At 58.8% G+C, this 135,618-nt stretch overlaps 8 protein-coding genes and 1 long non-coding RNA gene across 12 annotated transcripts; 4 read left to right on the forward strand and 5 right to left on the reverse strand.

Annotated features, from left to right (window-relative positions):
• The first annotated feature begins 8,249 nt into the window (after nt 1-8,249).
• Nucleotides 8,250-23,631, forward strand: COL1A1 (collagen type I alpha 1 chain). Its single transcript, XM_050328003.1, has 51 exons — nt 8,250-8,444; nt 10,143-10,337; nt 10,502-10,536; nt 10,646-10,681; nt 10,769-10,861; nt 10,947-11,015; nt 11,664-11,708; nt 11,965-12,018; nt 12,229-12,282; nt 12,407-12,460; nt 12,609-12,662; nt 12,766-12,819; nt 12,920-12,964; nt 13,237-13,290; nt 13,401-13,445; nt 13,649-13,702; nt 13,985-14,083; nt 14,171-14,215; nt 14,296-14,394; nt 14,659-14,712; nt 14,805-14,912; nt 15,152-15,205; nt 15,393-15,491; nt 15,673-15,726; nt 15,811-15,909; nt 16,094-16,147; nt 16,553-16,606; nt 16,715-16,768; nt 16,898-16,951; nt 17,187-17,231; nt 17,331-17,429; nt 17,602-17,709; nt 18,439-18,546; nt 18,648-18,701; nt 18,810-18,863; nt 18,965-19,072; nt 19,177-19,230; nt 19,569-19,622; nt 19,828-19,989; nt 20,105-20,212; nt 20,338-20,445; nt 20,642-20,695; nt 20,793-20,900; nt 21,225-21,278; nt 21,394-21,501; nt 21,605-21,658; nt 21,813-21,920; nt 22,010-22,292; nt 22,887-23,077; nt 23,156-23,398; nt 23,479-23,631. The coding sequence occupies exons 1-51, from the start codon at nt 8,363-8,365 to the stop codon at nt 23,623-23,625; spliced, it is 4,362 nt and encodes a 1,453-aa protein (XP_050183960.1). The 5' UTR covers nt 8,250-8,362; the 3' UTR covers nt 23,626-23,631.
• On the reverse strand, nt 21,207-25,662 carry LOC126646572 (uncharacterized). Its single transcript, XR_007630318.1, has 3 exons — nt 25,407-25,662; nt 23,012-23,772; nt 21,207-21,834 (listed from the first exon to the last, which is right to left on the reverse strand). It is a non-coding gene; the product is annotated as an uncharacterized LOC126646572 (long non-coding RNA).
• A 1,266-nt stretch (nt 25,663-26,928) lies between these two features.
• Nucleotides 26,929-31,939, reverse strand: SGCA (sarcoglycan alpha). 3 transcript variants are annotated; one of them, XM_050327958.1, is made up of 9 exons: nt 31,731-31,939; nt 30,899-31,051; nt 30,200-30,321; nt 30,023-30,095; nt 29,736-29,934; nt 28,873-29,035; nt 28,582-28,787; nt 28,374-28,400; nt 26,929-27,320 (listed from the first exon to the last, which is right to left on the reverse strand). In XM_050327958.1, the coding sequence occupies exons 1-9, from the start codon at nt 31,768-31,770 to the stop codon at nt 27,125-27,127; spliced, it is 1,179 nt and encodes a 392-aa protein (XP_050183915.1). In that variant the 5' UTR covers nt 31,771-31,939; the 3' UTR covers nt 26,929-27,124. The 3 variants fall into 3 exon arrangements, with proteins under 3 accessions (XP_050183915.1, XP_050183913.1, XP_050183914.1); XM_050327956.1 differs by having other exon boundaries at nt 30,179-30,321; nt 31,731-31,938; XM_050327957.1 differs by having other exon boundaries at nt 30,179-30,318; nt 31,731-31,937.
• Nucleotides 31,940-32,052: 113 nt separating this feature from the next.
• Nucleotides 32,053-42,579, forward strand: PPP1R9B (protein phosphatase 1 regulatory subunit 9B). The gene is made up of 11 exons (XM_050327802.1): nt 32,053-32,085; nt 33,868-35,136; nt 37,550-37,682; nt 37,796-37,916; nt 38,219-38,323; nt 38,659-38,794; nt 38,898-39,050; nt 39,138-39,191; nt 39,627-39,856; nt 40,919-41,015; nt 42,248-42,579. Exons 1-11 carry the CDS (start codon nt 32,053-32,055, stop codon nt 42,299-42,301), a joined length of 2,385 nt encoding a protein of 794 aa, XP_050183759.1. The 3' UTR covers nt 42,302-42,579.
• Nucleotides 42,580-44,538: 1,959 nt separating this feature from the next.
• SAMD14 (sterile alpha motif domain containing 14) lies at nt 44,539-51,668 on the forward strand. The gene is given in 11 exon segments (XM_050327955.1): nt 44,539-44,682; nt 45,674-45,725; nt 47,139-47,296; nt 47,897-48,155; nt 48,261-48,348; nt 48,888-48,962; nt 49,040-49,196; nt 50,127-50,187; nt 50,190-50,239; nt 50,332-50,487; nt 51,063-51,668. Coding segments are annotated over 10 exon segments (1,203 nt in total). The 5' UTR covers nt 44,539-44,682; nt 45,674-45,685; the 3' UTR covers nt 51,222-51,668.
• Nucleotides 51,669-51,914: 246 nt separating this feature from the next.
• PDK2 (pyruvate dehydrogenase kinase 2) lies at nt 51,915-58,404 on the reverse strand. The gene is made up of 11 exons (XM_050327954.1): nt 58,235-58,404; nt 56,892-57,033; nt 55,129-55,200; nt 54,702-54,886; nt 54,330-54,419; nt 53,954-54,031; nt 53,678-53,754; nt 53,500-53,598; nt 53,309-53,416; nt 52,772-52,885; nt 51,915-52,685 (listed from the first exon to the last, which is right to left on the reverse strand). The coding sequence occupies exons 1-11, from the start codon at nt 58,350-58,352 to the stop codon at nt 52,545-52,547; spliced, it is 1,224 nt and encodes a 407-aa protein (XP_050183911.1). The 5' UTR covers nt 58,353-58,404; the 3' UTR covers nt 51,915-52,544.
• A 602-nt stretch (nt 58,405-59,006) lies between these two features.
• ITGA3 (integrin subunit alpha 3) lies at nt 59,007-75,603 on the reverse strand. 2 transcript variants are annotated; one of them, XM_050327910.1, is made up of 26 exons: nt 75,355-75,603; nt 68,933-69,054; nt 68,766-68,848; nt 67,800-68,049; nt 67,081-67,164; nt 66,024-66,231; nt 65,481-65,674; nt 65,190-65,278; nt 64,830-64,966; nt 64,645-64,731; nt 64,492-64,559; nt 64,219-64,355; nt 63,569-63,715; nt 63,394-63,491; nt 63,141-63,306; nt 62,969-63,037; nt 62,791-62,870; nt 62,593-62,670; nt 62,274-62,376; nt 62,026-62,196; nt 61,804-61,917; nt 61,578-61,691; nt 61,064-61,162; nt 60,832-60,957; nt 60,073-60,232; nt 59,713-59,860 (listed from the first exon to the last, which is right to left on the reverse strand). In XM_050327910.1, the coding sequence occupies exons 1-25, from the start codon at nt 75,570-75,572 to the stop codon at nt 60,122-60,124; spliced, it is 3,153 nt and encodes a 1,050-aa protein (XP_050183867.1). In that variant the 5' UTR covers nt 75,573-75,603; the 3' UTR covers nt 59,713-59,860; nt 60,073-60,121. The 2 variants fall into 2 exon arrangements, with proteins under 2 accessions (XP_050183866.1, XP_050183867.1); XM_050327909.1 differs by lacking the exon at nt 60,073-60,232 and having other exon boundaries at nt 59,007-59,860.
• A 4,344-nt stretch (nt 75,604-79,947) lies between these two features.
• On the forward strand, nt 79,948-82,943 carry DLX3 (distal-less homeobox 3). The gene is made up of 3 exons (XM_050327972.1): nt 79,948-80,274; nt 80,613-80,803; nt 82,605-82,943. Exons 1-3 carry the CDS (start codon nt 79,956-79,958, stop codon nt 82,941-82,943), a joined length of 849 nt encoding a protein of 282 aa, XP_050183929.1. The 5' UTR covers nt 79,948-79,955.
• A 5,733-nt stretch (nt 82,944-88,676) lies between these two features.
• DLX4 (distal-less homeobox 4) lies at nt 88,677-91,221 on the reverse strand. Its single transcript, XM_050327981.1, has 3 exons — nt 90,945-91,221; nt 89,714-89,907; nt 88,677-88,928 (listed from the first exon to the last, which is right to left on the reverse strand). The coding sequence occupies exons 1-3, from the start codon at nt 91,219-91,221 to the stop codon at nt 88,677-88,679; spliced, it is 723 nt and encodes a 240-aa protein (XP_050183938.1).
• Nucleotides 91,222-135,618: the final 44,397 nt, after the last annotated feature.

Raw genomic sequence — 135,618 nt, forward strand, 5'->3', positions numbered from 1 at the left:
GCACAGTCCCCGGGCCTCCCCTCGCCTGCCGACGTGGAGGCTGTGCCGGAGACGTGTCAGCGGTGGGGTGGGAGCCAAGGGCATCGCCTGCGCCTGCCCCAGATTTCGGGGGGGTGCAGGGAGGGGTGAGGGCCGTCAGCAGCTGTTCCGTCATGGGAGGAGGCACCGACCAGCAGGGCCAGAGGAATGTGCCGGGCACCGCAGCCACTCGGTCGATTCACCGTCCCTGTCCCCATGTGGGGACACGTCTCCTCTCTGTTAGGGCTCGTGGGGCCGTGGGCTGGGGGGTCCGGGTGGGCTGGGGTGGGGGAACACCCATTGAACCCCACTACTGCCTCTCCTGGGGGTCTCTGTGGGCACCGAGGGGGGTCCCAGGGCTGGGCACAGCCCGTGACACGGGAACACCACGGGCCACCCCTGTGGCCCCCACCTTACCTCGGTTTCCCCCGCCAGGCGGCTGCACACTTGTACAGGGACAGCGAGGGGATGAGCCCAGCGGAGGGTGGGTTTCGGGTTTTTTTGGGGGGTGGGGGAGAAGCTTTTAAAATTTTTTTGGCTTTGTCCCAGTTTTATCCCTTTGAAATCCTTTTGTTGGATTGCCCCGCCCTCTCCTACACAGGCCGCTCCCACACTGACAGACCACGCCCCTCACCCCCCCTTTATCCCCTCCCCCTCCATTTCCACCCCCCCGCTCTATTTCCACGACGGCCGGATCCTGCTGCCAAAGGGACGTGGCGGGGATGGGTGCGGGGATGCCGTGGGGATGGACGGGACAAGGGAGGGATGGAGGGGATCCCATGAGGAATGAGGAGTCAGTGGAGATGGGAGGACACCGTGGTGATGGGGGGGGGGACCCCTTCAGGACTGGGGGGACACTTCGGGGATAGGGGGGGCATGGAAGGCGTGGGGGGACACCCTGGGGATGGGAGGACGCTGTGGGGATGGGAGGGTCCCGTCAGGAATGGGGACTACACGGGGATGGGGGATAACGGTGGCGATGGGGGGAACTCCGTCAGGATGGGAGACTCCATAGGGATGAGGGACACGGTACGGAAGGGGGGGACACTCCAGTGGGGAGCAGGAAGCCGTGAGGGAAGGGTTAACCCCCATCGCGTCCCATCCCCTGGCAGGGAACTGGGATGAAGTGGGGCGAGCGGGGAGGGAAGACCGGGAGGAAGGTGCTGACGTGGGGCCGGAGAGGAGGAGGAGGAGGAGAAGGAGGAATAACTGAGGCTGGGCTGGAGCATCACTGCTGCTGGGCCGAGTCCCCTCGTCGGGGGCGGCGGAGCCAGGGGGATTGGGCGGGGGGGTGGGGAGCAGGAAGGGCCTGCTCCCGCTGCCAGGCCCCAACTCTTCTTCTGGGGTGCACAGATCCTGACCCCACAGCTGGGCTCCAGAGCCTCCCATCCCCCAGAAATCCCCAGCCCTGGGGACCCTACACCCTGGAGACCCCTCCTTTCCAGGACCCAGCTACCCCAACACCTCCCTGGAGCAAGGGGTGCCCATGGCCAGGGCTGGGGGACCCTCTGGGTTGTGGGACTTCAGAGCACTGGTGTCCTCACACCTCTCTGGAGACATTCACTGCCTGACCCCTATCTGTCCACCCATCTCTCTGTCCTGCTAACCACCCCTGCCACTGCCCACCTGTAGGTCTGGAGGACCCTGACCCCCAAATCTAAAGTAAATCATTTCTACTGAGCTAGACCATCCAACCACACCCCCAGCAGCTCAACCAGCAAAGTCAACCCTAACCACCTACCCAAATACCCCAAACCAAACACCCCAACAACCCAAATACTGCAGCCCAAGCACCCCAACTCACAAACCCCAATCATCAACCCAAATACCCCAACCCAAACCACCACCAACTCAAATACCCCAACTCGTGAACCCCAACAACCAACTGCAACCCACCAACCCAAATACCCCAATCCAAAACTCCAAATACTCCAATCCAACTGACCTCCCCCAACAAAAACAGCCCCAAGAACCCAAATACCCCAACCTGACCCATCAACCCCAACCCCCGACTCAAATACCCAAAAGCCCTCAGGAACCCACTCCAACTCCAACTACTAACCCACCAACCCACCAAGCCAAATACTCCAACCACCCACCCCAAACATCAACCCCAACCCAACAGGCCCAAACAGTGCCCGATTTCCCACTGGAAATGAGACCCCCCCAGCCCGGTAGTGGTGGGCAGGTTGGTGCCAGGCATGCCCTTTGGGAACCTACCACCCCTCCTACTGGCAGGCGACACCCCACAACTCTGCCCCCCAAAGCCAATAAACCTTCACCCCCATCCCTCCTGGAGGGCTCTTGGCCTTTTCACCCACCCCCTCCCCCTTTTGGGGTGCAGCACCCCCAGGGCACCCCTAGGATACCCTCTGCACCATGGGGATGGCACCTGCGGGGGGTGGAGGGTACGAGGTGGGTGCTGGCAGCCCCACACCCTGGCCACGTGGCACTGGAGCCACCATCCCCGCCAGGCCCTGGGCTCTGGTCCAGCTACGGCCGATGAGGTCACTGTGAGAGATCCCAGCCAGGCTCCGGAGCCAGCCGGCAGCGCAGGAGCTCTCGTGTTCCCATTCCTGTCCCCCTCCCACCTCCAGCCCTGTTCCCAGCCCCAACCTATGCCCATCCTACCCCTAACCCCATTCCTTTCCCCATATCATCCTCATCCTTGTCCCCGTCCCTGTCCCATCCCCCCCCAGTCCCCATCCTTGTCCCCCATCCCCCTCCTTGTCCCCATTCCTGCCTCCACCCCCTGCCCCAAGAAATAAATCCAGCAGATCCTGGGGATACTTTTCCTGGGGGTTCAGAGATGAACAACCCCCTCCCTCAGAGGGGTCTGGGAATGTGGGGTGCTCAGGTTACCCACACATCTCTCCCAGTCCCACATTCTGACTGGGATAGGGCTGGGGAACATCTCCATATCCCCCTGGAGTGCCTTGGGGAGGTTTAGGGGAGCAGCAAATTCTTCAATGAAACTGAAGAGGAGAAAAAATGAAAAAAGAAGAAAAAAAAAAGGAATAAAAAGAAAAAAAAAAAGGAGCAGAGAAGCAAGATGGGAACGGAAAATGTTCAGCGTGGAGCTCGGCCCTCAGAGTTTCCATCCCGGCTCTGTGAGCCCAGACAGTGGGGGCCCAGGCTGGGCTGCTGCTCTCTGCCTGAGAATCCCCCGCAAAGACCACCGACCCAAAAAGCCTCCTGTCTATCCCCAGCCCTGTTCAGGACTCAAGTCCTGGGATGAGGGTGAAGATGAGGGAATGAGCCCCCCCCAGGAGAGACCCAGAAGTGAGATGTGGGAGTGCAGATGGGTGAGGGATGACACCACCAGGTCTGAATATGGGAGGATTTGGAGGTGTAGATGCAGGGGGATGAGCCCCCCAGGAGGGACCCAACCCTGGATATGGGGGTTCAGGGATTCAGATGGGGGGATCAGCTCCCAGCCCTGAAAGTGGGGGTACAGCCAGGGTGGGATAAGCCCCCAGGGAGGGTCCCAGCCCTAAATGGAGGGATGCAGAGTGGGGGAGATGACCCCCCAGGAAGAACCCAGACCTGAAAATGGGGGGAATGTGGGGGTTCACATGGTGGAAAGAACCCCTTTGGAAAGTCCCAGCCCTGGATGTGGGCTCATCCAAACCCCCAGTCATGCTGGACTCATCCCAGGCAGAGGGATGAGCAGGATCCCGCTGAGCAGGATCAGGTTCCTTCCTCAACCCGGGAGTCCCCGTGCCACCCCAGTGGGGACATGACTATCCTGTTACAGTCCCCCCCCGCCCCGGCCACCGGTGCCCCCGCCGAGGTGCAGCGTGGCGTTGGCATCTCGTAGGCCAATTTAGCAATTTTCCCTGGAAATAGCTGGGGAGTCGCGGCCCGTGATTACGGGGTTCTGCCCTGACGCCACAATTGAGGGCGCCGAGGGCCGGACGGGCCACCAGGAATAGCCGGGGCGGTGCCGGGCTGCGGCCGCGGGCGTGGGGCGGGGGGTGGGGAACACACTGAGGCACCGAGTCGCCCACCACATCCCCATGGAGCGGGGGAAAAGTTGGGCATCGAGGTGCTTCGGGTCCGAAAAGGGTAGGATGTCCGGGAATACCCCCTCAAGGGGTTCTTGGTGCTGGCATGGCCGGCTTGGGGACACCGAGGACACCCCTGGGAGAGAGGGGGGTGTCCTGATGTGGGAACATCAGTGGGGGGAATCCCCCTTCCAGGGGGACAAGTATCTGCGTGTCATCGCCTTGCGGGACACCATCCTCATGCTCACTGCGACCACTACCAAGGGGGAGGACCCCCCAGTGGGTCTTTTGGGCTGGGTGTGGAGTGGGGAGGGGGCGATGGTAGCGGGGGCGGGGAATATACGAATCGGGAGCGGCTCCCGGGGCTGTCGAGCGGGGAACAGGGAAGCTGGGCGGGGGGGAAAGAAAAAAGGGAAAAAAGGGAGTTAATCCGATCCATGTGTCTGGGCTGTCGAGGAGAGTTAACTCGCTCCAGATGCCGGCGCCTGCTCCAGCTCCTCGGCAAACAAATCCCAGCGCCCTCCCCTCCCCACCCCCGCCCCGCACCCTGCTTTTCAGTAGGTCCTACCCAAAAGGGATGGGGGTGGCTGCCCCTTCCACCCTTCCCACCCCCCCACCCTCATGAGCAAGCCCTGTCCTGGAGGTGGTCGCACAATTTCTGGGGCATCCACCAGCTTTTTGGGGCACCCATAACCTTTTGGGGGTACCCACCAAATTTTTGGGTGTCCACCAAATTTTTGAGGCGTCCACCAGATTTTTGGGGCATCCACCGGCTTTTTGGAGCATCTGCTGTATTTTTGGAGCATCTACCACCTTTTGGCACCACTGGCGAATTTTTGGGGTGACCCCTAATTTTTGGGGGTGATCCCCATCTTTTTTGGTGTGCCCACCTCCGTTCCTACACTGCCAGCTACACACCCAGTTTGCACCAGTAAAACCAGTCTGAGGATTGCAGGAAAGGCTCTCGGATTCCCCCAAAAGCTGAGAGGGGACTGCATGTGACACCCACCCCATCCCAAACACCCCCAAAGAGCAGGAGGTTCCCAGGTGGGTGCCACCCCCCTCAGCATTCCACAGGAGCCCAGGCCTGTGCTTGACATCTCCCATCCCGCTTCCTAGGATCCTGATGACTTTTCCAGCCTTTTTTTTTTTTTTTAAATTCTTCTTCTTCTTCTTTATTTTTATTTATTTATTTATTTAAAGTGGGAATTCTTCCCTTTTCCCAGCCCCCAACCCTTTCTCCAAGCCCTCCTGCATTCCTGGGGGTGGGTGGCTGGGGGGTTGATGAGGTGGCATCACCCCATCCTTTTCCTCCCTTGCTTTTTTATTTCCCCTCCCTTTCCATATATATATAAATATAAATATATGTATATATACATATAAATAAATAGTTTAAAAAAAATTAAAAAACCCTCCAATGACATTCTTTTCTTTTCTGTCATGCTGCAAATATTAAAGACACATCTTCAGGCTGGAGCCTGGCCAGGGCTTTTCGAGTCGCCGAGGCACGATTGGAGGAGGCTTTGCCTGCAACGTGTCTCGGATTCATGGATACAGGGCTGGAACGGGGGCCAGCTGCTGCCGGCCCTGTGGACACGCATGTGCGTGGGCATGTGTGTGATCCCCTTCCTCCTCGAGTGGCTTCGATTTTGTTGCATTTTATTGAATTTAATTGCAGGGAAAATAAAAAGTCCCTGGGAGAAGTTGGTTGTGCGAGGAGGGGTCGACGTGTCATCGCCTCCCCCTCCCCCCCCCCCCCCCAGTTATTTCATTGTTAAATTGTTTTGATTTGTGTTTTTCCTGAAGAAAAATAAGGAAATGTCTTAGTGGGAGCTCCTGCTCCAACGTGGTTTTGCTCTGCAATGAGCTCAGTGCTCCTAATGTTTCCAGTGCTCCCAGTATTCTGCTGAGCCTGAAAGCCCCCGGCATAGTGGTGGGGCACACAAGCAGAGTATTCCCAGTGTTCCCAGTGCTCCCAGGTATTCTGCCGAGACTGCAAACCTTCAGCACAGTGGTAGGGGGAATAAGTGGAGGGAGCCCAGTACTCCCAGTGCTCCCAGTAATCCTATGAACCTGCAAGCCCTTGACATAGTGGGGAGTCAGACAAGCAGAGTAACACCAGGACTCCCAGTATTCCCAGTATTGCTAGTGTTCGCAGTAATCCTCTGAGCCTGCAAGCACTCAGCATTGTGGTGGGGCAGACAAGTGGAGTGACCCCAGAATTCCCAGTTTTCCCAGTGCTCCCAGTAATCTGCTGAGCCTGCAAGCCCTCAGCATAGTGGCAGCTGAGATAAGCAGAGTGGGCCCAGTACTGCTGGTATTCCAAGTATTCCCCGTATTCCCAGTAAACCGCTGAGCCTGCAAGCCCTCGGCATAGTGACAGTGAGGACAAGCAGAGTGCTCCCAGTTCTCCCCATATTCCCAGTGTTCCCACTATTTTGCTGAGCCTGCAAGCCCTTGGCACAGTGGTTGTGGGGACAAGCGGAGTGAGCCCAGTGTCCCAGTATTCCCAGTGTCCTGCTGAGCCTGCAAACCCTCAGCACAGTGGTGAGGGGCACAAGCAGAGGTGCAAGAGCAGAATTCAGCTCTCCCAGTGCTCCCAGAATTCCCTATATTCTGCTGAGTCTGCAAAAATCCTCAGCATATTGACAGGGGGACCAGAGTGAACCCAGTGCTCCCAGTATTACCATTACCTCGCTGAGCCTGCAGACCCTCAGTATAGTACTGGAAGGGCAAGCAGAGGTGTGAGGGCTGAATTCAGCTCTCCCAGTGCTCCCAGAATTCCCAGTATTCCAATTAGCCTGCAAGCTCTCAGCATAGTGGTGGGAGGGACAACAAGAGTGAGCCCAGAGCTCCCAGTGCTCCCAGTACTCCCAGTATTCCCAGTATCCTGATGAGCCTGCAAGCCTAGTGATGTGGGGACACAAGCTAGCTAAGCTCCATTCTCCCAGTGCTCCCAGTATTCCCAGTAACCACAGATCCTGCGAACCCTCAACACAGTGACAGGGGGGTAAAAGGACTGATCCCAGTGCTCCCAAAATTTCCAGTATCCACTGATCCTGCAAGCCCTCAGCATAGTGACAGAGGGAACAAACAGACTGATCCCAGTACTTCCAGTATTCCAAGTATTCTGTGATCCCACAAACCCTCAGCATAGCACGGTGGGTACAAGCACAAGGGCTGAACCCATCCCTTCCCTTCTTCCCAGCCCCATTTCCCACCCCATTCCCTAAAAATACCCCCTGAAAAGCAGGAGTTTCCCCCTGCCCAATGTGCCACATTGCCAGTGCAGGGTTCCTTCCCCCCCTCAATTCCCGAACTCCCGGCCCGGGTAAATACGTAGATTTTTTTGGCGTGTAATTACACCCTCCCCAAATTGCACGGTAAGTTGTGGATTATTGTCCAGGAGCTTTTGCTTTTTCCAACCAACGTGGCTCCTTCAAATGTGGAAACGGCGGTGGAGGCATGCCAGGGGGGGAGAGAGGGGAGAGGGATGGGCCAGGAGCAAGAGGATCGAGGGAAAGGAAGGAAAAAGATGAAAAGAAAGGGCTAAAACAAAAAAATCAAGCCGGTGTTTTTCAGAGTGTTTGTGGCTCTTGGAGGGGTTTTGGGGTGTCCATGGGTTGGGGGGATACCTATCCAAGGGATGCTCTGGGGGCTGGGGGTTGGTGGTCTTGGCCTTGCACTGTGCTGGGGGTTTGGGTGGATGGTGGGTGGGTGGGTTTCAGGGAGCCCCAAGTGTGGGGTTTGGTGGTGGGGGGTGGGTTTTCAAAGCCTAGCCCCCCCCTTCCTTGGTACAGCACCAAGCATCGCGTGGCACCGGGGTCCCCAAAGTGCCACGTGCCACATTTCCTTGTCCCCACCCTGCCCTGCCACATCTATCCCCTCCAAAACATCTCATAGTGTGCCAAACTCCCCCTAAAAAATCACAACCCCCCAAAAAACCCACCCCAAACCCCCTGAAACTCCCATCCCACCATTCCCTTCCCATCCACCCCCCGACCGCCACTGCAGCTCTGCTTGGGGATGACACGCGTGTGCACGTCTGTGTGCGTGTACATGGACAGACAGGCGGGGAAGGGGGTGCAAGAGGTGCCCCCCGACTCGCTGGGTGTCTCTGATTGGCTGAGGGGCCGTCCAAAATTCCCCGGTTGCGATGGGTCCCACCTCTTGCTGCTGCTGCACCGTATATAAGGGGAGGCGAAGAAGTGGGCAAAGGGCAGTAGGAAGTTTCTGCTGGGGTCTGGATTTGGAGCTCCAGGGTTGGATCGGCCCCGTATGACCCCAACCTAAGAACAAAAGAGACCCCAAAGAGTCTACATGTCTAATATTTAGACATGTTCAGCTTTGTGGATTCTCGGTTACTGCTGTTGATAGCAGCAACTGTACTACTCACCCGCGGGCAAGGAGAAGAAGACAGTGAGTAGCTGGCGCTGGGTGACGGCCCTCACCCCGGTGGGATGTGGGGTGTGCGGTGGGATGGGGTCTGGTGGCATTGGTGCCCCTTGGTCCAGCTGCCTTGCGGTGGTGAAGGAGGAAATCAGGGTTGGAGTGCAGAGGGAAAATTAGGGGGAAAGTAGGGAAATAAGGGGAAAAAAAATGGTTTTGAGGGGATTTGGGGTTGGGGAAAAAGGGGTTTAGGGGGGCTGTGGCAGTGTGGAGAGTCGGGGCGTCCTGCCAAGAGCGGGGAGGGAAGGAAGGGTGGAGAGGAGCCGGCGGGGAAGGAGGGAGCCGGGACGGAGGGGAGGAGAAGGAGGAGGAGGAGACCGGGAAAGGAAAGGAAAGGAAAGGGGGGAAAGAGCGCGGGAGAGAGGAGAGGGGAGGGGGGGCCAGCCCCGGGATCTGCAAAAGCCATCAGGAAAGAATTAGAAAAGTCTCGGATGATTCATAAGCAAAATGTTTCGGCAGCCGGGGGAGTTGCCAGGGATGGGGAACGAGGGCACGGCTGGGGTCAACCCCCACTGCCATATCCCCCCTTGTGCCCCACTGCCACCTGCAGGAGAGGGACATGGGGGGACGCTGGGGCAGCAGCAGCAGGCCTGGGGGCCCATTGCTTTTTGCCCGGTTTTGTCGTTTTGGGAGGGGATTTTTTGGGTGCCTTTTTTTTTTTTTTTTTTTTTTTTTTACACCTTATTTTTTATGTTTTATTTTAAATTCTGTATTTTGCATTGACAACATCCATCCTGCACTTCCCAATCTCCATTTCCCATTCCCCGTTTCCCAATCCTGCATTTCCCATTCCACATTTTTACTTTTTTTTTCATTCCCGTTTCCCCAGTTTTTTTCCGTTGGAATTTTGCATTTTCCGTTCCCCCCACCTTTCCCCTCCCCCCGCCCCTTTATTTCCCTTTGCCTTTTTTTTCCCGTTTTCCTTTTTTTCCCCCTTTGCCTTTTTTTTCTTCCCCTTCCCGAGTGGGCTTGCACGAGCTGACTCAGCCCCTCGCCCCCTCCCCAGGACACTTCCCCACCATAGGGCCATCCCCGGGCGCTGGCGCGCCGCCCTGGCCTCCCCCACTCCCCACGCCAGCCCCCCCCCCGCTTTCACTCTCTGTCCTTCCATTCCCCAATCCCATCTGGCCTGATCCAGCCCTATCCCGCAGCCGCCTGGATCTAATTTCAACCCAGACGTTGGGACCAACCCACTCCGTCCCATCCCAGTCCCATCCCCGTCTCATCCCGCCCCATCCCACCCCATCCTTGTCACCGTCCCCCCGCGGACGGCGGGGACCCCCCTGCCTTTGCGGGGAGGGCATGTTTGCCTTGGCCCTATCTGCCCACGGGACGTAGCGAGTGGCTGGAGGGTGGTTTGTGGTGGTGGTGTTTTTTTTGTTGTTGTTGTTGGTTTTGGTTTTTTTTTTTTTTTGGGTGTGTGGGGTTTTTGGGTGGTTTTTTTTTTTTTTTTTTTTTTTTTTTTTTTGTTTAAATTCCAGCGTATGTGGGAAGAGTTTATTGTGGAGCTTTTTCCTGTGTCACCGCGATGGGCTGATGAGAACCAGATGAAGGGAAAAACACTGCAGGAGCAAAGAGGGGGATGAAGGGAGGGGTGGGGGTGAAAGCTAGACGAGATCCATTCCCCCCTGTCCTGACACTTCCTCCTGCCCTGCCCCTGTGTCCCAGTCCAAACTGGGAGCTGTGTCCAGGATGGGCTAACGTACAACGACAAGGATGTGTGGAAACCAGAACCCTGCCAGATCTGCGTCTGTGACAGCGGCAACATCCTCTGCGATGAGGTGATCTGCGAGGACACCTCTGACTGCCCCAATGCTGAGATCCCCTTTGGAGAATGCTGCCCCATCTGTCCCGACACCGACGGTATAGTGGCGTGTCTCCCAGCGCTCTCCCACCACCGGGTTATCCATCCCGGGGGGTCCCTAGGGGACCAGTGGGACTCGGTGTCCCCCCCACCCCCTGGTGTCTGCACTGTGGGATTGGTGGGTGATGTTGGGCTACTCTGAACAACCTTTTTCCTCCCACAGCCTCCCCTGTCTACCCAGAAAGCACTGGAGTAGAGGTAAGGGCTCCCCCAAAATTAACCCTCCCAAAACCTCCCAAGAGCTCCCCTCCCCCCATATTTTTGGAGACCCCCTTTTCTGACCATCTATTTCATCTCTCCACCCCAGGGTCCTAAAGGAGACACCGGCCCCAAAGGAGACAGGGTGGGTATCATCCACCTCCCCCAGGGTGGGTGTAACCCCGGAACCCCCATCCCACTGGGGCTCACCCTCCTCTTCTCTCCCCTCCAGGGACTCCCTGGCCCCCCTGGCAGAGATGGCATCCCTGGACAACCTGGTCTCCCAGGACCTCCAGGCCCTCCAGGCCCCCCAGGCCTCGGCGGAGTGAGTATGGGGGGGTCCTCGGCTGTGCAGCACCCCCTGGGGGTCCCATGCCCCGCTCACCCCTGCTCTCTCCCTCCTCCTGCAGAACTTCGCTCCCCAAATGTCCTACGGCTACGACGAGAAAGCTGGGGGGATGGCTGTGCCCGGACCCATGGTGAGCACAGGAGGGACACAGGGGGACATGGGGGGGCACAGGGGAGCACGAGGGGCACAGGGGGCAGCAGGGGTGGAGGGTCAAGCTGGGTGAGGTGCCAGAAGTGGTGTGTTGGTGATGCCACTGAGTGGTAGAGGACAGGAAGGATGGGGAGGGACATTAGGCCCAGAGGGGATGGGGACAGGGATGGCGATGGGGACAGGGTCAGAGTGGTGATGGGGTGGCAGTGGGAACAGGGATGGGGTGGCAATGGGGACAGGGATGGGGAGAGAGTCAAGGTGGTGATGGGGTGGCAGTGGGGACAGGGATGGAGTGGCAATGTGGGGGGACATGGTGATGGGGTGGCAAAGGGGGCAGCGATGGGGTGGCAATGAGGAACTGGGAATGTGGGGGTGATGGGGACAGGGAGGGGAACAGGGTCAGGGTGGTGACGGAGTGGCAACTGAGACAGGGATGGGGTGGCAGTGGGGACAGGGAATGGGGTTGATGGGGACAAGAAGAAGGTGTTTTTGGGGCAGTGATGGGTGGAGATGGGGGGGGGCAGTGAGGCTCACTGGGTGCAGCAGTGGGGTGGTGATGGGGACAGGGAAGGGATGGCCATAGGGACAGGGTGACAAGGTACCCCCTCATCACTTTTCTTTCCCCCAGGGCCCAGCCGGTCCCCGTGGTCTCCCCGGCCCTCCCGGTGCTCCTGTGAGTGTCTCCTCTTCCTCTCCCCTTGATTTTGGGGACAAGCAACCCCTAAGACCCCTTTGGGTGGTAGGAGGTGGGTGGGATAGGCTGGGGGTATCCCATCCTTCCTGACAACTACAGAAGCACGTGGGCACACACATCCTTGTGCCACCATAGGGGGGGGACACTTCCACTGCCACAGGGGGCTTCAGTTACAAACTTCTCACTTTGTAACCTATTTTTTCCTTTTTTTATTTCCCTCCTTTTTCCCCCCTAGGGTCCTCAAGGTTTCCAAGGTCCCCCTGGTGAACCTGGAGAGCCTGGTGCTTCTGTGAGTCCTGCCACCTCCTACTCTAGCTGATGTCCCGTGGGCATGGGGACAATGCTACTGGTTCCCAGCTCTGGCTGTGGCCATGCTGTTCCTGATCTGGGATCCATGGGAACAAGGCTGGCAGAGCCTGGCACTGCCCGGGGGGGTGGCAGGGTGACGGGGGCAGCTGTCACTCACATCATCCTCACTGCTGCCCTACTTCTCTCCTAGGGTCCCATGGGTCCCCGTGGTCCTGCCGGCCCCCCTGGCAAGAACGGAGATGACGTAAGTGGCCTGTCCATGAGGTCTGTCCCCAGGTTTGGGGCCTGGTAGCCCTGACAGCCCCTCCAGGTGAGCAGGAGCTGCCTGGCTTGGGCACATGCCACCAACCTGGTGTCCTTCTCCTTAGGGTGAAGCTGGAAAACCTGGCCGCCCCGGAGAGCGCGGTCCCCCTGGCCCACAGGTGAGGTGGCCCCCGTGGGACACAGGAGGGGACACCCCTGCTGTGCTCTGCTGGTGACACCAGCTGTCTGTCCCCTTGGGGACAGGGGTAATGGGGTGCAAGGACAGCACCCCCAACATCACCATGACCACCTCCCCTTTCCTTCTAGGGTGCCCGTGGTCTCCCAGGCACTGCTGGCCTGCCAGGCATGAAGGGACACAGAGTGAGTCCCCCCTTCCATGCTTGTGAGATTTAGGGGCTGTAGGACCCCAGCATCACCAAAAATCCCTTCCTGACCCCCCACCCCTTCTCTCTCCTGCCCCCAGGGTTTCAGTGGTCTGGATGGCGCCAAGGGTGAACCTGGACCTGCTGGCCCCAAGGTGAGGAGTGGTGTCAGAGTCACTCCTGTCCTGGGAATGTCCTTGCTGTTCCCTCCTCCCTCCAGAGCAGGTCCCTCATGTTGTCCTTCCTCCCTCCTAGGGTGAGCCCGGTAGCCCTGGAGAGAATGGTGCTCCCGGGCAGATGGTGAGTGATGGACCCCTGAGGGGTGTGTGGGGGGGTTCTGGGTAAGAGAGGATGGGGATGGGGGGCAAGACCTGATGGGGAATCAGCTCATCCTCAGGGATGCTTCCCCAGGGACTCACCAGTGTGGGAGGGGGATTAACTCCTTGGAAGTGTCACTGTGGACAGGAGCAGGGGGAGATAGGAGGCACAGGGATAGGACAGGGCTCAGAAAGAGGGAAGTGCCCACTCAGGTGACCCAAACATGTCCTAAATGTGTCCTGTCCCCTCCCCAGGGTCCTCGTGGTCTTCCTGGCGAGAGAGGCCGTCCTGGTCCATCCGGCCCTGCTGTGAGTATCCAGTCTGGGTCGGGCTGAGACCCCCTGCTGGGGCTTTGGGAGGGCTGGGGGTCACCTCTCCCACCTGTGGGCCTCACTCATGGATGTTTCCTGTCCTGTAGGGCGCTCGTGGCAATGATGGTGCTCCCGGTGCTGCTGGTCCCCCCGTAAGTAACCCCTAAACCCGTAAGTAATCCTCCTCCGGCACTTGGAATTGCCTCCAGCTTCTCCAGAGTGAGATCTCATCCCAGCTCCACCACAAATGGGAAATCCTGGATGGCAACCAGAGCTCTGTTGCCTGGAAGTCCCACCAGTGCCAGGTGTGGGAGGTGGGATCCCTCATCTGACATGCGCCCTCTCTCCCATTTAGGGTCCAACTGGTCCTGCTGGTCCCCCCGGCTTCCCTGGTGCTGCTGGTGCTAAGGTAGAACCTGCCTGACCGTCTCCTGGGCTGGGAGAAACTGGTGGGAACTGGGAGAGTGGGATGGGGAGGAGGACTGAGCATGGCATGGGTTTCCAAGCCCAAAATGCCATGAGCTGACCACTGTTTGGGATAGATGGGGATGTTCCCAAACAAGTCCCGTGGGCATCTCTCCTGGCTTTGCCTCCATGGGGAAGGAGCTGCAGATGGAGGGGAAATCAGCCATGTTGGGGATCAGGGAAACCCTCATGCTCATGACTCTTCTTTCCTCCTCTTCCTCCCCAGGGTGAAACCGGTCCCCAGGGAGCTCGTGGCAGTGAAGGTCCCCAAGGTGCCCGTGGTGAACCGGGTCCCCCTGGCCCTGCTGGTGCTGCTGGTCCTGCTGTAAGTGGCATCTAATGGCTCCTTGTCCCTTGGCCTCACGTCCTGCCAGCTCCACCATAACCATCCTCTTCCTCTTTCTCTCTGCAGGGCAATCCTGGTGCTGATGGTCAACCTGGTGCCAAGGGCGCAACCGTGAGTGTCCCTCGCTTCCTCTTCCAGCTCCAGGATGAAGGGCTGTGCTGCTTCCTCACACCCTCCTCTGCCTCTTCTAGGGTGCTCCTGGTATTGCTGGTGCTCCTGGCTTCCCTGGTGCCCGTGGTCCCTCTGGACCCCAGGGTCCCAGTGGTGCCCCTGGTCCCAAGGGTAACACTGTGAGTATCCCTGAACACCTCAATCTTCTTCTTCCTGGGGTTGGATCCCTTCCTCTGCTCCAGCAAGCTGATGTTCTACCTGGAGGTGCCTCCTCTGGTATCTCCTTGTCCCTCCAGCCCTGCCAGGGCAGGGTGGTGCTGGGAGTTGATAGATGCTGAGCACCATCCTACTTCTGAGGGCTGATCAGGATGTGGCTCGGGGCTCCCTCTACTCCTCCATCTGGTGCTAAACATCTTTTCCTTCTTCTCTCCACACACTTCCAGGGTGAGCCCGGTGCTCCAGGCAACAAGGGTGACACTGGTGCCAAAGGCGAACCCGTAAGTAATCCCCTCAATGTCACCTCGGGGTCTCGGCCCCTCCTGGCCCCAGCACGTCCTGTGGGTGCTCATCCCTTCGCCTCCTCCCCCAGGGTCCCGCTGGTGTCCAAGGTCCCCCCGGCCCTGCTGGTGAGGAAGGCAAGAGAGGAGCTCGTGGTGAGCCCGGCCCTGCTGGGCTTCCCGGCCCTGCTGGCGAACGCGTGAGTAGGAGAATCCCTGTCCCCTCCCTGCCATACCCCTGTCCCCATCCCCGTCTCCGTGCTGTCCAGCAGCTGAACCTTGTGCGTGCTCGAGGACACCGTGGTGACAATCCCCAGCCACTCCTCAGGCTGCTCCCACCGGTGACCATGTCCCACACCGGCATACCCCTCCCCTGCACCCCCAAACCCCCCCCGGCCACCCCATGTCCCCACACTGACCCCTCTGGTGTCCCTCGCAGGGTGCTCCAGGCAGCCGCGGTTTCCCTGGCGCTGATGGCATCGCTGGTCCCAAGGTGGGTGCCCGTGTCTGCCTGGGTGAGAAAGTCGTGTCAGCGGGGCTGTGGTGACACTGGGCAGTGTCACCTGTCCCCATGCAGTGGGCAGACCGGCTCTGTGCCACTGACACCTCCGGTGACACTGCTCCTGTCCTGTCCCCGGATACCGTCCCGCAGTCGGGGTGACCCCTCCCTCCTTTCCCAGGGTCCCCCCGGCGAGCGTGGCTCCCCCGGCCCCGTCGGCCCCAAAGGATCTCCTGGTGAAGCTGGACGCCCCGGGGAACCAGGCCTCCCCGGTGCCAAGGTGAGCGTGGAGGGTGGCGGGCACGGTGACACGGTGGCAGCGGCAGCAACGAGCCACACTGGTAGATGCCGGCAGTCACACGCCCCGTGCCGACGGAGAAGCTGCTTTCCAGGACGCTCACGTTCTCTGGAGCGTCTCCTGGGATACTTGAGCTCCTGACCCACTTCCCATTCCCTTGCAGGGTCTGACTGGAAGCCCCGGGAGCCCAGGTCCCGATGGCAAGACTGGCCCCCCTGTAAGTTACCCCACTGATGTCCCCTCCTCCTCCCTTGGCTCGCCACGGGCTCAGCTAACGGGGTGCTGGCTTCCCCTATAACAGGGTCCCGCTGGTCAAGACGGTCGCCCCGGCCCCCCCGGCCCCCCCGGAGCCAGAGGTCAAGCTGGTGTGATGGGATTCCCTGGTCCCAAAGGTGCTGCGGTGAGTGTGACCCACCTGCCCCGCGGGGGCTGCGGGGGTGATGCTGCACCCTGGTCCATGAGGGATCCCACCCACCGGCCACTGCCACCACCCGGGACGGTGGCTGTATATGGGCAGGTGGCTCAGGAGACCTGCTCCCCCACTCCCCGGTGTCGTCACGGGTCTCATCCTGCTCTCTTTTTAGGGTGAGCCTGGCAAACCTGGCGAGAGAGGTGCTCCCGGTCCCCCTGGTGCCGTGGTGAGTATTTGCTGGAGCACAAAAGGTCTGGTGGGGGCTTGGCAGGGCTGTGTGAGGTGACAGGGGACATCACCCCAGCATGGGGTGGCAGGGAGGGTCACCCCAGTGTGGAGCGGCAGGGATAGGGAGTGAGATGGCTGAGCAGTGTCAGGGAAAGCCACAAGGACAAGGACGGCAGCGGGATGAGGTGTTTGGGACTCCATTCCGGTGGCTCCCAGCAGCTTTGGAGCAGGGACAGCAGGGAGGTGACGTGGCCATGGGCAGCTCGCCCTGCGGTGTCTCCCGTCCTTTGAAGGACACCGTGAGGCCACACTCTGTTTTGGGGAGGCAGGGGTTACATACAGAACTTTGTAGGGGCTGCAGGTCTGACCATGCTCTGAGCACCCTCCTCTCCCTCTTCCACAGGGTGCTGCTGGCAAAGACGGTGAAACTGGTGCCCAAGGTCCTCCCGGCCCCACTGTGAGTATCCCCTAGTCCATGGCCACCCAAGACCGTGCTCAACCACCGGAGAAGGGGCTCAGAAGTTGAGCGTGTCCCCCCCCTCAATGCTTGTCCTGCCTCCCCTAGGGTCCTGCTGGAGAAAGAGGTGAACAAGGTCCCGCCGGTGCTCCTGGCTTCCAGGTGAGGGGTGTCCCCTTCCATGGTGAGGGGGATAAACCACCTGGGGAGGGGGATGACATTACCCTTTCCCTTGTCCCCTCTGGTCTCCCACCTCCCTGGTGGCTCATGGCTCTTCTTCTTCCTCCCCAGGGTCTGCCAGGCCCTGCTGGTCCCCCCGGAGAGGCTGGCAAGCCTGGTGAGCAGGTGAGTGTGGGTGACTTGGGACCTTCCCTGTCCCCTCCCCATCTTCCCTCTCCCAGCCGTGGAGGGGGGCTGTTGATGGGGGATCCCCCAGTGTCCCCCTCAGGCCATGTGCTCCACACAGTGGAGGATCCCAGCCCTGTCCCAGGGATTGAGAGACCCCTGGGGGTACCCTGTGGACCCCTCTGGCCCATCCCCAGAGCCCCCTCTGACTCCACACCCTTTCCCTCCCACACAGGGTGTCCCCGGAGATGCTGGTGCCCCTGGTCCCGCTGGTGCCAGGGTAAGTTGAACCCCACGGGCTCCCCATCAGTTCTTGGCACCCCAAAGTACCTGACACTGCCCTGACCACCTCGACCCTTCTCCTTCCTCCCCCCTCCAGGGTGAGAGAGGTTTCCCTGGTGAACGTGGTGTCCAAGGCCCCCCCGGTCCCCAAGGTCCTCGTGGTGCTAATGGTGCTCCTGGTAATGATGGTGCTAAGGTAGGTGCCAGTGTGGGAATGTCGGGGTGGTGGGTGACTGCCCCCAGCTTTTGGGGTGCAGTTGTAAAGGGGAATGGATTTGGCTTCACTTCCTTTGGCTGGGGCTAGAGCTGGGGAAGGTTTTGCTGTGCCGGGGCCTCGCTAATCCCTGTTTTCTGTTGCTCTTTCCCAGGGTGATGCTGGTGCTCCCGGAGCCCCCGGGAATCAAGGACCCCCTGGTCTGCAGGGTATGCCCGGAGAACGTGGTGCTGCCGGCCTGCCAGGTGCCAAGGGTGACAGAGTACGTGTCCCCAAACCCCTGATGTCCCCATTGCTCCTCCTTGTGCCCCCGTCATTGTCTCCTTGAGGCTGGATGTATCCCCAAAACCCCAGTGTTCCCGTTGCTCATCCCTGAGCCCCCTTCTTCGTTCCCTTGGGGCTGGATGTGCCCCCAAAACCTTGATGTCCCCTTTGTTCCTCTGCTCCCCGGTACCCACCTGCCCCCTCACCATCCCCTTGGGACTGGATGTGCCCCCCAAAACCCTGATATCCCCATTGATCACCTGCTCTCCACCACCCCTGTGCCCCCTGTTTGTCCCCTCAGGGCTTGATATGTCCCCAAAACCCCAATGTCCCCATTTCTCCTCTGCTCCCCACTATCCCCATGCTCCCCTCATCAACCCCTTGGGGCTGGATGTGTCTCCCAAAACCTTGATGTCCCCCTTGGTCACCTGCTCCCCACCACCTCTGTGCACCCTCATTGGAACTGGATGTGCCCCCAAACCAAGGTCAAGGGGCAGCACTGCCCTGGAGCGGGGATGCTCAGCATCAGTTCTGTCCTCATCTGAGCATGGCCCTTGGGGACAATCCCTCACTGAGAGTCCAGCTCTGGTGAGGTGGAGGATGGTCCCAGCCTCTCCCAGGGAGGACAAAGAACCAGAGATGGCTCAGCGCACCCAGGGGAAAGGGGAGAAGGGGCAACCCCCTGGAAGGGACCTCCCCAATAACCCACCATCCTCTTCCTCCCCAGGGTGACCCAGGTCCCAAAGGTGCTGACGGTGCTCCTGGCAAAGACGGTCTCCGAGGTCTGACCGGTCCCATCGGCCCCCCTGGCCCTGCTGGTGCTCCTGGTGACAAGGTAGGGACATCCCCCGGGGACAGATGTGTCCAGGCACTCATTGCCACCTCCTCGCCGCAGCCCTGACCTCATTTTTTTCTGGTTTTCCACCCCTTTTCCAGGGAGAAGCTGGTCCCCCCGGTCCTGCTGGTCCCACTGGTGCCCGTGGTGCTCCCGTAAGTGTCCCCCCACCCTGAGTGATGGCCTTGCTCTTTGGTTGCCCCTTGGTGGCCCTGGTGACCTTCCCCTGCTCGTCTGACTCTGTTCCCTCCCATCTCTCCCAGGGTGACCGCGGCGAGCCTGGCCCTCCCGGTCCTGCTGGATTTGCTGGCCCCCCTGTAAGTGAAACAGCCTCGCTCCCCCCTGCCTGGGGGTCTGATCCTGCCCCTGTCGGGGTGATGATGAGCCCCCCGAATCCACCCCTTTCCCTCTCCCACAGGGTGCTGACGGCCAGCCTGGTGCTAAAGGTGAAACGGGGGATGCTGGAGCCAAGGGTGATGCTGGTCCCCCCGGCCCTGCTGGCCCCACTGGTGCTCCTGGACCTGCTGTAAGTTCCCCCACCCCAACCCACCCCACACCCCCTTGGGGTCTAGTCCCATGGCACAACTCACCCCTCACCCCCTCCTCTTCCTCCTCTTCCTTCCCTCACAGGGTGCTGTTGGTGCTCCTGGTCCCAAAGGTGCTCGTGGAAGCGCTGGACCCCCTGTAAGTACCAGTCTTGTGGGGATGGGGGGGTTTGGGAACCCCTCCTTGGGTGTGAACACCCCCGAGGGGGTTTAACTCCCCAGTGTGTCTGGCTCTGCTGCCCCAGCACAGTGGGGCACCTCCAGTCCTGCAACTCCAAAACTGCCTGGGCCATGGCATCGATCTGGGGTGGCTTCATCCCAGGAGGGGGTAGAGCAGAGGGGAAAAGGGGGGCGTTGCTTTCATAGCCACAAAATCAGTCCCGGGGTTCTCTGCCGGGGCTCCCAGCCAGGGGACCATCCCCTGGCCCTGTGACACCTGGATCTGATGCCGCTGACTCCAGCTTTCCTCCCTTCCAGGGTGCTACTGGTTTCCCTGGTGCTGCTGGACGAGTTGGACCCCCTGGCCCCTCTGTGAGTACCCCCAGGGGGGTGAGAGGTGTGGGGACGGGGAGGATGCCAGTGATGGGGGACACGGCAGGTGCTGGGCACCAATCCAGGATGCTCCACATGGCCTCCCTGTCCCAGTTGGCACCAGGACACCCCTGGCTGCCCTTCAGCTGGCAGCCGGGGGGATCTCGACCAGCTGCCTTATAGCATTGCCTCCCCTTCCGCCCAGGGGAACATTGGCCTCCCCGGCCCCCCTGGCCCCAGCGGGAAGGAAGGTGGCAAAGGACCCCGTGGTGAGACTGGCCCCGCTGGCCGCCCCGGTGAACCGGGACCCGCTGGACCCCCTGGACCCCCCGGCGAGAAGGGCTCTCCTGGTGCTGATGGCCCCATTGTAAGTCAAGCCCCTGGTCAGATCCCCTGTGCTGGTCACTCTCCTAGCTGTCCCCTCCGCAGGGAGGGAGGCCCCCATCGCTGCCATCACCCTGAGGCACTGTTTGTCCCCGCAGGGCGCTCCTGGCACTCCCGGACCCCAAGGTATTGCTGGCCAGCGCGGTGTCGTTGGTCTCCCCGGACAGAGAGGAGAGAGAGGATTCCCTGGGCTGCCTGGCCCTTCTGTGAGTACCAAGGGGGTCCCCAGGAACAGACAACGCTGTGATCCCCCTAGGGTCCAGCTCACCCTGTGACCAGGGGAAGGGGATGTTAGCGGTGTCTGACACACCCTGTTCTCTCCCCTGCACAGGGTGAACCTGGCAAACAAGGTCCTTCTGGTTCCCCTGGTGAGCGTGGCCCTCCCGGCCCCATGGGGCCCCCTGGCCTGGCTGGACCCCCCGGAGAAGCTGGACGTGAGGTGGGTGACTGTGGGCAATCATCGGTGTTGGGGGCACTGACCCCCACCAGTGCGTCAGTGTTGGGCTCGTTGTGCTGAAGACTTGCCAGCTCATACCACTGGTGGATGTTGGTGCATGGAGAGGCCCGTGTTGAGCTGAGTAGAGACCCCTCTTCACCCCCCACCATCCCTAACGAGGGTCTTTCCTCCTCCACAGGGTGCTCCTGGTGCTGAAGGTGCCCCTGGCCGTGATGGTGCTGCTGGTCCCAAGGTGAGCGGGCTGTGAGGGGGGCACAGGAAGGGGTGATGGGGTTGTGCTGACCCACACTGACCTCTCCTCTTCCTCCTCCTCTTCCTCCTCCTCACAGGGTGACCGTGGTGAGACCGGCCCTGCTGGCCCCCCTGGTGCTCCTGGTGCCCCTGGTGCCCCCGGCCCCGTTGGTCCTGCTGGCAAGAACGGAGATCGTGGTGAGACTGTAAGTGCTGCTCTACTCAGAGCCTCCCTTGTACTCCTCCCTGGCCCAGGGGCACCCCAAGATGGACCCTATTCTGGGGGTCTGGACTCAGGCTGAGCTCTTGGTGCTGAAAGGGGCTTCCCTAGTATGCCAGGGGTCCCACCACCCTTCTCAGAGTGATGCCAGGGGTCCCACCACCCTTCTCAGAGTGATGCCAGGGATCTCGCCACCCTGCAAAGGGTGAAGCCAGAGGTCCCACTACCCCTCTCAGGGTGTTGCTGCCCTAAGCCAGCAGCAGCAGAAGGTAGAAGATGCTCTAACCTGTCCCCTTCTCTCCTGTGCCAGGGTCCCCAAGGTCCTGCTGGTCCCCCTGGTCCTGCTGGTGCTCGTGGTCCTGCTGTAAGTAGATGTTCTCCTCCATCCTTCTTGCTGTCTCTGCATCCCCACAGGTATGGGGGCAATGGTTGGTCCGGATCTCACTCAACATGTCTTCTTCCTCCTCCTCCTTCTCCAGGGTCCACAAGGTCCCCGTGGTGACAAAGGTGAAACTGGTGAACAGGGTGACAGAGGCATGAAGGGTCACAGAGGTTTCTCCGGTCTCCAGGGCCCACCTGGTCCTCCCGTAAGTCCTGTGGGGTGATGGTGGCACCAAGTGCTGCCCTATGTCCTGGAGACAGCACGAGATGCTGATGGCACCTCTTCCTCTTCCTCCTTGCTTGGCACAGGGCTCTCCTGGTGAACAAGGTCCTTCTGGTGCTTCTGGTCCTGCCGGTCCACGAGTAAGTTCCTGGATGAGACGTGATATCCAGCATCCTGGGGGGAACGGGGAGTCCCCACTGACATTGGGTTCCTTACAGGGATGAGGGTCGGGGCTGGAGGGGGAGACTCTGCCCAGGCAGGATGGCCACGCTCACCCTTTCTCCTGTCCCACAGGGTCCTCCTGGCTCCGCTGGTGCTGCTGGCAAAGATGGTCTCAATGGGCTGCCTGGCCCCATCGGCCCCCCCGGCCCCCGCGGTCGCACTGGCGACGTCGGCCCTGTTGTACGTACCAGCCCTTCTGCCACCCGCCCAGCACCGCCCGCCTTCATCATCTACCTGCTCACCATCCTCCTCCTCCTCTCCTCCTGTAGGGTCCCCCTGGCCCACCCGGCCCTCCTGGTCCTCCTGGACCCCCCAGTGGTGGATTCGACTTCAGCTTCCTGCCCCAGCCACCCCAGGAGAAGGCCCACGACGGCGGGCGCTACTACAGGGCTGACGATGCCAACGTGATGCGCGACCGTGACCTGGAGGTGGACACCACCCTCAAGAGCCTGAGCCAACAGATCGAGAACATCCGCAGCCCCGAAGGCACCCGCAAGAACCCTGCCCGGACCTGCCGCGACCTGAAGATGTGCCACGGCGACTGGAAGAGCGGTCAGTGTCCCCCTGTCCCTCTGGGCCCTCACCTCCATCCCTCTGTCCCCTCTACCTTCTCCTCATCCCCAGCCTTCTTCCATCACCCTGGTTGATTCCCATCTTCATTCCTCCCTCCTCTCCCATGGCTGCTATCACCTCTATCCACCATCCCTCCACCTCCTGTTTTCTCCTCACCTCCTTCCTCTTCTCATGGGTGTTGCCCAACTCCCCGCTCCACTCACCAGCTCCCTCCTACCTGCTCTTTATCTCCCTCCTCCACATTTCACAGCTGCTCCTCACCTCCCTCCTTCATCCCTTCGTTCTCAGTCTCTCATATCCTTCATCTTTCCATCTCCCATTCTCACCTATCCCTCTATCCTCTGTTCCTCTCACTTGTTTCTCACCTCCGTCCTCCATGGTTGCTCCTCACTTCCATTCTCCATCTTCTGTGGCCGTTCCTCACCTCCATCCTTCATCCCTCTGGCTGCTTCTCAGCTCCATCCCTTCTGGCTGCTCCACACCTTCATCCCTCCTGGCTGCTCCTCACCTGATCCCTCCTGGCTGCTCCACACCTCCATCCGCCACCCTGACCCTCCTCCCTTCATCCCACAGGCGAATACTGGATTGACCCCAACCAAGGCTGCAACCTGGATGCCATCAAGGTCTACTGCAACATGGAGACGGGTGAGACGTGTGTCTACCCGACCCAGGCCACCATCGCCCAGAAGAACTGGTACCTCAGCAAAAACCCCAAGGAGAAGAAGCACATCTGGTTCGGCGAGACGATGAGCGACGGCTTCCAGGTGAGCAGGGGGGCCAGGAGGTGAGGGGCCAACCAGGCTGGGCGACCTCCACGGTGACCGATTTCTCTTCTCCCACAGTTTGAGTACGGCGGTGAGGGCTCCAACCCCGCTGATGTTGCCATCCAGCTGACCTTCCTGCGCCTCATGTCCACTGAAGCCGCCCAAAACATCACCTACCACTGCAAGAACAGTGTTGCCTACATGGACCAGGACACCGGCAACCTGAAGAAGGCTCTTCTACTCCAAGGCGCCAACGAGATCGAGATCAGGGCTGAAGGCAACAGCCGCTTCACCTACGGTGTCACTGAGGATGGCTGCACGGTGGGTGCTGAGGGATGGGGGGTCCTGGCAGGGTGGTGGAACGTCTTTTGGGGATGGGGATGACTGTGGTGTCCCCACAGAGTCACACTGGTGCATGGGGCAAGACAGTCATCGAGTACAAGACGACGAAGACCTCTCGCCTTCCCATCATTGATTTGGCTCCTATGGACGTCGGCGCCCCAGACCAGGAATTCGGCATCGACATCGGCCCCGTCTGCTTCTTGTAAACCGGACGCCCCCTCCCCCCGAAAGCGTGACAGGAGAGAGTAATAATAATGATAATAATAATAAAAAAAGAAAAAAAAAAACAGCCAAAAAAAAAGGAGAAAATTTCACATGGACTTGAATTTGTGTCGGTTTTCTATCCAGCGTCTCTAAAAGAAAGAAAAGAGAAAAACCTAAAAAGCCCTCCCCAAAGAGAAAAAAAGCATTAAACCTTAAAAAAAAAAAAAAAGACAATAGAAAAAAAAAAAGAAATAAAAATAAATGACTTTTTCAAACAAAATCACCAGGAAGTGGGTTCGCTTGCTTGCCACCCCACCCCTCATTCCTCAGTCCTGGAGATGGAGCAGCTCAACTCACTGAAAACTCCCTGAGAACCCCCTGGGACTGGCCGCTCTTAACCCCCCCTTTCCCCACCAGCCCCTTTGCTTTTTGCATCTCATAATTTTTTTGCTGTCAGGAAGATGTTTAACTCTTGGTTATAATTTACTTTTTCTCCTTGTTTTCCCTCTCTCTCCTCCCCACCCTCCTCTTTAGTGTTTTGATTCAGGTAATGGTCCTTTCTTTAGTTTTTTTGATTCGGGTCACAATCCTTTTGAGTTCTTGCCATTTCTTATTATGAATCTTCAGGTTTTATTATGAATTCCTTTTTTTTTTTAATTTTATTTTTTCATTCAGGCAGCAAAACCAATTCATTCCCAAGCACACGAGGGGAGCCCCTGGCGCCAAGCAGACCTGACCCTCCACTGCATCCCCCCTTTCCGGATGGCTACCTCACCACTTTCGGGGTTTTTTACTGTCTTTTTTAGTTTTAATTTTGGGGTTCTTTTGTTTTGTTTTGTTCTTGATTTTTAGCTTCGTTTGGAGTTTTTCAGCCGTGCCGGGACTTTCCTGCCAGGTTCAGAGCAAAGGTGCTAATTTTTCCCTATTATTCCCCCCCTCCACTTTTCTCTTTTGTTGCTCTGTTGATCTTTTATTTTGATTTTCTTTTGGAGGTTTCCTTCCCTCAGGATTTTTATCCTGATTTTGGTTTTGGTTTTGTTTTGTTTTGTTTTGTTTTTTAATTGTCATTATTTTTAGATATTCTCTTTAATTTTGGTCCTGGAACACCCAAACCCGGGACCTCCTGGTGCTACGACCTCCAAAGATGCATCTCAGCTCAATCTAATTTCATTTACCTCTATTTTATGCTTTATTTCCCCCTTTCTTTGTTACTCAGTTCCACTTGGGAATTTCCTAAAGGTGCTATTTTCCCCCTCCCCCCTTCCATCATCCCACAAGTAAATCCCCAAGCAAATGCAAAGCAGAGCCAAAAAGTTAAAAGGGAAGAAAGGAATAAAATAATTTTCCAGGTTTAGCAGGTGGATCTTCAGCTCCACTGTCAAAACTTCCAGCAGCTTTTCCTCCATTCATCCATCCATCCACCCATCCATCCATCCATCCATCCATCCATCCATCCATCCATCCATCCACCCATCCATCCATCCATCCATCCATTCCTCCCTCCCTCTCTCCCTCCCTCCCTCCCTCTCCATCTCTGCATCCTCCCTGGGCATGGAGGGGCACGAACCCACTCCCTCTTGCCGGACCGATCTCCCGGTGGATACTCTGGGTTTTTCCCAGAGTTTGTACCTAGTTTGTATAATGTATAATAATAATAATAATAATAATAATAATAATAATAATAATTTTTAAGTGGTTTTTGGGGTTTTCTTTTTTTTTTTTAAGAAAAATAATTTTTTTTTTTTGACTGCTGAAATAAAGCATGTGAAATGATCCAACAAACCTCGGGGTGCTCTTCCACGCCGCCTCTCGCTCTCGGGGGGCCTTGGGAGGGGGTCCTGGGTGGGTGGTGGGGTGGCCTTGGGAGCTCCTTCTCGCCCGATCCCACTCTCATCCCGATTGATCCTGCTCTGCTCCCACCGAGCTTCTGCGCTCCGCTCCTGCCCATTCTCCTTTCCCGCCCTCCAGCCCTCCTCCTTCAGTCCCCCTGGGATGAGGGGGGAGAGGAAGGAAGGGGGACCCACCCGCCCAGTAGGAGGGTTGGGCTGGATTTAGTGGAGCAGAGCTGCTGGGTACCCACAGTGGAGGGAACTTGGGGGAGGAGGGTGTCTGTGTCCCCTCCCGAAACAGGGGAAGAAATGCGGAGAGAGGGGATCAAAGGGAGGAAGGGTTAGGGGGCAGCTGGGGCCGGGGGGGGGGGCCTCTGGGGCCTCTCAGCTCAGGGTGAGCCCCCAGAAGGAACTGGGGAGTGGGGTGGGCACAGGGAGACACCCCAAAATTGGAGCAGGGGGGTGGGATCACCTTGGGGTGCAAGAGGGGTGGAGGTGGGGGTGCTCTGGTGTGGGGGTGACCTCCCAGAAGGAACTGGGGAGTGGGGTGGGCACAGAAAGACAACCCAGAATTGGAGCAGTGGGGTGGGCTCACGAAAGGGGTGCAAGAAGGGTTGGTGAGTGAGCGTGGGGGTGCTCTGTTATAGGGGTACCCCAGTGTGGGGGTGCCTCAGTGTGTGGGTACCCCAGAGCATGCGGTGTGGGGAGGTCCCAGTGTGTTTGTGCCCCACCACAAGTCTCCCACCCCTCCTCTGGGTGCCCCACACATCCCAGCCCCATCCACACACCCCATACCTGCTCATTCACAACAAGGGACCACCAGCAACCCTATGCGTGCCCGGGAGGGAGGAGGGGTGCCCACTGCCATGGGGAGGGGAGCACAAGCATGACCCCCACAGCCTGGGGGGGGCTGCTCTGGCAGCGGGACGAACTCTCAATGCCGCCGTTCTCCGGCCCATCAATGGGTCCCCTTGTTCCTCCTGGGCCCCCGTGTTTTCCCTAACCCCCACTCTGGCGCCTACCCCGTGTGAGGGAGGGGGGACTGTGGTGAAAGAGGCTCTTTCTTTGGAGGGACTGGGCTGCGGGGACCCCCTGGGGAGGCCGGGGAGGGGTTATGGGGGTGCTAAGCAGGACACTGAGTGGGATATCCAGATCTATGCAGTGCAGACAGAGGATTTGGGAGCTCTGGGAGAGATCCTGCTGGACACGCACACCCAGGTGAGTTGGGGGGGCACTGGGGTGCCATCATGGGTCCCAGGGACTGTGTCCCCCCCGTTGTCCCTATTCCCATCCCCTTCCTGCTGCCCTTTCCCTCCACAAGGTTGGCGGATGCACAGAGTCATCCCAACTCTTACGGGGGTTGCAAGCCTTTGATGGGAGATCATGGCTGGAACAGGGTGAGTGCCCCAAAACCCACTCTGTAAATAAAGCAGAGAAGCCTCATTTCATCACTAAATGTTCAATTTATGCTCCAAAACTCACCCTAAAGAGGAAACACCCCAAAATCCTCCAGGCAACAACCCAGCAGCAGGCAGAGCCCAGTCAGAAGGGTGACCACCCATCTGGTTGAGATCTGCCTGTTGCCACGCTTCTGTACCCCCAGAAACATCAGGGCACCCCTTTCCCATCCCTGGCATTGTCCCCTTCCCCATGGCATCCCCCTGGGTGCCCCTCACTGGGGGAGGAGGGGGACACGGGCCCCATCCCGGGGGCTGGGAATGGGGTTGATGCGCTGGCCCGTGCGGACGTTGAACATGGGCAGGGTGGAAAGGGGCCGGGGCACATCCCGGATCACATCCCGGCTCCCGGCCATGTGCCGCAGCTCCTCCGTGTCCCCGTGGATGGTGGTGTGGTGGACCAGCTGGATGCTGAGGGGGAAGGAGAAGGTGGTGAAGCACCCCATGTTTTCACCCATATCCCCCTGGGGAGGGGATTGGCGCCCCATTATTAGGGTTTTCCTCTCCCACCCTTGGGGTCTGCTCACTCACCATTTTGGCTCACTCCACAGAATTGGGGTCTACGCCCCATGATTTAGGTCTTTCCCCTCATTATTGGGGTTTGCATCCCATCACTGGGATTGGCTCCCCACAATTTGGGTCTGCCTAGCCTTCATTGGTGTCTTAATGTCATTACTGGGGTCTGCACCCCATAGTTGGATTCCAGCCACAGGGGCCTGCTCACCTAACATTGAGGTCTGCCCCTGAAATCAGAGTCTGAACCCCATCATTTGGGTGTGCCCATCCATTATTGGGATCTGCATTCCATCATTGGGGTCTGAATGACACTTTTGAGGTCTACACCCCATCACTGGGTTCTACCCACTCACCACTGGGGTCTGTCTCCCAAAACTGGGGTCTGCACTCCATAATTAGGGTCTGGCCTGCCTCACGAGGAATTGACCCTCATCATTTGGGTTTGCTCTCCTGTTATTGGGGTCTGTACCCCATCATTGAGGTCTGCATCTCATCACTGGGATCTGGTCACCCATCACTGAGATCTGTTCACCTATAATGGGGGTCTGCCCACCCATCACCTATAATTGGGGTCTGGACCCATCATCAGGGTCTGCCCTCATCCTTGGGGTCTGCCCCCCATCCCCAGGGTCGTCCTGGCTGCTGTTGGTTCCATCCAAGGCTACTGGAAAAGTAAAGCAACTCTTGTGCTCCAACCCGTACCTCAGAGGAGTTATTGGAGGGTGTCGAGGGATGAGGAGGGGAGGAGGGGGGCTGGTGGGGGGGGCCTTTTGGGATGGGGGAACCTTTAAACTCCACCACCAAACCAAAACTCCCCAAACAACCGATCGCTCCCATGTGCCCCCTGTCCTTTCATTTTCCCATCCCCATGACAAAGCCCTACAAAGCAGCCCCCCCAGGGCAGCCCCCCAGCATCCCCACAGCTTGATCTGGGGTGTCAGGACTTACTCAGTGGTCTGCAAGTCCCGTTTTTGCCTACAAAACAGGGGGAAAAGGGAAAAAAACTATAATTATGGTGAGAAAGGCTCTCACCACCCCCAGCTTGTCCCAGACCCACAATGGCTGGGGAAGGGGTACCCAACCTGGGGTAGGGGAGAGACCCCAACTGGGTTTGGGTAGGGGAGACCCCCACCCTGAGCCTGCCTCCCTGACTCACACTCCCTCCCTGCGGCAGCACATGAGGTGGCCCAGGAGCAGACAGAGCAGCGCAGCCACCACCAGTGGCACCAGCAGCGTCACGAGGAACCCCGGCAGCAAGTCATGAGGGGGAACCTCGGTGGGGGGCTGGAAATCCCCATCCTCCTCCAGCACCCCGGACCCCCAAACCAACCCTGGCGTCGTGGGGCTGGGCCAAACCTGCAGCTGTAATGGGGTTGATGGTGGTTAGGAGGGGTGGGGGGTCCCTATGGGGGGTGTTGTGAGAGCTGGGGGGACATGTGGGTCTCACCAGGCTGAGGTTGCACCAGCGGATGGAGAAGTGGGGGGCGAAGGTGTCATAGCAGGAGGCGAGGGGTTGCTGGCCCAGGCTGCAGCGGAATCGGCTCTGGGGGGACACTGCCGACTCCAGGCATGGGGAGAAGGGGCTGTGGGAGCCCACCTTCACGTACACCCTGTGGTGGAGGTGGGCCCCCAAAACCCACCCGTAGTGAGAAGGGGCCATGGGAACCTGCCTTCGTGTACATGCTGCAGGGTGGGGGACAATGGCTGCAGGTGACCCCGACCAAAACCTACCCACAGTGAGAAGGGGCCATGGGAGCCCACCTTTACATACACACTGAGGTGGAGGTGGCCCTCAAAACCCACCCATGGTGAGATGGGGTCATGGGAACCTACCTACCTTCATGTACACACTGCAGGAGGGAGGCCCCCAAAACCCCTCCCACAGGGAGAAGGGGCCATGGGAGCCCACCTTTATGTGCACCCTGGGGAGAGGGGGACATTGGTTGGAGGTGGCCCCCCAAAATCCACCCATGGTGAGAAGGGGCCATGGGAAACTACCCTCATGTACACCCTAAGGCATCTTCAGGTGAGCCCCCCAAAAAACATCAAGAAGACCCCATGGGAACCCACCATCACGTGCACCCTGTGAGGCTGGGGACACTGGCCCTCTAAAACCCACCCAAGGTGAGAAGGGGTCTTGGGTCATGTACATTTTGCAGTGGGAGTGGTCCCCCAAAGTCCACCCATGGCCAGAAGGCCCCATGGGAACCCACCATTGCATACAGAACAGGGGGTACCGGCTGGCGGTGACCCCCAAAACCCACCCAGGGTCTGCCCCAGTCCCCCCAGCCTCCCCAGCCCTGCCCATACCCCTCCTTGCGCCCCTCGATGGGCAGTGGGACACGGCCACCGCGGTCCAAGGCGGAGGTGATGTTGATGACCTGGAGGTCTCTGCGCTCCCAGACTCCGGACGAGCACTGCAGGAACATCTCCCGTGCGGCCTCCGGCAGCAGCTCTTCCACGTTCCTGTTCCCCACCAGGAACTCGCCCTGGTAGGGGGGCTCCCCACCTGTGGAGGGACACACAACACCTATGGGGACACCCCTTGCCCGTCCTGGGAGGTATCCTGGTGTAATCTGCAGGTGTTCAGCCCTCACCTGGGGCGGGGATGACGGTGATGACGAGGCGCTGGGACACCGTGGCATAAGTCCGGCGGTTGTAGGCCAGTACCTGCAAGGACAGGGGACACCCCTGAAGATGCCACCCCTTCCTGTGCTACCCCAGAAGCAGGGGGAGTGAGGGTGGGCACCTACCTCGATGGTGTGGGTGCCCACCTCACTGGCCGTGGGGCAACCATACAGGTAGCCAGGCTGACGGGGGTCCCGCTGGAGGTACCGCAGCCACCGCGGCAGGTCCGGGTGGTCCCACAGGTGAGTTTGGAAGGTGATGAGGGCTGCTGGGACGCATGGGTGGGTGGGAATGGACACAGACATGTGGACGACACAGGTTGTGATGTGGGTGGACCCCTCCGTCTGAGAAGTCCTTCCCTGTCCAACTGGTCTCCACAAGAAAACAGGGATGATCCCTGGGGGTTCTGATCCCCCAAATGGAGGGGAAACCCAGAGGAGGGGACACTCAGTGCTGCTTCAGGGGGGTTGACACTGCTCGGGGGGTCTCAAAAGGGGTGGGAAGTGGAGAGGAAGGGATGGAGGGTGGGATGGAGGGTGGAAGGAATGGAGGGATGGAGGATGGGATGGGATGGGATGGGATGGGATGGGATGGGATGGGATGGGATGGGATGGGATGGGATGGGATGGGATGGGATGGGATAGAAGGATGGATGGAAGGAGGGTAGGAGGGAGGGATGTATTGCAGGGAGGAAGGGAGAGAAGGATGGATGGATGGATGGATGGATGGATGGATGGATGGATGGATGGATGGACAGCCCAGCTGGGGTGGGGACTGGCAGGCAGCATTGTCCAGTGCCCCCATTACGAGTCCCATCCCCCCAGTCCTCCCATGTTGGCCCTCACCATCATCATCCTCGCTCCCAGTGGGAAAGGCCTCCTGGAACAGCTCCCTTTCCAGCTCATGGACGAAGATGGTTCCCGTCTCGGAGGAGATGCGTTGATCAGGGAGGACGCGGTGGTCGAGAAGGGTGGCCTGGGACACCCCCAGGGCCACGGCTGAGAGACCACACACAGGGTTGGAGCCAGGGTTGGGGATACCCGGCTCTTCCCTTCCTCAGGTTCCCTTTCGCAGAGACCCTGGGACAAGCCACAGACCCCCTGGGACAGAAATGTGTCCCTGCAGTGCCAAGTGTCCCAAGGCAGTGGAGTGGGGATATATTTAGGAGAGGATGGGATAGGGATGGGGATGGGGACAGAGATAGGATAGGGTCAGACCAGGATGGGGATGGGGACAGAGATAGGACAGGGTCAGACCAGGATGGGGATGGTGACAGGATGGTGGCAGAGACAGAATGGCACCAGGCATGGGGCAGGGATGGGACCAGGGATGAGATAGGTACAAAGTGGTGATGGGGTCAAACGAGATGGGGACAAGGACAGGATGGGGATGGGGACAAGATGGGGACAGGGAAGGTATGGAGCCAGCACTTTCTCTTTCCCTGGCCCCATCACGCCAAGGTCCCACTCACTGTCCCCCGCCCTGTCCCAAACCCAGCTGGCACCCGTGACAGGACGGTTTTATTTAGCTCTGTCACGTCCCAGCCCTGTCCCCATGTCCTCTCCCATTTGCACCCCTCATGCCCACCCCGCTCTGGGTGCCCCCTCCATACTCCCTACTCGGGGTCCCCCAGGCCCAGCCGTGTCCCCCCGGGGGGGTGACGGGGCTTTTACTCGCCTGCCAGCACCCAGAGCAGGAGCAGCTTGGGGATCTCCATCTTTGCCAGCACTGGGAATGGGGCCAGGGTTGATTGACAGAGGCAGCAGGGGCTGCCCAGGCCAGGGGGGCCCTCCTGGGGGGGTCCCACAGGGGACACCCTGCCACAGCCACCTCTTGCCACTGAGGCACAGAGCACTGGGGCTGTCGAGGGGCTCCTGTGTCCCCTGGAGGGGTCCCATGGGATGTCCTCTGGGTGGGCTTGTTCCAGTGCCCCACTAAGGGTACCAGGGTGGCAATGGGGGCACGGGATGGGAGACACTAGGGGATAGCCCCCACCAGCATGGCCACCACCACTGCCCTGCACACACGTGTGGTACCAAGATGGGAATGCACGTGTGCACACTCATGGGTGCGTGGGGACAGTGACATGGACGGAGGGCACTGGCATAGCAGGGGATGGCACTGATGGGGACTGGACTCTGTGGTGGGGCTTGGGGGGTGGGTGGCAGTGGTGGAAGGGAAAGGGGGTGGTCGTGAGGGGGATGTTGTATCACGTCATGCCTCGTCACACCATGTCATGCCTCGTCACACCACATCACACACAAAGGGCCGGGAGATGCCTTGGGGGACACACACACAGCTGCAGGGTCCTGCTGCTCCAGACTGGAGGGGCAAGGGTGCCCCCTACCCTTCCCTCCACCCCCTCCAGGGACTCCTCACGCAGCAAGGACCCCCAACACAGCCATAGGTTGTCATGTCTGACCTTCACCCCCACCTGCCAGTGAGAAGACAAGAACCCCCCAAACAGCCCCCCCAAAATACCCCCTGGTCTCTGCAGGAATGAGGGGAGCAGCACCATAGTTCCCTACTCCGGGCCCCCCGCCTCAGGAAGTTCCCTTCCTGCCACCCCTGAGTGGAGGTGTCAGAGGGGATGTGCAGCACCCCCAGGATGGATTTAGGAGGACAGAAAGTAGACTGAGGGACACCACGGGACACCTGGAGGTGGGGGCCTTTGGGCATGGGAATGTGGAGGTCACAGGGAGGGGGATGAGGGGGACGTGGATAAAGTTGAGGGGACACAGTTAGAGGAGCAGGGGGATACAGGGACAGACCCAGGAAAGGCATGGGGACAGGATGGGGGGATGTAGTTACAAATTTGGGGGGACACGGGGATCAGATGGAGGGACGTAGGTACAAACTTGGGGTTGGATGTGGGTATAAACAGCGGGGGGGAGTGTATGAGGACAGGGTGGGGGTATATGGGAACAAACTCAGAGGGACATGGGGGCAAACTCGGGGAATATAGGGGCAGGATGGGGGACAGGACGGGAGGGAATGTAGAGGAAGATCCACGGGGTGTGAATATAGAACTAGGGGGTACAGGGACAGGACCGAGGTCACACGGGGACCAGCCTGGGGGCCACGGGGACAAAACTGGCGGGGGGGGGGGGAGGCACAGGAGCACAGTCAGACAGACACGGTTGGGAGCAGAGATGGGGAGTTGAGAGACACACGGGGACAGAGCTGGGGGGACAGAGCTGGACTGAGGGGACACATGAGGACAGCGCTGGGGGGGTGGTAACAGTGGCCAAGCCGGCGCGGGGGGACCCACACTGCACAGCGCGGATGCTCGGGGGACACGCCACAGGGAGGGGACCCTCCAGCGGGTGCGGGAGGGGACCGTAAGGGAGCGGGGGCTTTGGGGTGGGGGTGGAGGGGGTCCCCATGGTCGCGCTGAGGCGGTGGCGGCGCTGAGGCCGAAGCGCGGCGCTGAGGAAGAGGAAGAGCGAGCGAGCGCTGCTAAGACCCAGAGGGCTCTGCGGGCAGCAGGGCGGGCAGAGCGCGCAGGCAGCGGCGGCTCCATCGCCAGCCACAGAGAAAGGGGAAGAGGAGGAGGAGAAGGGAGGAAGGAAGAAGGGCCGTGGCGGAGCAGGGCGGGAGGGGGTCCCGCCGAGGATGGACATGGCCTGACGGGGCCTGGCAGCCGGCCGGTGCAGGTGTGCCGGCGGCGGCCCCCCCCGGCAGCATCCTCGCCCTCCCCGATGCCGCTGTAGCCGGCGAGGGGCCGCGGCGTGAGCGGGGGGCTCGGCGGGGGCGGCGGCGGCGAGCGATGCTGCGGGGAGAAGCGGCGGAGCCATGCTGAGGACGGAGACAGGCGGAGGGCGGCCGCCGGGGGTCTCCCTCCTCCGGCGGGGCGGCGGGCGGCGGGGGGCTGCGGAGCGCGTCCCCGCACCGGAACGCCTACGAGGCCACCATCCAGGCCCTGGCGCCCACAAAGGAGGCCGACGGCGGCGAGGACGGCAAGAAGAGTCGGGGCAAGAAGTATGGCTCCAACGTCCACCGGATCAAGAACATGTTCCTGCAGATGGGGACGGCGCCCGGCCCCGAGGGCACCTGCGACCTGGCCAAGGCCAAGGAGAAGCCGGTGCGCCTCTCCTTGCCCCGTGCCGGCAGCCTCAGTGAGACCATGGACCAGGGCAACCTCCTCAAGCTGGGCACCAGTGTCTCGGAGCGGGTCAGCCGCTTCGACTCCAAGCCTGACAAGCCCTTCTCCAAGCTGCAGGAGACACGCAAGATCTTCGAGAGGAGCCCGCAGGAGAAGGCCACCACCACCAAGCTGCTGCTCCGCAAGGAGCGCGCCGGCTTTCAGGACCGCAAGCTGGACGTGGTTGTGAGGTTCAACGGCAGCACTGAGTCCCTGGACAAGCTGGATGCTGACGCCGTGTCGCCCACGGTCAGCCAGCTCAGCGCCGTCTTCGAGAAGGCCGATCTCCGGAACAACCTGCACAAGACGCAGGGCAGGGCGGGAGCACCGCTCAACGCCAAGGTGGTGGGCAAGCGGCCGCGGGTCTTCGTGCCGGGTGCCGAGGCTGGGCGCCAGGGCGATGGGCACCCTGCCCCAACCCATGCCCGTCCGCCCGAGGAGGAGAAGGTGCCAAGCAAGAGTGTGAGGCCAGCAGAGAAGGAACCGGTCACCCCACGGGTGCAGGAGGTCTGCAAGATCAAGCCGGTGGAGGTGGAGGAGAGCGGAGAGGATGAGGAGGAGGAGGTGGTGGCAGTGGGTGAAGCAGTGCCACCTGCTCCCCAAATGGCCAAGGGGGACGAGGGTCCGGCGGCTACCACCCCACGGCTGGATGGGAGTACCGGGGTGGCCGCAGGCGAGGAGGGTGTCAAGGGCGAGCGGGTGGAGGAGGGTGATGGCTACGAGGAGGCCAAGAAGGAGGACTTCTCCGAGGCGGACCTGGTGGACATAAGTGCCTACAGCGGTCTCGGGGATGACTCGGGGGGCAGCGGGCTGGAGGAGGAGGAGGAGGCCGAAGGGCTGTACGAGCCCGAGTCGGGCTGTGTGGAGATCCCTGGGCTGTCCGAGGAAGAGGAGCCCATCCCCAACCGCAAGATCCAGTTCAGCACAGCCCCCATCCAGGTGAGACTGACTGGGAGTGGGGGTTGGCCAGGGAGGAAGGGAACCTGGGGTGAAGGGTACTGCAGGGTGAGGGGTAACCAGGGTGACAGGTACCCAGGGTGAAAGGTAACCAGGGTGAGAGGTACCCCAAGGTGAGCGGCACCTTAGGATGAGGAAAACCTTAAGGTGAGGGGTGCTCAGGGTGAGGGGTACCCTGGCTGTACCCAATGGGGCCCCAGGTGGGTGAGCAACCTGAGATGAGGGTTACCCTAAAGGGAAGGGTGTCCCAGGGTTAGGGGTAGCCCAAACTGGTGTATGCGACTCCCACAAAATCACCCCTTTGGAGGAGACAGAGAAATGGGTTGAAGGTCTGTGCCCTCCATGGGCCATGGCAATCCTCCTGGCCATGCCCTTGCACTGCAGGAAGCTGGACCTGGGCCTGGCAAACGAGCTAGTTAATGAAGGGCCATGCCCAGGCATGGTGGGCACCCTCTGCCAATGAGGGGTCCCCTGGGGCTGGTGTGATGGGCTTAGGTACCCATTGTGGTGGACTGTGCACAACAACCAGTGACAACCCTCCTGGGACGGGCCAAGATGCACACCATATTTTGTGAGGGGATGCCTAAAATATCCGTGTACAAGGTGCTGGGTACTGGGGTTGTGCCACCCTTGGTCCTGGGCGTCCCTTGGTGCCAGGACTCCTACCAAACCAGGGGTCCCAGAGGACAAGGTGGCACTGGGGGGAGGGATGTACTCCCCCTCGTGTGCCCAGCCTGGTGCCCAGAACTGTTTCGGGAAGTGGAGGAAGGGGAAGTGCTGTGGCAGCATGGCTGGGTGGGCGGCATCGCCTGAGCACCCCTCGCTCTCTGCTGGGGATCCTGGCAGGATTTGGAGTCCCTCCCCAGGATGGTCCCCCAGTGAAGGGAGGGGGTAAAGGGGCTGTGCAGCTATTTTGGGGTGTTCTCTCCTGCACGGATCCCCCCGACCGCGGGAGTAGCGGTTGCTTTGTGCTGGAGCCGGGTTATTTTTAGAGCCCCGGCCTATATTCTGGCTCTGAGTCAGAGCGGGTGGGTGGCCCCACCTGGGACAGGGGGACAGGGGGACAGAGAGCACCGTGGCCTGTGCAGGTGGCAGTGGTGGCTGTGTGCTGGAGTGGCTGCACGTTGCAGTCCTGTGGGAACCAGCCAGGCTGGCCCTGGGAATGGTGACCTGGCCGTGGATGCGTTTTTGGGGTGCTCTGTTCACCACAGCACAGCCTTTAACCTCTTGCTTTTACCCACCTCAGGGTCGGGGGGGGTGGGGGTCCTATGTGTGGGGGTGGGTGGAGAAGGGGATCCAGGCCCCTGCCCAGGAATGGGGATGATGCTGAGCCCCCCAAACCCACTGTAGGGGTTGGAGATATTGGGGACCCCCACCCAGCCCAGCACTGGGGGCACACACCACCAACCCCTTCCCTTGGCTTCATCTGCTTCTCCCTTGGAATCTACTCCAGGTCCCCCACACATCCCAAATCCCCCAGGGCCTGTAGTGGGGTGGGGGGCACACCAGAGTGAGGGGGGATATGTGCCCACAGCCCCCTAGGGAGCTCGTGTGGATGGGGGCATGTTGGCACGTCCCCTGTCCTGCTCCTTGCTGTCACCCGTGGGTGCCACCCGTGTGGGTCCTGCCCTTCTGTGGGTGTTACTGGGCTTTGTCCCCTGACACTCATCCCTAATACCCTTTGTGTCCAGGCTTTATCACCACGGTGTTATCCCTAATCCACTCGCTCCAGCAGCATCGAGGGGCTGGGGCCCCTCCAGGGACATCTGCCAGGCCCAGCCCCCTCCAGCCCCTCCCCAGGAGCCCCCAGGGGATGTGGCACCCACTCCCTCCGGCTCCATGCTGGGGACAATGTCCTGGAGGCACATCCGACCTCAGCCAGGGGGGGTTTAGGGGTGTCTCACAATGAGGTCAGCATCCCCAGGGATTTGTCATGGGAGGGTGAAGAGGTGCCCCACAACAAGAGTCAACATGCCCAGGGATTTTAGGTGCCTCGTCCTTCTATTTTCCTTCATTTCATCCATCCATTCTTCCACCTATCCATCTTTCTTTCCTTCCTTTTTCCAGTCATCCATTCATCCCTCCATCTATCCCTCCCTCCTTCCCTCCATCCGTCCACCTCTTCATCCTCCATCCATCCACCTCTTCATCCATCCATCCATCCTTCCATGGGGTGCAGGCATCACCTCCTCTCCTGGAGCCTCCTCCAAACCCTTTGTCCTTCCTCATCTCCCCCTCGCTCCACGACACAATGTGGGGAGGGGGATTCTCCAGTGTCTCACAGGGTCATTCCCCCATGCTGCCCGTGCCCGGGCCTCTCCCTCCCCAGGATTCCCATTGCTGTGGTGTCCCTGGTGTTTTCCCACCTGGCTGAGCAGCTCTCTGTTCCCACCAGGTGTTCAGCACTTACTCCAACGAGGACTATGACCGCCGCAATGAGGATGTTGACCCCATGGCCGCCTCGGCTGAGTATGAGCTGGAGAAGAGGGTGGAGAGACTCGACCTCTTCCCTGTGGAGCTGGAGAAAGGTGGGTCCTTACCCTATTCCACACCCCAGGACCGCTGTGGCACCTTGGAGGTGACTCTGTGGTGTTGGGTGGCCATGGTCACCCTTCCAGGACACGTCTGTCTGTCCCCACAGACTCCGAAGGGTTGGGGATCAGCATCATCGGGATGGGAGCGGGGGCCGACATGGGCCTGGAGAAGCTGGGAATCTTCGTCAAGACGGTGACGGAAGGAGGGGCGGCCCACCGGGATGGCAGGTACGGGCTGGGGGGACTACCCACCTGTATAGCTGCTCCTGGCATGGGGGTGGGAGCAGGGACATGGTCCAGGTGTTCCTTGGGAGCAGGGAGATGGTCCAGGTGTTCCCTGATGTGGGAACAGGCCAATGGTCCATGTGTTCCCAGGATGGGAGCAGGGACGTGGTCCAGGTGTTCCCATGGTGGGAGCAAGTAGATGATCCAGGTGTTCCCAGGGTGGGAACAGATGATAATCCAGATGTTCCTGGGGTAGGGGAGGTGGGTGAGGGATGGTCCTGTTGTGATGGTCCCCTTGTCCCCAGGATCCAGGTGAACGATCTGATCGTGGAGGTGGATGGCACCAGCCTGGTGGGGGTGACCCAGAGCTTCGCCGCCTCCGTCCTCAGGAACACCAAGGGCCGCGTCCGGTAGGACTCGGGGCTGGGGGACTTGGGGGGCTGGGAGACCCCCAGAATCTGTGCTGAGAGCCCTGTGGTCCCTGCCCCATTGCCTGTCCCCAAACTGGGCTGTTCCCTGAAATACCACTCCTCCCTCATAAATATCACTCCCTCCTCATGCCCACTGCCTGCCCTGTGCCACCCGAGTCACCCCCAAAACGCTCCCAACTCCTTCCCAGCTCCCATAACTCCCCCTAAACCCAGGAGAACTGCAGGGATGGCCTCAGACGTGTCCCCCTGCCCTGTCCCCCTGCGGCCAGGCCCCTCTGTCCCTGCTGACCCCCCCATGCCCTGCTGCTCCCCAGGTTCCTAATCGGGCGGGAGAAGCCAGGGGAGCAGAGTGAGGTGGCGCAGCTGATCCAGCAGACGCTGGAGCAGGAGCGGTGGCAGCGGGAGATGATCGAGCAGCGCTACACCCAGTACACTGAGGACGACGAGGAGGTGAGGGGACAATGCCCACCCACCCAGGGTCCTCCCCCCGTACTGGGCTGGTGGTGCCATTTCGCTGGGTGGGGGTGCCAATGGTGCCCTGTACCCTCCCCAGACAGGTGAATATGCCACGGATGAGGAGGAGGAGATGAGCCCCATGTTCCCCGGCGGGGAGATGGCCATCGAGGTGTTTGAGCTGGCTGAGAACGAGGATACGCTGTCCCCTGTGGAGATGGACCCTGAGAAGCTGGTGCACAAGTTCAAAGAGGTGAGGAGGAGCTGGGGGGAAGCCGGGGGAGAGGGAGATGCCCACACGTGTGTGCCCACCCCGTGCCCACACTGGCTCCTCCCGCAGCTCCAGATCAAACACGCCGTCACCGAGGCCGAGATCCAGCAGCTCAAGAGGAAGGTGAGTGGAGGTCTAGGGGTCCCGGCTGCCCGGGGAGGGGGGAACACACTAACATCTCCCCTAGCACGCCTGGATCTCCATCTCCACCATCCTCTCCGAGTTCCTCACATCCCCACCCCTGCCCTGCACGTGCCATGCCATGTTCTGCCTGTCACCTGGCTGTGCCACGCCATGCCTGTTCTCTGTTTGTGCCCTGCTGAGCCATGCCATGCCTGTTCCCTGGTTGTGCCCTGCTGTGCCATGTCATAGCTGTTCCCTGGTTGTGCCCTTCTGTGCCATACCATGCCTTTTCCCTGTTTATGCCATACTGTACCATGCCATGCCATATCCTGTTCCCTGACTCTGCCATACCATGCTGTGCCATATCTCGCTCCCTGACTGTTCCATGCCGTGTCATATCCTGCTCCCTGACTGTGCCATGATGTGCCACCCCAGCTGCAGTGCCTGGAGCAGGAGAAGGCACGCTGGCGGGCCGAGAAGGCCCAGCTGGAGCAGAGCGTGGAGGAGAACAAGGAGCGGATGGAGAAGCTGGAAGGATACTGGATGGAGGCCCAGAACCTGTGCCAGGCTGTGGACGAGCACCTCAAGGAGACCCAGGCCCAGTACCAGACCCTGGAGCGCAAGTACAGCAAGGCCAAGAGGCTCATCAAGGAGTACCAGCAGAAGTGAGGGCAGCGCCCACCCCCTGCCCGTCCTCCCCCAGGCACCCCATGTACACCTGGGCATGGACCTGTCCCCTGGGAACTGATCCCTCCCCAGGCACTCCTGGTGCCTGGGAACATTGGGCTGGGTCATCTCCTGGGCATGGATCCATCCCCCAGGAACCAGATCTTCCCCTGGCACCCCTGATCCCTGGGCACAGACTGTGCCATTGCACTGGACCATCCCTCATACGTGGATCCATTCCCCAGAAATGAGATCCTTCTTGGGCACCCGTGGTCCCTGGGAACATTGGGCTGAGCCATCCCCTGGGCATGGACCTGTCCCCCAGGAACCAGATCTTCCCCTGGCACCCCCTGTTCATGGGCACAGACCGTGCAATTGGGCTGGGCCATCCTCTGGGCATGGATCCATCCTGAAGGAACCAGATCCTTCCCAGGCACCCCCTGTCCCTGGGCACAGCCACATAACCTGGACACAGATCATGCCCTTGGCGTGGATCCTCTTGTGGGGCTCTGACCCCTTCATGGGCACCCTTTGTCCCTGGGCAGGGACCTTCCACTGGGCAGGAACTCATTCCTGGGGAACCAACTCCATCCTGCTCATGGACCATGCCCTAGGAAGGAGCCTTCCTCTTGACAGAGACCCATCCCTGGGGCATCTAATCCTTCCTGGGCACCCTTTGTTCCTTTGGCACAGACCACTCCCTGTGCAGGGACCTTCCCTGTGATGTGGATCCATCAAGGCCGGGTTGGACAGGGCTTGGAGCAGTCTGGGATAGTGGAAGTTGTCCCTGCCCATAGCAGGGATTGGGATGAGATGAGCTTCCAACCCTTCCAACCCCAACTATTCCATCATTTGATGGTTCCATGATCCGTGGGGCATCAGGTCCTTTCCAACTCAAACTATTCCATGATTTGATGATTCCATGATCCCTGGGGCTCCTGTGCATCCCTCATTCCCTGCCCTGAGCTGGATGTCCCAGGATCCCCCTGCCCTGGTCCCCCTCCCTGGGGAGTCCCCAGTGCCGGGGGGGCAGCTGTGCACCCATGCGTCGATTCCCACAGGGAGATCGAGTTCCTGAAGAAGGAGACGGCGCAGCGGCGGGTGCTGGAGGAGTCAGAGCTGGCACACAAGGAGGAGATGGAGAAGCTGCAGGAGAAGGTGGGCACCGGGCGCCGGGACCAGGGGTGTCCCTGAGCCCCCTGGCCCTGCCCAGCCACAGCCACGCTGCTCCTGGGGCTCCGTCACCGATGGATCGTGGGGAATCTGCCGGGCCTACTGGATCCCCGTGGTTGTGGAGCTGTGTGGGGCACTGGCTCCCTCTGGACTGAAATACGGCCACTGGATCCCACCCCGGGTCACAGTGGATCTGCCTGGGGCTCCCACCGGGATCGTGCTCCTGCCACCGGATCACAGCGTATCTGCTCAGGTGCTGGGCAACGCCTCGGCCTACTCCTGGCACCGGATCCCACGCTGGATTGCAGGAGATCTGCCTGCGGATCCTGCTCCAGGGTCTGACAGCCCACAAAGAGATCTGGGGCGCTGGATCCCAGGCTGCTTGTGCAGGATCCCGCAGGGTTTCCCCAGAGATCATCCCACGTGATCCTGTTGGGAGCTGGATCCCATGCTGGTCATGCTGGATCCCCCAACAGACGCCACTGGATTCCATGCCAGACACACTGGATCCCCCCCAGCGGTGGGGTCAGAGCCATGCAGGGCCACAGCAGATCCCCTATGGGGTCACCAGATCCTACATGGGCTCACCAGATCCCAGAGGATTCCAGGGGTCTGCCATGGGTCACAGTGGAGGGGGCCGGCCCCTGCCCAGCTGGGGGGCACCAGGGCACAGCAGGGACATCTGTGGCACCCAGCTCCGTCACCCCGAAAATATCCCCCAACATCCCACAGAGACTCACCCACTGCCTGCCTGCAGCCCCTTCCCCATCCTCCCCCCTTCCCATCCCTGCACCCCTCCCCATCCCTGTGCCCCCAGTCTGCCCCCGTATTCCTGCCCCCCTTCACCTGTCTGTTCCCCTGTCCCTGTGTTCCCAATCCGCCCTCCATCTCTGTGCCCCCATCCCTGTCCCATCCATCCCTCCAGTCTCCTGCCTCTCCATGCCATCCCCCTGCCCTCTACCTCCTCCTTCCCACTGCTCTGTGCCTCCCCCTGCCCCAGCACCCCCATGTCCTGCTCCCCTTGTCCTTCCCCACCAGTCCCATCCATCCCCCCCATCCTGTCCCCCCATCTCCATGTCCCCATCCCTCTATCCTCATCCTGTCCCCCATCCCACATTCACAGCCATGTCCCCCCACCCCTGTGTGTCCCCCAGCCCCCAGTGTGTGCCCCCCTCCCCGGCCCCCCGCTGAGACCTGTCCCCTTTGCTGTTTTTCAGATCTCTGAACTGGAGGCCAAGCTGCAGACTTTGAAAAATTCCAACCCGACTTAAACCACCCTCAAACCACAGCGATTTCGGGGGCTCCCCTTTCTTCTCTCCAAACCACCCCCCAGCCCTGCCATCTGCCCCTTCCCAACCTCTTCCCCACCGGGAAGGAGATAAGACCCCCGCCAAGGCCTCCTGGTGCCCCCCACTCCCCCATGGGGGCACAGACAGTGTGTCTGGGGGGGGTGCGTCTCCCAGAGGGGGTGTTTCGGGGGGGGACAGCCTGCGTTCGTGTCTGTGTCCAGTGTGAGTCTCGTGGTGACGTGATGGACCGATGGGGAGCACATCTCCCCAAGGCCTCCCCCTCCTCGATGTGACCCCCACCCCCGGACACAGAGCTGGCACCCTGGTTGGACGCTGTGGGGCGGGGACAGGACAATGCCCTCCCCAAATGTGAGCCATATTGGGGGTACTCTGAAATCCCCCAATCCCCAGCTCCTTCTCTTGGGACTCACCTGGAGCACGGGCTGGGGGCCGGTTGCCTTGGCCCCTCCTGCCCACCCCCAACGGACTCGCCCCCAGCCCCACAACGATGTGCCCCCCTCGGGGTCGGTGCCCGGGACCATCGCCATGCAGGGGGGAACCCAAGTGCCCCCCTCTCACCCTGCTTCAGTGCCACCATCGCCGGGCAGGAGGGACATCCTCCCTAGCCTTTGCCAACCCCTGCAGCGGGATGGGGGGGCACCAGCCCCACTGCCCCCCTGGGAATGGGGAGGCTGCCCAGCACCCCACTGTGGGGGTCCCCAGTGCCCCCGAGCACCCGCCACTACCCTCCCAGAGCCCGGGGTTTTCGCCTTCCCTGGGCGGGGGGGGAATACGCGGGGGTCCCCCTCCAGGGTGGAGGCAATGCCGTCATCCCCCCCCCAACTGTAAATACTCCCCCCTCCCCCAAAACCACAGTATTTCTCTGGGGCTGGGACACGCCCCACCGCTGGCCACCCCCAGCTGGGTCGTGGGTCCCACCCCCTCGGCCCAGGGGGGAACCCCTTTATTTTTCATTTCTATTTTCCCCGCCCCCCGCCCCGAAGTACTGAGTCTCCGACAGTAACTGGATGTGGGGGCAACTGGGAGCCAGAGCTGGTTATACGGGGAGTGGGAGGCGTGGGGGGGCACGCGGGCGGGGAGGGGGATGGGGGTCCGACTGGATTGGAGCCACTTGGGGGAGGAATATTTAAGGGAGGGTCGGGGAGCGCGAGCCCCGGGGGGGGCGGGATTATTTAATCTCACACGTGTACCTGTGGGTGTATATACTATATATAATGTACCTATGTATGTACTGGTCCTCCTTTTGTAACGCAGCGTCCGCGGCCCCCCCACCCCATAAACGCGGCCCAGGCCTCCCCCCGCCTCCTTCTGCCCGCGGATGGGTCCGGGGAGGGACGGTTGGTGGGGCTCGGGGGGCGATGGGTGAGACTGAGAAGGATGGAGGGAATAGGGAAGACTGGGAGTGATTGGGGTCATGGGGAGGAGCGGGAAGGGTGGGGGACCGAGGAGGCTGGGAGTGCACTGGAAGGAGTGGGAAGAATTGGAGGGGAGTGGGCAGGATGAGGGGGTACTGGGAGGAGTGGGAGGGATTGGGGCGAACTGAGGGGATGGGCAGGATAGGGGCACTGAGAGAAATGCGAGGGACTGGGAGGAACTAGGGGAAGTGGGAAGAACTGGAAGGGAGTGGGCAGCATGGGGAGGCGCTGGGAGGAGCGGGAAAGACTGGAGGGCACTGGGAGGAATGGAAAGAACTGGGGCGGGCGGCACTGGGAGGAGTGAGTAGCATGTGGGGGACATTGCCATAGGTGGGGGGCACTTCGGGGCACTGTGAAGGATGGGAGACACTGGGCACGATGGGGTTCACCGGTGAGTCGGTGCCCGGTGTCCCCGTGCCCGGCCGGTCGCTGTCCGTTCAGCACCGCCGTGTGTGCACGTCGGTCCGTCCGTGCCCGGTGTCCAGTGTCCCCCCTGTACCCCCCCGTCGCTGTCCCTTCAGCACTCCCGTGTGTGCGTCTGTCCTCCCCATGCCCGGTACCCCTCCTCAGAGCCCCCGCGTCCCTGTCCGTTCAGCACCCCCGCATGCCCCCCCTCACCTCGTGCCCAGTGCCCTCCCAGTGCCACCCGTCGCTATCCGTTCAGCATCCCCGTGTATCCCCCACACACCCCCTCCCTGTGCCCCCTCATCTCTGTCCGTTTAGCACCGGCCCCGCTCCGGGCGGGGCTGACCCTGCCCCCCCCGCCCCCGCCGTTTCCGGGTTCCTGTGCCCCCCCCGCGGCCCCCGGCCCGGCGGGGCGGCTCGGCGCGGCTCGGCAGCGCCCTCCGCTCCCATCGGCCTCGCCACGGCCCCGACCCAGCCCGGCGAGAGGCGACCGGGGGCGACCAGGATGCCCCAGGAGCGCCGGTGAGTCGGGGGAAACGGATAGGGCGTCACCCCGGGACAGCGGCCCCGGGATGGCCCCATCCCCTGGTACAGCCTCATCTCCGGTACAGCATCCCCAGGACAGCCCCACCTCCGGGACAGCCCCACCCCCGGGACAGCATCCCTTGTACAGCCCCGGTTCAGCATTCCCGGTAGAGCCCCTCCCCCGGGACAGCCCCATCCCCCCGGTTCAGTATTCTCGGTACAGCCTCATCCCCCGGGCAGCATCCCCGGTACAACCACGGTAGATCCCTTTACCCCCAGGACAGCCCCGGGACAGCCCCAGCCCTGGTACAGCATCCCCGGTACAGCCCCCGGTACGGCCCCATCCCCCGGTACACATCCAGTACAGCCCCGCCCCGGTACAGCCCCCACCCCAGATACACCAGCCCCGGTACAGCCCCGGTACAGCCCCGTCCTTCGGTATAGCCCCTGTACAGCCCCATCCCCGGTACAGCCCCACCCCAGGTACAGAACCATCCCCTGGGACAGCCCCGGTACAGCCCCATCCCGGTACAGCATCCCCGGTACGGCCCCATCCCGGTACAGCTCCTAACACAGCTACATCACCCCCGGTCCTGTCCCCTCCTCATACTGCCCCGCCCCAGCCCCCACCACCCGCTGGCCCCGTTCCTTGGGGGGAGGGAGGGGCTGGAGAGGGAGCCGGGAGCGGATCCTCCCTCCCACTTACCCCTCCTTCCCCCCCCCGCCCCCGTCCCGATGCTGCCAAGGCATTAGGAGTCCCTGCCCCCACGGCGAGACCCCTAGAACCCCGGGGGGGGTTAACTTCCTCCCGCATGCTCTGCAAAGGGGGTCCCCAGTCCTCTCCGCCCCCCTGTAACATGGGACATGGGGATCACTGGGAGGGCAGAGGGGGTCACTGGAATCACTGGGAGAGGGTCTGGTCCCTCCCCTGCTCCCCCTCACTCCCCTGAGCACAGGGGGGTGTCCTGACTGTCCCCTCTGTCCCCAGCTCTGTCCCACCATGTCAGTCTCCAAACTGCAGGACATGGATGAGGTTTTTGGTGAGTCCCAGTGGGCACATGGGTTGCAGATCCCCAAATGTGGTGCAGAGCCCCCTGTGGAGTGCAGAACTATCTGTGGGTCCCTACCTCTCAGTGTCCTCCTGTCTTAGGGGGGGACAAACTGGGCTTGGGGACAACATGTGCTTGGGGACAAAGGGATGTGTATGGGCAGGGGGACATGGGGACGCATACAGGGGACAGGGGCATGCAGAGAGTGAGAGGAACATGGGAACACACAGGTGTGGGCACAGGGGTGTGCACAGGGTGACAAGAATGTGGGGGCATGGGGAGAGGCACAGGGACGTGCACAGGCTGGCAGGGACATGAGGACATGGGGACATGTACAGGGCACACAGAAATGGGGGTACAGGCCCAGGGGTGTGCACAGGGTGACAGGGACATGAGGATGTGGCCCAGAGCCACCCCTCTAGCTAGGTTGGGGTACAGGGGTCACAGCAGGGCAGGGACACCAGGGGGATCCTGGTTGGACCATGGACAAAGCGTGGCCCCCGTGGGTGACAGGGACATTCTGTACCTGGGGTCACCCCACTGCTTCTCTCCCCATGCCGGGGCATCTCTTTGAATACTTCTCTCTGTCCCTCTGTTCCCTGTCCTGCCCCACTGGGGTGCCCCATCCATGTCCCCAATGCTCCCCTCTCCCTGTGGCCCCTCCCATCTCCCTGGGACCCCCCTCCTGCCCTTTGACTCTCCTGCCCTGTCACCAATGTCCCTCTGTCCCCTCTTCACCGGGCTGGCCTTCTCCCAACCTTCTGTCTGCCTTCCTCCAATTCTCCCCGTCCTCTTCTACCTGCCCCTTCTTGGCCATCCATCCCTCCATCTCCCATCAATCCATTCCTCCCTCCTTTCCCCCGCATCTGCTTGGCCCCACCCATCCACCTGTCCACCATTTCCTTTTCCTTATCCATCCATCCATCCATCCCTCCATACATCCACATCTTCCCTCTCAACCTGTCCATTCATCCTTACAAACATCCCTCCTTTGTATCTCCTTGTCCCTACCTCTCCATCTGTCCATCCATCTCCTCTTCGCTGTCCCAATCCTACCTATCTTCCTTATCCCTACCTGTCCCTCCACCCTTCCCTTGCCCCATCCATCCATATATCCATCCATTCTCCTCCTCCCTACTTGTCCCTTTATCCCTATCTTCCTTCTCCCTTTTCCTTCCTCCCTCCCTCCCTGTCCCTCTATCCCTCCCCATCTTCATTCTCCCTCCCCATCAATCCATCCACCCACTCATCCATCCCTTCTCCCTACTTGTCCGTTCCTCCATCCCTCCATCTATCCCCATCTTCCTTCTCTGTCCTCATCCATCCCATCCCACCCCACCGCACCCCATGTCCATCTGTCCGTCTGTCTCTCTCTCTCTGCCCCGGTCTCTCTTTCACCCCCAGATTTTACCGCTGTGGTTCCAGAGACGCCGCGCCTGGACAGCAGCCTGCACAAAGCCCGGGCCCGCCTGCTGGCCAAGGGCCGCCGCCACCGGCCCTCCCGCTCCCGCCTGCGCGACAGCGCCAGCTCCACCGAGGGCGATGAGGGGCCCGACACTGCAGTGAGACCAGGGGCAGGGGGCACCGCGGACACCAGGGATTAGAGGGGGGAATCCATGGCGGGGGGCCTGCAGGGGCGGGGGGCACCATGGACACTAGAGGGGGGGATGCTGTGGTTGGGGGTGTTGCTGGCATGGGGGGCACCATCAACCCCAGGACTACAGGGGTGGGATGCCATGACTGGGGGTGTTTCTGGAGTGGGGGTACTGTGGACCCCAGGGAGTACAGGGGGAGGAATGCTGTGGTTGGTGGTAGAACAGGCATGGGGGACCCCAGGAACCATGGACCCCAGGGATGGTGTTGGAGGATGTCACGGCTGGGGGTTCTGAAGGGGTGGGTGGCTCTGAGGAGGGAATGCCATGGCTGGGGGGCCCCACAGACCCCAGGGACTGGAGGGGAATGGCTGAGCTGCAGGGTTGGGGGCCACCACGAAGCCCAGGGACTACAGGGGGAATACCATGGCTGGGGGGCACTGTGGACCCCAGGGATTAGAGGGGGAGATGCCATGGCTGGGGGGACTGCAGGGGTGGGGGTCTAGGGGACAAACCCGGGGCAGTGCAGGGGTTTGACCCCCCCCTCCCCTTGCCTTGTGCCCCCCAAAGGGCACTGAGGGTGATGGTAGCCCCCCGACGCTCTCGTCCTTCTCCCGTGCTGGCGACTTCTCCTCCGAGGTGGGGGTGGGGAGGGTGGCACTGGGGGACCCCCCGGCTCCCACGGCCCCCCTCAGCCGCTACCGGCCCCTCACCAACACCTCATCCCAGGAGGGGCTGTCGGGCCCCCCCGTTCCCAAATCCTGTCCCAGCTCTGACAGCTCCCCCGGCTTCGCCCGCCGTGATGCCCGGCCCTGGCAGCACAGCGAAGGTGAGACCTCCACCTCGACACCCCTCCCTCCCAGCATAGAGGGACCCCTGGGACCATCCCCCGGCACTGTGGGGGGTGGTGGGGGACACCCCGGTCCTTCTGCAGATGACAGCCGGGACATGAGCCCCCCTGAGCCTGCCAGTCCCACTGTGGGGCTGGACAAGAAAACACGAAGGAAGTTCTTGGACTTAGGGTGAGACCCGGTCCTGGGGGGAGCAAGGGGATACACAAGGGAGGCGTGGAGTGGGACATGGGGGATGGAGGGGTCCAGGAAAGGATGCAGAAGGAGATGGAGGAAGGAATGGAGGAAGGGATAGAGAGGGATGGAGAGGGCCAGAAGGATGCAGAGGGGATGAAGGGGCACAGAGAGGTGTTGGGACGGATGCAGGAAGAGATGGAGGGTGGGTACACGGAGGGCTGGGGGGATGGACGGATGCAGGGGGGATGGATGCAGGGATGAAGAGGTGTAACAGAAAGAAAGATGGGAGACATAGATGGAGAGATGCCTGAAGGGAGGAAAAGATGGAGGGATACATGGAGGACGGATGCACAAGTGGAGGGAGGAGGAGGATCCTCTGGAGGGAATAAAGGGGTCTCTAGGATGGATGTGTGGATGGATGGATGGAAGAATGGATGGATGCATACATACATGGATGGATGGAGGGATGGATGGGTGGAGTCCTGGAGTCCATGGGGGGAGCACAACCCTCAGGATTCCCCCCTCTCCCTCAGGGTGACCCTGCGCCGGGCGTCCTCTGGTAAGAGCCGGAAGGAGAAGAGCAGCAACCGCCTGTCCATGGGCAGCAGGTGAGGCATACCCTCAGCCAGGGCAGGGGGGGCTGCCTGGGTACAGCCCCCATGCCCTGACACGGCTCTGTGCCCAGGGAGGCAGCAGAGGGTCCTGGCCGCCCCTCGGGCTCCTCCTTCATGCCCTTTTCGTGGTTCTCGGACAGTGCCAGGGGCTCGGTCTCCCCTGGCTCCGCATCCCCCGCCAGTTCCCCCCGGCACGAGGGGCTCAGCCCCGCCAAATCCGCCTCCCAGGTCAGTGCGCAGCCAGGAGAGGGGGGGTCCTGGCACTGTGGGGATAAGGGAGGGGATGGGGGCTCTATAGGGACATCCATGCTCTTGATGAATTCAGTGGCTGCAGGAGAGGAGGTGACATCAGCTGTAGGAACAGGGGACAAAGCCCCATAGGGTCAGGGTGGCTCTGGGGGGTGTCAAAGCCCTAAAGAGTCAAGACAAGTACTGGGGAGAGGGGGGGAGGCAGGTCCAAAGCCCCATTGCATCAAGGTGGCTTTGTGGGGCTGTCAAAGCTCTGTAGAGTCAAGGCAGACACTGGGGGGAGTGGGGGTCCAAAGCCCCATAGGGTCAAGATGGCTGGGGTGAGGGGGTGTCAAAGCCCTATAAAGTCATGACAGGTATTGGGAGGGTGTCCAAAGCCCTATAGGGTCAAAATGGCTTGGGAGAGGGGACTGTCAAAACCCTAGAGTCAAGACAGGTATTGAGGTGGGGGTCCAAAGCCCTATAAGGTCAAGGTGGCTTTGAGGGGCTGTCAAAGCCCTATAGAGTCAAGATGGCTTGGGGGAGGGGGGAGTCAAAGCCCTATAGAGTCATGATGTGTACTGGGGGGTCCAAAGTCCTATAAGGTCAAGATGGCTTTGGGGGGCTGTCAAAGCCCTGCAGAGTCAAGACAGGCAGTGGGCAGGGGGTCCAAAGCCCAGTAGGGTCAAGACAGGTATTGAGGGGGGTCCAAAGCCCCATAGGGTCAAGATGGCTTGGGGAGGGGGTTGTCCAAAGCCCCATAGGGTCGGGTAACTACTACAGGGAGAGAGCTCAAAGCCCCACAATGGCTTTAGGAGGGATGAAAGCCCAGGAGTGTCTGGAAGCCCTATGGGTGTGGGAGGGTGCTATAGGGAGGTTCTGGGGGGGAGGGGGGCAGCTCTGCCCTCACCCCCCCCCCCGCTGCCCCAGGACTCAACGCTGAGCGAGGACTCCCCCCCGCCCAGCGCAAGCCCCCGCCTGCCCGGGCCCCCCGCACCAAGTGCTCGTACCCCTACCACACCCTGTCCCAGTCCTCGGACGAGGTGAGATGTGGCGAGGGGGGCGAGGTTGGGGTGTGTGTCCCCGCCTCCACCTCCTGTTTCCACGGGGACCCCCCACTAATGCCCTGTGCCAGTTCCTGGAGGAGCCCCCCGGCGTGGCCGTGGGCTGGACGTGCCAGCAGGTGGGGCAGTGGCTGGAGAGCCTGAGCCTGGAGCAGTACGTGCAGGAGTTCTTAGCCCATGGCGTGGACGGGCCCCAGCTCCTGCACCTCAACGGGGCCAAGCTCAAGGTACGGGGGAGGGGGCTCTGCTGAGGGGGCATGGGAGGGTTTTGGGTGCCCCAATGGGCTCTGGGGTGGGGCCAAAGGTTTTGGGTACCCCAACAGAGCAGGAGGTCTCAGAGATTTTAAGTACCCCAACAGGATGGTCCATATTGCAGCTCGGGGAGGGTTCTGGGTACCCCAACAGAGGGTGGGAGGGGACCTCCCATGGAGCAGGAGGTCTCAGATGGTTCTAGGTACCCCATGGGGCCATAAGATGCTCCATGGGGCAAGAAGGTCTGGGATGATTCTGGGTAGCCCAACAGGGTGTTCCATGGAGCAGGTCTGTGAGGGTTCAAGGTACCCCAAAGGGCTCATCAAGGGGTACCTAAACCCCCTTGTGTGAACTGGTGGCTCCACAGGGCAGGAAGTTCCAGGTGTCCCAAGGGATGACTCAAGGAGGTGGACAGGAGGTTCTGGGGACCCCAAGGTGCTGCTGCAGGGGGCGGGTGATCCTGAGGACAGGCAGTGCAGGGGGGTCCAGGTACCCCAAAGGGCTTGGGGGGCAGTGTGGCCCCCCTGCCAGCCCCCTGCTGTGCCCGCAGGCGCTGGGGGTGGGCAGCCCCCAGGACAGGGCGGTGCTGAAAAGGAAGCTGAAGGAGCTGAGCCTGGCAGCCGAGAGGGAGCGCAAGGCCCAGGAGAAGGCAGAGAAGCAGCGAGAGAAGCAGAAGAAGAAAGACCTGCAGGAGCAGCGGCGGAGTTGAGGGGGGAACCTGGGAGTGCCCCTACACCCCCTCCCCACCCACAGCGTGGGACACACCGGCACGGCCGAGGGACGGTGCCAGGCTGAGACAGGCATGGAACACCACGTGCCATCCCCTCCTCCAGCCCCCTCCCCGCCTGCACCCCTGCACCCCACAGGCACAGCCTGGACCCCCTCTCCCCCCTAGGGGCCCCTTTTCCAGATGCAAGTGGCACATTGGACACCCCCATCCTGCCCCATCACCCCCCACCCCATCAGCAGCACCCCAAGGCGGGCAGGGAGGTCACAGCCAGCACTGGCTGGGGACAGTGTGTGGCCTGAGCCCCCCCACACAGGGACACCCCCAAATTGGGCATGGGGGGCAACTGCTGACCTCCCCACACCCTCCCAAATATGGCGTCCCAGAGGCCATCCCAGGAAATAAAAGGGTATCAAGGGCCAGTGCAAACCAGTGTGACCAGTGTGAGGCTGACTGGGGTGAGGCCAGGGGGGCAAGATGGGGTGGGGGGAGTTCAGTGTCAGGCTGGGGGCAGGGCACAGAGCATGGCTGGTCCCCAAGTGCCACCGTGTGACTGTGCCCAGCCCCCTCCCAAGCCTGGGAGTGGGTAAACTGAGGCGTGGGGCTGTCAGTGACCCATTTAGGGGGTGCCAAGGGGGGTGCGTTTCCAGGACCCCAAAACACCACACCAGGAGCTCAACCAACATACAATTTACTGACAGTGGGGAGGGATGGTCTGGGGAGGTGGAGGGGGAGAAAGAGGGGAATTTAGGGGGGCAGGGGGAGGTTTCTGAGCAGGTCACAGCATGTGTGGGGTGGGGAACTCCCCTGGTGGGGGGTGCAAGAGGTGCAGGGGTGGGGGGCACACGCAGGTGAGAACAGCTCAGTAGTGCAATAACAGGGATGGGAGATGGGAAATGAGAGCATGTGGGGGACTCAGGCCTGTCAGGGCTGGAAGGGCAGGGAAGTGCTACTGGTCATACTGGGAAAGGAGACCAGTTCCCTGCTGGGCCAGGGTGCACCCCCTGGGGTGGGTGTGAAGGTTGGAGGGGGTAGGAGAGGGGACAACAGGGGCTTTACGCCCTCCACGCTGCTCCACCATTCCTCTCAGCTAAGTACCTAAGTGCCACCAAGGTGGGGGGCGCTGGGACCCCCTCACACCCCACTGAGACCCCCCCCCACCGCACTGGGACCCACTTCCAGTGGAGCCCAAAGAGCCACAGAACCAGGATGCTCCAACAACCCCCTGGGGTGCTAGGGGTCCTGTGAGCTGGGGCGAGGGGTTCTCTGTGGCCTGGGGGGGGGGCTGTGAGCCCCGGGGGGGGCTTAGGGCACGCGATAGGTGGAGGTGTTCTTGGGCTCGGTGCTGGGCACGCACCAGTCCCCGGCCTCCTGGCTGGCCTGGTAGTGCCGCCACGCCGACTTGTTGTACACGGGCAGCCGCTCCACCGAGTCTGTGGACAGGGCCTGGGGGGCACACAGGGGGCTGGGCAGGGTCCTGTGCCCCCCTCCCCAGAGCCCTGAACCCTTTGTTTGGAGGGAGAAAGACCCACCTTCAGGTAGATGACGGCGTCGGTGCCGAAGCCCTCCATGGAAAAGAGCTGCAGGTCCCCCTGGAAGTACTTGGCGTAGAGGCGGGAGATGGGCAGCCCGTAGCCAAACCCGGCCTGAGAGGGGTGAGGAATGGAGTGGGAGGGTCTCTAGTGCTGAGGTGGCACCCCTGGGGCACCCCAAGCTTCCCCACGTCACCACAGGCAGCACCATGTGCAGCCCAAAGTGTCCGTGCCCCTGCCAGCGGTCACTGTGCCACGTTCAAATGTCCCCAGGCAATCCAAAGTGTCCCCACGTCACCCCAAAATGTCCCCATGCCACCCCTAGGCACCACAAATGTACCTATGCCATCCCAAAGTGTCCCCATACCACCCCCAAACCATCCCCAAAACTCCCCCAAGCCACTCTACCCACCGTGAAATACCCCCATCCACCCCAGGCACCCCCACAAACCTCCCCCACTCACAGACCCATGCCTCACTCCCCTCTCCCCAGGACCCCATGGGACCCCGACAGCCCATGCCACGGGGGTCACCTACCAGGGGGGTTCCCCCAGTGCCCATCTGGGGGGTGGGGGCTGTGGAGTACATGTAGCTGAAGAGACGCTCAATCTTCCTCAGGGGGACTCCCATACCCCGGTCACTCATCTGTGAGACACCACAGCGGGGGTGACAACCCTGCTCCTGGCCCCCCCCCACCCCCCCTTGGGATGGAGCTGGTGGTCCCTCACCCTGATGGAAAGGTCCTCTTGGCCCAGGGCCACCATGACTTTGATGGCAGGTAGGCGGGGGCTGCTCTCATGGCTCTCCACAGTGGCTCTCATGGCATTCTGGGGGCACAGAGGCATCACCAGTTCAGGGGGAAAAAAAAACCCTCCTCAGACCATCCCCGAGCAGGGCTGGGGTTACCTTGAAGAGCTCGAAGAGCATGTGGTAGAGGTGGGAGGGCACGTAGACGATGCTCACGGGCTGCTGGGAGTTGGTGGCTGCAGGGAGGAGGAGCAGCTGTTGGCATCATTGTGCTCCCCCAACCCTCAAGGAGTCACCCCAGAATCCCCCCACCACAAAGACCCCCAACCCTAATTGAGCCCCTCCAAAATCCTCCATCTACCACAGGGACCCCCAACCCTAAATGATCACCCCTAGGACCCCTCTGCCTCCAGGGACCCCCCAGACTGGCCTCACCGTTCACCTCCTCGATCTCCAGGTCGGGTGAGGCCATGTAGTACTTGTCACACAGGAGCTTAGCCATGTTGTAAGCGTCTGGGAGGGAGGAGCAGAGTGGTCAGCACCCTCCAAAATGGAGCAGGGGGAGCATTTAAGGTCCCCCCGTTTGCCCCCCACCCCCAAATATTTTCCAGTCCTACAGATTCAGCAAGTTTTGGGGGTCTCCTGGCATGACCCCAAAGCACGAGGGATGCTTTTGCTGAGGACAACCCAAACTTGTGATGCAAATGGCTTCCAAACAGAGTAAGGGGAGGATTAGGGGAACATTCGGTGACCCCCTCATGCCCCAAATTCACACCCCCATGGGGGTGGGAGGCCCCCAGAGCCCACCAACCTCTCACCACGTTGGCCACGTTGCAGTGGGGGTCGATGCTCCCGATGTGTTTGGGGTGCGCAGGGTTGGTGCTGCCGTCGAAGAGCAGAGCTGGGGGGGGACAATGAGCTGTGGGGACCCCACCCTGACCCCAGAGACACCCGGGGACACCCCCAGGGGACTCAGGGCAGGGACTCTGGGGCTGGGGAGGTGACACTCTGGAACAGGGGGGATGTTGGGACGCACAGTGATGATGGGGACCCTTGCGGAGACCCTCAGGACAGGGAGACCCTCAGGACAGACCCCTGGGGCTGAGATGATGCTCTGGGGGGATGCCCAAGGCTGTCAGGGATGCCCAGGGGTGCAGGGGGACCCCTGGAGCTCCCTGCTCACTGTGCTGGTTGATGAGCATGCGGATGGAGATGCGGCTCAGGTAGAAGCGGTCGAGGAAGTACTGGATGTTCTGGTTGGAGACGGGATCATCTCCGTAGGCCTCCTTGTACTCGATGACCCCCTGGGCCATGGTGGGCACCACGTCATTGTGCCGGTTGCGAATGGTGACCAGGGCGTCCGTGAACCTGGGGAGGGCACAGAGGTGGCCCTGGGGACAGCCGGTCTGGGCAGGGCCCCCGATCCAGGCTGGGATTCCTCTGGTGGCACCCAGGAAAAACCAGAACGCAGTCTGGTGGCACTGGGATGGGGTGGGGGAGGTTTGCAGGGATATAGCCCTGGGTGACACCAGTTCACACCGGTGGGAGTCTGGGAGGAGGTGACACCCCAGGACTGGGGACAAGGACGTGCTGTCACCCCCCCAACTTACTGTCCAAGTGTGGCCTGGTCCTCGGGGTCCCTGTCCAGGAACGCCATGATGTCCAGCAGGCTCTGGACATACCTGGGGAGGGACACGGTTATCCCACAGCTGGCACCCCCCAAAGAGAGAGGACACTCCAGGGACCCCCCACCAGGGGGCTCAGGGTCCCCTAGGGCACTGCCCCATGCAGGGTAAGGGGTTAGCTCTCCTCAACCAGGACCTCCCACCCCAAAAACCGCTGCACCGTGAGACTACCCTGCACTTGGGTGGTTCCTGGTGAGCCCTGGTGGTTCCTTAGTGTGCCCTGTCCCACCCCCCTGCTGGCATGGTGGACCTGGGGGACACTTGGGGACAAGGACCCCTGATGGGGTGTGGGGCATGAGGGTGGCTGTGATCTGGGGTGGCTGCGGGAGGGGTGGCATGGCTGGATTCTACTAGCATGGCCGGACCCCCCTGGCATGGCCTGACCCATCCTTCCCCAGCACAGCCAGGTCCCGCTGGCAGGGGACCAGGACAGTGGACAAACAATCTGTCACGTGGTGGCACTGGGAGAAGGGTCACACTGCCACTGCTGGCACAGGGACAGGACACTTAAAGGGACACCCAGACCACCACCCCCCTCCAGGGGTACAGACCCACCACCTTCAGTGTTGGTTCAGGCCCTTCAGGGGGCAGGAAGCTGAGAGGTGGCACTGGTGACCTCCTGATGGTTGAGGACACCCTGCTGGCACAGGGGTGTCCTCAAAGGGCCAGCAGCCCATGTCACCCAAGGGCATGGCATGGCACCAGCTGGGGGCTGTCCTGCCTGTCACCAACCCCTGTGTCCCCCCATGTGTGCCAGCTCCCTCAGGACCTGCTGGGGAGGACAGTCGGTGACACTGGTGGGACACACAGTGGGATATGTGGTGGCAGCAGGACCCTCGTGGGTGACAGCAGTGGCAGGAGTCGTGGTGGCAATGGGAGCTGTGCAGGTGACACTGGGGGGACACAGGGGAACACCCAAGGGAAGTGACCCACAGTAGTGCCACGACAGGCAAGTGACAACAGTGGGACCCTTGGTAGTGGGACCCCCAACAGCAGGACCCGTGGTGGAAGCAGGACCCCCACAGGTGATGTTGGTGGGACCCCCACCATGAGTTAAAACAGGGGGAACCCCAGCAGTTGGACTTCTGGTGGCAGCAGGACCCCCACAGGTGATGTTGGTGGGACCCTCTGAAGCAGGACCTGTGTGAGTGGCAGGGGTGGGACCCCCATGAGCCACCCCACAGGTGGGACCGCTGGTAGCAGGACCCACACAGGTGACAGTGGTGTGGTGGCTGTCCTTGGCTGGAGGGGAAACTGGGGGACAGTGGGGGGGACTGGAAGGCCGCAGCAGGTCCCTGTCCTTGGCTGCAGGGAGACCCTGGAGGGGCTGGGAGGACTGGGGACACTGGGAAGACTGAGGGATGCTTGGGAGGACTGGGGCAGTGGAGGCAGAAGCAGGTTCTTGGCTCAAGGGGGATCCTGGAGGGACCAGAAAGGCTGGGTGGGGGCAGTGCTCAGTCCACCACTGAGGGCAGGCTGGGTGCCCAGTGCCACCCAGTACAGCCCAGTAAAGCCCAAACTGAGTGCAACCTGGAGGTGAGAAGGACCTGGGCCACCACCAGAGCCCAGAACAGTGGTGGCACCTCCACATCCAACATGACCACAGCACCGGATGGTCCTGGAGGCCACAGATCCCATGGCAGTGTCGCCATCCCCCCAGGTGTCCCCCAGCCCCCCAGTGGTCTCACCAGCTCTGCACCAGCTGCACGGAGGGCGTGCGCAGGACGCGGTCGGGCAACAGGTTGATCTCCTTCATGATGTTGGAGAGGCGCACAGGCAGCTCCTGGCGCAGGAAGGCGAAGGATGTCTTCTCACAGGCATTGCTGGAGCCTGGGGGTCATGGGGGGCCTTGGGGTGAGCCCCCCCAGGACCCTCCAGACCCGGGGCTGGCGTCGCTCCAACCCTCTGCCAGGTTGCACTGGGGGAACTGGGAGGACTGGTGGGGGCAGGAGGAGATCCCTGTCCTTGGCTGGAGGGGGTGTGAGGGCTGGGGGAAACTGGGGGAACACTGTGGAGTACTGGGAGACACTGGGGCAGTGGAGGCAGGAGCAGCTCCCTGTCCTTGGCTGCAGTGAGACCCTGGAAGATTGAGAGAGCTGGAGGGCACTGGGAGGACTGGGGGACACTGCAGGGACTGGGAGGACTGGGGCAGTGGAGGCAGGAGCAGGTCCTTGGCTGGAAGGGGATCCTGGAGGGACCAGGAAGGCTGAGGGGGGGAACAGTGCTCAGCCCACCACTGAGGGTAGGCTGGGTGCCCAGTGCCCCCCAGTGCAGCCTGGTAAAGGCCAAACTGGAGGCTGGAAGGCTCCCAGGTGCAATTTGGAGGCAAGAAGGACCTGGGACACCACCAGAGCCCAAACAAGACTCTGGTGGCACTGGGAGGTTGGAGAGAGTGACATGGGGGGCACAGCCAGGAGTGGGGAGGTCCCTAACCAGGAGCTGGTGTCCAGCAAGGCGGGGGGGTCACAGCTGCCCTCAAGCCCCTGGAGAGAGGACAAGGGACAGTGGGATGGAGAGTCCTGGTGGGACAGGACAGGACAGGACTGGGAGGGCCAGAGAGGGGCTGGGATGGCACCGAGGGGATGTGGGTAAACACTAACCCGACCCCCCCAGATAGTTATTTACCAGCTGGGGGAGGGGGGGGAGGAGTGTTGTATTTCGGAAGGGGGGGTGGTGGGAAGGATTTCCAGGGAGGGTGAGAAGGATTTCCAGGGGAAACTGGAATAGGATTTACTCTGGGGTGGGAAGAATTTCCAAGGGGGGTTGGAATAGGATTTCCAGGAGTTGGGAATGATTTCCAGGGGTGTTGGAATAGGATTTATAGGGGTTGGGAAGGATTTCCGGGGGGTTGGAATAGGATTTCCAGGGGGGCGTGCACAGAGCTCCCTCCCCCCCGGCACCGCCCCCCAGACCGGGCATCCCCGGGGTTGGCAGGAGGGGTGTCCCCATCCCGTAGGCTGCTGGCGGGGGGGAGGGGGTGTCCCAGGATCGGGTGGGGGTCTCGGGGGGGTGGAAGGGGTTGTTTATTTACCGAAGTCCAGGAACTGCTTCATAGAGAGCGGCGACGGCGAGAACTTGCTGAAGTGCTCGATGTAGGTGGGGACGCCGGCCAGCGCCGCGCGCTTCCCCAGGCAGCGCAGCAGCCGCATGGCCGCGGCCCCGGGCGTGCCCCGGTGTCGCCCCCGGTGTCGCCCCCGGCGTCCCCAGAGCACCCCGCGACCCCCGAACCGGCCCCGCCGCCCCGGGCCCGGCCCCGCCCCCGCCGCGCCGCGCGCAAACAACACACCCCGCTGTCAATCACCTCCCCGCCGCCAATCAGCGCCCGCTCTGCCGCAGGACCCGCCCCTCTCCATGCTAATACCGCCTCGCCGCTGGTCCCGCCCCGCTGTCAACCAGCGCCCCGAGGCCAATCAGCACCCGCTCTGAGGGAAGGCCCGCCCTCCTTTATGCAAATTTTGCCTCAGGGATGGTCCCGCCCCACTGTCAATCACCGCCCCGCCGCCAATCATCGCTCGCCTTGCTGTGGGTCCCGCCTCCATAGCTGGGGTCGCCACGCCTCTCTGCGCTCGCCGCGCCCCCGGGGCCTGGGACGCCCCCAGAAGCCTCTCTGGGGGATTGGGTGGGTCGGAGCCCACCCCAGATCCCTGTCCGGTGGTTGAGGGGGTTTGAGCCCAACCCAGACCCGGTATTACCCCTGCGGTGTTATTCCCCCCCCTACCTATTACCCCCCGAAATAGCCCCCTTCCCCCGCCTCCGACCACCCCCCCATCACTTGTCAGCCAAGACACGGAGGGGACACGAAGTTACAAATCCCGGAGGGAGGCTTTATTTGGCCTCGGTGGGGAGTTGGGGCTGGGGGGGTGCAGGACCCCCTCCTCCCCATCCACCCCCAAGTACCGACGGGACGCTGGGACTCAACACGAAAACACGGCCGAGAGACACGGAATAACTCAACACCCCGCGGGGGTGAGGGCAGGGGATGGGGGGCGGACACACGGCCTGATGCTCTGCCCCCCTCCTAAGCCAAAGCTGCGTCCGAACACGGGGTGAACACACAGGGGAGGAGGAAGAGGAGGAGGAGGAGGGAGAGAGGGGAGGAAGGAACGAGTTCCCAAAGCCCCCAGCCCGGGGGTGAAAGCAGTGGGATCCCACATCCAGTGAGGAGGGGAGGGGGGCGAGCGTGCCCTGGCGTGTGAGGACATGTCCCCACGTGTCAGGACGTGTCCCAGTGTCTGGAACACACGAGAGGAGTGTGAAGGCACTCGGTGAGCCCAGCAGCACGTGGGGGAACACGACAGGAGGAAGGGGGGCACATTTGGGGGGTCTCCCCCCTCAGCGTGCAAGGCACGAGCGTGCAAGAGGAAGGTGCAGAAGCCAATGCCGGATGCGGCCGCGTCCGAAGGTGGGGGGGATCGGGGAAGGGGCAGGCTGGGGGGGAAATGCACTTGTGCAAAGTCAGAGCCCCCTGGGGGTCCGGGGGAAAGGGGGAGTCAGGGGATCAGTAGTACTTCTCCGGCTCCTGCCACTTGGTCACCCAGTGCTTCTTGCGGCGGTGGGGCAGGAGTCCCCCGGGCTGGTAGCGCTGCTCCTGCCGGATCCTCACCGCGTGGTACTTGGGCATGATCCGGTAGTAGCGGGTCCGCTGGAAGAAGTCACACTGGGGAGTGGGGGGGAACAGAGGGGCCGGGAGTCAGTGTGGGGCTGGTTAGGGCTGGAGAGAAGGAGAAAGACCCCCCAACAAGGCAGCGAAGAGCAGAGGCAAAGGGAGCAGCAGTTCCTGGAGCCGCTCGGAGAGACCCCGCGCCCTACAGCGACCCTATAGGACAGAGGAGGAAGAGAGGAGGAGGAGGAGGATGCCGCTGGCATTACCAAGCGGGCGGCGCGGGGGCCCCGGGGGGGCAGTGGGGGTGCCCCCCCGTTAGTAGTCGTCCGTCAGCCGCTCGGTTTCCGACGGCTGGATCCTCATCTCCGCCTTCTGCCCCTTAGCCTCGTACATGGCCCGGGTGTTGGCCCGCCGGAAGAACCCGCACTGTGAGGAAGGGGACAGGGGTCAGGGGGGGCTGGAGAGGGGCTGGGGGGCTCCTGGTCGCCCTCCGGAGGGTGAGATGCTCCCCAGAGTGCCTGCGAAGTGGGTGGTCCTACAGACCCACTCACACCCTCCTGGGCAGAAAGTGGGGGCTTCAAGGAGCTGAGGGATCTCCTGTGAGCTGGGGGGGTCCCCAGGAGAACGCAGGGGTCCCCAGGAGACTGCAGGGGTCCTCCAGTCCCTGCAGCACAGGGGATGGTGGGAGCCAACGGGGAAGGAGGTGCCATCATCCAGCCCTGCTTTGGGTGGGTGTTTTTGTGGATCTCAAAAGGTTTTGCACCCCGAGGGAAGTTGGGAATCTCTGTGCTCCTCTTCCTCATTGCTCTGCAGCTGGCCACCTTCCGGATGGGGGGGAAAAATCTTCCTCCTGGGGGGCACCTTCCACCCATGGGAGCACCTTCCAGCTGGGGAGAGAACCTTCCACCCACCACTCCCTATCATCCCTCACCAGGCAGGGAGGATGGCAGCCACCAGTGACATGAGCCTGTGAGGTCTCAGCACACCCCCTCCTTCCTGGGAAGGGAATCCAGGTCCCCCCTCACCTTCCAAAGGAGCAGGATGATAATCCCCAGCAGCAGCAGGCCGGCCGCCACCGACACCAGCACCAGCCACAGCGCAATCTCAGCTGGCTGCTCCTCCTGCAGCTCTGAGTCCACGTCCACAGAGAACTGGAAGGGTTGGGAAGAGCCTTGTTGGGGCACAGAGCTCCCAGTGTGTCCCAGTGGGTTCCAACGTGTCCCAGTGTGTCCCAGAAAGGGCCCTGGCGCCGCTCACCCGTACAGTGTGGTTCCTCATGGTGATGGTGGGGACATGGGAGCGCAGGAACAGCGTTGCAGTGCCCGTCACCTTCACCCGGTCAAAGTCCCGGAACTCCTGGGACATGGGGGACACAGAGGGGGGACACGGGGGACACAGAGGGGGAACACATGGATGAGGGATGGGGGGACACAGATGACAGAGGACATGGATGATCAGGTGGGGGACATGGATGATTAGGGGACATGTGGATGATGGGGGACACAGGGATGATGGAGGGGAGGGACATTGATGGTGGGAACATACATGGATGATGGAAAGGGACACACATGGATGACGGATGGTAGACACAAGGATGACAGAGGGGAGGTCACACCATGTGGGGAGGACACAGATGATGGAGGAGGACACACACACAGATGGGTGTCATCTTCTGAGCCAAGACCCGGCAAACTCAGTGCCCTATTTAAGCCCATCCCTACAGGCCCAGCCCAGCCCTGCCTTCCCCCTGCAGCCCCCCCCAGACACTGACCTCGATGAAGGTGCTGTTCCAGACTCGGGCCCGCAGGATGAAGGTGTTGGGGTGCTGGGTGCGGGGCAGGGGGCACTCGAACCACACACAGCGCGCGGTGCCCTTGGAGCAGCTCTGGGGGACACGGGGCAGGTCAGGGGGCCACCGAGTCCCCAGAGCACCGCATTGGTGCCAAGAAACAGCAGGAACAGAGGTCCTGCTGGACCCCCCCTCACCCTCTACTCACCAGCACCGTCTCTGACTTGGCTTTCTTGGCAGTGGCCAAGGTGATGGGGGGCTCTGCCGGCTCAGGGGGCTCCAGCTCCCGTCTCCGCCGGGATAGAGCCTGGTCCTCCAGGAGCTGGAGGGGAGGGGGACACGAGCCCCATCAGAGCCCAGGCAGCTCTGTGGGACTGGAAGGAGCCAGGGAGGGGGGGAGGGACACAGGGCCAAGCAGTGGGTGACTCACAGTGAGGTTGAGGGGGTTGATGACCCCCCCAGGGGGCTGGCAGCTCTTGTTACCATTGACCACGATCTCAGTGGGGTAGAGGAGCCATTTGCCATTGGGGATCTCATAGGGCCACTCAAACCCCAGCAGGATGGTGCCCAAGGAGCCCAGGGATTCGCCCTTGGTGGTCACCTGCGGAGCAGAGCGGGAGGTGGAGACCAGCGTTCCCAAATCCGCCCCCCCTCCAGCACCGGCCACCACCAGCTCACCTGGAAGTCGAAGGTGAGGGGGCTGCCCACATCCTGCTCCTGCTTCATGGCTGACTCGCCCACCACCACCCCACTGAAGTAGGACTGGACATGGGAGGAGGCTCTGGGAATGGGAAGGGGGACAGGAATGGCGCTGGGCGCAGAGGGGGCAGCCCCCTGCCCCATTCCTGCGACACAGAAGGGCTGTGCCCGCTCCCGACACAGCCGAACTCAGGTGGGGGGGACACAGAGGGGTGGGAGGGATCTCAGGGGATGGAGGGGATACAGAGGGGTGGGGGCAACACCAAGGGGTGTGGGGGGACACTCCAGCTGCACTCACGTGCTCAGTGAGGACTGGATGCTGTAGTCCACCAGCAGCTTGGCCAGCACGGGCTGCAGGTCCTCCTGGGTGCTCTGCCTGCCAAGGCACCAGGATCAGCATCTCCCACATCCCAATAGCCACCACCCTCCCAGGGGAAGGTGGGATTCACTATCCTGCCCACCATGCCCCGACTCTTCCCAGGGCATTCACACTCACGTGGACAGATCCAGCCACACCAAGACCTCCCGCGTGTCCAGCATGATCCCAATGGCCTCGAAGGTGATGATCAGCTCTGCCTGCACCCAGAGGGGACGTGGAGCAGCTCAGCCAGACCTCCACCTGCCTGCTGACCCTCCAAAACAGGCTGGGGAGTGGATAGGAGGGGAGCACTCACCCTCTGGTTCCTCTTAAAAGGATTTCCCAGCTCGCACAGTACGGTATCCCCAAACGTGCAGGCTCCGCTCTGCGGGGAGAGGAGGAGGGTGAGGAACATCCTGGCAAAGCCCACCTTGCTCCTAGTGCCTCCCTGAGCTGGGGAGGGGTCTGAGGGGTCCCCCCCCACATACTGGGCGGACGGAGGAGGGCAGCAGGCTGGGGGGCACGGTGACGTTCAGCAGGGCCTCGTGAGCATCCTCGCCGTTGGAGGGGGTGGTAGGCACATTGGTGATGTTGATGCTCAGGTAGAGCTTCCTCACATCCCGGCTGTACTGCAGCACCTGGGTCCCGTTCAACCTGCGCATGGAGGGGAGGCTCAGCGCATCCGAACGGGATGGGGACCCCTCCTAGGGTGGGTGGGGACACGGGGGGCCCCGCTGTCACCTGGGCAGGGGCTGGTTCTGGTCGGTGACAAAGCTGCTCTGGAGCTGGAGGTTGCTGTAGCACTCGTTGTCAGAGCCACATTCCTTCTGGAACTCGATCTGGAGGGACAGGGAAGTCCCTGTGAGCCCCTGTGGCACCCCAGGACACCCCAGAATACCCCTTCCCACTGGCACACCTTGGTCTCATTCTCATGGGACTGGTCCTGGTTGAGGACAGGGAAGGAATCGAGAGAGTGGGGGCCCAGCTGGAATGTTCTGGGCTTCTCCTGCAGCGAGTAGTTCATGGAGAGCACGATGGGGTGCAGCTTGTCCCGGATATTGTCCTGAGGGGTGGTGGGAGTCACAAAAATGCCCCTCACAGATCCCTCCCTGGCCCCCCACTGCAGCTCCAACCACGGCCAGGCAGCCCCCAGACACTTTTGGGGTACCCACTCCTACTCATAGCCTGCTGTGAGAGCCAACAAACTCATCACAGGAGGGAGGGAGGGAATGAAGGAGAGAGGGAAGGATGTAGAGAGGCAATGGAGGGAGGGAGAGGGAGGAGGGAGAGAGAAGGGAGGGGAGGAGAGAGGGAGAGAGGGTGAAGAGATGGGTGGAGAGAGAAGGAATGGAAGGACGGAGGAATGCAGAGAAGGAATGGAAGGGGGAGAGAGAGGAGAGGAAGAAAGGGGAGGGGAAGAGAAGGGAGGGATGGAGTGGAGAGAAGGTGGGATTCTGCGCTTTCCCGAGCCTGCCATTCCCACCATCCCTGTCCCCACCCCCCAGAAGCCCGTCCCGCAGCTCCAGCCTCAGACACGGGCGTGCACGTGCAGTTCCACACGCTCACCAGCAGCAGGAGCTCCCGGGCCTGGCAGCGATCGTCGGGCATGGTGAAGCTGCCGGTGTAGGTGGCAGACGGGGACCCCGCAAACCTCACCCTGGGAGGGTGCCGGTCCTTGTCCGCCTCCAGCGTGTACTCCAGGGCTGTGAGGAGTGCAGGGCCAGGGTGTGACACACGTGCGTGCACCCCACAGGTGTGCACGTCCTCCCCTAGATGTCATCCCCCTGCAGGAGTACCGGAGGGGCGACCCACTGCCACCCCCGCACCCCCCGCACTCACTGATCCTCTCCTGGTACTTGGGGTCCCCTGCGCTCTGGTTGTAGGAGAAGCAGAGGGTCACCGTGATGCTGGGGAGGCAAAGGGGCCATGAGTGGGGCCAGGTGTGCCACCAGCAGCACAGATGGCACTGGGTGACCCGGGGGGGGGCCTCACCAGGACTTCTCTGTGCACTGCGCAGGGTCCACCTTGCTGGGGGTCACTGTGAAGGCCTTGTCCAGGATGTTGATCACAGGGCGAGCTCTGGGCAGAGGTGGATTTTGGCTGAGCCCTGTTCTGTGCCCACCCTTGGGGGTGGCAGGGAGTGCAGGATGCCTGTCCCTGTCCCCCTGCCCCTGTACCTGAGCAGGATGATCCGCTCATTCAAGCTGCCCACCAGGAGATCCGGGTAGGAATTGTCATCCACGTCCAGCCCCCCACTCAGTGAGTACCCAAAGGTCTTTATTTTGGTGGGGCCCACGTCTGATCCGCTGATCACCTGGATTGGTGGGGGCAAGGGGGTGTCACCCGTTGCTCACCAGCCTCATGGATCCAGGGACTGACCCACTGCATCCCACCCTGGAGCATGGGATGCTTGGGGGGTATCTGGAACCCTGACAACCCAGTGAGGGGATTAGGAGCCTTGACACCCCCTCAGTCCCCTCAGTGAGGGGATCTGGAGCCCTGACACCCCAATGAAGGGATCCCCATGAAGCCATTACCTGTCGGGGTTTGTCCTGCAGCCCCTCAGCACTGCTGTGGTAGATGTAGACCTTCCCATACCCCTCAAAAGGAGCCCCCACAGCGATATCTGGGGGGAGAAGAGCAGGGTCAGCCTCCCGGGAATAGGGTCACCCACACCTCCTCAAGCCCCTCCCCCCCCACCTTAAATGCACCCTCATCTCCATCTCTTCACCCCAAACCTCTCCAGGGACCCCCTACAGCCCCTCCAGTGGGGGAGCTGAAGAGCCCCTGCCATGGCTCCCCTCAGAGAGCAGTGCCCAGCCCCTCACCCTGGAATCCATCCTGGTTGACATCCCCAATGCTGGCCAGGGCGAAGCCGAACCCGGAGTAGCTGGGGCCGGTGAGGACCAGGCTGGGGTGCAGCTGGAAGCCCCCCACCTCATTCATGTACACGTACACTGCGCCCCCCACCTCCTGCTTCCTCTCGAAGTAGTAGGGGGCCCCCACCACCAGGTCCTGCCACCTGTGGGGACAAGGGGGTGGTCGGGGCTGGGGGCTGTGACACAACCCCGCCCCAACACATCTGGAGTGGTGGAGACCCCCCTCGAGCCGTAAAAACAGGACTTCCCTAAAACACCTCCCCACCCCCAGAGCTATGCCCACCATGAGAGGACCCACAGAGACTCCAGGTGAGCTGCAGGATGCCCCGGGTGAAACCCCCACCCCTGCGAGCTGCAGGATGCCCGAGGGGAGCCCCCCACCCGCAGAGCTAAGGGGTCGCAGCTCAGCTGAGCCGCAGGACGCCCCAGGTGAGCCCTCCACGCCCCGCGGGCTGGGTGGTCCCGCCCCCCTCGCGCCCTGGCCGCCCTCACCCGTCGTTGTTGAGGTCTGCCAGGGCGATGGCGCTGCCGAAGTAGGAGCCGACCTGGGGGCCGGGGAGCAGGAGGCTCCTGTGCAGGCTCTGCTGGGGGCTGCGGCTCAGCAGGTACACGGCGCCCGTGTGCTGGTACCGGGGGGCGCCTGTCACCATGGTCACCGCGTCCTGCTGCAGCACCGCGCTGCCCACCTCGGCCGTGTATCCTGTGCCAGCCCCACGGTCAGGGGGGCAGCATGGATCCCCCGACAACCCCACACCCTGTGTCCCCCCACCCCAAACACCCACACACCCCATGTCCCCCACCCGGAGCCCCTGCAGCTCCCCAAACACCCTGGTGTCACCACCTGGGTCTCCAAGCCTCCCAAACCCCTCCCCCTGTTTAACGTCCACCCCAAAGGTTGTCCCTAAATCTGCACCTCCCCAAACCTCCTCCTACCCAACTCCCCCCTCCATGACCCCCCCTTAAGCTCCCTAAACACCCTGATGTTACCACGTGCCATCACTGTGTCCCACTCACACCATCCCGGGGCATCTCCAAGTCTCCCCCAACATCCCCAGACCCCATATCCCTCCACCCTGATCCTCCTGAATGCCCCAGTGTCTTTAACATCCACCTCCGAGGTTACCCCTAAACCCACACCCCCCAAACCTCCTCCTCACCCCAAATCCCCTCCATGACCCTCTCCAGCCACTTGAATATCCTGGTGTCACCCCAATATCACCACTGCAACCCACTCCCACTACCCCTGGGACCCTCACCCCTTTAATATCCACCCTCAAGATTCCCCCTAAACCTACACCCCCCCAAACCTTCTCCTATCCCAAATCTACTCTCCATGACACCCCTCAAGCCTCCTAAACACCCTGATGTCACCACAGTGCCAGCACTGCCCCCCACTCACACCATTCCCAGGGGGTCTCCAAGCCTCTCTAAACTCCTCCCACCCCTTTAACATCCACCTCCAACATTCCCCCTAAACTCACAGCCCCCAGAACTCCTCCTCATCCCGATCCCACCCCCCACGGAGGCCCCCCCTGCCCTGCTGCTCCACCTATATAGGTGTTGCCGTTCTTCTGGTTGGGGAAGGAGAAGTCATGCAGGTCCCACATCTCCCGCTGCAACATGTAGTCAGTGCCTGGGACAGTGAGGGGGGTCAACCCCACAGCAGCAGGGGGGTAGCCCCTCTCCCCTTCCTTGGCACCTCTCCCCTGGCACGTGAGCACACGTGTGGCCACACGCGTGTGTGTGCAAATACATCCATGTGCACAGGGTGTCCATGGGGGTGTGGGTACTCTGGGGAAGGGGGTCCCATAGAGGCATAGGTACCATGAGGGAGGGGGTGCTCATGGGGGTCCTCATGGGGATATGGGCACCCAGGGAGAGGAGAAGGGTCTCACGGTGGTGCCCAGAGGAATAGGGGCACCCCCTCAGAGAAGGGGGGACTCATGGGGGTACAGGCACAGTGGGGAAGGGGGTCCCACAGTGGTGCCTAGAGGAATAGGGGCATCCCAGGAAAGGGGTCCCCATGGAGTTACAGGCACCCTGGGGAAAGGGGTGCACATGGGGGTACAGGCACCACAAGGAATGGGATGCCCGTGGGGGGTACAGGCACCGTGGGGAAGGAAGTGCCCACGGTGGTGCCCAGAGAAATATGGGCATCCCAGGGATGGAGGTGCCCGTGGGGATACAGGGACCATGGGGAAGGAGGTGCACATGGGTTTGGGCACCCGGGAAGAGGGCACCGCCCCTGCCCTCCCCAGCCGCCCTCACCCTGCCAGTTGTAGGCGCCGGGTGCGCCAAAGTAGATGATGTTGGTGGTGAAGCCAGCGCTGGTGCCCATCTGGCACATGCCGGTCTCATCGCTGTCAGTGTTGGCGTTGCACATCTCGTGGTGGTACGTCTGCCACTCGTCGCTCAGGTCCAGCCGCAGGTCATTGCCCCGCACGTAGCACCGGCCCACCATGCGCCGCTGGTCCTCGCTGCCTGACCACAGCACCTTGGTGTAGCGGTGGGCACAAGCCTGTGGGCACAGCAGGTGCCACTCAGCACCCCAAAAGGGAGAGGGAACCCCTCATCCTGAGCCCCATGTCAGGATGGAGAGAGGGAAGTGCCCTGGCTGGGAGGCGTGTAGGGTTTGGGGATCTATAGGGTGTAGTCCTCTATAGGTGCTCCATAGATGACCTACAGGGTATGAGGATCCATAGGGTGTGAGAGTCTCTAAGTGTTCTATAGAGAGTTTGGAGGGTGTAGGGGTCTATAGGTGCTCCATAGGGTGTGAGGCTCTATAGATGATCTATAGGGTATGAAGGTTTATAGGATGTGAGGATCTCTAAGTGTTCTATACAGTGTGAGAGTCTATAGGATACAAGGGTCTATACGAGGCTCTGAGGGGTGTGAGGGTCTATAAAATGTGATGCTCTGTAGGGTAGGAGGGTCTCCACGGGAGGAGGGTCTATAGGATGTGAGGGTCTATAGAGCTGGATGTTGTCTTGCCACCCAGGATGCTCCCGAGAGCTTCATTTCACCCCTACCAGCACCCACCACCTGTCACCCCACAGTGCCCACTCCAGGGGACACAGAGGCGACAGGGGACTCCCATAGCACCTCTGCCTGGTGCCACCATGCCGGGGACACGTGCCAGCCCCATGAGGAAGTGCTGGCAGCTCCCTAGTATCCCTGTGTAGCTGTGCCCAGCGGCAGCTGGGTGGTGGCACACACGTGTGCACGGGGACTCACCAGTACCCTCCCTGCCCGCTGCCGCTGGCTGGCCACCGTCACCCCCAGCCACATGTCATCGATGATGGCCTTGTCTGGTTCATCTGGGGGGAAAGGGAAGGCACGGCGTGAGAATGGGGCCCCCCGTTCCCAGAGGGGGGTTGGGGTGCCCTGGAGTGCTGTCATACCCTTGAGCTCAATGTCGAGGCGCTGGCAGTCGCGGGTGGAGGCGGTGAGGGGACAGGCGTAGACGGCACCCGTCCGGGTCCCATTCACGGGCTCCGCGTCTCGGGGGGCCCCCACCAGCAGCCTGGGGAGGTAGAGAGAGGGAGATGAGTGGGTTGGGGGGAGCAGGTCCATCTGCCCCAAGAAAGTCCAGCTCATTTTAGGGGGTGCAAAACCAGGCATCCCCTGGGGAGGGGGGTTGGGGTGAGGAGGTGCTCAGAGGTTACCTCGAGCATATGACACCTTGACCCCCAAATTATGGGGGGCAGCAGCCCCCCAGCTTGATCTCCAGAGCTGGGACACAAGGAGCTGAAAGGTCTGAGAGGACAGGGGGCACAGAGTGATGGATTCACTCCTTGCTCACTCCTTCCCAGACTTGATTCCAGCCCAGGCTCATGGCTGAGCCCAAATTACAGGGGGCAGCAGACCCCCAGCCCCATCTCCAGAACTGGGACACAAGGACACTGCGTCCCACTCAGAAGACGGGGGGACAGACTGATGGATTCACCCCTCACCCCCTCCTTCCCAAGTCAGATCCCAGCCCAGGCTCACGGCTGAGCCCCCGATCCTGGTGTACAGTGGGGTGCAAGAAGAAGGGGTCAAGCTGACCTCACAAACCTCAGGGAAAACAAAACTGGGGTGAGGGGTTTGCTCAGCACCCCATCGCCAGCCCCAGGGCCCCCATGTCTGTGTAAACACCCACAGCCCTTCCCAGCCAACCTTTGAGCCGGGAGCGGGGCCACAGCTTCCCCCCCGGCACAGCCCCCGGCACAGCTGTGGTGTGTCCGGTGGACAGGCCGATCCCTGCGTGCCAGGGAACGCCGGGACAACCCCCCGGGATGGGGACGGAGAGCTGGGATGAGATCCCCTCATCCCATGAGGCATCCGGGCAGCATCGGGGCATCGCAAGGAAAGCAGCGCTGTTCTGGGGGTGACTCAGACCCCTGGAATGGCAGGGACAGCCCGGCTGAGTCATGGCAGTGCCACACAGGGCGGGGGGCATTGACATTCCAGACTGGATGCAGCACTCACTCCACAGTGCCCTACGGTGATGCTGAAAGGACCCCACACATACCTGAACCCCCCACCCCCAGGGAGATGCCAGGGACCCCCGGCAGCAGCAGGCACAGGACCTGGGGCTGGGGGCTGGCAGGAGGACTCAGTGTGCGCAGGGGGTTCTGCAAAGGCCAGCCTTTCCGCCGGGAATTCCTTTGGGATCGCAAGGACAATGGCGTGGAGGAGGCCGCACTGGCAGAGGAAGTGCGTCCCTCCTGGTAGGCGGGACACGTGGGGGGGACACGGCACCCAGGTAGTGGCTGCAGCCCCCAGACCTGATCACGGGGGCAACGAGCTGGTCAGTCCTCAGCAGGACCACCAGCGAGGCCAGGGACAAATCCTGCTGATCCCATCCCACTGACACTGGGAAGGGTAGTGATAGGATGGCGACCTTGTCAGAAGGCACTGGGGTAACGAGCTGCTCAGTCCTCAGCAGTGCCACTAGTGAGGACAGGGATAAATCCCACTGTCCCCATCCCGCCAGCCCCCTTCCTGGTGGCAGGGAGATGGGGACCTTGTCACAAGGCACTGGAGTAACAAGCTGTCCAGTCCTCAGCAGGGCCACCAGCGAGGACAGAGACAAATCCTGCTGTCGCCCTCTCACTGACATGGCCACTGGTGAGGGCACACCGGGCTAATGAGCTGGTCAGTCTCCAGTGCAGCCACCAGCGAGGACAGGGACAAATCCCACTGGCCTCATCCCGTCGCCAGCGGGCAGGGAGTGCCGGGAAGGCTGAGCAATGCGGGGCCGGGAGCGCGGGCACGTCCGGGCGGGCTGACTCCAAGCCCAGGCGCAGGAGGAATGTGGGGCCTCAGGCAGCCCCTGCCCCGGCACGTCGGGGCCCCCCCGCACCCGCCTGGCCCGTGACGGGGCCCGCTGGCGGCACCGCTCTGGTTGAGTCAGCCCCATGCTGCAGGCTGGGGGGGGAGACACAGCGTTGCTCACCCCACATAGGGGTGTCTGCCCCCTCCCAGGAATGCCAGGATGGGGATGCCAGCTGCTCCTGGGAAAGCGGGAGCCACTGGCTGTGAAGGGAAGGGAATAACGGGGGATGATGCCTCCTGACTTTTTGCAGCTTGGCACAAAGGGATCTTCCCCCCTCTCCCCCCTACCACACAGGAGGGGGGCACAAGGGGCACCATTGTCCCCTTACCTGGAGGGGAAGTGACTCAGTGCAGCTGCTGTGACTCAGGGCTGGAGGGAGAACCCGGGGTGGGGGAAAACCTGCTCCCACACCCCAGCGGGACCCGCAGCCCTTGGGTACTGCCCCATGGGGGCCATGGGCAGGGAGTGCCCCCAGGCTCCTCCAGTGGTCCTGGCTCAGCCAGACGCCCACCATTCCTAACCACTGTGGATCCCCACAGCCCACAGGTCCTGGGCGGGGGGGAGCCCACCCAAGCCAAGCAGCTCCGGCATCCTGCTGCTTCCAGCCAAGACTTCCCGGCACGGCAGCCCACCCGCAGGCTCTGCTCCTGGGAAAAGGGGGAGTGTGGGATGCTGGGGGCTTCGGAGTCCCATCAGAGACACGGGGGGCATCCACGGGCATCCCCCACCACAAGGTGCCACGTGCCCCCCCAGCTACCTGGAGAGCCAGAGGTTGGGATACTGGACCTCCCACCCTGGGAGGCTGGGACCAGTTTGTGGCACTGGTCCCGCTGGGGTGAGGGGACAAGGAGCTGAGATTATGCTGGAGATGGTCAAACAGCAGCGCGAGGGGGAGGCCGGGAAGGGAGGGAAGCAGGAATGTGAGGCCGTGCTCTGTCCTAATCCGCCCCGGTAAACTGGGGGGTTGGACAGCAGTGGGAGGGGGGAGGCTCCCTGCCAGCACTGGCTGAGATGGAAGGGGGAGCTGTGGGAGGGTCTGGGCACCAGGACCCCAAAATGAGGCCACTCCTGGGGTGGCAGAGGATCCCACCCAGACACCACAGCATGGACTGTAATGGTAGGGGGGACCTGTACTCCTCCCAACAGCAGCACAGCCTCCCAGCCCCAGAGCCCCCTCCCCAGGGAGCAGCTGGGCAGTGTGGGGAGCACATCATCCATCTGCCAGGAGGGGAGGAGCAGGCAGGATGGGGAGGGGGGGTTCCACACCGCACCCCATTCCGCTCCCCCCTACCCTGGGCAGAAGCAGGAAGGGCACAGTGGACCCTCCCCAAACTTCCCCACCCCATACTGGGGCTGGGGAATGCTCAAGGTTTGAGAGTTCAGCTCCAAGAGGGATCCCAAACAACCCCTCTAAGCCCCTAAAAGCAGCATCCGACAGGGATCTCCAGCATATCCCACCCACCCCAAGGCTCCGGGGGGAGGACTGTCCCTCAGTGCCACTCTACTTAAAACAGGGAGGCCCTGAGCATGCAAATCCACTGATGCCCCCTCCTGAAAGGAGGCGGGAGAGGGGGCAACAGCTCCTGGAAGCCACGAGGGATGGCTGGACAGAGAGACGGAGGGACGGATGGATGATCCTCGGGATGCTGGCCCCGCATCCGCCCCCCCACCCCGCCTGCCAAGCAGCCGCAGCCCCAGAGGACCCCGGTGGACTCGGGCCAAGGCAGGGGGAGCTCAGCCAGCTCCAGCAATCCACAAAATCCCAGCCGAGGGGGAGGGAAAACCGGGAATCCAGCCAGGAGAGCGATCTCCTCCTCACCATCCAGCTGGGAGCAGGAAGACCCCCGAGCACCAGGCACATACAGAGGGAAACTGAGGCATGCACGGGGTGGGGCAGATGTGGGTGCTGCCTCCCCCTGGCTGCAGATTCGGGGGCGTCTTTGGTTTTCATGGAACGGATGCTCCGTGCCTCAGTTTCCACTACGTTTTTCAGGGAAGGGTTGGATTCGCCGGGTGCCACCAGCACAAGCCAAACCAGCTCCCCCAGCGGGAGCCCAGGGGAGCGGCCGGAGCCCACGGGAGCGGCCGGACACGGGCAGCAGAAGGAGTTTCCTAATCTCGGCAAGGCTGATAAACACCCTCGCTTCCAGCTCGCATTCACCTGGCCAGGGGAGGGGCGAGCAAACAAATCTTTGCATGGTACACGAAAAACACGCTGGGGGTGGAATGAGAAAGGAGGGGTAGGGGAGGACCGTGCCGTGCCAGCCTGGCCCCTCGCCAGCGCCCGCCCGGGAAGCGGCTCTCCACACCCCACCGGAAGGCTGGGAATGCCAGCGGCGCTCCAAAGCATCCCTCTTGTCCCCGCTGTCATCCCACTAGGAACCTCGCAGCGAGGGGCACGGGGTGAACCCCCCGAAAAGAAGCACGGACACCCCCCCTCCCCGCGGGCCATATCAGGGATGACGGTGGCAGGAAACGTCCCTTTCCTGTCCCCACCCTGCACCTGTGGGCAGAGGGCAGGGGAGCCTTCATCCGGCACCGGGGTGACGGGGGAGTGGGGGCATCCCCATGGGGCTGCAGGTCGGAAAGGGGAAGGATAGGGGCGCTCAGGGGGGCACCCCTGCACTGGTCCCACCCCACCACACCCACCCAAAACGGCTCTGACATCCCAGTTTTGGGGCAACACCCCCGTGGATCGAGAGAACCCCACGCCATTCCAGCCCCCCTACCACGGGGACGGGCAGCAAAGGGCTCCCAGGGGGACGGGGGTGCAAATTCCCGGCGGGATCCCGGCCCTGAAGCCTTTCCCCCACAGATGGCAGAGCCTCCACCCCACCCGCATCACGCCGGGACTCGTATGGGCCACGTGGCACAGGTGGGGAGATCGCAGGTCCCTGCCAAGGGGGGCCAAAGCCCCCCAAAATTCCGCCCCGAGCCACTCGGGGAGACACGAGCTAATCTGTCCCGGTGCCAGCCAGGACCGAGCTGGGGCTCAGTGCCCCCTGGGCAGCTGCTCCCATGGCACCGGAGCAGGGAGAACGCGGCCCTGGGTGGGAGCCAGCGTGTCCCCCGTGGGGGAGGAGGGGTCCTGAACCCCACCAGCTGCTCCGCAGGGAACAGCTTCACTCCCTCCCGGACAGGAGCAACAACAACCCATCCCACGGCGGGGCCGGCGGGCCAAAATGCATCTCTGGAATGCAGAGCAGCACATGCCTCCCGTCCAAGCAGCTGCTGCCAGTCCCTTCCCCACGGAAAGTAAAAAAAAAAAAGGAGCCCTCCGGATCTCCCAAGAACCCCTCTGGAGCTGGGAGTTCCACGAGAGGGTGATCCAGCAAAAAATCTGTGCCCTTGAGCGGGAAAATCCCAGCCCAACCCCTGCGGAGGAGCGTTATCCCCCGCAGGGACACGAGGCTGGAATCGCCGGCCAGAAGGATGGGGGATAGGGATGTCGGAGGTGGGGAAGGGGGAGACTGGCAGGGCGGGGGACAGTGGGGGGACACGGCGGCTGACAGCGGTGGGATCTCACGGGGAATGCTCCGGCTGAAAAGGGCTTTTGTTGGGGCTTTGCCTGGCAGCAGGAACCACAGTCCAACAGGTTCCCCGGGAATGGGAATGGGGCCTCCTCGCCAGGAGCGGCTGGAGCCGAGGGGGGGACACGAGGGGCTTCGCAACCGCCCCCGGGAGGGTCGGTGCAGGCCGAGACCGCTACCAACAGCTGGGTGCAAAGAAGGGAGGGATAAGCCCCCGAGGAGCCACTGTAGAGCACGGACCCCTCCTCACCTGGGCTCTGGGTCATGAGGGACACCACCCCCACCCCAGCACCTGGGCCCCCCGGGGCGCCCCCCTCCCACCTCCTCCTTCTCCAGGTGCATCCCCGCCCCCACGGCGGTGGGATCGGGACCTTTGCCCTCACACACGGACCTCCCACTACCACGAGGGATCCCTCACTTTCTCTATTCCATCGGAACCTCCGCCACCCCACGTGGGACCTTCATCCCATCGGGGGACCCCTCAACCCCCCCACGGGGGACACGCCCAGCTCTTCCCCACCCCACGGTCGACCCAGACCCTCACGGGGACCACTCACAACTCCTCTCCACCCACGGGGGACCCTTCCCCTACGGGGGACTCCCCCACAAACCTCACAAGTAAACCTCTCTCCGCTCTTCCCCAGCTCACGGGGGTCCAACCACCCTGGACATCCCATCCCACGGGGGACCCCTCTATCCTTAAACCCTCCCCCACTTCACGGGGACGCCCCCACCCCACCGGTAAAACCTCTTCTCGCCTTCCCCCACCGCGATCCCATGGGGCATCGCACCCACTCCATATTCCCCCCCCGGAGGACCCCTCCCCGCTCTCCCCCATCCCACGGGGGACCCTCCCCCTATGGGGGGGTCCTGCACAGGTAAACCTCTCCTCTCTCCCGCACCACACGGGAACCCCAAGCACGCTCAAAAAGCCCCCCTCCCCGCATCACCGGGTTCCCCTCCCCGCGCTCACAAGCTGCGCTCCCTCTGCTCCGTCTGCCGGTGCAGCGCCACCGAGAAGCCGAACAAGGCGCCGGCGGGGCCCCCCTCCTTGAGGACGGGGAAGGTGCGGTCCAGGTTGAAGGCGGCGGCGGCTCCGAGCAGCACCGGGCCGAGCCCGAGCAGCAGCGCCGGGAAGGGCGGCAGGAGCGGCGGCAGCAGCAGCAGCGGGCGGTGGCGGCGCCGCGCCATGTCCCGCACCGGCCGCCGTAGCCGCGGCTGCCGCCCCACCGGGCCCGGTACGCTCCGGGGGCGGGGCCGGGGGCGGGGGCGGGGCTTGGCATTGCCCCTTTAAAGGGACCGCACCCCTCCACCCCCCACCCCTTCACACCCCCTTCGCCTATCACCAACCCTGCGTACCTGCCTGCGCAGGTGAGGGGAGGGAGGGGGCACGCGGACACACCCATGTGTCCTCCTCCCTCTCCAGGTGTGTCCCCCCCCCCATACTCAAGCGAGGGGACGTGGCCCCCCCTCCGCAATTCGCAGTCCCCACGCCCACGCGAGGACACCTCACCCCGCCCCAAATATGCAGTCCCCACGCCCATGTTTGGCACCGCGTGGGGTACCATGCCGAGTTCCTCCCGCCCCCCGCAGGTCGCCCCCAAGGCCCACGCGGGGTCACTGAGTCCCCCCACATCCCGACCCCAGTCCGCAGTTTCCCCCCCAAACCCACGTGAGAGCATCACCTCGCGTCCCTCCATTCCGCTGACCCCCCTCACGCCCACGTGGGAGGAGCCGAGTGGTGTGTCCCCCCCGTTTCCCCGCATCCCCCTCTCTCCCACTCCAAATTAGGACCCTCCATAGGATAGAATCCCCAGGATGGGACTCCCAGTTTAGGACAACCCATGGGATGGTCCCTCGAGGAGGGAACCCCCACCATGGGATGGGACCCCCATGGAATGGGACAGCCCCTGCCCCGTTACAGGCGGGACCCCGAGAGCGGCTGTGCCGTGGAACGGTCCCGTCCCCACCGTGACCGCGACGGGGACACCGCGGTGGCCCTTGGGACGCGACCGCAGCCGCAGCATCACCACTTCCCTGCCGAGGGGTGGAGGCAGTGACAGCCATCGTCCCCGTCCCCGACCCCGGCTGAGGTCACCGGGAGCCACCGCGCCGCTCCCACCCGTGCCAGGAAACCCGTGGGTGGGGTGGTCTGGGCTGGGGGGGCTGCAGGATGTCCTGTGTCCCCCGCCCCGATGTCCCGAGCCACTGTGCCGTGTCACTGGAAAGAGTGACAGCACAAGGTGACAGTGCCACGGGCAGCGCTGCCGGCGGCGGCACAGGGACTTGGCCCTTGTCCCATGTCCCCCGTCCCTCGTTCCCTGTCTCTTGTCCCCCAGACTCCTTTACTCCTCTCCCCATCTCCTGTCCCTTGTCCCCAGTCCCCTGTCCCTCATTTCCCGTCCCTATCTCCTGTCCTTTGTCCCGTGTCCCTTGTCCCCCATACCCCCTCCCAATCTCCTGTCCTTTGTCCCTTGTCTCCCTATCCCTTTTCCCTCGTCCCTGCCCTCCGTCCCTGGTGCCCCAAAAATGCCATCACCGCACAGGGGTGTCATTACCCCAACAAGCCACTAGATGACGCCGTTCCCCCAGGGATGCTCAAGGACATTTGGGATCGGGAGGTCAATCGGCCGCGCCCCCATCGACACACCCTTCCCCCGCGGCTGTGGCAGAGCTGGGGGTACACGCGGGGTCCCCTGTGGGCTCTGCCGGGCTCGGGGGGCGTTTCCAAGCGAGACCCCCCCTAAGGGGGTTGGGGGGCACAGGGGGACCCTTCAACCTTCAGGGGACTATGGGGGAGAACCCCTCCAGCCTTAGGAGGGCACATGAAGGGACCCCTCCAACCTTTTGGGGGCCATGAGGGAGGAAAACCCTCCAGCCTTGTAGGGGAGACAGGGGGATTCCTTCAGCCTTGTAGGGGAAATGGGGGGATCTCTTCAGCCTTGTAGGGGGAACAGGGGGATCACTTCCACCTTGTGGAGTGGAAGGGGGTGGCGTCCCTCCAACCCTATGGGGGGTATGGGGAGGCCCTCAAGCTTGTGGAGGGCACAGGGAACAGTAGGGGGGTGCTGACCTGACCCCGTAGTCAGCCCTGCCCCAGCACCCACCCACAGAGACCCCCGGGTGCCCCAATGTGGTGACTTCTGCCGCCCTCACAGTGTCCCAGTTCACTCAGACTGCACCCCCCAAGTCCCCCCCATCCCCTTCCCCCATCCATGAACTCCTGGATTTGGGGCTCCACAAGCGTCAGCCTGGCCAAACAGCCTCCAGCAGCCCCAGTGCCTCCCAGTCACAGACTGGTTCAGGACTGCACGGACCTGCTCCCTGCTTGTGCCCCACTCCCCAGCCTCCCTCCCCGGCCTCCAGCTTCCCAACCAGCTTTTCCTGCCGGTATATCCCGCTCCCGGGAGGAACTGGCCCCAGTGACAGTCCGGCTGGAGGGGGACAGCCAGACCAGGGAGCCAGGGATGTCCGTGCTGCTCGTCGGGACCCTGGGAACACTCCCCAAGGACGCCCCACATAGCTTCCAGGCCTAGGCTTGGCCCAGACACTTCTGTCCCCTTGGAATGAATTCCTCAAATCCTCAGTTACAATTCCCATGTGGGAAGCGAGTCTGTGCCATTCTCCATGCTTTGGGGTCATGCTTTGCCTCCTGCAGAGGCTCCTGCTTCCCTCCAGCATTCATCTCCAGTTCTATTTATTTCTATTATTTCTACTTCAATATTTCTATTTCTATATTTTTGTTTCTATTTCTATTATTTTTACTTCTCTTTTTCCTATTCTTACTCCTATTTCTATTCCTACTTCTAATCCTATTCCTGCTTTGAGTCTTATTCCTACTTCTAATTCTATTTCTCCTCACATTCCTATTCCTCTTCCAATTTATCCCTATTCCTATCCATATTTATTCCTTTTCCTAATCCTATTTATTCCTGTTCCTATTTCTATTTCTCCCTATTCCTATTCTTATTCCTGTTCCTATTTATTCTTACTCCTATTCCTATTTATTTCTCTTCCTAATCCTGTTTCTATTCACTCGTTTTCCTACTTATTCCTGTTCCTACTGCCACTCCTATTCCTATTCCTATTCCTATTCCTATTCCTATTCCTATTCCTATTCCTATTCCTATTCCTATTCCTATTCCTATCCCTATCCCTATTCCTAATTCTATTTCTATTCACTCATTTTTCTGCTTATTCCTATTCCTACTGCCACTCCTATCCCTACCTCTATCCCTATTCTTTGTTCCTAGCCCTATTCCCATTCCCATCCCACTCTTTCTATTCGCAGTCTCTCCACATTCCCGAAGATTGTCCCGTTTTCCTCGCGGGCCCGGCGTGGCGGTGGCTCCGGGACTCGAAGCCTGGGCCCGGCGGGGACGCAGTTCCCGCTGTGTCCGTCAGGTGGTGCCGTTGCACCGCAGTGCGGGGTCGGAGGGGCCCGGGGAGCTCCGGGGGGGACAATCCCGGGGCCGGGGGGACACACAGGGGGTCAGGAGGGTGAGACCCCCGCCAGGCTTAAGGACCCGCAGCCTCCTTCCAACCCCCCCATCTCAGGGTAAAGACTTGCCTGCAGAAGCAGAGACTCCCCTCTCCCAGACAAAAGCCCCTCTCCCAAAGCCCCCTCCCCCGCGTGGCTGGGGGCAGCCCCGGGAGTGGCCGGGGGTGACCAGGGTTGGCTCGGGACCCTGAGTTAGGCGATGCTGCTAGGGGGTCTCTGAGGGCAGTGGCGGGGGCAGGGCCCAGACTAGGGGTGGGAGAGAGACATGGAGCCCTGAGGAGCGGAGGGGGGTGTCCCCCCAGAACCAGGGACTGTTACTACCCCGAGGTACCCACAGGGCAGGTGCAGCATGGCAAGTTTTGGGGTAGGTGAGGGTCCTTCCTCTGCTCCATGAGGATAGGGGGGCTATGCCTTGGGGATGGTGTTGGAGTGGGAGTCACTGCTGGGAGAAGGTGGGAGCTGGGGAGAAGGGAGGACACCACAAACACACCCCTGGAGCCCCCCAGCCCCAAGCATGGATCCATCCTACTCCCAATCCCCAACCTTCCCTGCCACCCAACAAGCATCCCCCCCTCAAATCCTCCAAATCCCCCCCACAACCCCAAAAGTCCCCTTGCAAACCAAACCCTCCCCTGACCACCACAGTGCCCCCTGCATCCCCAGGGTCCCCCCTTCCTGCACACAGGACCCTGCGCCCTGTATTTACTCCTTCACCCACTCTTTGTTGTTTCTTGAGAGAGGGAAAGAAGGGAGGAAAAAAAAAAAAAAAGAAGTGAGCGAGAAAAAAAAAATAAAAAAGAACCCACACAGGAGGAGGCAGGAGCCTATTTTGCCTCCCAGGCAATATTTCTGGAGCCAATCGGAATGCGCACCCACCCTGCCCTGCTCCCTAATTAAAGGCTTTAAGCAGGCGGCCGGGGCCGGAGGTTTGGGCACAGTCTCTTCGGTTGCTTCTCGCAAAGAGCTGCAGCGCAGGATCCAGCTCCGGATACGCCAGGCCTGACGCGGCAGCGGAGCTGCCAGGTTGGGGGTCCCCAGCCAGGCAGGCAGCTCCCCCCTCCCAAGTGCCAGCGATGAGCGGCTCTTTCGATAAGAAGCTTTCCAGCATCCTCACGGACCTGTCGGGCTCGCTGAGCTGCCATGCCGCCTCCAAGGACTCTCCCACCTTACCAGAGTCCTCCGTCACCGATTTGGGCTACTACACCAGCCAGCACGACTACTACCCGGGCCAGTCCTACAGCCAGCCCGTGAGCCACTACCCCTACCACCAATTCAACCTCAACGGCATCGGTGCCACCGGCACCTACTCGCCCAAATCCGACTATTCCTACAACCCTTCCTACCGCCAGTACAGCCACTTCAGGGACCAGCAGCTCCCGGCACAAGAAGCAGGTAGGATGCTGTGGGCAAAGGGGGTCGTGCCCTTGGGATTCCAGAGGGAGTTTTGTGGAGTCGTGCGTGTCTAAGTTGTCCCCAAGTTGGGGTCGGGGTGTTGTTGTTGCTGGCAGATGTTGGGGCAAAGCTCAGCCCCCTCTGGCATTCCCGGAGCTGCTGAGGGGATGCAGTGGGATAGATCTGTGCTGGAAGCAGCGTCTGGGGCTGTTCCAGGGGATATTCCAGGGGATGGGGTAGTGCCAGCACCCGGAGCGGGATGACACTGAGTTGGGATAGGGGATGTCTACGCTGGGACCCCTCCACCCACCCACCTCACCCCTGTGCTCTCTGCCCAGTCTCGGTGAAGGAGGAGCCGGAGCCAGAGGTGCGGATGGTCAATGGGAAACCCAAGAAGATCCGCAAGCCCCGCACCATCTACTCCAGTTACCAACTGGCTGCCCTGCAACGCCGATTCCAGAAGGCCCAGTACCTGGCGCTGCCTGAGCGGGCTGAACTGGCTGCCCAGCTGGGGCTCACCCAGACCCAGGTAAGGACTGAGATCCCGCCCCCCCCGCCCCAACACCCCAATTCCCGACCAGGAGGGATTGGCAGAGGGGGAGCCAGAGCTGCCCTGCTCCTTGCAATCGCAAACTGGAAGCGAGTTGGGAGGGAGTTCTGTTCCCAGGCAGCTCAGAGAGGGTCTGGGGGTCTTCAGCAATGGATAGTCCCCAGCTGTTCTTGAGTGCAAAGAAGATTTCCCCACGCAGAGCAGATGTGCTGTGCCAAGGGAAAATTGGAGAGGAGGGAAGGAGCAGGGAGAGGAGACAAACCCCAGCCATGCCCCACTCCCCAGTTTTGGGGTTTATCCTCCTCTCTTTGGAGCTGGCACCATCCCAGACCTCACTCTGCTCAGGCATCCCAAGGGTTGGGGGCTGAATCCTGCTCTGGTGCCTGGGAATGTCCTGGGTCAGCAGTGAACCCAGTTTCCCGGGAATGCGAGGCACCAAGTCCTGGGCAGGATGGGACACTCGGGATGGGGTGCTTGGGATGGGGTGCTCAGGACGCCTCATCCTGACACCGAGTCCTGGTCCCAAGTCCAGCAGGAGCACCGGGACATGGGGCCGAACCCTGTTCCTCCCGTCTGGACTTCCCGAGGCTCCCCGACTACCCGTCCCGCTTGGCTCAGGCAGAGAGAAAGGATTTGGGGACCGGCTCCACACCCCACTGGGACCCTGCGCTGGGGTGGCAGTTCAGGCTGGACTGGAAGAGCAGGGACGTGCGGGACGGGCTTCTCCTCCCCACGAACCACCCAGAGTCGGGGCTAACCCCTTGTTTTTGGGGTTCTGCCCTGCGAGGGGACAAACTGTCCCGGCGGATGTGCTGGTGGGAGGGGAGTGGGTTGTCACCACTGTCCCTGCAGCGTGTGACTCCCCCGCAGCCCGGCCCGGGTGCCCTCCCTGCCTGCGGGCCGGCGCCGGCGCCCTTGTGCCGCCCTTGGCGCGGCGCTCCCAGCACTCGGCCTTCCTCCACCTCCTTCTCCTCCTCCTCCTCCTGCCTTGGGCGATGAAGCAATCGGGGACACTCGGCAAAGGGCTGACGGAGCGCGTCACCCGCTCCCAGAGGGACATCCTGTTTGGGTGACAACCACCACCGCCCCCACCCCGTCCCCGCGGGGGCCGAGCGCGTCCAGCGCCGCCTCACCCAGCCCCGGCACGCTCCCGACGCCCGGCGCGATGCACCCAGTGACGGGCTCCCCGCGACGCCCGTGTCCCCAGGGGGGCTTCCTGTGACACCCGTGTACCCAGGGGGGTCCCCACGACACCCATCCCATGGGTGCTTCCCGCAGAGCATCAAGTGTCCGTGCTCTCTGCGACACCCACATCCCGGGTGATTTCCCATGATGCACCCACCGTGTGTCCCGGGTCCCCACAACACCCGCGTCCCCAGGGGCTTACTGCCACTCACCGTGTGGGGTCCCCATGGTGCCCATGTCCTGGGCGCCTTTCAGTGGCACGTAATGTGTCCAAGCTTCCCATGGCACCCTTATTCCTGTGGTGCATCGTGTCCCTGGGTCCCCAAGACACCCACGTCCCTTATTCCTTCTCCTGCCTCTGGGATCCCTGTGACAGTCACATCCCTCCTCCTTTCCCGTGTCTCTGAGATCCCCAAAACACCCAAATTCCAGGTGCTTTCCTATGTCTCTGGGGTCCCTGTGATGCCCACGTCACTTACCCCTTCCCTCATGCCCGAGCTCCCCACGCCACCCCGCCTCCTCTCCCGCTCTCCCCATCCATCCCACACCCGCAGTTCCACACCAGGACTCTGACGCCTGTCCCTCCCTCCCTCAGGTGAAGATTTGGTTCCAGAACCGCCGTTCCAAGTTCAAGAAGCTGTACAAGAACGGCGAGGTGCCTCTGGAGCACAGCCCCAACAACAGCGACTCCATGGCCTGCAACTCGCCCCCCTCGCCGGCCGTCTGGGACAGTAACTCGCACGGCAGCGCGACGGGCCGGACCCCGCTCCCGCAGCCACTTCCCTACAGCTCCTCGCCCGGATTTCTGGAGGAGCACAACCCGTGGTACCACCCACAACCCCTCAGCGGACCCCACGGACCCCACCAGGCACAACCGGCCACCACGATGCATCACACCTCCCCCGGGCCCCCAAACACTGGCGCGGTCTACTAACAGGGAGAACAAGTGCTGAGAGACAGTGGCAGAACTCCTTTGCCTCCTTTTTTTTCCCCCCTACTTTTTGCTTTTTCCTCTTTTTTTTTTTTTTTTTTTTTTTAAGAAAAAAAAAAAGGAAAGGAGAGGACACCCGTGTACACGTACCCCTAGACACACACCTCCCCTCTCCCTGCTCATCTCAGGAACCAGAGGACTGCAAAGGGTTCAAATTCTCTGCTACCAGCACGGGAAAAAGGTGGAGAATTCTTCTACTTTTTTTTTTTTTTTTTTTTTCCATCACCCTCCCCTCTAATAAAACTGGCCCCCTCAAGGGCCTCAGCCCGCTGCTGGAGCTTTGCCTTTTGGGGTCACCTCACTGAGTGACCCCCGAACAGGAGTGGCCACCCAAGAGGGGCACCCGGAGCACCCACATTCCATCGGGATGGAGGACACGGTGTCCCAGGTGGTAGCCGATGCCGGAGGAGCGGGATGTGCTTCGCCCTGGCTCCAAAATCCAAGGAGTGGGAGTGATTTGGGGGGGTGACGGACACCCCACGGGAGCAAACCCAGGACCCTCAGCCCGGCAGATCCATGGGAATCCCCCGGGACGATTCTCAGACAATAAGGTGGTTATTTAAAATTAAATAAAAAGTGGGTGGGGGATTATTTTAATATTTAAACAGTTCAGGAATGGTTTAAGTTATTTTTGAAAGAGGAAAGTCGTGTCAATCTCCGTTTTCTGGCAGTGCCTCTGGGTGTGGGTTAAGGAATGACAAAAAAATGCCTATTTTTTAACTAAATCGACAACATATTTTAAGGGAGGAAAAAAACACAAACTCTTTCCTATTTTTTAAGAGAATAATGCTATTTTTTTAAGCAGAAAGTGCCATTTTAAGGAGTGTTCATACGTGTTGTACAGTCCCGGGGACCTTATTTATGTTGCCTTATATAAATAGGGGTGTTTGGGGGAAAAAAAGTGAGTGTACATAAGGTTTGTTTGTATAAAGTTGTTCCAAACCAAACTGGTTTTGATCTGTTTTTTTGTCCTTTTTTTTTTTTTTTTTTTTAAGGAAAAGGGGGTCCCCCTGAATGTCCTTTGCTACTTTCTGAGGGAACCAAAGCCAAGCTAGAAATGTTAATTAATAAAAGTGTTTTGAACTTGAATTCCCAAACACCATTTTTTTTCCCCCATTTTTTTGGGGAGCAGGGGGGTTTTTTCCCACCTTGGGAAATTCGTATTTAAACCCTATTTTTTTGTGCCCTGTTTTTGGGGGGCAACTGGGAGTGTGGTCGGGGCATGAGATGGCATCGGCTGATGGGTAGAGATGGCACTGGCTCTCCCCAAATCCCACTTTGCCCTGCTGAGAGGGAATTTGGAGGGAAAGGATTTTATTCCTGGGTTTCAGAGTATTCCCTGAGCTGCCACAGAGACCTGGAGCTTCCCTCCCACTCTTCTCACTGGGACCAGTAGGCTCCCAGCCATGCAGACTGGGAGGGTGGCTGGGCTGCCACCGTGTCCCTTTTGGAGACACCCCGTGAGACACGTGGGGGACAGAACCCCCTAAAAATCCCAATCCCATGGGACCAATGCTCTGCCCTGTGGAGATGGTGCCTTCCCCAGTCATGTTATGGGGTTGGGGGGCTCAAGTGACCCCAAGACCCCCCCAGATATGGGTGTCCAGGGCTGTGGTGGCCCTGTCCTGCTGTTCCCGCTGTCACCCCTGTCGTGTCACGGGCAAGGGTGATGCCCCAGCAACCCCCAGTGCTGGGAACAGGTGACCTGGACCCTACCCACCCCCACAGCTGTGGGGACCCCTCAGTCCCCACCAGTCCTCTGTGGAGTCATCCAGAGAATCCCCAGTGCGGCATGGGATGTATCCAGCTTTCAGCATTCCCTTCCCATTCCCAAGTCCACACAAGCCCAACCTCCCTCCTTGCTCCCTTGGGGGGGGTTTCCCTAATCCCCCTCATGAGTTGCATCCACTTCTCTACTCCCATCCCATGCTCCAGGATGGAAGAGGAGGAATCCAAGTGTCACAGTTTGGAGTAAGAAACTCCATGGCACAAGTTTTCATTTTTTTTTCCAATATATTCTCTCTTTTTTAATGTTTTTAATTTTTTTTAAATTTAGAGGTGAAGGGAAAAAAAATAAAAAGGCAGATGATCACATATCCATGGATTATATAAATTCCAGGTGCCTTGTTGCCCATGGACAGACTCTAATCCTGCTCCCTTCCAGCACTGCCTGGGAACTGGGGTCCCCTGGCAGCCCTCACACCACAGGGATGGGCACTGGGAAGGCACTGAGCTCCTGTAGTCCCCAGATTCCCCCTGTCCAACTCCTCTGTCCCATCCTCAGAGCCTTTCCCAGAGGGTCCCTGGGACTGGGGGTGCCCAGGGAGTGCAGGACTCTTTGGCACCTGCCTGAGCAAGGTCCCCCTGGGCTGCCTGTCCCCTTTCCCTCTTCTCTCATCCCCATCTCCAACACTCCAAGGGGGTCTCCACCAGAATCACCTCCAGCTCTTCCAGCTCAGAGGTGGCCAAGACCCCCAGAGCTCTCCGGAAGGGGCTGTGGGATCCAGACATCCCTCCCTGGGGCCAAGCTTGGCATCCTGGCACATTCCCAAGACCAGGATGGGGTCTGGGAGCCAGAGGCAGGATTCCCAGAGGGATGGGGATATCACTCCATCACCTCATTCCTCCCAGCATCCCACTCCTCCCCTGGCACAGGGATAGAATGACCACCCCTTGTTATTCCAGATATCCCGGTTATCCCCGGATGGGATGGAGTGCAGCACTGGGATGGTGATGCTGTGACACTGGGGACACCCACCCCCTCCAAGGGGATTTTTCCAGTGGCCATGGGCAGGGTGGGAGCTCAGCTGTGCTTTGCAGCCCTGGTGGGCCAGAGATGGGGGGTGACAGTGCCCATGTGCCCCCGGCATCGCCCACAAGCCCCAGCACAGCCCTCCCAGAGCGGCACGTGGGTCCTGCCCGGTTACAACACATCCCTTCCAGCCTCTTGCATCACCCAGTGCCAGCACAGGGAGCGGGGGCAGCCACCCGCCCACGACCCAGCCTGGCATCCACCGTGGCTCTGTGCCCATCCCAGCTCTTGGCTAACCCAGAGTGACGCTGGAGTCACAGCATCGCCGCCAGCCAGGGCTCCACTGCTGCTGTTGGCCCCTGGAAAACAGGACAGGAGTGCTCCTGGAGGGCCTCGGGGTGTCTCTTCTCCCTGGGTGTCCCCATCCATGTCCCATCACCCTCCCTGGGCTGGGGATGGGGAGGTGACATCAAGCGCCCCCACGGCCCAGACCTGATTTCCAGGCTGTGTGGGTGGAGGAAGGAACAGGCCCAGGGACATCCTGGTCCCCACCAGAGCGAGATGTCTTGGCCTCTCCTGTGTCCCCGCCAGGGACACTTTTGGCTGGTGGAGAAGGGTGACAACCATGGTCAGCAATACCAGGCTGGCTGTGCTGCCCTTCTCCTGGGTGTAGAGGGAAACTGGGTCCCCATCCAGCTGGGAAAAGGCAGAACAGGCCCCAAAACCCTTCCTGAGGGCACAGACACCCATTCATGTCCCCATCCCAGCAGGACCTGGGATGGCAGCAGGGACCTGATTCCCAACTGTGCCCAAGGGATTTCCCTACATCCAGGGGTGTCCTAACCAGGCTTCCCCCCTTTCCAGGGCAGTGGGGGGTGGACTGTGGCTTTCCCATGGGTGTGAGTGGCTGCTGGGATCCCCCTGGGGGTCCGAGGGCCAGCTGGGCCTTGGAGCTGAGGCTGTTGCCTCCTTCCCTCCCTCCTTCCCTCCTTCCCTCCCACTGCAAGACAGGACCTGTGAGCGGCTCTGGCTGCAGGTCCTTGGCAGCACATCCGTCGGGAACGCCAAGCAGGCGCCACGGCCTCTGCCTCCTGCTTCCCCCATCCCGAGGGATCCTTCCCTCCTGGCACAGCTGGCTCTGCAGGTCACCCCAAATCTGCAGGGCTGGGATGTGCCCAGCACGCGGCTCCTCCAGGGCAGCATCCCAAGCCTCCCTATCCAGATAGGACCACCAGCCCCTTTCCATGGCTGTAATTCCCAAAGGAAAGCCCCCCTTCAAGCCCCAAGCCCCTGTTCAGGGTAAATCCCACCCAAGGAGTTGGGTTATCCCAGTTTCTGGATGGGAAATTCTCCTATTTTCTGGTGTTGCTGCAAACCAGATCCATCTCCTTCCCTAAAGTCTCAGTGGGGTGGGTGGGCTCCACCACTCTGGGAAAATCCCACTGGGAGCATCATCCACCATGCACTTGGTCTTGGATCACAGTCAGAGCTAGCCACAGTGTCCCCAGGGTGCTGGGGACATCACCCACATGGCATCACTGGACACAACTGGGGACAACCATCCTGTGGGATCACTGCCAGCACTCAAAACCTCTTGGCTGAGGGATACACCCTGGCAGGGTGGCAGAGAATCATGTCTAGCCCTGTATATGCCAGCAGGGACTTGGGGGTCCCCAGTGCCACCAGCCCCAGACATGCCATTCCCAGTTATCAATCCCGACTCCTCAGGTGGGAGTCAAATGTTGGGAATGACTCCGGCCCTGTGTGATGCTGAAGGCACAAAACAAACAGAGTTCCTAAAATGTGGTCCCCATGGTGGGAAAGGATCCTTGGAGCAGGGAAATTGCCGAGTGGGAATATCTGGAGGGAGGGTCACTGTATGTTTGTGTTCAGTGGGGAATCAGCAGGGGGAGCCCCAGTGGGGGTCCAACCCCACCATGGGTGACAAACATTGAGCAGGATGGGGAAAAGTGGGAAATAATGGCATGGGACAAGTCGAAAATCACAAGAATGTACTTTCCAGCCGGGTTCTGGCCTCTGGAAGCACAAAGGTAGGAGAGGAGAGGTTACCCACTGCCAAACCTGCAGCGGGAAATTACCCCCTGCTCCCAAAAACTGTCACTCCCAGGGCCAGGCGTCCACGGGACTGCGGGGGACACAGTGCAGGAACCCCTGGCCTGTGTCCTCCCACCCTCCTGCTCCCACCCCTATTAAAGGAGACATCTCCAACAGCTCCAAATTGCCAAAATTACCCAGAGTAGGCGGCAAGAAGCCCCTCACAGGCTCCCGGCCCCACAATTATGGTAATTGCAGCTCCATTCAGGGGAGTGCAAACAGCAGTAGGTCCTGCAAAGACTGGGGGGGGGGGGACGGACACACACACACAGCCCCAGCCCTCTGGTCCAGCACTCCCAGCTCCTCTCGGCTGTTTTTCCAGGAGTTTTGGAAGTGGAGACCCCCTGAGGAGTAGGATGGAAGTGTCTCCCCCAGACAAGGAATGCTCTGAAAGCAGTGGTGGGTGAAGAGGAGCAGAACCAACCAGAGTTCAGTCTGCTTATGAAGGAGGGCACTTACAATAACGAACAGTGTTTATAAATAAAGCCAGGCTGGGGGGGTCCAGGGACTCCCCAGCCCCTTTTGGGGTCCCCCTGCCCCCTGTCCATGAATGGGGGGACCCAGGGTTGCAGCTGGAGGCCTAGTCCTGTCCCATGGGGATGGGCGCTCCAAGGTGCTGTGTCACTTCGGACCAGAGAGCAGGTGGTCTACAGGCTCCTCCTGTCACCTTCCTCCTCCTCTTCCTCCTTCTCCACTCGCTGGGATCTCCCAGGCCTTCGCTGGGCTTCCCAGTCCTTCAGGGAGTGGCAGCAGAGCATTCCCCTCACTGTCCCTTCCTGGATCCAGCAGGTGCTGGAGCGGTGGCACCGTCACATCATGGGGGTCCGGGGGATGGCATCCTGTGGGTGTGGCTGGTACCATGCTCCAAAGCTGTTGATGTAGCTGCTGGGGGCCAGGGGGGGCCCTTTTCCTGGTACGGGGATATCCCAGAGCGGGGGGATATTGGGGGAACAGGGGGAGAGGGAGGGGGTGGTGTGGAGATGCTCCCCGTCGGGCACGCTTGAGCCCTGCTTCATGATCTTCTTGTACTTGGAGCGCTTGTTCTGGAACCAGATCTTCACCTGGGGGAGGAGAGAGAGAGGTATGAGACAGGAGGATGTGGACAACAACCCCTCTAAGCCCCCAGCACCAACGACAGTCCCTCTGCGGGGTCCCCGTGTGTACCATCTCTATGAGATAAGTTGGACTTGGAGCTCAGCTCTATGAGCCACTCAGGGCAGCCGATGAAGAATGTGGGAAGAGGCACAGGGAGCCCAGACAGAACGAGAACGAGGCAGAAATCCCCATGTCCTCCCCTCTGTGTCTCAGGTTGTGGCACCCACCAGCCCAGCCGGGCTCCGGGTACTGGGGCTGGGCTGGGCTACACCCGCTGTGCTGGGGTGGTGGCCCCGCTCATTCCTCCCCGCGGTCCCCCCCGCGCTGCCGGCAGGTTCCCACTTGTCTCCTCTTCCCCGGCTTTATGAGCTCGCTTCGCCCCTGGCTCCGGGCTGCACCGCTGCCGCCTGCCTGTCTCTCCCCATTGCCTTCAAAAACCCACTTGCCCCGTCCCACGGCCCGGGGCCGCCCAGCGCCGGGCACGGCCGGGCCGGCAGCCAGGCTCCGGGGCTGGGAAAGTCCCGGTGCCGCTGGGAGGTGCGAGTAGGGGCGCCCCAAACCCGAGCCCTGCGGGCCCACCGGCGCCAGCTCCCCCGCCACGGCACGGCCCAGCTTGGCACGGCTCCAGATGCGCCCCGGCGGCGGGACGTGGCCTGGATCTGGAGTCACTCCGGAGCACGTGGCACATCCCGATGGCCATGACCACCCCCAGTGTCCCTGGGTGTCCTGTCACCCCTCACCCGTGCTGTACCTGGGTCTGGGTGAGCCCCAGCTGTGCAGCCAGCTCGGCGCGCTCCGGCAGTGCCAGGTACTGGGTCTGCTGGAAGCGCTGGTTGAGCGCCTGGAGCTGGAGGCTGGAGTAGATGGTCCGTGGCTTCCGCAGCTTCTTCCCCTTCCCACTGATGCGCAGCTCCCCATTGGGCACAGCCAGGATCTTCTCATGCTCTTGGGCTGGGACAGGAGACAGAGTTAAGCCAACACATTGGTTAAAAAAACACCCCTAATCCCCCAAACCATCCCCCCAAAAACCATCACTGTTTGGAGCATGAGTAAGGGGGAACCTACTTTGGCTTTGCTGCTTGTTCAAGTCTCAGGGAAAGACAAAGGGACAGAGGAGGAGGAAGGGAGGAATAGTATTATTCATCCACTATCACTATTCAAGTCCAAAAGCACGTGGGACACAGGCCCCTCTGCCCTGCAGTCAGCCTGGGAGGGAAAGGCAAGGTCCCCCGGAGGGATGGAGGGGGCTACAGGAGGGACTCCCCTGCCCTGGGGGTTCTCGCTGTGGGCACACTGGTGGTCCCTGGCTCAGCAGCACACGGAGGGTGTGGGTGAGCTCCGGGCATGGTGTCGAGCATGTCTGTGCACCCAGGTACCACAGCCACGGCTCCCCAACAGCTGATGGGGGGCCAATAGGGCCCGAGGGGGCTCAGCCAGGCTCGGGACCCCTCCATGGGGCAGCCCAGAGGCTGCTCCTCTACAGGGTGGCTCAGCTTGCAGGTTTCTGCATCAGCTTTTTGGGAAAACAGTGGGGAAAAATGATGAAACGGAGCAGTCACCTGAGATGAGAGTGTAGTTGTGATGGGGAGAGGGGAGGATCTGCCCGGCCTGGGGGAGGCACAGGCTGCAGGGTGTGGGCAAGTGGGGGCTCAGGGTGCAGGTTATGCGCAGTTGGGGGTCTCTGGTTGGAGGATATGGGTAGTGGGGGGCTAATGATCCCCATGCTCGGGACTCCTTGAAGCCATGGGTCTCTGGCGTGTCAGGGCCCTCTTAGGAGAGAGAGGACATCACCCCCGGGCCCCGCGGACCCCCCCCGCAGACCCCCGCGCCGTGCGCAGCCCCGCACCGCTGCTGTCCCGATGGGGCAGCGCAGCCCCGGAGCGCTTCCGACGGCTTCGTCCTGGCGTAGCCCCGTCGCTCCCCGCCAGGTGGGTGCCCGGGATGGGGGGTTCGCAGCGCCGAGCCTCCCGCGCCCCCCTTACCTGTGTCCTGTATCCTGGCGCCGGGGGTCGGGGGGTGCGGGGCGCCGGGGGGCGGGTAGGGTAGGTAGGGACCCCCGTGGGGCGGCGGGGGGGCTCCCCCGGGGTACGGATAATGCCCAGGTCGGCCGTAGGAAGCGAAAGGCGGCGGGTCGTGCTGGGGGTGCCCGGCGGGGGGGAGACCGTGCAGCGGGTAGTGCTGGGGGGGACCGAGCTCCAGGAAGGCGGCTTTGGAGGGGTCGGACCCCAGCAGGCTCTCGGTCACGGAACTCATGGTCATGGTGCGGGCTGGGCCGGGGCGGGCAGCCCCCGCAGCCCCCGCAGCCCCCGCAGCGCCGAGTCGAGCCCCCGTCGACCCCCGACGGGCTCCGCGCTGCCGCGGCCCCGCTCCCGGGGATGCCCTGAAAGCCCCGCCCCGCCCCTCCCCCGTGTGACGTCACGCCCCGGGGCACCCCCTTCACCCCGTGCCCACCCCCCCGGCAGTGCAGCCCCTCGTGTGTGTGTGACTCCCTTCGAGGTTCCCCACCACCACCTGTGCCAATACAACCTCTCCCCGGGGCTGGGGGGGCACCCTGACCCCCCACCATGTCCTGGCGGAGCCTCCGCGGGGGTGGGGGGCTGACCCACGTGCAGTGTGGTCTGTGTTTGGGGGGTAACCCCTTCTCAAGGACCCCCCAAACCTCAGGGGCGAAGGGGAGAACGGTGATCCCCTATATACACACTACCCTGGGGGGTTCGTCCCCCCGAGGGGTCGTGGGGCAGCCCTGGTGGCACATCCCACTCAGGGGGCAGCTGAGGCCGCTTAGATCATCCATGAGGGACAGACGGATACGGGAAGGTCGGATACACCGGCGCACCTCCCATCCCTGCGCTCAGGGAGGCTTGCGGGAGGGCACGCAGAGTGCCAGACGGGGGTGGGACCCCCCGAGCCATCCCCCGACAGACGGGAGGCCCCTTCCCGGCGTCGGCAGGACCCGGTCCCCGCGGGGCTCCGCTCCCGTGGCGGGTGACAACCTGCCCGGCCACTCCCTCCCTGACCCCGGCGGGTGCGTGGAGCCCGGGGGGACCTCCCAGCCTCCACCCTGCCTGCCAACCAGGGCACAACGGGGGGCAACCCCCCACCGTCTGGGGCCGGGGGCTGCTGTCACCACCTTTGGGGACAGCCAGCGGGTGCTGGGGGTGGAATTCGCACGGGCTGGGGTCTGTGAGCTGCACCGCGAGGTCTGGGGACGCTGCGGTGGCACCTCGGGGAAGGCAGCGGGGTGCCGGTACCGAGCCGGGCCGTGACCACAAGGGTTGTCTCTGCTGCCACCCCTGACGCGGGGTTTGCCCGGGAGGAGCAGCCCCGAGGGAGCAGTGACAGGAGGCCGGGGGTGCTGGCAGGGAGGGTCCCCCGTCCCCACCCTCCCATTAGACCATCTTCAAAACATGTTTCCATCTGGCCATCGGGCCTGAGTCACCCCGAACTGGGGCCAGCAGCTCTGATATAAATAGCTAAGCTCCTGAGTAACCCCGGGACATGCGGGGACCGTGTCCTGCCCCAGGCTCTCAGTGCAACCCTTCCCCTCGCCTGTTGCAGCTGGTGGCTTCTCTCCCCATGCCCACCTCCCCAAACCTCCCCTCGTGGCACCATTTCCAGCACAGTCAGACACCCCTTAGTGCTGTAGTCCCCATGTCCCTCCATCCCAGCACGGAGCTGTGTCTCTGGGATGATCCTCATGGATGACACAGACCCAAAATTCAAGAGGAGTCTTAAATTAGGGCACAGGGAGAAACCATGCTGCCACCTCTGTGGGGCCCACCAAACTCCAGGGACCAATGTGGAAAATCCCCCAACCCCACCCAGGCAAGTGTGGGGGCGAAGCAGCAAATGGAGAAGCACAAGGAGAAATCCAGATGTTTCCAGCCCTGCCCAGGCCAGCTGAGGCATCTCCAGGGAGCCCGGCCTGGCCGGCACCGAGGGCTAGTACCAAAGAAAACCTCCAGCGATCTGCTTTTATCCCGCTCCTCACTTTCCCTGTCCGGGTGACTCAGCTCCCACCAGCTCTGGGGACGGGTGCCGGCTTGCTGGGATGAGCTCCCGGCAGCTCCGCTCCCACCGGGGCTCCTCACCCTGGAGCTGAGGGTGGGAGGGGGATGCTGGGACTGGGGACTGTGTCCCCCTCCACCACAGAGGCTGCCCGGGGGGGCAGGGAGGCTCCCAGGGCTGGATCCAGTGGGACCCAGCCCCCCTTCCAAGATCCCTGTGCTCTCTGCTGCGAAGTGGATGTGATAAATACCCATAATTAAATATAAGTGCCCCAAAATGTCTTTCCCAAAGCAGAGGGGCCCTGTGCTGGCTACTGGTGGAAGGATGGTGTCCCCATGGGGGTTTTGGGACCCTCTGGCAGAGGCGGGGGGACCCTTGGAGTCAAATCCCCTCCTGGGGCAAGCAGTCACAGCTCTGTTTCATTTGGGATGACAAGGAGGGACCCCCACCCACCCCATCCCACCATGACTGGGGGCTGCAGGGAGACAGGGTCCCCCCACTTGGAGGTCTCCAAGTGGGACACATGGCATGGGATGGCCCAGGGCGAGCATCGAGGCAGTGGTGACACCATCCTCCTCCTCCTCCTTCCTGGTGCCAATCTCCCCCCCATCCTGTGCTAAGGGGACACCCCATCTCCAAGCCCACCTTGGGTGGGCACGGGGACAGCACCACCTGCTCCGCATTCCCTTGGGAATGTGGGACCAGCCTTCAGGATGTACAAAACTCTGGGGACTGGTTTTGGGGCGAGGGAGGTCCCAGCCTGGGGCAGGAGCCGGTGCCCCCCAGGGATACGGGCACAGGGCACAACCGGGTCAGGTCCCAGACCCCCTGGCTGTGTCGACTGGGGCCAGCAGAGACAGGACGGGCTGTTTTAGCAGAGTCTGGGGTTTGAGGGGGGACCTGCTGCCAAAGCAAATACATCTAGTCAACTCACATTAAATTAAAAAAATAAATCAAGGCCATGCTCAGAGCCAATTCAAAGTCTCGGGCTCGGGGCTGGAAGGTGCTGGCACATGCCAAACCCCATGCGGTGGCAGGGAATACGCTGGGACATGCGGGATCCACGGCGCTGCTGCCCGTCACCTGCCCACGGACCGTTCCGCCGGTGGGCGCCAGGATGTGGATTCCCTGGATTGACCTGAGCAAAGCCCAGGCGATGGAGACTTCGGATTTTCTCCCTTTCCGTCTACCGAGGCTGATGAAAGCAGGAAGGATTAAAGGGGTGCAGGGAAGGGTGTGTGGGGCGGGGAGGTGGTGTGAGGGGGGAGGACAGGAAAGCATGTGCCAGGTAACAAACCTACAAGATGCACCGAGATAAAGGGAGATCCCAACAGCTGTAATTAGGCACTGCAGATAGAGCGGCGCGGGGAAAGCCTGAAGCCAAGTACAGGAATTCTGGGTTAATGGCAGCCCAAGGAGAAGTTAATAACAAGCCGAACAAAGTGGGAGCAGACAGCCTGGCGTCTGCCCTCCCACACGCCACCGCTGCCACACTAACGAACAACCGCGCTATCTCCAGCCCGGGAACAATCCCGGGGGAGCGCGGGGAGACGGGGTGCCGGCACGAGCTGGGCTCCACTGTGGTGCCCTGGGCACCACCCCCAGCTTCTTTGGCACGTTGGCAGCGGTAAAATCCATCCCGGGGGAAACAGGAGGATGAGGGGAGCATCCTCTGGGAAGGGGCCAGAGATCCAACAGAGGATAATAGAGATCATAATGGGACACCTCATGTCCCAGGGGCTGGTCCTGCCCCAGAGGGACACAGGATTTGTGCCCTGGATGGTATCAGACACCCCCAAAAGCACCCAGGACCTGTTCCCCTCATGGAATGAGGGACTCATGACCTGAAGGCACAGGGGTGGCCCAGAGGACACACCAAGACAGGAGGTGACAGTGACACAGCAGTGTCTGCGACTTGGCTTCCACAGGGTAGTTTCAGAGGGACACAGGGGAAGAGAAAGTCAGGTTCATGTTTTTCCCCCCTTTTACCTTTGCAGAACTCCAACAGTTCCAGGAGGGATTTGAAAGGGGTTTGCTGTAAAAGGATGCTCCGAAAATGGCTCACCCCAGAGGTCGGAGTCTCAGTGACCAGCCTGGATGGGCTTGGGAGGGCACCAAGCCCGATTGCCACACAGGGCTTGGAGGGGGATTTTCCTGATTTCCAGCACCCAAAGACTCTGTAGTGGGCCTGGTGCCATCAAAGTCACCATTCAGGGGAGTGTAAATCAGCATTTTCCCAACACCACGGCCATGGTCAGAGGCACTGTGACATCCCAGATCTGTACCCTGCTCCATCCACGCTCTGAGTTGAGATAAAACCATAGGGATGTGAACAAAATCCTTAAAACAAACCATGATTCCCCCCATCCCCCACCTCGTCCCCCCTCAATAAAGCAAATATTTTGGGTTTAGAACTCAAAAATATTTTCAAGGATGTAGATCTGGGTTTGATTTTCACAGGGACTGTCAGCGGGAAATCAAAGGAATCAAAGGACCCTGATGGAAATCAGCAGTGAATATTGTCCCCTGGATTTCCACCCCTTCAGCCCTTGGTCCCTGTTGAGAGGGATGAATGAGGGAGAGGGGAGAATTCCCCAATTCCTGTTTGGAAAGGAGCAAAACCGGCGCCAGCTTTGCTACCCCATAAACGCAGAGGTGACCATTTACTCCAGTATCCCAAGCTATTCCCGAGGGCCAGCCCCGAGAGGGTCTATTCCCATCCCAGCTATTCTTTGGTGAGTTTATTAAGTGCCTGGGATTAATTGTGGGAGCAATTTTCTGCTGTCTGAATTCCCCCTGTCACTGTTTCCTCCCCTCGTGCCCTGGTGTGTGAAGCCAGTTTGGGGGATAATTATGCCCCATCTGGAAACCTTTGGGGAAGGTGTGAACCTGCAAGGCAGAAATATGACATATTTAATCAATTATTCCATTCATTAGTCCCAGCCTCAGCACCTTGCCCTGCTACTTTGACAAGAGAACCAGTTAAAGAGGCTTTTTAACCTTCATTTGCTTCCCATCTCCCTTAATGCCGAGAGCTGGAGAGGCTGGAAAGGAGCTGAACCCTCTGCTATCCCTTCAATGGTCACTCAAGCCGTGCCCCAATCAGTAAAAGCAACTTGTCTGCTAATGCCAACCCCAAAAAAGTCCTTTGGGATGCTCCAAAAAGTATAAAAAGTGGTTATATTTAAGTTTTGTTCGGTTCTCGTGGAATTCCATCGCTTGGGCTTTGGTTGGAATGTCACTTCTCTTCTCCCACTTGATGCTCTTCCCCCCCTGCCCCTTCCCTGCCTCTGCTGCCTTTGCTGGAATGATGGAAAATCACTTCTTTATGGATGGAAGAGATAAAAAAGATAACTTGAATTTTTTGGCTTTTAACTGAACATTAAACAATCATAGAATCAAGGAATGGTTTGGGTCAGAAGGGACCTTAAGGATCATCTCTTCCATCCACACGGACACCTTAACGCTATCCCAGGTCGATCCAAGCCCTGTCGAATCCAGCCTTGCACATTTTCAGGGATGGGAAATGGGAAATATTAGTCCATGTTTGTTTTTTTTTTAAGATAACTTGAATTTATTGAGCATTAAATTAACAAAACTATTGCCTTGGATTGAGTTCTTTTTTCCAGTGACAGTTTGGAGGTAGATTTTCCCCTCAGGGGGAGCCTCACAAGCCCAATTAAGACCTGGCCCAGGTTTTCTACACATTTCCAGGGGACTATTCCTTGCATAAATGGCCTTTTCCTTTCCCTCTTCATTTGGGAAGCTGCTATTTCCCTTTAGTGAGACCCATTAAGGGTTTAACAACACGATGGGAAGGGTGAGATGCTGCCTTTAAACCAAGGAAACCCTGAGCCTGGCAGGGAATTCGACCCAATAAATCCCATTAATTTGCTCCTGCACAATCATCTTGCAGGCAACGGAGAAACTTCATAAACTTTGGGAATAGGACTCAGATGGGAAGCACCTTTTTTACCACCTTTTTAGATGACAAACCAGGATGGGGAGAGGAGGTTAACACAGTGGTTTTGGCACTGCCTCCTCTTGCTTCCACAAAGGGCTTTCCTGTCCCTCATCCTCCTACATCCCAGGAGGGGATCCATCCATCCCAGATACTCAGTGCCCCCATAAAGCACATTCCATCACCCACTCGATCCAGGGGGTGGGAAGAGGGGGAAATTCTGCTGCTGGGATGCTCTGAGAATACATGGGAGACAAAACCCAAGAAGTGAACTGGAGTGACCGGGAGGAGGACACCCAAACTCCTGGGAAGAAGAACTGAGCTCCTGGGAAGAAGAGCCACCTGGATCCCCATTTCAGAGCACCTGGGACTCCCCTGCAGCCACTGCCATCCTCTCTTCAGCACTGGAAAAGCTGCCTTTGCACATGGACCCGTGCATGGAGGGGTAAATCATGGATGAGCCTGTACCCATGCTGAGTGCCCATCTTGTGCCATGGACATATCAGGGCATGAGGGTGGGAGGAGGAATTTGCTGGGAGTTTAAAGCTGAGAGGAAGGGCTGGAGCTTCAGCAGCTGCACTTTTCACCCTCATTCTCGAGCACCCCATGGTGCTGATGACAGAAAAATGCTTTGGTGCCCAGTTTTTGGGGACTGAGTGATGGGAAACCTGCAGCAAAGAGGCTTCCTGAGCCCAGTTCCCCCTGCAACTTCTCCCTCTACTGAAAATAGATGAGAGATTTAATTCTGCCCCCCCGACCCTGGGTTTAAAATCATCAGAAATTGCTTTTAGCAAAGCACAGACTGAGCTTTAGGTGCAGTTTGTGGCTCATGGGTGACCCAAGAGTGACACTGGGGTCCCACTGTGAAAGCCCAGAAGAAAAAGGAGAGGGAAAAAACCCACCCCTGTGACATTTTACTGGTGGAACAGAAACTTTTCAATGAATACTTGGAGAGAAAAACAAATATTCTGTTGACATTTCTCATCCTTGGCTAAATCCCAAACCTCCCCCAAACCCCCGAATACACGCACGGAGTCCCTCGATGCTTTAACGAAGAGCAGCATCCCCAAACATCCTTTTATTTTTGGTGGTTAAGACTCTAAGGGAAAAAAAAACACTATCATTTCAGGAATTTTTTCAGAGGGAAATGCGGCAATAAATTGGAAAAACTTGGACACCTCTGAAGTCCAACCCATCCCAGTGACTCGCCCCTGTGGGTTTGCTGATGGAAGGTGCCAAGGAGGGGATTGAGGATGCCCAGCTCATTCCTGCATCTGGGAATGACATTGGGGGAGTAGGGAGAAGATCCCTGGGTTGCATCCACCCCATTCTCTGTGTTCCATCTCTGATGAAAACCACTCTCTCTGCTCCTTTCTCCCAAAGATTTCCACAGGGGGCAGAATCAGGTCAAGCCTCGGAGAAAATGTGCCCTGAAAGTCCCCAGTTTGCCCACAGAGGGGGTGACAGCTCCCCAAATCCAGCCCTGGGTACCCACAGAGCTTCCCAGGATCTCCTCCTGCCCCTCACAATTCCAAGGCTCCAGGAGACCCGGAGAGGCTCAGCGCTGCTGTCCCCAGCCAGGACCTGTGGGTTTGGAGAGATTCTAATCAGTGCCCCCACATTCTCATTAATTAACAGAGAGAAAATTAGTGGTGAAGGAAATTGTTCCTCTTCTATTGCTGTTTCTGGTTTGCTTGTTTTTTTGGCTTGGTTTTTTATTTGTTCTCGGCGTGTACCATTGTAGGAGGAATTATTGGAGCCTCTGGGGCCAAATTCTCAGGCTTAAAAAAAGATTCCCTGTTAATTTTTGCCTCAGTAAAGGAGTCAGGGTCTTGCCTGGCAGCAGGGGGAGGGCAGAAACCAACGCTCCACTTCCCTGATCCCTCAGTGCCAGGGGATGGTCAGACTCTCCCCTGTGGAAAGTGGGTTCAGTCGCTGACAAATCCTGGGGAAAAAAGCTTGGAAATGCCACCTGGGCAGCAGAGAGTGGGATGGGATGAGGGTGGCCACTGGCAGAGGTGGCAGTGTGGCATGTGGAGCTCGGATCCCCTTAGGGCAGAGGTGCCTGGTGGCCACCTCCATCCCACGGCTGGTTGCCTGGTGGCACAGTCCTGTCCCCTTCATCCTGTCCCCTTGCTCTGCCTGCTCGTGACCCCCTCACCCCAAATCCCAGAGCCAAGGAGCCCTTCCCTGAGGAGCTGGAGGCAAAGCAGGGACACCCCTGGCGAGCCGGGGGAGCTGTGGCAGAGCCAGTTGGGGCAGTCACCTCCCGTGTCCCCACGCCACCGTCCTCCTCCCCAGGGCACCGCGGGGGGGTCATTAGTGGTGTGACAGTCCCCGCAGCACGCGCCGGGTATTTACATCCCGGGAAAGCTGAGCTGGGGAGGGAGAGAGGGAGAGAGAAGGAGGGAGGGAAAAAGGGTGACGGTAAGTGTATAATTAAAGTCCCATTAAGAGGCGCCCAGGAGTCTCCCGGGGAGCAGGACAGGCGAGATCGTTGCCTCCCCGATGGCTTTTGGGTGCAAAAGTTCCCCCAGGCACGACCAGGAGGGCTTGGGGCAGGTACCCTGGGGTATGTGGCATCAGCAAGGGCTCTGTGGCACTGGGACATCCCTCCCAAGTCCAGGCTGTGGTGTGGGAGGACCATCCCTGTCACATCCCATCCCATCCTGTCCCATCCTATCTCATCCCATTGCCCTGGGAGTTGCTGGGAGCAGGTGTCCATCCCAGTGCTGGCTCTTCTGGCAGCCCCGTGTCCCCAGACAGCTCACACGGGTGACATTGTCACCTCCCTGACTCCAAACCCCTCAGAATGGGATGGAGCAGCGGGTCAGCAGCTCGGATGAGCGAGTCCAGTCCATGTCCTGGGGTTGGCCTGGAGCTGGTGGAGGACACAGGTATTTTAACAGGCAAAAAGAGGGAGTTGTTGTCCCCTCCCCTGACAGCTGGAGCTGTCACAGACTCGGGGTTTCACCATCTCCTCTGCCCTGGCTACTCCATCTCTCAGCCCTCTGCATGGATCACATCCTCACCCTCACTAGGAGGTCCCTGTCACCCTCTGAGAGCCCTGAGGCCACATCCCGCTGTGCTCCCTGGCACTCCATGCACTCCACCCCCCTTTCCACCCTGCCACCTTCACCCAGGGCTGTCCCCATTCAAAAGCCAACAACAAAAGCAGGTTGGGGTCAGGTTTGCTGGTAAATCCCACTGTTTCCTCACCTCCCCCCAAATTCCAGGCTCACATTGCCCTCCCTCGCAGGTGCCTTTCCCATTCAACACCTCCCGGCCCTCCTGCCCCCTGCTCTTTACAGCTCCCACATTAGTTATGGTTCACTGGGCACTGAATGGGGCTGGAATTCCTTAATCCACCTGCGACCTGTGCAGGAGCTTTCCCAGCCCCAGTCCCGTAACCCAATCCCGGGAACAGTGTTAACCGCTTGAATCCCACCTCCTCCTGGTCCAGGGAAGGGAAGGCACTGTAGGCACTGCTCCCTTTGAACATCTCCCCCAGAGAGATTTGCTAGCTGAGCTTTTGTCTTGCCTCTGGTTTGGAAAATTCCACCTGGTTTCCGTGGGGCTTTCCAGTGGGTCCCATTTCACCCAGAACGTCAAGTCCAGCTGCCACCTCCCCCTGCCCAGTAAAAATGACTGAGGGAGGGTTTGGAAGTATTTTGTTTGGGGCCTTTACCAGGAAAGTGTTGATTCATTGGAAATGGTGATTTTTTTTGCCAGGGCTGTGTCGGCTCACTTAGAGCTGTGCAGAACTTCTCCTCGAAGTATTGCAGAGGTGTAGGTGTCTGGGTGGGAGAGGGATTCCCAGATGGATTTGCCCCAGCTTTGACACCTGGAAAGCCTCTCAGAGCCACAGTCAGCCCCAGCTCTTGATGCCAAAAGATTTGCCTTGAAAGATGTATTTTCTTTAAAAATACCTCAGTGTCTTCTGTGAAGAAGATTCCAGCCTTTCCAAGCTCTCCTGTTTCTTCCCTCCTGCTTTCATCCTCATGGAAGCTCAGATTAGGTAGGAATACCTGGCTTTTGGCAAGGCAGAAGTTTTGGATACTGTCATTAGTGAACTGGAGTGCTCCAAAGAAACCTTTGAGGTGGGAAGGGAGTCCTTCTCCAGCCCAGCCCATGGGAGGTGAATTGTGAAATTGTTTGAAATTGTGGCAACAAACCCAGCAAATTCACCGATTCAGTCCAGCCATCCTTCCAGAAAATCTTCCTGTTGGGAAAGAGGGATGATGTTCCTGATTTTGGAAAGTTTGAGGTGGGGGATCATTGTGATGGGTTGGGGGTGGTTTTGGTTTCAAGGTGATTTTATGTCACTGGGGCTCAGAGCTCAGGAAGAGCAGGGGTGGGAGGAGGGTGTTCAGGCAAAATCCAGCAGGGATAGGACAGGTTTTCTTCTTCCCTTACTTTTGGGATTGTTTTTGGTATAAGGTGAGTCTGGAAAGCACTGGTCCCTCCACGGCAGAGGGATGAGTGGGAAAGCTGAGGGGGGATCCAATGGCATGGGATGAAGGGGTGAAAACATATGAAGATAACAGAATCACAGAATGTGCTGAGTTGGAAGGGATCCATCAGGACCATCGAGTCCAACTCCTGGCCCTGCATAGATGTCTGGAAACCACAGCATTATCCATTTTCCTGCCAGACAGCAGGAAAGAAGGGATTATCTCAGATTGTAGCTCAAACCAACTCCTGCTTACCAGCTCCCATGTCCCTTCTGCCTCTGCTTTGCAGTGTCTTCTTCTGGGAAAGGAGCAGAGTTGTTGGGCCCAGGGGGGCATGGAACTCTTTTGAGGGGCAGAGAACCCCCAGTGGGTGCCAGGGTATCACCCCAGTGGGTGTCACTCACCCAGGGATGGATGAATATGGATGTCTGGGCGTGGCTCCACCTGGATCCACATGTGCTTGACATGTGTGTGCACACCACTGCGCTCTCCACACGTGTGTGACACGGGCCTTGGTGTCTCTGGGCTCGCTGTCACCTCCACGTCCCCCCACAGCCTGTCCCGGATCAGGACATGGATCCCTCTCTGTCCTCCCCCTGCCCTGTTCCTCGTGTGTGGCTGAGCTCAGTCCCAGCTGCAGCCACGGGAGGACAAGGCCAGTGCCCACTTTCCATTTGCTTCAACTTTCCGGCCCTGCATCCCCCTCACCATCCCCATGAGTAATTGGGAGCGGCCGCTCCCGGCTGCGCCAGAGGGAGACGGGGCCACCCAGGGCCACCCCTTGGCAGGCAAAGAGGAGGAGGAGGAGGAGGAGGAGGAGGAGGAAGGAGGTTCTGCACTTTCCTGTTCCTCTGGGCTCCCTGGGGTTGTTTGGGGTCCCAGAGTGGCACCCTGGGAACTGGCCAGCTCTGTGTTAGTCACACAGGGAGGTTGGAAAGACCTGAGGCCCCGACGGGTGTGGAGACAGCAGGACTTTGTAGGGAGCAGCCCTGCTCCCTCCAGGAATGGAGCCATGAGAAGACATCTGGGCTTGAGACCTCCTGGGCTCTGCTCCTTCCCCTGGCCCAAACCTCCCCTGTGCTGTGGTGGGGACATCTCTCCTGGGATCGGTGTCCCACCCTCAGAGCTCCTCTCAGAGGCTCCAGTCAGGAGATTTGGAGCTGGGAGGAGGCAGGAGATTTTCCAAACTTGCAGTTTTCAGAGCTCAAAGGGCAGCAGGTGGAGACTGAGGGACAAAAGCCCTGGAAAAAAGGAGGAAAAATAATACTGAACACCTGGATGCACCACATGGAGCCAGGAGGGGCTGAGGAGTGAAGGCAGAGCTGTCTTCAGGGCTCCTGCCTCTCTCACCACTCATGATCCATCCTCTCCAGACTCTGCAGGGAATGACACAGCGCTGCCTCTTGCTCCCTGTCCTCAGGTGTTTATTCCATGACCTGTTGCAGCACTTTGAGCTCCGACTCAGGACTCCCATCACCCTTTCCTGGGATGAGCAGCACATCCCAGTCCTGCTCAGGGCTGTCCTTCCACACCACGCCACAGTTTCACTTCCTCCTGCACCATGGCCCTGATGGGATGGATGGTTAATCAGATGGATAATCCCACATCCACCTGCCTTGGAGAAGTGTGGCACATGCTTCTCCACCCTCTTCCATGTTTTGGGGGAAGCAGGGAAGGATGATTCCATGGGGAAACTAAGGCACATAGCTCAGTGACTTCTCTCTTGCAGGGCAGTGGGATGGATATTGTGACCAAAGCACTGCCAGGCTTCTGGCAGCCTTTCCCCTGCCTTTCCAAGGGAACAAGCCCAGCATAAGATGTATTTCACACCTGTCCTGCTCCCCCGCTCCAGTCTAAAGCCCTTCTTGTAACAGGGCTAGAGATTCCATGACTCTGTGAGAGTTGCAGGTCTCTGCTGGACACCAAGGGCTGGACACTCTGCATGGATCAAAGTGCTCCCCAGAGTCACACTCAGCTGTGTTTGCAGGTGACAGTTTGGGGATTACCCGAGAAATTCTGCAGCTAAAGAGTCTCCGGGGGTGGCAACACGTGGGTCTGTGAGCACGGATGTGCATCTGTGTCCCCTGGCGCTGTCACCTCTCTGCCCGGGGATGTGACACCTCGGAACTGCTGCCAGCAGCCCGAAGGTGAAACCACTGACCTGGAATTGAAGCGATTTTAAGACAATTTGCTTCCTTTTTGCAAGTTGACGGGTGGCAGGTAAGAGATGACCCGGCGGCCCGAGGCCGGGGTCCCCGCTGTGTCCCCCCCAGAAGCCGGGGCTCCCACCGCCCCGGGAGCGCCCCCGACCCTGCTCCATCCCCCGGGAATGCGCCCAGGCTGCAGGTAACGTTGCCATCTAGTGGCTTCCCCACCCCAGCCGAGGGAAGGAAGCCACTTTTGGGACTATTCGGGAAGAGGGTGGAGTGGTGGAGCGGCAGAGGTGAGCTGGGACACGGTGACACCCCGGTGGTACCCACGCCCAGGGGGGCACAGGGAACAGCACGGGCTTGGATCAGCTGAGGATGGGATGGGGAAGCTTCAGCGTCTCTGCTCAGAGAGCAGATCCCATCCTTGGATGGTCCAGCAGCTTGGGCTGCGAAATCATGGAATGGTTTGGGTTGGAAGGGACCTTAAAGCCCATCCAGTGCCACCCCCTGCCACGGGCAGGGACACCTTCAACTGTCCCAGGTTGCTCCAAGCCTTGGACACTCCCAGCGATGGGGCAGCCACAGCTTCTCTGGGAAATCCATTCCAGCCTCTCATCACCCTCACAAGGAAGAATTTCTTCCCAATATTCAATCAGTGTCTGTACAGCCCAACCCAGAGCTCAGAGGGACCAGTGGCAGCTCATCCACAATGTGACAAGGCCTGGAAGCAGCTGAGACCCCCGAATTCTCCAGGCAGGGGAGCAGGGAGCCCTGAGCTTGAAAAGGATTCTGCCTCCAGCCCGAGGGCAGAAGGTGGAGGCTTGGCTTAAACCTGGCAACACCTGAGCTCCTGGAGCTGTCAGGGCTTGGTCAGGAGTGACATCCAGCCGGCTGTGGATGGTACCTGATGGGCAGGATTCCTGCCAAAGCATCTTTCTTGACAGAGCTTAACATCAAAGGCAGATGGGGCTGAATATGTGGGAGCTCCACTCCACGTGGGCTGTGCCTGAATCCAGCTCAGAGTGGCCTCTCTCCCTGTTTGTGGAGTGGCAGAGTGGCAGGAGCAGAGGGGCAGGGTCCTGGAATGTTGTGGGGACTCTCTCCTGCTCCCCATCCCCTCTCCCACTGCTCATCTCCCCTCACCTCTCTGTGCCACCTCCCTCCCAAATCATCAGAGGGGAGAACAGGCCTTGCTCGATGCACAGAAAGGAAAATCCCCACTCCAAAGCCCCCATTTGGGAGGAACAGGATTATCCCCAGCCAGCCACGTCCCTCTGGCTCTACAGACAACATTGTGTGGGACTGTTTTCCAGAGAACAGGAATGTCTCCTGTTCGTTCTGCATTTGCTGGGCTGTGCTCTCACATGAGACAACCTCACCCGTCCTGCCATGGGATGGACAAAAAAACCCTGCAGGATCTGTGCAAATGTGGGGGTTTTCCAATCCCAGAGGGAACTGTGCTGTGCCAGGTAGGCACCAAGACCAGTTTCCCCCTCGAGAAGAAGTTTGATGCTTCTTTGTCCTGTCCAGGAGAGTAAATCCAACATTAGCACAAAAAAATCTCATGAAGGAGGAGAACTATTCCATGATGACTTGGGATCCCTCCAGTTCCTAACCCTAAAGGAAGTGGTTTGGGGATTACTTAGCCTGGAGTGAGCTCCTGCCTGTCCCTTCCTCCCTTGTGCTGCCATTCACACACTCCGTGTGAGGATTTTATCTGTGCTCAACCCCTTTATCTTTTTACAACTTCCCATTTTAAATTCCTCCCTGTTCTCACTATCCCAACACCTCTCCAAAAGCTTTAGTGTTCCTGCTAAGCCACTTGCAGCACTAGTGCCCTGTGGTGGTGAGTTCTGCACCACTTCCACGGTATTCTGGGCTCATGGAGGTGCTGAGACTGACCCTCCCTCTCACTTTCTGGGAGCCAGCATGGTGGCTGTGCCAGCAGAAGCCTTTCCAGATGCCCCTCTGTCTCCTCTCTGCATCTCTCACACCACAGCCTGTGCATTCCTCACCACGTAGTCACCTTGTTTGCCTGGTGCCTGATCCATCTTGGTTTCTCTCCTGCTCTGGAAAACACACCCACAGGAAGGCCACCACCTCCTCCTGCCCCATCAACCCCCTCTTCCCCATGGCACATGCTGGGAGAGGCACCACTCCATGCCTGGTTTGACTGTGGAAGAGGAATGCAAAGGCAGGGTGTTCACCCCTGCCAGCTCAGGATCTTTATCTCCTCTAGGGAAAGAGGAAGTGCAGAAATTGGGAGCTGGGAATCAGCTCGGGAACGAGATCATCCAGTGCAGCCTTCCAGTGTCACCTGCCAGAATCCTCGCTGCCTGTATCCTGCCTCTCCTGGAGGTACCAGGATCCTCCTGGGGACACTCCTGGCAGCTCAGACTATGCTGGTCCAAAGCCACATCCCTGTAAGAGATTATGGAGTCATGGAATTATAAAACCATGGAATGGCTTGGGTTGGAAGGGACCTCAAAGCCCATCCAGTCCCGCTCCCTGCCATGGGCAGGGACACCTTCCACTAGCCCAGGTTGCTCCAAGCCCTGTCAAACCTAGGCCTTGAGCACTTGGCCCTGAGGCTCTCCCAGCATGGCTCAGCTTCTTTCCCTTTGCTTGTGCAGCTCCTCCAGCCAACCTCAGCAGTGCCTGGTAACCCAAAGAACCCCAAAATAGAGCTGTCCCACTCCTGAAGACCAAGAGCCACGTGGGTTTTGCTGGGAGATAAGCAGGAGAACAGCCGTGTGAGACAAACAAGGGTGACACGGTCACGCTGTTCACGCAGGCTCCGAGTGATTAATCCTGGAGCCTGCCAGGGAAGCGAGCAGGGAAGCACACACAGCCTTTGATGTGCAGCTTGGGGATTGCTGAAACCCAAGCACACTTAGAGCAGAGTAGCTCTGGGGAGAGGGAGGGAAGGGGAGGGAGGAGGGGGAGTGGGCAGATAGTCAACCTGTCTACCTGCTGTGTTCTACAGCTCACCCTGATGGACTCAGAGCGATGCCTGAGGTGTAAAATAGTAATAACAATAATAATAATAAAAAAGGATGCTACAGAAATTTAATTTCATTTAATTAAAAAAAAAAAAAGAAAGAAAGAAAAGAAAAAGACCAACGAGAAGAAAGGATTGTCCCAGGAAACTTCCCTTTGCCCCAGGGAGGTGGCAAAGCATCCCAGGGAGTTGGGGTGTGCTCCAAGGAAGGCTGGGAGCCCCTGAGTGGTCTTGGTCATGTTCCTTCCCTCTGTTCCAGTGCTTTTGGCTGGATGTGGACCCACAGGAGCCTGGCTGGAGAACCACCCTCCCCACAGGGAGGGATCAGGTGGGATTTCATCCTCATGGACCTCAGGAGGGACGAAACCCTTGTGCTGCCTCTGTCAGAGCAGAGGGACAGGGCTGGGCAGCAGGAATGCAGGAGGTCACCTTGCTCATCTTGCACCCCGCAGCAGGGACAGCTCAGCCTGTGTCATCCCTGGCTGGTGCTTTTCCAAACCCTCTCAAACTGCCAGAGCTGGAGACTTGACCCTCTCGCCACACAATGGACCTGAATTCCCAGATGGAGTCAAACACAGGGCTCTGACTTCTCTAAGCAAGGAAAGAAGGTGGGATGTGGAAATCCTTTCCGGAACAACACGGATCTGGCCATCTTTGCTCCCTCCTTGCTTGCCATGTTGGAGGGGCAACACAGAGACTCCAGCTCAGATCCCACTGCCCAGCCCGGGACATTCCTTCTGCAGCACCGAGAACAGAGGATGGATGACCTGGCCTGGGGACTTCCTTTGGCTTAACCTCATGGCAGGAATTGCAGCAGCTCTGTGATTAAGGCTGAGCAAAGATAAATCAGGGAAAGTAAACTATACCTGTGTTTTGTAGGGAGGCGATGTCAAATCCCAGCCCAGCTCCGTGGGTTTGATCCTACTGTGTGTCCCAGCACTTCTTAACTGGATGTCTAAACTCCTTTAGTGTGATGCTCTTTAATCTGAATATATATATATTATATGTGTTAGATTTCGAGGATTCAAATCCCAAACAAAACACAACAAAAATGGTCATTGGCTCCTCCTGAGCTCCAAACTAAATCCATAGGTGCAGTGTGCACTGGATGGGATAAAAAGGGTGTGGTTGGATGTCTCTGTGGACACACTTCACCTATCGTGGTGGCAGCAAGGCTTGATGGGTTCTTACTGTGCCTTTTCCCAGCCCAAAGCTGCTTTCCCATGCTCCCGTCCCTACCCGGGACAATGTCCCAGAAGGATCCTCCAAGGGCTCTGGAGCCCAAGGGTGATGTGAGCTGAAGGGTTTCCTGCTGGCTGTTTTTGCTGTGGTTTGATTTAATTTGGGTACAAACGTCTGTCACAACAAGAGCAAACCCGGGAAGGTTCAGACAAAATTCAATATGTGTTGGAAAAAAAATCCCCACATGGTTCTCTGACAAAAACAGTTTGATGAAACCATTTTCAAATGTTTTCTTCTTGCCCAAAGTGAGATGTTTCCACGTGATCTCCTCCCCACACACGATTTTCCAATCAGTTCTTCCCAGGGCTCTTTGCTTCACGTAGCCCAACACCCTCTAGTCAAAAAGATTGGGAAAACCTCCCTGGAAACACAGGTCTGCGTGACAGCATGATGGGGGACACTGTGTTTTCCATCCTCACACTCCCCTCTGACCCTCTGTGGGCTCTGAATTGCACAAGGCTGCTCCATCCCAGTCTCCTGGAGCATCCCAGGATTGCTCTTGTCCCCCTGGAGTGCTGCAGGACCGTGACACATTTTTCTGTGAGACGAAATCCACTCTTCTTTTTCGGTGGGAGACACTGTTATGGCCCAGGGTGGTTTGAGAAAACAAACTCCCTCACCCCTCACCATCGCCCAGAGCCCATACCCGGTTCCAAAACAGGGCCTTTGTGGTTCTACAAAGGCTCGACCTCCTCTTAATTTCAAACGTTCTTCCAGTTTTCTTCCAGGACCAACAGGAAATGTGCTGAAACACCGTGAGAAAGCTTGTTCTTGTGGTTATGTCTGGCCCTAACCAGAAACAGAAGCGCCAGGAGGTGGGATGAGAGTGCTTGAAACCTCTCCAACTTCCCGTTTCAAACACTGAAGGTCTGCAAAGCTTCAGATGAACTTTTGGATGCTCCGGTGGAGCTTTTGATGTCTGCCCTTCCCTGCTCTGAGAGCAAGGTGAAGGCAGAGGCTGGAGCACTGACCCCAAGGATTGGGGAGGACCCTATGTGTGACAACAGGAGCAGCTGGGGCCACGTTGGCTCAGCAGCCTCTGCCTGCTCCGACGGCCCCCGCTCCATTCCCTGTCCGCTGGCCCAAGAGGGAATCTGCTGGAAGAGCTCCTGGGGTTGCTACATCAAGTCTCAACCTGAGTGTTTTCACAGCTATGCCCTGTCTGAGGGAATCACATCACGCTCCAGCAGGGATGAGAGGCACAACGCCACCCAGCTCATCCTGGAGTCTGGGATATCTCCTGTCCTCAGTCCCAGTTCGGCAAGAGATTCAGCCAAGGGTTCGTCTCTAGATCAGATGAGGACAAGGAGGGAAACCCAAAGAGGGAAGAGAACCCCACACAGTCTGCATTGATGTGGAGGCATCTCTTTAACACCTTCAGTTCCCTTGTCTAACCCTCTCCACTTGCATCCTGGGACCTCCCTGCAGTCCACAACTTCTGGGGAGAGGCAGAGGAGGGGCAGGCCCTGAGCTCTGCTCTGTGGGGACCAGGGACAGCCCCCAGGGAATGGCTGGAGCTGTGTCAGGGCAGGCTCAGGGTGGATCTCAGCAAAAGGTTCTTCCCCCAGAGGGTGGCTGGCACTGAACAGGCTCCCCAGGGCAGTGGGTACGGCCCCAAGGCTGCCAGAGCTGCAGGAGGGTTTGGATGATCCTCTGGGGCACAGGGGGTGACTGTTGGGGCTGGGCCTGTGCAGGGCTGAGGGTTGGACTGGATGATCCTTGTGGGTCCCTTCCAACTCAGCACATTCTGGGATTCTGTGATGCTGCAAGAGCTGCGCGTCAAAGGGAGACCAAAGGCCTCCTGGGTGGCTCCGAGAAGCCCAGGCCATACAGGAATTTCAGCATCCCACTCTTATGTAAGCACCAGGGCCAGATTTATCATGCCAGGTGATTCGAAGCTCCATCAGCTCCCTCTATGGGCTGTGGGAGAGGTGGCCTCCACCACAGAGGCTGTTCCAGAGCCCGGGCACAGTGACTCATGTCTGGGGACGGGTGCTCTCCCCAGCCACTCAGGGTGACCATCCTCCTTCCTTTGGCACCTACAGCACTCCGTGGAGGGTGAGCCCTGGCCCCAAATCCTGCTGGGCTCCAGAGAGGTCAGCACCTGTGTGGATTTAACCCCAAAAACCTCAGGTAATGACGCCGTCCCTAAAGCAAAAGGACTATCAACGCCCTTGGAATTTCTTGTCCAAAACAACGCGTCACTGCCGGAGCGGGAGAAGGACCAGCTCCAGGTGACTCGTCACCTGCCCAACACCCCTGGGCAAAGGTGGAGCGGCTCCCAGTGGTCCATCCCTTGGCTTCCTGTTTGCTCTGCCCACAGCACACTCCTGGAATGGCCGGCAGTGCCTTTTCCTGCACACCGAGGTGTCCTGTTTGATTAGGAACAGGTTACCTGGATACGACGCTCCATCAAAGGGAATCCTGAGTTGATGGCATCCCGGAGATGCCTGGATAATTGCAGGTTCCTGCTGTTTGGAGCCAGTCCAACCCCCAGCCTTGGCTCTGCTGGAAATTGTTGTGCTGGAGAGGAGCAAGGCATGCAAAACACACGGGGGAGCAGAGAGCTTCATGGAATCCTGGAATGGTTTGGGGTGTAAGGCATCTTAGAGACCATCCCTTTCCAACTCCCTGCCATGGGCAGGGACACCTTCCACTAGCCCAGGTTGCTCCAACCCTCATCCAGGCTGGCCTTGGACACTTCCACTGGAGAGATGCCATCATAAAAATATTGTAACCAGGTGGTCCCAAGAACCACTTTTACCCTGAAATCCCAACTATTCTTTGCCAAGGGAACAGGGAAAAGGAAAAGGCAGTGCTGCCCAGCTGCTGGGACCAGATCCCAATCTCTCCATGGTTTTCCATGGACCTGCTGCACAGCTCTGGTTAAATCATCTCCCTCTCTGTTAGAGCTGCTTCTGGTCCCCCTAGTGTTGTATCACACCTTGCTCAGTGTCACCACAGCACACTGGGGGTTTCAGCCCATTGGCTCTAATTCAACTGGGAGAACCCTCCTCCTCCTCCTCCTCCTCCTGAATGTTACTGGATATTTACCATAAAAGAAAGTGAAATTAAATCAGATTCACAATTTGGAACAGCTCATGCTGCCTCGTCTAATTTTACTCTTTCCCAGGCCAAACCTCCCCGGCCGAAGTACTTATTTAATTACTGTATTTTCTATAATCATCTGCCATAAATGCAAGGAAGACACCAGGCTCCAGGTAGTGCAGTCACCAGGGAATTATGATGTGCCTGGAATAAAGAATCACTTCAGACTGGGATGGTTGGCACCCTTGAGACATTGGTTATTATCTCATTTTCACCTCTCGGTAATAACCTCAACCTTTTCTACGAATGCAGAGAAAGCCCAAATGCCTCAGGTGTGAGACACCTACAGCTTGATTTGGCTCTTATTTACACTGGGATAAATCACAGGATCCTGGAATGGTTTGTGTTGGAAGGAACCTTAAAGGCCATCTCCACATGTCCCATGTCCACATGGGACACCTTCCACCAGACAAGGTTGCTCCAAGCCCCGTGAGGAACATGTGGATAAATAGCACAGGGTCAGGAGCAGCTTTAGCAGCTGGTTCTGCTGGGAATGGCACCTGAGCCAAGGGAATGGGATGTTCTCTCCAGCAGGGACAGGTTTACCAGCTGACAGAGGGATTGAGCCCTACTTAGGGAGAAGCTGCTGGAAGTGGCCCTCTCCAGCACCTGGGGATCAGCGCGATCCCAGAGCGTCACACCCTCTGTGTAACTCATCAGGAGGGCGGAGGTAGGAACACAAAGAGTTGAGCAAGAACCAGCTGGTTCCTTTTGGGAAGAGTTTCAGCATTTTGAAACTTCTAACTCTTTCAGAAGGGAAAGAAAACAACAACAAAAAAATAAAAAACCAACCCAACAGCCGATGTCGACGTTTTTCAAAAATCCAAAGCTGAATAAACAGCAAAGAACAAATTCCCTCCCACCCCCGAGCACAAACCCAGATGCCCGAGGGCTGGCAGAGGATTTTATTTCAGCAAAGTCTGGCCAAACAGGCCTGTTTCCTTCTATACCATAATATTTTCTTTTCTGGAATGATTTCTTCCCAAAGGTCAAATGGTTTTCAAAAATATTTTCTTTTTAGCTCTTTTTTTTTTTTTTTAAATTGTTTTGCACTGGGAGGTTTTAAAAGGCAGATCTACAGTTGGCTGAATCCTGCTGGTTTTCCACAGGTTGTTGGGAGACTCTTGAGATAAGGATTTTCCACCTGGAGATAAGTTGTCCAGGTATAAAGCTTAGGTCAGAATAAAACCTGAGCATTCGAGATTGGAACAGATAGAAACTGCCTCCAGCAGAAAGGGAGGAACACCCCTGTGCATTATCCAGCCCTGGGACAACCAGGAATTGCCATGTGGTGCAGGTAAAATAATCCCAGGATCAACATTTCCAGTAGGAATAGAGGGGTATTCCCTCAATATGGCTTTGAGGGATCTCACCTGGAGTAGAATGTGGTTTTTTTTAATCACTCCTTGATCAAGAAACCAGGGGTGGAGGAGGATTCCAAGGATGCTGAAGGGAACGGAGAGCCCTTCTGACAAGGAAAAGGCTGGAAGACCTCGGCTTTCACAGGGAGATGAAAGGAAATTGCCCTGTTCTGCCTCCAGAGAGGCACAGCCCAAGCACCCAGGGGGTGGGAAAGCAACACAAAGGCGAGGGACAACGTGGCTACGAGGCCAGATTTGTATAAATTGGACATTAATAAATTTAGGTGAGGACGTAGCAGGTTCCTTATCAGCCCCTTCGGCTTTAATGTATGTGAGAAAGGCAAAGGGTGGTGTTCGCTTGGCCCAGCCTCAGATGTTCAGAGCAGGGATGTCTGCACCGGGAGAGGAGCACCCGGGGCTCTGTCTGCACTCCAGAGGGGGAAATGGGCTCCGCTAATCCAGCCGGTGCCTCCACACAGACGGCCCAGAAACCCCAGAAAGCTTCATCTGCAAAGGCAGGCGGGGAGAGATGCGGGGAACAGGGAGGGGAATCCAGCCTTGGTGTCACCCAGGACTCCAGGCAATGCTCTGTACACACAAGGGATGAGTGGGAAGCAGCACAAACTCCAAGTGCATGCCCCTGAGGTGTCCCCCTGGTCTGGGACAAGTGTCACTGAGAAATACAAAGCCCAGGTCAGAACACAGCCCGGCGGCACCGAGCAGAAGCAGTTTTTTTAATGGAAAAAAAGGGCAAAGTTGGAGTTGTAAGGGCTAGAAAGCTCAAGGCCTGTGGGCTGGTTTGAGCTCAGGGTCTCATGCTCCAGCCTGGAGAACTGGAAAAATTGCACAGTTCAGAGACGAGGGAAAATTTCTTCCAGCCCCTTCCATGAGGAGTGGGAACAGGCCCTAAAACTTCGTGGAGGCTGGCAGGACATCCCCCCACACTGCCTGGTGCCAGGATGATGGGTGACCCCTCACCTGCCCTGTGCCAAGCCCACGGTGACCAGCTGTCCCCACGGAGGTGCCCATTGCACACGAGCGGGTGTCACCGCCCGCTCCATCCTGTGCAGAACGAGTTTAGGGGCCTGATGCAATTCCCAGCGGGAGAGCAGTCCCTGGTGGCAGCATTCCTGGGCACAGAGTCACGGGGTGCTCATGGGAGGCCCCTGGGAGAGGGCACCAGGCGTGGGTGAGCGCGTGTGTGCACGGAGCAAAGCCGGAGCACCGGCGTGGGGGCCACAAACACCTGTCCCTGAACCCACAACACCCTCCTTGGAGAAAGGGATGGGGAGGAAGGCTCAGCTGGCCTGGGGAAAAGACATCTGTTCCAGCTCTGCCCCAGAATTCTTGGGAGAACACATCTGGGAGAGGGACAAGGACACAGACTCGGCTTCATCAAAGTCCTTCCTGAGTCAAGTAGAGGAAAAGAGAAAATCATGTTTCATAAAGAAGCCTAAAGGATTTTGGAAGAGCAGGGGAGATTCCTTTGGGCCTGATTCCAGAGCATCACCACGTGTAAGAACCTGAACTGGATCCCTAATTCACCCAGCTCAGGAATAACTCCCACAGAAGTTACCAAAGTCGTAACCCCATATGGTTCCAAAGAACCAAAGCCAATCAGCTGGTTTTGTTAATTAAGAACAACTTCATCTCATTAATCAGTTGTTAATAACGGTGCCCTTGGTCCACTGAAAAGGGATCACAAACCTCCTGCAGAAAGAAGGTGTTAAGAACCTGAGCAACCCAAAACGTGGTGGGTTGAGGAGTCCCCAGTACCCTGGGAAGCCATTCCATGAATTTCACATCCATGCACTTCCCACCATTTCATTCATTTTAGGGTCATTTTTGGGAGTCACCCCCCAAAAAAATTATTTCAAGGGGGGCTCCCACAAAAAACTGTTTCAGGGGGGCTCCTACTGAGGTTTTTAAGAAGCAGCTGCAATTCCTCAGGTGGCTTTGGAAAAAACATGCGCTGGGAGTTGCCAGGACCCAAACGCTTCGGAAAAACCTGGTCCCACCTTGAAAAACCAGCTCCCATCTCCTGAAAATCTGGTCCCCACAAAGCAGAAGTGGCTTCTCCCCTCGCGAGGAGCTCCGTGGTGGAGCCAACTGTCTGGCCCCCCGCGCCTCCCTGCCGGGGTGAAGCCTTCAAAGTTGATCTAAAAAAGCAATTTCGAGGCTTGACAGATAAGGAGTGTGAAAACGCCACGGGGAATGATTGGCATACGCTCCTCTGGAGACACCAGGCGAGGTGAGCTTTAATTACAGGCCGGCCCGGTGGCACTACCTGTCAGATGAGTCACTTCCAGCACATCCCGCGAGGTTTCTCCTCTTCCCTCTCCCCCTTGCGCCTCTCTCCGCTGGGCTTTCATCAGAGCTTGGCTCCTGGCTTCCCTGCCAGCCTGGAGGCGTTGAGTCACCTGTCATCAGGCAGGAACCTGGCAAAAAAAGCACCTCGTGGTCCACCTGACACCCGTGTCATGCAGCTCCTCCACTGGAAAAGCCTCTGCTGGGGACAGCCGAGGAAACTGAGACTCGTGGAGAGGGGGGGATAAATAAGGCAATAATAGGGTCATGGAATGGTTTGGAAGAGACCTTGAAAGGCATCCAACCCCCTGGAACGAGCAGGGACATCTCCAACCAGGCCAGCAAGGAACAGGCAATTAGACTAAACAATTAGAGGGGTTTCTTGCCTGGAAGAATTCAGTAGAACACACCTGGGATTGATGGGAAAGTTCCAAGGAGCCTCCTCAGGTTGCCACAGTCCATGGAACCCTCTTCCTCCTGTTCCTGCGTAACAAGTGGAACCCTGCAAACCACAGAGGGTTTGATATCTGTGCAAGACTCAGAGGAACTGATTTTATTGCTCCCTTCGCTGCTTCAGGGATGGTTTTTGGTTCAAATCCTTCTTATTCCAGGTCCTGGCCGTCAGCCCAAACTGGCATTTTGGGAAGGAAGGGAAGGTGCCGTCAATGACACAGAAGGAAGAAAATAATTGATTTGTGGAGGCAAATATTGGCCTGGGTGGGAAGAGTCACACAAACCAGTGAGGAAATGGAAATTAGAAGGAAATGCAACTGGAGAAGCCAGACTTGCCACTCATGTAGCACTTTGAAAGATCAGATAAATTAAGTATTTTGAGTTTATTCAATAAAGGCCACTTTCCTGGAACCAAATAATTTCACTTTCTGCACTTCTGTTTTACAAAAAGAAACCCAAAGCAAGCAAAAAAACAAACAAACAAACAAGAATATTTTAGATCTTTGCTTTTCTTTTATCAGGAATATTCCTTGGACAACAAATCTATCTCCCACTGAGGTCTTCTCCAAGACTGTCTCTGTTATCCTGGGTACACAGCCCCCACCAAGAGAATTTTTCCCCTTCAGGAAAGGACTTTATCCATTTTTTTCCAAGAGTAGCTCTAAGTGGGTCTGATCCAGCATGGTGATAAGCTGGGAATAGGCTGTATCCCAGTCCAACCAGTGTCCCAGACCAAGACAGGAGGTTTTCTACTATTGGTGTTTTACTGTTCTAGCTCAGAGAGGCTTTTTTCTTTCTCTAGGTCCTGCTGGAGCTGGTGGGATGTTTGCCATGGACTTCAACAGCCCTCCTTTGGCCTGTTATTCCTCTTTTGTTTTTCCCCTTTTCTTCTGAGGGGTCAGGAGTCAATGGGAAACAGATTCCCTTGGCACAGAGAGAGCAGGAAAAATGGGAAGCACATGTTTCCTGCTCCCACAAAGGTACCTGGTGCTGATCCTCTCCAAGGGTTCCTCCCACTGAAGGAATGGCAAATTCCTTCCAGGCTGACTCTCCTTGCTGTCCTCAATCCCCCTTTCCATCCCTGCTTCCCATCCTGTCCCAGGGCTGGAGTTCAAAGGGAGCTCAGCTCCAGTTTAAGCCCTCGAGGTGACCAGGTCTTATGGGATCTCAGTTTTCATGTGGATCCCAAGCAATTTGGGAAAAGCTGGGTGCTCCCCCTCCAGCTGGGCTTACAGAGGGAACTGAGCTGTGGGAAGCTTCTCCTGGGCTGTGAATCCCAACAAGGGTCTCCCGATGCACCTCCTGCACTGCCACGGTGACAATTAGTTTTTATGATGTTTTTATACCTATTTCTATGGAAGAACCAGCTGGGGAAGGCCATGCACTGGAAAACACCAGGTTCCTGCTGTTTATTAGAGACTTCCTAACCTCCTTTCCACCGGAGCTGAGAGCAGGAGGTCCATGGGCCACAGCAGAACCAAGGCCAAGTGTCGGATGGAAATTCAGATTAATAATGTCTCCCCAAGGCTGCCTTGTCCAAGGAGAGGGAGACCCTGTGTGGAGACGTGGAGCACCACAAGCTTTGCAGGTTCAGGTAGGAGGAGGAGAACCAGGACTCACCTGGCTCAGCAGCCTGGTGAAGGGACTCCCCATGTGCTCAGCACGGCTCAGCCCAGCTGTGGTTCAAACCCTCAGGCTGAAAACACTGGAAAAAAAAATCATTAATGTTTTTCTGGTTGAAATTTCTGCTTAAAAACCAACATGAACCCAGATTCTAATCACTCAACTTTGACTCTTTTTTTTCTATTTCAGTTTTACCCTTAAAATGGTGGTGAAAAATGGTAAACAGGAGAGTAGGGACAGCAGAGAGGCTTTAACTCTCAGTAATAAAACATTCAGCTTTAATTTTTAAAAAGTGGGAAAGTTGCATCGTGTGTATATATATTTTAAGCAAATAAATCACACTGTTTGTGGAAAAAGGTCATTTTTAATAGGCAACCAAAGCCTTTTGGGTTTAAGCAACATAATGAAGAGGCACCAAAGAGCATTAAACCAGTTCTTTCTTCTCTTCACTCTGAAGACTCACATTTACTTTAGGAAAGGAAAAGGAAAGCAGGAGATTCTCACAGAGTTCCCACAGTATCAGGAAGAAGAGGATGTTCAGCAAAGACTTAAAGCCCTGCCAGGATCCCAAGAGAGGTCAAACCACAGGGAATTAGGACAGGCTTTGGTGTCGTTTATCAGCAGAGCCCCGGAGCAGCAGTGGGGGATCCCCTGCAGGGCAGTTCCTTTGCTTCTCTGTCTCCTGCCTGTCCCTTCAGAGGGTGCAGAAATGATTAAAGGAGGTTCCAGCACAGGTGACTCAGGTTCCCAGGGAGGCAGATGAAGGATTTGGGGGAAGCACCATCATTTCTTGCCCGTTTGTGCCTCCAGACCAGAGAGCTCCGGCGAGGAGCAGAATCCCTGGGAAGGGAATCCTGTGGGTCATGGGTCAGCCCTGTGGCATCTCCTCATGGCAGGAATGTCCCAGGCCAGCACAGTGACACAGATCTCCAAGTACCTGACCTATTTCCCCTCAGGCCCATCGTCAGAAGGGCCCTAAGAACCAACGAAGGTGTTTAACCTGAATAACTTTGGCAATACCCACAAAACACCTGAGCTTAAGTGGGTCGGGCCTTCAGCAGAACATGCAATGGGTCCACACCAGCACCTGCAGCCCAGCTGCCCCGATGCCAACACGAAAGGGGATTAAACTCCCAATGTTTCTGAGTAAACTTCCCAATAAACCTATCCCACCTGAGGAAACGAGACGGCCAAGAGGGGGGTCAAGAGGTGAAGGCAACGATTCAGCAATTCCCCAAACCAATCCAAGCCTTCTCACAGAACAGTTTGGGTTGGAAGGGACCTTAAAGCCCATCCAGTCCCACCCCTTGCCACAGGTAGAGACACCTTCCACTATCCCAGGTTGCCCCAAGTCCCATCCAACATGGCCTTGGACACTTCCAGGGATGGAACATCCATTCTCTGGGCAACTTCCACATTCCCAGGACAGGTCACAGTCCTGATCCACTGAGATGGGAGAGCAAGACAGAAAGAGGGAAAGCAGACAAATGAAAAGTGAAAAATGTGGCGTTTTCCACCTCACTGAAGTGGTAATTTCTGCTGCAATCAGCAAAGTGGCTCAGCCTCCGTCCAATTCCACCAGCCCCGAGCGATCAGAAGTGACAACATTCCCCCATTCCCACTCCCCCTCACAAAGAGATTTGTTTGAATGTGGCAAGAATCAGAAATGAGCCAAAGGAACCCAGTGTTGCTGCTGGATCACCACCTGTATCACCTTTGCAATCCATGATTCTCCTCTGCTCCCATTGGGAGTTGGAGCCTTTAACAGAAGCTGAAAGATCTTGAGGTGTTTACCCAATTCCAAGAATTAGGACTTAAAAAACCAAAACAAACAAAACCAAAACAAACAAACAAAAAACCAACCAAACAAAACCAAACAAAAAACAAAAAACCAACCAAACAAACAAAAAAAAACCAAGAAAACCAACCAACCCAAGTACAACACAGAACAAATGTGATGAGACAGAGCTAAAAATCATGAAAGTTTTCAAGGCTGGTGTTGAAAGAGGAGCCCTTTGTATGTTAATGATCTTTCCCCTTCTGTGCCCAACCGCTACAGGGCGATTCAAGCATTCCCTGCTCTGGGAAAGGGGAAATTAGACATGTCCAAGGACAGCCGCACATTCTGGCATGCTGTTCAAACCCGCCCCACCCCAGGAGGCCACCATGAGGGAGCTTGGTTGCTCCGAGCCTCCTTCTTCTCCCTAGTCCCAAAAAAGGAGAGGGAACAGCTCCTTTGAACAGCCCGTGACACCAGGAGAGCTGGGAATGCTGGGGGAGGGAAGGGATTGGGCTGTGCATGGGTTGGGTGCAATAAGGACCCCAAAGGGGCTGCTCCAGCCCTGCAAGTGTTCAGGGACAGGGCTTGGAGCAACGTGGAAGGTGTCCCTGCCCATGGCACGGAGTTGGAATGGGATGGAGTTTAAGGTCCTTTCCATCCCAAACCGCTCTGGGATTCAAAGCAGTGGAGACCAAGGTCGTGGTGCTGTCACTTCTGGATCTCTCCTGTTTTCCCACTGATAAAAGAGGCTGCACACACACATTCCTGCATGCATGGGCCCATCCTGGTAATCCCGCAGGATTCCCACTTGGGGATTTTTGCTCTGCTTCGCTGTTCAAAAGCCCCACGGCAGCGAAGCCCAGAGTGATTTTGTTTTAAAAACAACAACCCAAAAAACCAAAAGCGGCAAAAAAACCCAACCCAAAACAGCTTTACTTGTTCCCCACCACCCTGATGGCCTCATGCACTTGGAGATGGGGATATAATGTCACAATAATAATACATATATATAAAACATCATATAATATTGTGATATCATGAGGGTTCAATGTCAGTCACAAGGTTTTCCTCCATATCCATGTGGTTTCTGAGACAAGGACCACACCATCCCTGTGCAGGTGATTTTTGCCTGATCATCACCTACTTTTTCCTCCACTCCTGTGCATTTTGGTGTCAAGCACCACCAGGCTCCCTCCCCAAGACCAGAGCAACCTGCCTGGAGGACCTGTGTGTCAGTGCCAGCTCCTCCCCATTACACAGCCCTGTGCAAGACACTTCTTATTCCTCAGTTTCCTTTTCTGCATGGAGAGGGACACGCGGAGCTCCTTCCCTTTCCCTGCACCTCAAGGTTCCAGGACTCAGGGGAGCCTTGAACAGCAAGTCTGGCTCTTCCTGGGCTGCAATGCCATTATCTCCAGGGAGTTATTCCTGCTTATTCCAGCGCCAGGGAAATGGTAATCAGCCCCTGTGATAAAATAAGTAGGACTCCACACCCACAGGAGTTCCAGCCTGGCAGGGCCAAGCCTGGCACAGCTCCACAAGCTCTGGAGGAGCCTCCTTCCCTTTGCCCACTGCAACCAGCAGCAGGAACTCCAACCCTAAACCTGCTTTTAATTTGCAGAGAGGCCCAGGCACCCTGTTCTGTTTGAGCAGAGCCCCTTTTCCCCTGGGCTGCTTTGTTGGAGCCCAAATGCTGCGCTGGGTTCCTCCCCACCCCTGTAATTCCAGTGGGGACCAAGCAGCCAAAACGAGACTCCAGGCTTCACAAACCACAGGCCCTACAGTAAATAAGGGTTAAGGGCATTTCCAGGCATGTCTATCAATTTTCTGGTGACTGTTTCATCCTGGATTTTTTTTTTTTTATTTTTTTATTTTTTTAAGACAAGCTCCCTGCCCGGTTTCAAACACACAAATAGGTCCTCATGCAAATCATTCCTTAGGCTTTCAGCATCAACTTTTCCACCATCTTCAAGTGCTCTCTTGGGCTGGGAGTTGGAAAAGGAAGTGATAAAACAGAGTTGATTTTGAAATAAGTGGCTTTGAGCTGCGTTTTACAACATTGGATCACTCTAAAGAAGAAACTAACACCCCAGAACTGATCCTTTGGGATATTTCCCATGTTTTGTTGGGGTAGTAAAGTATCATCCAAGCTTCTTTCAATCTTGGCAGTGTAATTTTGGGTTATTTGATGGTAGAGACCAAAACTCCTTTCCCCCTAAAGTCATTTGGAGAACATCTGTTAAGTGCCATGGCTGGAAATAAAACCCAGCAGTCCTGAGCCCTTGGGCTCTGTCTTATCCCAGAGTATTTACCTTTCTAAGTGTTTATATTAAATAAACCCTTTCTGGAGTTATTCAACATGATAATTATTGGTAGATAATTACCTGTAACGTTATACAAGTAATAATAATCCCAGATACAAAATCATTTTTAAATGATGCCAGGTCATGACACCACCCAAGGAAAAAGAAACTAAACCTTTCCTAGTTTACCAAGCACATGTTGTGTCTCAGGTAATCAAACCCTAATGACCTGCAGAATGTGGGTTTCTCTGCAAAAATATTGTGGCAACATCAGGATATTCCCAAGCGAGGATGAGAAATTGCATTCCTGCTTCACACGTGAGGGATCAGGGAAGCAAGGCAGGAGAGTGACCTTGTGCTCAGCTCTCAAGGGACACACAGAGGTTCTGCTGTGAGCTCCTTGGTGTAAATCCATTTGGGCTCGTCAGACTCCTAAAAGAAGGGGATATCCACTCATTTGGCTCTTGGCTGTGAGGTCTCCGGTGCCAAACCCGCCTCCTGGGAGGTTTTAGCTGGTAAAATCCGCTTGGGCCTCTGCAAACCCTGCTCAGATTTAGCCTGCAGGGGAGGTTTAGCACCCCAGGACCCCAAACAACCAAGAGAACCAGCACTGGAGCCTGTTCTCCCCAGAGCAGCTGTGTCTGGAGGCAGCAGGGGAAGAGAGGAGTGAGCAGCAGGCAAGGAGGGGAGAAACGAGCCTCTAATGAGATGCAAGACAAGTCTACACCACACAATGAGCCCCAAGCGAGCTCGGAGGAGGTTGGTGCACCCACACAGCCCACACAGGGAGGCACTTCCTCATACTCAAGGTCAAACACCCCCCTCCCGAAAAATATGCAAAAATGAGGGGCCATGGGATCCCGGAAGCACCACAGGACAGTGGGGTGGCTGAGCAACTGGGGATGGTGGCTGGTGGGACACAGGACCCCACCAAGGCACACAACAGCTCCCAAACCTGGGGGAACTCAGAGTATCATCAAACTTGTTATCAGCCTGTTTATCTGCAAGGATGTATAATATAGATGGATATATTTTTGGAAGTAACTATTAAGAAGCTGTGGCTGCCCCATCCCTGGAAGTGTCCAAGGTCGGGTTGGATAGGGCTTGGAATACCCTGGGATAGTGGAAGGTGTCCCTGCCCATGGGACTGGATGGTTCTTCCAAGCCACACCATTCCATGCACACTGGCCGTGCTCTGTCCCATCAGGATCTGCTCCCGGAGGGATCCAGGTGCTGTCCATGATGGGACCACCACAGACAAGCGATGCTGGGAGGCAGCAGTGTAGGAGTCCCCTCAGCCTGAGCAAAACTCCAACTGCAGAACCACAAGCTGCCCTTGCCCTGTCCTCCCACCAAAGCCAGCCCTGAGCCCCTGGCGGAGCCTCCCGGTCGCGAGGACACGACAGAGCCGGAGCAGGAGCCACCAGGCAGCCCCCGGCGTGGTGCGTCAGCACCGGGCGAGCTGGAAGGTGCCAAGGCCGGCTCTGCTGCCCCGGTAGCCTTGGCAGGGCCCGGGCTGACATCACCCTCCCAAAGCCAGGGCAGCAGCTCCGTGCCCGGCGCGGGGCCCACGTGACGCGGAGCTGTGTCAGCACGAGCGTGTTGTGGCGTGAGACGACATTGCCGTGCCCTCCCTGACATTACCCCGGGCTCAGGGCCGGGCCCACGGAGCAGGTCCTACTGCGAGGGGTTACGACATCCCAGCCAAAGCTGGCTGGTGGGGGGGACCCCAGGCAGGGTCACCCCGAGGGGCAGCAGTGGGGCAGCTCTGCTCAGAAACCCCTCCAAGCAGAGCTGTGCCCTCCACACCAAAAAATGGGCATGTCCTTGGGTTCACTCCCTGGTTTAACCCTTCCCAAAACACTCAGCTGGGTTTGTTCCTCAGTATCACTTTGTCAGCACTCCCAGTTCACATCAGCAGGGGCTCTCAGGCCATGGGGTGAACACTGGGAAGACATTGCTGTCACTGAAAGACATTGGTGTCACTGTGAAGACAAGATGAAAGGAGGTGAACTCCCTCCACAATCCCACCCATGGTCTGGGATGTCCCCCAGGGCCTTTGGTGATTTGGTGTCATGTGCTGCTGGTGGGTTTGATTTTTTTCTTTCGTTGCAATACTGAAGCAGGGAATGGGTTGGGTTGGAAGAGACCTTAAATATCATCTCATTCCACCCTCATCCATGGGCAGGAACACCTTCCACTATCCCAGATTGCTCCAAATCTCATCCAGCCTGCCCTTGGACACTTCCAGGCTTGGGGCAGCCACAGCTTCTCTGGGAAATCCATTCCAGCCCCTCACCATCCTCCTAGGGAAGAATTCCTTCCAAAAATATATCCATCTATATTATACATCCTTGCAGATAAACAGGCTGATAACAAGTTTGATGACCACAGAAGGAACAAGGAAGCCCCATCCATAAGTTCATTAGCACTTGGATAAAAGGGGGATCTCTGCTCTAAGGTTTCCCTTTGGTTCTGAGCAAAGCATTTCAGCACACAGGGAACATCCTGCAGACACCACTCGGAAGGAAATGATGGACCAAAAAGACAGGGATGAAGGAGAACCACTGCCACATCCACACTGAGACTCCATCACCCACACCAGCCCCGAGGAAACCCTCCTGCCCCACACTGGGTCCCCAGTCCTGCCAGCTCACACTTGGGCAAATAACTCCCATATCACTGAGTTTAACTGAGGAAAATCCCCCTTTTGTCTCCAAAGGACTTTCCTGGCTTGTAGACATTGACCCTTGGGCAGTGGAGGTTGAGAAAGGTCAGCAAGGTGGGCTTTGAGCATTTGGTGGCAAACTGGAGCAAGGAGCCCATTCCCAGCTATTCCCAGTCTCCCCAAGGTCTCTCCATAGACCTCTCAGAGTGGGGGGATGTCAGAGCATCTGGGAAGTAGGACACAGACACCCCCTGGACTTTGTTTGTCTCCAGGAACAGAGAAAACCCTGCAAAGGACATTTTAGGATACAGAGCCAGGCTGGGACACTCTGGAACTCCTCTCCAACAGAAACAAGCCCCAAAATGTAGGGCCACAAATTCCTTCACAACAGCATTTCCACTTGCTGGGTCACTTTACTGCTACAGGCTGCAAAATGCTCCATAAACAGGCAGAGAAACAGCTTCCCAGCCCATGTGGAGACAAAGGGATGTGCTGCCTGCCCAGCACAGAACAGGCAGCAGGGAAAGAGCCCATGGAGAGAGGCAGCTGGTGAGTTTGGAGCAGGGGAGAAGCAAAGGAACAAGCAGATTCTGTGCCCTTTCCTTAAGGAATCAGGGATGTGCTTTTAAGTGCCTTTGTGTGCCTTGGAAGGGCTGACAGAGCCGTGGTCTAGACGGGATTCATCCCCTTGGAGCACACGAGGCAGCTTCAAAGACCCGTCCCAGCCCCACTGCACAGATTTAAATACCCAGGGAGGATTCCTTAAGCAAATATCCCAGGAGAATAACGAGGCAGACAGGCCAAAATCTGGGACCTGGCTCCCTGAATGCTCAGGATGTGCAGGGAGAAGAACCAAGCAGGACACCTGCCCTGTTCACAGAGAGGAGAATCCCAGGAGGTTTCTCTTATGGAAGGACAGGTGAAAGACAACCAGTGGGACACAAATACCAGTGAAACCTTGGCCCCAGTGAGGACTTGCACTGGTATGACACTGGGCAGGACTTAGAACAGAAGGAAAACAGACAACAGCCATGTTTTGGAGATGGAGAGCTGAGGCAGGAGCAACGCAAGAGGTCACAACACCTTTTACACACTGGGATTAAAGTGGGATTCATCCCCCGTGCCTGGATCTGCACAAGGGCAGCTGGACTGTTCCCTCCAGTGCCAGGCTGCTCCACCAACAGGTTTTTGGGGGAGTTTGGAGGGCCAGAGGGATGTTGTCATCACAGAAAAAGTGTAGCTGAAACTTGAGCCACTGATCCAGGGAAATACTTGGCCAGGCTTTCCAAAACTCCTGGGCTGGGGGTCTCCTCAGGGAAGGAGGAACCCACTGGGTTTGCCTACTTTAGGGACAATTAATGACAAACACGATGCACCAGCACCACCTGGGTGTTGCTACAGCCAGAAAGGAGGGAGCCAAAGGGTTAAGGAACAGATCAGTGCCTGTCATCAACAGCCCTGGATGCGCCCCAAGTCTCCAGGGTTGGTACCTGGGTACCTGCCCCTGTCTCTGGGGTGGAGTCCTCCTAAACCACAGGGCAGCCTCGCCTGCATTCCTGCTCCCTGAGTGACAGCTCGGCAGCAGCTCCTCCAGCCCCAGCCTTGGCAGGAGGAAAGATGCCTCCTGCAGGGCCAGGTCAGACTCGCCCTGGAAATCTCCTTACTTAGTAGAAACAGGTCGAGGAGCCAGGAGCCAAGCGCTTGGCACCGGCGGCTGTTTTGCTGGAGATGTTTAGGAGTGAAATTGCCAGCTTGCATCTCCTCAGATGTCTGAGCAATATCCTAGCACGGAATTAGGCAGGTAATAAGGGCTTGGAAGCAGGAACAACCACAGCTGGATTAAGATACAGGCACTTTGCTCAGCTGCCTGGCTCGCAGAGAGTCGGGATGACATCAGGCTCTGCTTTCGCTTGGTAAAAGTATTTCTGGCACTGTTTGCAAAGAGGAGCTGGAAGGAGAGCTGCTGCTCCAGTGGCACTTCCCAAATCCAAAGGCAGGGTCCAGCAGGGGGAAAAGCAGCCATTGGTATTGCTGGAGCCAGCAGGAAGACTCCAGAGGCAGGCCCTCTATCCTGGTATTTACACCAGACATTCAATGGTGATTTGTGACACCATGAGCTCCAAGTGGGAATGGGAATAGGAGAGGCCAATGCTACAAGTTGCCATCTGGCTCCAGTTCTCTGTGGGATCAAGCCAGGTGAAGGCTGGTTATAATTGACCCCAATTCCACAAATAGCCCCAATTGGTGCTAAATAGCAGCTCCAAATCCTCTTGGAATGGTCCCAGGTGTCCTGTGGCCTGGGATAGGAACCTTTTAGCACCCCTGTCCTCCCTCCAAAGAGCCCCCAGAGCATCTGTCAGTCCAAGGAGCTGAAAAGGTCTGGATCAAGTTCTTAATTCTCCTGGATGGACACAATGGGAGCTGTCAGCACACAACAGCTCCTGGGCTGGCACCGTCAGAGGGACCCAAGTGCTAAAACACCACCTGGATTTGCCAGGGAAAGTTGACTCTTGGGGAGGGGCAAAGCTGTGGTCGGGTTTTTTTTCCTTTGTAAAAAGGTTAAACTCAGGGAAGGGAAGGGACCTTAATGACCATCTCATTCCAACCCCCTGCCATGGGCAGGAACACCTTCCACTAGCCCAGGTTGCTCCAAGCCCCGTCCAACCTCACAGGACCATGTCTGGGACAAGTTTCCTTGCTTTGATGTGCATCCCCCAGCCCCAGTGGCCCTCAGGGACTCTGGGCTCCAATGCTGGCTCTCCATCCAACCCTCCAGAGGCACCAGGGCACACGGAGCACGAGGGGAGCAGCCCAGCCCCAGCCCCATCTCCAGCCACACCGGAGAAGGTCCCACACCCACCCCAACGTGGTGCCCAAAGGCCAGCCCCCAACATCAGTTCCTCTTCCTACTCCTTGGCAATGTCCCACAGCCGTGGCTCCTAGGGAAGGTTCCACAGCCCTGCCACGGCTCCTTGAGAACGTTCCTGAACCCTGCCATGGCTCCTTGGAAAGGTCCCACACCCCTGGTGTGGCTCCTGGGACATCCATCAGGGCTGCCCTGGGAGCGCTGGGATGCTGCCAGGGAGCGGCTGTCCCGCTGGGCAGCCAAGGACCTGTCACCGGCCCTGCCAGAACCAACAACAAAGATGAATGGGCCTATCACCCTAAATGGCCCTTAATGGGCTGCAGGAGGCCACCGGCCCCACGTGTGAATTCCTCCCTAATCGCTCCAAATTGTCCAATTTGTTGCAGAGCTGGGAAGGAACTCGAGGTGCAGAGTTTTCTTGGTCACCGGCCCCGCATGGAAATAATTTTGCACTTGTGGGGAGGTTTCCTGGAGAAAATGGAGTGGGGAAAAAGAAGCAGTGAAGGGAAAGGGGGAACTTTCAGCTGAACAACTGGGGCTTTTCATAATTTTTCACTTAATGCTCCTTGTCTTGAGGAGGGGAGAAAGGACAAGGATCTAAGGAGGTTGGATGGGAGCGGATGGGACAGGGAGGTTCCAGGTGGGGGTTAAGAACAGCCTGGATCCAGCATTGGGAATACCCGGAGAGCAGGATGAGACCCTGCCCACGGGAGTTCCATGAGGTGAAGCTGAAACAAAAAGGAATTCAGGGGTAAAAAGAGCCTTAAGAAAGAACTTCCATGGGTGCCAGGATATCCATGAGGATTCAGTGCTGGGACAGTGATGCAGAAGGTGGGTTCCTCCTGCATCTTATGAGTTTCTCCCCCTCTGGAAGCTCCAGCTCCTGGAGGCACTTGTGGAGAGAAGAATTTCCCTTTCTGGCACCATCAAAGCTTGGGGATGAGGCCTGTGCACACCGAGAATGCACCTAAAAGGTGTGGAGTTGGAAAAGGTCTTATTTTGGGGAGAGAGAAATGATTCAGAGGGTTTTCAGTGCCTAAAACTGAAATTTGAGAAATGCGAGTTGAAGCTCCCATGTGAGTCAGGGCAACCCAGTGAGGCTGGGCCAAGCACTTGGTAAAACATGGAAAATCAGTTTGGCTGATGGAAAGGCCAGCACAGGCAGCAGCACAGGCAGCAGGCCTGGGGAAGGTGGTTGATCCCAGAGCACCCATCTGCCCCAGCAGGGAGATTAAGTCACACCTGCAGCCTGAATGGCACTGGGGAGATAACAACCGGCTTCCTGCCCCCTTTATTCCAAATTAAGCTCCTTAACCCCCCTTTTAAAGCCCGGGCTACCCCCTCCTCTCCAGCCCCCCGGGACCATCCCTGTGTCACACCCGCTATTGAAAAGCCCCATTGTTCTGCCCCTACCTCCTTCACCTCTCTCCTGTGATCAGCTGCTATGGCTCTAATTATCCTGCTCCCTGCCTTCTGGACTATCAAGACATTCAATCAAAGGTCACCTGGGTCATCTTTCATTGGGAAGAAGAGACGTCACTGGGAAGGTAAAGTTTCGGGAGCGTCCTTTGATGCTGAGCTGGCAGGAATTACAGTCCAGCTCTCCCAGAATATTCACCTCTGGTGGTTGCTCTGAGGCACTGAAAGGTCCCTCTCTTGAGCTATTTTTTTTTTTAATTATTTATTTACTTTCTTGTTAATTATCAAATTATTGAGGATTCTGCAAGTCCATCTAGAAACAAGAGTGGCCTCTTGGAAAACAACTGTCACCCTCCCGGGCCCATCCAGGTGTCAGTGCAGGTCCTGCTGACACCTTGTGTCCTCCTGGCTCTTTTGGACCACGATCTTGAGTCTTCTATTGATTTTGGCTTTTAAACACTCCCAGGCACATGGTGGGATTTTGGGGTGTCCTGTGCAGGGCCAGGAGCTGGACTTGATGATCCCACTGGGTCCCTTCCAACTCAGGATATTCTGGGATTTTATAACTCCAGTTTGGGTCTTTCCAACTTGATGGGGAAGGATCTGCTGTGCTCCAAGGTCTCCTGGGAGGAATTCACCATTCCTGTGCTCCAGAGCCATTGTGGAAGAGCCATCACAGGCAACTCAAGTTGAAGACTGTTGGAGGCACCCCTCACCATGTCCAGCCAGAGCTTTTAAGGAAAAAAAGACTCAAGAGCAGCCAAATGGAAAGGAAACTTTCATAAAAGTTCAGTGCAACAGGAGCTCAGAGCTTGGATAAATCGGGGAGCTCATTTGAAGACTCTCGAGGCTGAAAAGCCTCCCGGGAGTGACTCTGTCCCTGGGCACTCTGTAGGGACATTCTGCCTCTTCCTGCCCAACATCCTCATCCCAGAAACCCCAGACAGGGTCAGGAAGCAGCCAAAGCACTTCAGCTTCCCCCATCTGAGGAAGGGAGTTGGTTTCTCCTTGTGCAGCTGATGAGACCCAGGACAGAAGCGCCCTCAGTGCAGGGTGTCATCTCCTGTCCAATTGCACAGAGAAAGAGATTCCAGCCCAGCTCCAGGAGGATCACAGTGTGAAGGGAAGGACAGTCTGGATGTGCTCCATCATCCCTCCTGAGACTTCCAGGGACTGGAGGTTGAGAACTTCCCAATCCATGTGGAGTTTGAGACTCGTGGCTGGAAGAGAAATCACTGGCTGGACTCAGACTCACCACACACCCCTGGGACAAGGTTTATCCAATCTGGAACCATCTTCTTCTCCAGTTTTGCTTCCCTTCCTTCCACCCTCTTCTTCCTGCTCCTTTGAAATCCACAGCTTTATGGAGGTGCCAAGGCTTGGCACATTCTCTATCCTGCTTCCCTCTATTGTCTCCTTTTCTCTCAGATAAGACTCTTCCACTTTGAACAGGAGAGAAAAAGAAAGGGCCAGGAGAGAAAAGAAAGAATCACCCAAAATGTCCTGGAGGGATTTGGTTATGACCCACTATTCTTGGGGAAAAAAAAAAAAAAAAAAAAAAAGCTCAGACATCAAAGCAACAGAAAACTGGAGAGTTAATCAATGTTTTTACCTGGAAAAGCCTCCCCAGGTGATGTGTTTCCCTCAATACTGGTATTTTAATTCAGAAAACAGTGATTTCAAGGGAATTTCAAGGGAATGTTTGAATTAAAAAGACGGGAAACACTCACTAAAACCTCACTGTTTCCACTTCTGAGATGGCACAAGTGAATCCCGAAAGACAACACGGACAATAAAAGGGGATTAAGGAAACACAATATATGAGGAAAGACTTGGTGCGTCCTCACACCAGGAAATACCATTTGGCCCTGGGCAAGGAGGCTGGAAAGTGCTGGTTTGGTAAGGAAGGGAAGAATTGTGTCCACTCTGTGGCAAATGGAGTGGACTGACACGGCCCAGGCGCAGCAGGAAGGTGTAGAAATGGGGCAGAGCAGCCCTGGGTTATCCTACAGACCCCAGAAGGAGCAGAGAAGGAGTCCAAGATCTCTCCCACCAGAGAGACAAGTGGTGCCCAGGCTTCCCCTGGCATCCAGAGGATGCAAAGTGGGATGAGCCACCCTTTGGAGGCATCCAGGGGTGCGTGCAGGAGCCTCCAGAGGCTGCACTCCTGACTCAGTCACCTCTGGGAGGAAAACCAGGTGGCAATGAGCCCTTGGGGTAAAAGTGCAGGTCCACAACAAGGGGTTTCCCCTCCTCTTTCCCAATTCCTTGGCTCAGGGAAGGTTTCCACCTGTTCCACCAAAGGGATGGGAACCCTCTGGTCCTGCTGGTGAGTGGGGCTGAGGTAAGACCCAGCCCAGGTGTGCTGGGGATGCTCTGAACTAGTCCGGGTGGGATGGGGATTCTCTGAACCAATCCAGCTGGGATGGGAATGTTCAGTCTCAGCCCAGGTATCTTGGGGATGCTCAAAACCAACCCAGGTGTGCTGGGGATGTTCTGAGCCAGCCTGGACACCCCTATCCCAGGGGAGGATCATGCTGGAATTCTGCAGACTAGAGGGGACACTCATTCATGTCCCTGTGCCCATGTGAAGAATTCTGGAATTTTTCAAGGAGAAGCCACACGTTGTTTAAAAAAAAAAAAAAAAGGGCACAAAATCCTGACATCAATAAGTTTGGAAAGGGAAAAGAGACAAGACTTGATCTGATTGTGTGGGAGAACATAAATCACAAGGGACTTGGTGCCAGGGAATCGATCCCAACCGTGGCTGCAGGGGCTGGAAAACCTGTGGATTTCTATAATTCCTGTCGATTCTGGGGAGCAGGGGAGCAAAGAGAGGATGGGGTGGGATGCAGCCAGCAGGGCTGGGGGAAGGAAGGGCCGCCTGTGCCTTTAATTTCTGCAGCCCAGGTTTTAGAACTGCAGCTTTGCTTGGAATGCTGCTGAGTGTGTAGCCCTGGGACAAGTTCGATCCCTTTGATTTGGCAGACTGGAGCCTCTGCAGGTTGCTTTGTGGGTGCATTTCATAAGAAAACAGAGGAGGCAGCAGTCCTGCCCTGCAACAGCCTCCAGACATTCTGGCCCGGGTGCTGCCAACGCAACAGCCAAGAAAGGCACCGCCTGGAAGAGTGGAGTTTCAAGAAAGCCTTCTCCGGTCGGGATGTTTGCCCAGCTTGCAGAAACCTTGGCTGCAGCCTGGTTTCTCCATTCAAGGCTGAAAGGTTCCTGCAGGTAATTACACAAATTCTGCCTCCCTGCCCCCTCTCTTCCATCAGCCTTTGCTGCTCAGCGGTGCTGGGATGGAGCAGGAACATGCACGTTATGGGAACTGCAGTTGCAATTCAGATTTCCCAGGATGGAGCCTCAGCTCCACCACGAGGAGCAGCAGCACCCAGAGGTGCAGCTCTCCGAGGCCCAGCCCCCGTGCCCATCCGTGCAGCCTCCAGAAGTATTTTGACACAAACACCTGAGAGAACCTTAAATCCAGGCCCTGAGATGGGTAAATACAAAAAGTGGGATTTTCTGATGGCCCCAGCGGGATCTTATCTGGGGATGCCCAGAGTCCAGCCCAACACCAGAGAGGGATCCTTGGGGTCTTTTGCCTTTTTGTGGATTCACAAAATCCCCAAGCTGGGAGGGACCCCCAAGGATCATGGAGTCCAGCTCCTCACTGGAAAACAGAACTGAGTTTCCTTTGGGCCAGGCCGTGGATTTAGGAAGGAAGCACCACGGGCACCTTGTCACGTGAGGGTGTAAATTCACGTGTTGTGATCCAGTGCCAGGCAAATTCTCCCTGGCTGGAAAGGATTAACAACGTGCCCTTGGGGTGACTCAGCCTTTCCTTGGAGCCCTTAATCCCTGTTGCTCCCCAGCCCCTCTAGACTGTGGAGCATCCTCAGGAACCTGTGCAGACGAATCTGTGTTGAGTGAGTGTCCCAACAGGCCTGTGATTCCCTCTTCCAAAAGATGTTCAGTGCTGGACACTGGGAAATTGGTCGGGCGATGGGAAGCAGCAGGTGATGTTCCTGTGGGGATGCTGTTCCTGTAGGGATGCAGGGTGTGATGCATCACCCCACCCCACACGTATCTCCCAGAGCAGAAGGAGGTCTGAGCCCAGCACGATGCAAATGCCAGTGTCCCTCTCCAGAGAGTTCCTTGTCCAAGTAAATCAGGCTGGAAGTGGAGCTGAAACAAAATCCTGTCTGCAAACACCTGAAAAAGCTGGAAAAGTTTGAGGCCAGCTCCAGAATCAAAGGCTTGGCCCCAAATACATCAGCGCTCATGGAAAGACTCCCATGGCCTGGCCTGGATTTTCCATTAGGTCTGCAAAGCTGGGGCCGAGTGCTGCATCACTCTGGCTCTCTCACATCCCAGGAAGGTTCCCTGGCTCCGAGTCCTGGCTTTCCTCCCTCCCCAGACTGGCAGCCCCCGGATCTGGATGTGCTGCTCCAAGCACCCGCACCCTGACTCACATATCCCCCCTGTCTCCAGTCAGAGGGGCAGGAATTCCTGTGCCTGGAGAAGTCCTTGGCAGGTTCAGGGGGCTGCAGGGATTGCTGTGGGATGGGAGACATTCCAGGCACCCACCACTTTCCCCGGGAGAGTTGCAGGTCACTGTTAATCATTGCCTTGGCTCATCTGGGCATCGAAAGGGCCAAGCAAACATTGGGCTGGAGTGAGATCAGGGCAGAAAGAGCCAGGTGGGGTCTCTAGGGCTCTGAACTGCCCTGGCAAAGGATTTGCTTCTTGGCACAGGCTGGTATCACCAAGCTGGCATTGCTCCTGCCAGGTCCTTCCCATGTCCCATGGCTGATTCTCCCCTAGCAGCGCACGGAGCTGGTGTCCCCCAGGTCCTGAGGGGGTCAGAGAAGCCCTTCAGGCTTGTGTGGAGCTTTTCATGCCAAAAACAACTGCAGCCAGCAGTAGGTAAGTTGGAATCCAAGGGAAAAGCTCGGAGTAGCCGTGGCCAAGGCTGTCCTGCTGTTCCTCCAGGAGCAGGCAGACTGAGAAGACCGTGGTCTCCAGCTCTCACAGACGTGCTGGTGTCCCAACCCAATCCCTTATGGAGGTGCCCACAGGCCACTTCCACACTGTACAGTGTCATTCCTGATAAAACCTTTTCCCTGCTTCCATCCAGAGCCTGGTAAAGCCAGGAAGCTCCAAGCCATGGTGCTCACGGGCCTGACTCAAGCACTGCAGCGGTGCCGGAGTGTGGCCGGGGAGCAGGATGGGTGAAGGGAGGAGTCAGGGAACATGTTTTACAAGAGGGTTACACAACCCTGCACCTGGCACAGAGGCCTCTGGCTTCCTCACGGGTCCCCCCGCCTTTTAATAAGGACAAGGAGTCCTGCACATGGTGCTGTGGGGAGTTTTGCCTTTCCCTGATTAAATGTGCTGTAAATTAGATTTCCAGGGGGAAATGTTAAGATAGAGGCAGAGGGAGGTGTCCCATAAGGATAAGAACAAACCTGGGGGATAAGACAGGGAAACCAGGTGCCCACCAGGCACATGGGAAGGGGCCTTCTGGGCCACCATGTCCAGGTACGACAGGAACCTGGAAAAAGCTGTGAAATCCTTTTCCTAAGTGCCATCCGGGGTTTTACCCCCTCCTCTTCTGACTTGGACACTTGGAGAGTTGGAAAACTCATCACCAGCAATCACAGGTCACTGCTGTCCAGTTCTTCTCCCCACCCTGCCTTTGGAGAAGCTCAAGAAAGGGGGATGGAGGAGACGGCCCGTTCACACCCGTGTCTAGGGCTCTGCTGGCACATCAGTCCCTCCACAGGGCAAACCTGCAGTGTGCGGAGGGACAGCTCTGCTGGCTGTACCTGGGCAGCCCCAGGAGTCACCCAGGCTCTGATACAACCAGTTCTTCTCAGAGCTGAACCTTGCCCTGCACCTCGTTCTGCTGGTAACCTCGGCGCTTTCCGCCAGGCAGTTTTGGTCGTACGACCTCCTGGCTTTGTGTTCCCAAAAACCCCACGGCTCAGCCTCTCGGATCCTGCTGCTCCCAGCCCCTGGCAAGACCCCAGAGTGTCCAGGGGGACAAGGGACCACAGTGGTGGCTTGGGGAGGGCTTTGATGTTGGTCACCAGCAGTGAGGGCGCCGGTGCCACGCCGGCGCGGCTGGAGCTGGAGCGGAGCCCGGAGATGCTGCCACGTTTCCCAGGGCTGTCGTCACCCCCTGCCCATCCCCTCCTGCCTGACTGGGTGTCCTTCGGGATATCTGTGTGGGATTTGGGCAGCACCAGGAGCAACGTGACCCCGCTCCCTGGCTGGGGCTTCCTGGGGCTGCCACAACACAAATCATAAATAATAATTAGGCCGGGCTCAGCTGCCAGAGGAGTGGCTTGGCTGCAATCACCGAGCCCGGCGTGGGCCTTGCTTATCCCAGTGAACCGGGACGGGGAGGAGGAGGAGGAGGGAAGAGGAAATCCACTGCAAACACCCACCCTCTTCCTCCTGTGTAGGAGGGAATGTGCAGAGCGAGAGTCGAGGCACCGGCTCGTTTTCCTTCTGATACAAAGCCAATTGCTGCTCTGGAGCCGCTCCTGGGATGAGCTGGGCCTGGTGTTTACATGAATTATTATTATTCATTAAGATTATCTTGTGGTTAAAACACGGCAGAGGGAAGTGAGCGATATGTTCCTGGCTCTGCTGCCGACTCTGAGCATGGCCCTGGGCAACTCACTTTCCCTCGTTCCTTGCCGGAAATACATACGTTTTCGAGCGAACAAACAGCAGCATTGAAATGAGAGGAAAATGACACAGATTATGAACATCTGCATAAATACCTGATCAACATCCAAAATCCTACAGAGAAACAACAACACAGCTCAGTCTCCACTGCTGTTGTTCCTTTTATTTGCTAATGTAGCCCTGAATGGGGCTCGGTGGAAGTGTTGCAGCAATTGCTGGGGGCCTCAGTTTTCAGCTCATATTCAGTTCATATTCTCTCGGGGAGAGTGAGGAAAAGGAACGGGATGCTCACAAGTTTTCCAGTCCAGAAAAGTTGAGGGAATAGGGATGAATATATTAAACCTGTGAAAAGGAAAAGCCTCGCAATGAAAAGGGAGGGTGCAATGAAATATGGGATTCCTTGATGTGGCCTGGCCACTTCGCGCCATTCATGTGGCCTTGGGAGTTCTTGCTGAATCCAAATTTGGGGGGAACTCTCCGGCCTCCCTCTCCCCATGTGACAGCCATGGGAGCAGGGAGAGATGAAGGGGATCCCAGCCAGCTCCTGGATGGGGTTCCCTGCTCTGCTTTCCCCGTGGGGGATGAAAGCAGCTTCCTTCTGCCCAAATCTGACAATTTTACATCAAATAAAAGGCCCGGGTTGCCTTTCAAAGAAGTAAAAAAAAACCAAAACCAAAACCAAAAAAACCCCCAAAATCAAACCCAACTATTTTAATTGACTCTCCCTGCTCTCCCTGAGGGGAGGGAGGAGAAATGATGCAATCCAAGGAGGGAGGTGGGGACAGGGGCAGGAGCACGAACTGGATCCAGTTTTGGGAACCAAATGGCTGAGAATGTCCTCAGACCCTCTACCCTAGGGGCTGAGCATGTCTCAGGTAGGAGGGTGCTGCATTCTTTTCCCTACATGATTTATGGAGATCCCTCCAAAAACCCTGCTCTGCTTTCTGCACATTTCCTCCCTCAGCTGGGGCATCCTTTAATTATCCTGTTTGTAAATTTGCAATTAATTAATTAGCCCGTGTCTGAAAGGGCTTAGAAAATGTAAGTGTGGCTGGGTATTGTTAATGTCAAGTTCAATTATTATCATTAAATATTTATCTGGAGCTGTAAGCAGTGGCTGGTGCCTGAGAGAGATTAAGGGAGATACTGTTCCTGCCTGGAAGGGCTTGTCATCCAAATGAGACAGAGGGAGAACACAGAGATTGACAAAAGGAAAGGATCGAGATGGAAAGGATTGAGAGACTGTAAATAAA

Source organism: Myiozetetes cayanensis, unplaced genomic scaffold (genome assembly GCF_022539395.1).
Source record: "Myiozetetes cayanensis isolate MyiCay16 unplaced genomic scaffold, myiCay2020 scf35, whole genome shotgun sequence".
NCBI classification, from domain to species: Eukaryota; Metazoa; Chordata; class Aves; order Passeriformes; family Tyrannidae; genus Myiozetetes; species Myiozetetes cayanensis.

What these genes read in the sequence shown, in the direction of transcription:
- SGCA (XM_050327956.1), bottom strand. Translation starts at nt 31,770, where the DNA reads ATGGAGATCCCCAAGCTGCTCCTGCTCTGGGTGCTGGCAG. An exon ending in TGGGCACCCACACCATCGAG is followed by an intron (nt 30,096 to 30,178) that starts GTAGGTGCCCAC and finishes CTGTCCTTGCAG; the next exon opens with GTACTGGCCTACAACCGCCG. An exon ending in CACCGTCATCCCCGCCCCAG is followed by an intron (nt 29,935 to 30,022) that starts GTGAGGGCTGAA and finishes GTCCCTCCACAG; the next exon opens with GTGGGGAGCCCCCCTACCAG.
- DLX3 (XM_050327972.1), top strand. Translation starts at nt 79,956, where the DNA reads ATGAGCGGCTCTTTCGATAAGAAGCTTTCCAGCATCCTCACGGACCTG. An exon ending in GCTCCCGGCACAAGAAGCAG is followed by an intron (nt 80,275 to 80,612) that starts GTAGGATGCTGT and finishes CTCTCTGCCCAG; the next exon opens with TCTCGGTGAAGGAGGAGCCG. An exon ending in TGGGGCTCACCCAGACCCAG is followed by an intron (nt 80,804 to 82,604) that starts GTAAGGACTGAG and finishes TCCCTCCCTCAG; the next exon opens with GTGAAGATTTGGTTCCAGAA.
- DLX4 (XM_050327981.1), bottom strand. Translation starts at nt 91,221, where the DNA reads ATGACCATGAGTTCCGTGACCGAGAGCCTGCTGGGGTCCGACCCCTCC. An exon ending in CGCCAGGATACAGGACACAG is followed by an intron (nt 89,908 to 90,944) that starts GTAAGGGGGGCG and finishes TCCCAGCCCAAG; the next exon opens with AGCATGAGAAGATCCTGGCT. An exon ending in TGGGGCTCACCCAGACCCAG is followed by an intron (nt 88,929 to 89,713) that starts GTACAGCACGGG and finishes CTCCTCCCCCAG; the next exon opens with GTGAAGATCTGGTTCCAGAA.
- ITGA3 (XM_050327909.1), bottom strand. Translation starts at nt 75,572, where the DNA reads ATGGCGCGGCGCCGCCACCGCCCGCTGCTGCTGCTGCCGCCGCTCCTG. An exon ending in CCCGGGAGCTCCTGCTGCTG is followed by an intron (nt 63,716 to 64,218) that starts GTGAGCGTGTGG and finishes ACCACCCCTCAG; the next exon opens with GACAATATCCGGGACAAGCT. An exon ending in CCCTCACCTTCGACTTCCAG is followed by an intron (nt 62,197 to 62,273) that starts GTGAGCTGGTGG and finishes TCTGCTCCGCAG; the next exon opens with GTGACCACCAAGGGCGAATC.
- COL1A1 (XM_050328003.1), top strand. Translation starts at nt 8,363, where the DNA reads ATGTTCAGCTTTGTGGATTCTCGGTTACTGCTGTTGATAGCAGCAACT. An exon ending in CTGGTGCTGATGGCCCCATT is followed by an intron (nt 19,990 to 20,104) that starts GTAAGTCAAGCC and finishes TTGTCCCCGCAG; the next exon opens with GGCGCTCCTGGCACTCCCGG. An exon ending in ATGGTGCTGCTGGTCCCAAG is followed by an intron (nt 20,696 to 20,792) that starts GTGAGCGGGCTG and finishes TCCTCCTCACAG; the next exon opens with GGTGACCGTGGTGAGACCGG.
- PPP1R9B (XM_050327802.1), top strand. Translation starts at nt 32,053, where the DNA reads ATGGCCACCACCACTGCCCTGCACACACGTGTG. An exon ending in CCCTGTGGAGCTGGAGAAAG is followed by an intron (nt 37,683 to 37,795) that starts GTGGGTCCTTAC and finishes CTGTCCCCACAG; the next exon opens with ACTCCGAAGGGTTGGGGATC. An exon ending in AACACCAAGGGCCGCGTCCG is followed by an intron (nt 38,324 to 38,658) that starts GTAGGACTCGGG and finishes GCTGCTCCCCAG; the next exon opens with GTTCCTAATCGGGCGGGAGA.
- PDK2 (XM_050327954.1), bottom strand. Translation starts at nt 58,352, where the DNA reads ATGCGGCTGCTGCGCTGCCTGGGGAAGCGCGCGGCGCTGGCCGGCGTC. An exon ending in GTGCAGCTGGTGCAGAGCTG is followed by an intron (nt 55,201 to 56,891) that starts GTGAGACCACTG and finishes GTCCCTCCCCAG; the next exon opens with GTATGTCCAGAGCCTGCTGG. An exon ending in TGCTCTTCGAGCTCTTCAAG is followed by an intron (nt 53,599 to 53,677) that starts GTAACCCCAGCC and finishes CTGTGCCCCCAG; the next exon opens with AATGCCATGAGAGCCACTGT.